This window comes from Petromyzon marinus, chromosome 21 (assembly GCF_048934315.1).
Source record: "Petromyzon marinus isolate PM22_M1 ecotype Great Lakes invasive population chromosome 21, UKy_Petmar_22M1.pri1.0, whole genome shotgun sequence".
Taxonomy (NCBI): Eukaryota; Metazoa; Chordata; class Hyperoartia; order Petromyzontiformes; family Petromyzontidae; genus Petromyzon; species Petromyzon marinus.
In genome coordinates this window covers 9,440,930-9,558,789 of record NC_133687.1, presented here as the reverse complement: position 1 = coordinate 9,558,789, position 117,860 = coordinate 9,440,930, and the positions used below count along the sequence as shown (strand labels likewise).

The 117,860-nt window shown below is 49.1% G+C and overlaps 3 protein-coding genes across 3 annotated transcripts; 2 read left to right on the top strand and 1 right to left on the bottom strand.

Moving 5' to 3' along the window:
• The first annotated feature begins 11,507 nt into the window (after positions 1 to 11,507).
• LOC116944418 (calcium-transporting ATPase type 2C member 1-like) lies at positions 11,508 to 85,329 on the top strand. The gene is made up of 27 exons (XM_032958008.2): positions 11,508 to 11,853; positions 34,656 to 34,784; positions 35,302 to 35,418; positions 39,232 to 39,321; positions 39,718 to 39,753; positions 41,809 to 41,870; positions 43,166 to 43,274; positions 48,447 to 48,623; positions 51,789 to 51,857; positions 53,650 to 53,725; positions 56,664 to 56,730; positions 60,362 to 60,486; positions 63,944 to 64,041; positions 65,902 to 65,997; positions 67,701 to 67,790; positions 70,869 to 70,973; positions 71,676 to 71,832; positions 72,363 to 72,533; positions 73,053 to 73,150; positions 74,384 to 74,434; positions 75,178 to 75,344; positions 75,819 to 75,887; positions 76,684 to 76,800; positions 77,909 to 78,056; positions 78,592 to 78,687; positions 80,216 to 80,357; positions 81,961 to 85,329. The coding sequence occupies exons 1-27, from the start codon at positions 11,752 to 11,754 to the stop codon at positions 82,206 to 82,208; spliced, it is 3,012 nt and encodes a 1,003-aa protein (XP_032813899.2). The 5' UTR covers positions 11,508 to 11,751; the 3' UTR covers positions 82,209 to 85,329.
• A 12,793-nt stretch (positions 85,330 to 98,122) lies between these two features.
• On the top strand, positions 98,123 to 102,820 carry LOC116944450 (trace amine-associated receptor 365-like). Its single transcript, XM_032958070.2, has one exon. It carries the CDS (start codon positions 98,514 to 98,516, stop codon positions 99,573 to 99,575), a length of 1,062 nt encoding a protein of 353 aa, XP_032813961.1. The 5' UTR covers positions 98,123 to 98,513; the 3' UTR covers positions 99,576 to 102,820.
• A 3,428-nt stretch (positions 102,821 to 106,248) lies between these two features.
• LOC116944320 (trace amine-associated receptor 365) lies at positions 106,249 to 107,633 on the bottom strand. The gene has a single exon (XM_032957883.2). The coding sequence runs from the start codon at positions 107,356 to 107,358 to the stop codon at positions 106,249 to 106,251; it is 1,110 nt and encodes a 369-aa protein (XP_032813774.2). The 5' UTR covers positions 107,359 to 107,633.
• Between the last annotated feature and the right edge of the window lie 10,227 nt (positions 107,634 to 117,860).

Below are 117,860 nucleotides of genomic sequence, written 5' to 3'. Positions count from 1 at the left end.
ATGTATTTATACGGCAAGGATAGGCACAGTGTAGATACAAAGAGGCAGAGTCAATCATTTTTTCTTAAGATGAGAGAAATTATGTACGGGGAGATGAACTTTTTGAGATAATTTAAATGCAAAATTCGCAATAACATCTTAAAATTGTGTTCTTTCCCTCCCCCCACCCCGCACAATCAAGCGGAGTGATAGCGGCCGTCAATGCAGGGACATGGGGCAGCAGCAGCACCGAGACTCTAGAGAGTTTATCACCGAAGACCGAACGACACAGACGTGCCCCAGGGCCCACAAGAAGATTCATCCGGCCCTGCCGAAGCCGCCTCCCCGGCTTCAGAAAATTCGAGACGCTTCAGACGGGTGTACAAAGGCCAACCGGGAGACGCCGAGCCGGGCACAGCTGAGACCCTTGGATCCGAATCCAGATTCCAAATACTCCCGAGCACGATTAAACCGTCCCCTATTCTCGAGTGCTGTGAAATTTGACCGGTCACCTGACATATGCCCACGGACCGGGATGTTACTTAAAAAAAAATGAAAAAAAACCCACAAGCCACCCGTCTACTTATCTGGCCAATCTCTTGAGACGCGTTTACAAATGACAATTTACGAAACTTGCCACAATAAGTGCAAAGGGCACGCTCGAGATTGGGGCGGGTGGCGCAGTTAAAAAATATCCGACCTCGACCCGAGTTCATCTCCTGGCAATGGTTGCCGAGTGACATCTCAGCGTCTCCTCGACCGACCGCCACCATCACCGACCCCGCAGCGACCAGCAAAAACGTCACTCGGTTGGGAATTGATGCGGTCTAGGCCCAGTCGGATCAATCAATCGATCGATAAATACAATCTAACCTTCTCATCGCCTCAACCGAGGTTTCTCCCATCCCCCTCCCCCACCCTCCCCTAGACGTCGCCAATTGTGCAGCGTTACATTTTGGGAAGTTTGTTTCATCTGGCAAATCCCAGCTCCCGAGAATTCAAACGTTCGGTTTGATCGGTTTGACCACCAGCCACGCGATGAACATTTCTCTCCGTGGCAGGGGGGGGGGGGGTGTGGGGGGCGTGTGGGAAAGCGTGCAGTGCCCATCGAGTGTGACTGAAGGGTTCGACCTCAGACGTAGTTCCGTCAAATCTCCTTCCTCGCGAACTCTGCGACGGTTCCGAATAAAGTCCCGAATGTAAGTATCCCGTTGCGTGTAACCCGGTTTACGTGTGACCGCACGCACGCACGCACGCCTGATCACATCCGGTGACTGCACACGTGCGCGCAGGGATACGCTGCGTGAGCAACAAAGAGGACCGCGGGAATATCCATTGTTGTACTGCACTTCTATGTGTCTTCCCCAAGACGTGCTGGCCAGCGCAGAAGAGTGGCCTCCCTCTAGCTCGGCAGTTTTTTTTTTAAAAACTTTTACTGTGGCCTTGCACTCCTCTGGTTCTCAGTCGTTAAACAAATGTACAATGTTAATAAATACATAGGGGGTGTGATGAAACAATGTAGTTGTACTCACGTGCACGTGTTTAATTTGCGCTTCGATTATTCACCTTCTAAAAACAAATCTGGCCGTGTCTCGCTGCCCTCCCCTCCCCCCGCACCCCCAGAAACGGCATCTCGCACCCCCAGGGTGTGGCGTGCAACCCAGGTTTAGAACCACTGATGTATTGTATAGCGTAGTGCATAGTATAGTGTATAGTAGTGTAGTGTATAGTGTACTTTATTGTATAGTGTAATGTATAGTGTCGTGTATAGTAGTGTAGTGTATAGTGTAGTTTATTGTATAGTGTAATGTATAGTGTCGTGTATAGTAGTGTAGTGTATAGTGCAGTGTATAATGTAGTTTATTGTATAGCATAGTGTATAGTAGTGTAGTGTATAGTGTAGTTTATTGTATAGCGTAGTGTATAGTGTCGTGTATAGTAGTGTAGTGTATAGTGTCGTGTGTAGTAGTGCAGTGTATAGTGTAGTTTATTGTATAGCGTAGTGTATCATAGTGTAGTGTATAGTAGTGTAGTGTATAGTGTAGTTTATTGTATAGCGTAGTGTATCATAGTGTAGTGTATAGTAGTGTAGTGTATAGTGTAGTGTATAGTAGTGTAGTGTATAGTGTAGTGTATAGTAGTGTAGTATATAGTGTAGTGTACAGTAGTGCAGTGTATAGTAGTGTAGTGTATAGTGTAGTGTATGGTAGTGTAGTGTATAGGGTAGTTTATTGTATAGCGTAGTGTATAGTGTAGTGTATAGTAGTGTAGTATATAGTAGTGTAGTGTATAGTAGTGTAGTGTATAGTAGTGTATAGTGTAGTGTATAGTAGTGTAGTGTATAGTGTAGTGCATAGTGTAGTGTATAGTGTAGTGTATAGTAGTGTAGTGTATAGTGTAGTGTATAGTGTATAGTGTAGTGTATAGTAGTGTAGTGTATAGTAGTGTAGTGTATAGTAGTGTAGTGTATAGTGTATAGTAGTGTAGTGTATAGTAGTGTAGTGTGTAGTAGTGTAGTGTATAGGGTAATGTATAGTAGTGTATAGTGTAGTGTATAGTAGTGTAGTGTATAGTGTAGTGTATATTGTAGTGTATAGTGTAGTGTATAGTAGTGTAGTGTATAGTGTAGTGTATAGTGTAGTGTATAGTGTAGTGTATAGTAGTATAGTGTATAGTATAGTGTATAGTGTAGTGTATAGTGTAGTGGTTCTTAACATTTACTGCAACTTTGCACCCTTTTGGTTCGCCGTCGTTAAAACAAAGTGTGTAATGTTAATAAATACATAGGGGTTTGTTGAAACAATGTAAGTTGTACTCAAGTGCCCGTGCTTACTTTGTGTTTTCGATGCGAGACATGGGCAAATCTGGCGATGTCTCGCACCCCCCAGAAAGGGCATCTCGCAAGCCCCAGGCGGTGCGTGCACCCCCAGGTTAAGAAGTGGAAGAAGAAAACCACGGCTCGGGTGTCGAGTGCACGCCCTTCCTCAGCAGTGGCGTGAGCGTACACTTGCAAAGGGCTGCGCCTTCAGCTTTTAACTGGGAAACGAGGGATGGGGGGGGGTAACCACGAGGGATGGGGGGGGGGGTAACCACGAGGGATGGGGGGGTGTAACCACGAGGGATGGGGGGGGGGTAATCACGTGGGATGGGGGGGGTAACCACGTGGGATGGGGGGGGGGTAACCATGAGGGATGGGGGGGGTAACCACGAGGGATGGGGGGGGGTAACCACGTGGGATGGGGGGGGGGGTGTAACCACGAGGGATGGGGGGGGGTAACCACGAGGGATGGGGGGGTGTAACCACGAGGGATGGGGGGGGTAATCACGTGGGATGGGGGGGGTAACCACGTGGGATGGGGGGGGGGGTAACCATGAGGGATGGGGGGGGGGTAACCACGAGGGATGGGGGGGTAACTACGTGGGATGGGGGGGGTAACCACGAGGGATGGGGGGGGTAACCACGAGGGATGGGGGGGGTAACTACGTGGGATGGGGGGGGTAACCACGAGGGATGGGGGGGGGTAACCACGTGTGATGGGGGGGTAACCACGTGGGATGGGGGTGTAACCACGAGGGATGGGGGGGTCTAATCACGAGGGATGGGGGGGGGTGTAACCACGCGGTGCCTTAGGCCGCCGTGCGGTTTGTACTTGCGCTCATTCTATTCGGTCCGTTCATTATGAGCACACCGCTGGCAACGACTTACCGGTTTACCCGACTTTCAGAACCGGCAAAAAAAGATTCTGAAAACGGTTCCCGGTTGCAAAGATTCAATTTGAACGTCCTCCCCCACCCCCTCCGTCCTTCACATGCTCCTCATCACAGAGGGCTTATGCCATTGTGCCCTCTGCTGGCCCGGAGAAGGAAGAGAAGCAGCAGCAGGAGGAGGAGGAGGTCTTCTCAAATGAACGAGTCTTCAATGATCCTGCAGAAAAGGATGCTCCTGGACCCAAAGCGTGACCAACGTACAAGTCATACCTGATGATGCAGGCAGTGAGGAGAAGGAACCTGCCTCTGCAGGATGGACAAACAACAGGGACATTTAAAGGTGTCTTGTTCGAAATTAATGGAAGGGACCCGAGGGGAAGAGCTAACAGAGAATGGCTTGACAGCTATACATCGCAAGCGATTTGGTGACCGGAGGACGTGGCCATTATTTGAGCATATTGGCACAAGGCAAAGAGAGGAAAGTGGCAACGAATGAGGGCGTGAGCAGAGTGTGGACACAGTCATTTCGTTTGTGAATGCTGAATTGTATTTGTTGTTAGCCTTGTGAAAATTTATTTTATTTTTCTTGAACTTTGTTTTTCCTTTTGAAAATATTTCCTCTGGTAGGGCTCACAGTGCCTGTAGCCCAGGGGGCCCACACAATCTTAATCCGGCTCTGAGTGGACACCTGCGGGCTATCTGAAATAATAATCATCGCTTGCCTGTTAGACATCTGGCAGGTCACCAGTTGAGTTCATTTATTAGGTATAGCCCTGTGAGCCATTCGGCTCTTGAATCGGGTGCAACCGTAACAAACAAAAACATGAACAAGAAAGCATCTTAAAGTGACTACGCATTGGTCCAAGCATGACGCATGTACAACAGAGAGGGTCCTTCGGCTATTAAACAATCTGGCATTGGTGCAAGCGAAGGCTGGCTGCCGATGAGGCACCGCATGGGTAAAACCGGTCCAGGGTTTTTGCTCGCGTCGAAGCCGATGCTGCTGAAATCGTTCACTCGCAGAAGGCCGTGCTCGGCTGATGGGGATGTGTACAAAAAAACATTTTTGCGCATTTTTTTTGCTTTTGTACGTGGGCAGACGGATATACGCGAAAGGAGGCGAATTGCCCGTGTGTCCACAGCACCGATAAGTCATCGCTTAACGCGTGGCGGTGTTCACAGGGATAACGCGTTTCCCCCTCTCATCTCACCACCCCCCCTCACTCCACTCACTCCACTCACCTCCACGCACTCTCCTGCCTCGCACAACGCGTGTCGCGCTCAACGAAAAAACAAATTTCCCCACAAGTAGCGTCACGGTAAAGTTTGGGCGAGATGCGATGTACGACTCAGGGCCAATAACCACCACTACACACATCACACGGTGCGATGGTGGGAACGAATGACTGAGGGTGACGCTGTCGCGTTACTGCTTCATTCCGCGTACCGTATCACTCCGCTCGAGAAAGTAGTCCGTCGTTGACCGCGTTATAACGGGGGGGGGGGGGGTGGCGTTGGGATGAGCGTCGTCACGTGTGTCGTGTGTTGAGAGTGACGATGACCGGCCCTCGCCACGGGAATGTGGAATTTCAGGCACTGGCTCAGGGGGGCACCGCCGTCGTCGATGAGGACGGGCGCCGCCCTCTGTGAACAGCGTGGCGACAGAAGCTTGTTGAGGTTCAACAAATAAGTTTAACACGTAGCGAGGCTTTCGCGACCAATACACATTCCATAATAGAGGGTTTTTATTTTTTTTGGTGGGGGGGGGGGTTAGATCGCGTAAATATATAAATGTTGTGTCGTTAAAACCCGCCACCACCCGACACAGCCAACTAGTAAGGGGTTGTCACGTAAACAGAACGTGGCCCAATTCGTCACTAGTACAGCATCACCGGTGTGTTGAAGAGCCAAGCCACAACATTAACAATCCGAGCACGACGTTTCGCCAGTGATTACAGTCATTAATTCAACACACAAGCGGCGTGCTGTACTGGTGACGAATTGGCCACGTTCTGTTTACGTGACAGCCCTTACTAGTTGACTGTGCCGGGACGGTGGCGGCTTTTAACGACACAACATTTATATATTTACACGATCTAACCTTAACAAACAAAAACTTCGTACAAAGAAGTCTGCAAATATTGCACCCGCTCACAGCGTGGGATTTACTGACGGAAACTTTAACGTTTTGTTAATGTGCGAAAGAAGTTGAACATACACGCGTGGGTGCCATGCACTTGAAAGTGTATTTACTTTGTCTAATCATTCTCTCCAAATAGCACACTCATTTGCAGGCCGGTGATCGGGATGGGAGGGGGTGGATTATAATGTACGGATCATTTAGAAACACGCATTAAGATTTTTGTTCGCTGCATTAAATTTCCACTTGATAAGCCAATTTTGTTGAGCAATCATTTGTGGCGAGGTCGCTTCTGAAAAATAAGTCAATACCCCAGAGGGCTTTACTTGGCAAGATTTTTTTTTAAAAGCTTAGTTTTATATTCTTAGCTCTTTCGGTAAAGTCACGTTGAAGGGAAACAATAAAATAATAAAAAATATATAACAATATTGTTATATATTTATATACATTTCATATATATATTTCATTATTTTATTGCTTCCCTTCAACGTGACTTTACCGAAAGAGCTAAGAATATGAATTACTGCAGTCACGAAAGCTTTAAATCAAAATTTAAGCTTAGTTTTGTTTGAATATTTTTTTTAAAAGGTGATTTGTTTACCTTTGCTATTCTTTGCTCTTCTATCGTGGTTTATTTTGTTTGTCTTTGTTGTTGGAACTTTCTGACTCGCCCGACTGGATATCTGTTTTAAAAAAAGAGCTTTATAGCTCATCCAATTCCTCCAGTACACAATAAATATTCTGATTCTGATTGCCGCGTGCAAATGTTTAGAGCCTCCCACGTCCATTCTTCGCATCTCCCGTCTCCGTAACTTTCTCGCCCGAGCTTCCACTAAGAACATCTCCACCACTGCGACTCCGTCCATCTCTCTCGTCGACGGCCTCCATCCCCACGCTTCTCACCCCAACGATCTCCAGATGCCACGGACAGACCCCCTCAGTTAACGCCGGCAAAGGAGAGCACGTCAGCTTCACCCAATCCCGGACATGTTTCAAGATCGCGCTGCCATTGCGATCCTCCACGGATTCGTTCCTGCATACCTCTCCCCTCTCATCTCACTCCACTCCACTCCACGCACTCTCCTACCTCTCATCTCTCATCTCACTCCACTCCTCTCTCTGCTCTTACCTCGCACCGCTCTACCGCGGCATTCCCTCTCCCACGATTCTCTCATAACCTCGCATCAATTCAAGCAACGCGTTACACACTCCTTGTTTCCTGTTTAAATACAACGATGTTTCATTCCACGTCCTCCCTCATGCATTGCATCATCCTCACGCTCTGGACCGGGGGGGGGGGGTAGAGGAAAGGATCTTCTTTGGGGCCGTCCATAAATGACGTCACGCACCTAGGGGGGGGGGGGTCAGACATTTGTGACGATGTGTGACGAGGGGGGGTTGAGAAATGTGACGTCACATCAAAATGCGCAACTTTAAATAAATATAGACAACACGTTCTACTTAATTAAATAGACTTTTTAAATAAATGTTTTCTCCTACAACATCAGAGTGCAGCGCCACATTAAATACGCACTACCATGACAATAGTTTGAAGCGATTGAAAGCATGTTTTATTTTCAAAATGGAAATATGATTTTGGAGGGCGGGGGGGGGGGGCAGAGCTTTGTGACGTCATATTTGAGGTGGGTCTGACTTTTCGTGACGCCGTGTGACGAGGGGGGGGGGGTCAAAAATCGTCCAAAATCGCGTGACGTCATTTATGGACGGGCCCTTTGGGGAGAGGAGAGGGGGGGGGGGGGATGGCTGGCCAGATCATTGCCGTTCTGGGCTTCGGGTATTTATGATTGTTACAACGTTTAACAATGACCCCCCCTCCCCCCCATCGTTCGTCTTCCTTGTCTCCGAGCTAAAAGCTCAGATGCTCCCAGCGCTGAAATTGGGCCTCATGAATTGAGGCCATCGAGCACAGTATGGGAGTGGGTCGGTGGGGGTGTTTGTGATTCCTCTTCGTGTCACTCATTATTATTATTAGCGGTATCCACGACGACGTCAACGTTGACGTTCCTTGTCGGTGAACGCTTGAGGATATTTGGGCACTTTTTGGGGGGGTGGGGGGGGGTCTGTGTAAACAAATAAAAACTCAGCAAACAATAGCAATGTAATCATCATCATAATCATCAGCAACAGCAGCAGCGTGAGCATCGTCAGAATGAGCAATGATAACGCCATCAACCACTGCATAAATTGTAACTGTTGGCTATATATTTCAGCAACTCCCTCCACAGCTTATTTATTTATATATACACATATGTAAATATAATTGTCATCATCGTCATCCTTGGCTGGAGGACAGCATCATTGTGACTCGGGCTGAACGATTTGGGGAAAATATATAATTGCGATTTTTTTAACATATATTTCAATTTGATTTGCGATAAAAATTTGTAAGTCAAGCTTCAGTTCAATGTTCGCTGTGTAGGAATAGGTTTTACCCTTTTAACTGGCACAAAAACTGACACCTTTATTCAAGGCATCATGTTTGCAATGACCACAACACAAGCAGTCAAAATGCAAACAAAAAAGACAACTCTGATAATAATATGCACTGTCCTTGAATTTGATTGGTCCACCCCCGAGACAGCTTTTCTTAGAGCCCAGTCTCCATTGGTGTTGGACCAGAAGACGCCAAAAGGCGTACAACTCAAAAACAGCGCACTATCAGAGTATTGAGGGCTCGGGGTGAGCATTTACATTATGATACCTCCTTTGCCAGAAACAAGATATAGGAATAGGTTTTACCCTTTTAACTGGCACAAAAACTGACACCTTTATTCAAGGCATCATGTTTGCAAACACCACAACACAAGCAGTCAGAATGCAAACAAAAAAGACAACTCTGATAATATGCACTGTCCTTGAATTTGATTGGTCCACACCCGAGACAGCTTTTCTTAGAGCCCAGTCTCCATTGGTGTTGGACCAGAAGACGCCAAAAGGCGTACAACTCAAAAACAGCGCACCATCAGAGTATTGAGGGCTCGGGGTGAGCATTTACATTATGAGACCTCCTTTGCCAGAAACAAGATATAGGAATAGGTTTTACCCTTTTAACTGGCACAAAAACTGACACCTTTATTCGCTGTGTAATAGATGTAAAACATGTGATGGAACATTACCACGTGATACCATCAAAATATGAACCGCTCCATATATTATAATGCAAGGATGAGAACTTAAAAGATATTAATTGTTTCCAACATGTATTTATGAAAATTTTTTATTGAAATAGAACAATAAAACACAGAACCATTCTTAAGTTAAATAAATAAAGGTATAATAATAATAATAAATAAAACAATACCAATAAGAAAGTAATAGGACTTTTCAAATCATTGTTTCAAATTTCGATTTGAAAGCGATTAATAGTTCAGCCCTAATTGTGACACGTTTTACTGTGCATCAGCTAAAGCAGCGCTTCTTAACCTTCAGTGTCCTTGCACCCATTTGATTCTCAGTCGTAAAATAAACTGTTGAACATTAATAAACACAGAGGTTTGATGAAACAAAGTACTGTAGTTGTGCTCACGTGCCCGGTTTTAATTTGCATTTCGATAATTTACCTTCTAAAAAATGCTGGCCATGAGAACCACTGGTGTATTGTATAGTGTAGTGTATAGTGTAGTGCATAGTAGTGTTGTGTATAGAAGTGTAGTGTATAGTGTAGTGTATAGTAGTGTAGTGTATAGTAGTGTAGTGTATAGTGTAGTGTATAGTGTAGTGTATAGAAGTGTAGTGTATAGTGCAGTGTATAGAAGTGTAGTGTATAGTGTAGTGTATAGTAGTGCAGTGTATAGAAGTGTAGTGTATAGTGTAGTGTATAGTAGTGTTGTGTATAGAAGTGTAGTGTATAGTGTAGTGTATAATAGTGTAGTGTATAGTAGTGTATAGTGTAGTGTATAGTGTAGTGTATAGAAGTGTAGTGTATAGTGCAGTGTATAGAAGTGTAGTGTATAGTGTAGTGTATAGTAGTGTTGTGTACAGTAGTGTATAGTGTAGTGTATAGTGTGGTGTATAGTGTAGTGCAGTGGTTCTTAACCTTTACTGCAGCCTTTAACCCCTTTGCTTCCCAATAATTAAAACATGTACAATGTTAATAAATACATGGGCTTGATGAAACAAAGTAGCTTACTTTGTGTTTTCGATGATTTACTTAAAAAAAAATCTGTCCATGTCTCGCACCCCCTCCCCCACCACCCCCCAGTAAGGACATCCCGCACCCCCAGGGGGTGCGTGCACCCCCAATGTAAGCATCACTGAGCTAGAGGAAGGGGGATATATTAAACAGAGAGCACGTCCATCGCGGAGATGGAGCGCGACGCGATCAGCTCCAGAGGAGCGATGGTGACATGATCAAGAATCCATCAGAATATTTACACCCGCAGGAGCCTCATGAGCCATGAGGCTCTTCCCCCCCCACACAGATGTCCAGTAATGTTCACAGATGTCCCCGTGACGGCGAGCGGGGAGGCCTTCATCCAGCATTGGGTAGGTCATGGCTGCTGCTGCTGGTGATGATGATGGTGGTATGCAGCACAGTGACTGCGCATTTGCAATGGAATGAACGATGCTAATGGTGGTGTCGGTGCGTGGGTGGCTTCGGTCAACACGCGCAAGGTGTGTGCTGAACGGTTTAATGCGGCGCTTTGAGTTGCGAGTGGGAGCGGTGGGGCAGCGGTTAGCGCGCTGCGCTACGAACCCGGCTGACCCCGAGTTCGATTTGCCGCTCCCTCCCGGAGGTCGACTCAGCCTCAAATGAGTACCTTGTGAAATGAGTAAAACATCGTCACTGGGGAGACAAAGGCGGCCGGGCGCGGTGCTGGCCACCCACCCCCTCGTGTGCCGTGCCAGGCCTTTATAGGTGCTGCTCGCTTACAGCACTTGCCCCGACAGTTTGTTAAGTCTATCCTGGGGACTTTTGTCTCGGTATAAAGTGTACGTTTTACGTGTGAGTGGGTGTGTTTAGGAATGCGTGCGTGAGTACGTGTGTGTGTGTGTGGTGTGACTGTGTAAACATCGCCACTAGGGAGACAAAGGCGGCCGGACAGCGGTGCTGGCCACCCACCCCCTCGTGTGCCGTGCCAGGCCTTCATAGGTGCTCGCTAACAGCACTTGCCCCTAAAGTCTGTTACAGGCTATACGGGGGATCTTTGTCTCTGTATCTTTGTGTGTACGTGTGGGGCAGTGGTTTGGATGGAACTCGGGAGAACCCCCAGTTCGAGTTGTGCTCACGGCCAATGTCAGTGACGATTATATGAACCGGTCCTGGGTCTCCTCTTAGGTCGACGCAGTGTGAAAGCACCAGCACTGGGCAGAGACAAAAGCTTGCCGGGCGAGGTGCGCGTAAAGCAACACTTGTCCCAACAGCCTCTTCGGCGTATACGGGGGGGGGGGGAGCTTTGTCTTTGTTATGCCGCACGTGGTCGGCTTAGCTCTGAACCGGTGTGTTCCGTGTGTGTGTGTGGGGCTTCCTCTCTGTGTGTGTGTGTCAGTGAGGGTGTGCGTGCGCGTGTTGCACTTTTGAGTGCAGCGAAGTGACGTGAGAACGTGAGCCCCCCCACTCTGGTCTCACCTCCACTCTCCACTCCTCCCCGCCCCCCGACACCTCCTCCCTCCCCCCCTCCTCCTCCTCGGACGTCTTTAATCTCCACCACCTCCCTCCACCCCCTCCACCACCGTAACTCTCCTCTCACCCACCCAATATCTGCTGCTTCTACACCGCCTCCTAACTCATTAACTTTCCACTCATCTTCCACTTCCTCCTTCTCCTACCCTCCTACTCCTTTACCTCTTGCACCTCCACCTCCTCCTTCTCCCTCTCCTCCTCAAACCTGCTCCATCAAATCCACCTCTCACCGCCACCCCTCCTCTCCCTGCTCACACGCTTCTCTCTCTCTCTGCCCAGCATGGCTCCTCTCGACAAGTTGCTGGCGACAGTCGCGAGACGCCTGGGTCACGTGTTGCCCGGAGCGAGGCGAGAATACACGCGCGTGGGCAGCGAAGACGCGGTGAGTGTGTCGTGTGTGTGTGTGTCTGTGTCTGTCTGTGTGTGTTTGTCTGTGTGTGTCTGTGTGTGTATCTGTCTGTGTGTGTGTGTCTGTGTGTTGTGGGGAGTGATAGTATAGCAGTTAGCGCGCTGCGCAATGAACCTGGCGACCCGGGTTCGATTCCCACTCACGGCCAACACCCAGTGACGATTATCTGAACCGGTCCTGGGCCTCCCCTATGTCGACTCAGCCTCAAATGAGTACCTGTTGCGGTGGATAAAAAAACATTGCCACTAGGGAGACAAAGGCGGTCGGGCGTGGTGCTGGCCACCCACCCCCTCGTGTACCGTTCCGGCCTTCATAGGTGCTCGATAACAGCACTTGCCCCTACAGTCTGTTAAGGCTATACGGGGGATCTTTATCTTTGTCTTTTGTGGCTTGTTATGTGTGTGTGGATTGTGTGTGTGGTTTGTGTGTATGTGTGTGTCTGTATGTCAGTGTGTGTGTGTGGCTTGTGTATGTGTGGTTTGTGTGTGTATGTTTGTGTGTGTGTCAGTGTGTGTCTGTGTGTGTGTGCCTGTCTGTGTGTGTGTGTCTGTGTGTCTGTGTGTGTGTCTGTGTGTGTGTCAGTGTGTGTGTGGCTTGTGTATGTGTGGCTTGTGTATGTGTGTGTGTGTCTGCGTGTGTGGCTTGTATGTGTGTATGTGTGTCTGTGTGTTTTGTTGTGTCTGTGTGTGTGTCTGTGTGTTTTGTTGTGTCTGTGTGTGTGTCTGTGTGTGTCTCTGTCCGCGTGTCGGTTAGCGCTGCGCTATGAAACCGGCGACCAAAGTTCGATTCACGCTCACGGCCACCAACATCAGTAACGATTATCTGAACCGGTCCTGGGTCTCCCCTAGGTCGACTCAGCCTCAAATTAGTACCTGGTGCGATGTGTAAACATCGCCACTGGGGAGACAAAGGCGGCCGGGCGTGGTCCTGGCCACCCACCCCCCTCGTGTACCGTTCCGACCTTCATAGGTGCTCCTCGCTAACAGCGCTTGCCCCACACAATCTGTTAAAGGTATCCGGATGATTTTTGTCTTTGTGTGTGTATGCCTACGATCCATCCCGAGTTTAACCAGGCCGGATCGTGCGTGGTAAACCTAAACCTTGAAAGATCTGGACACGGTCCCATCGGTGAGCTCCTCCGGCAGGCGAGGCTTGCATTTGGCTGGGTCGCGTAACCCGCGTGCCCAAGCCACCGCATACCCCAACGCAGCTTTTGTTCGACCGGTCAGAGGTGGGCTAAACGGACACGTCGCGGGCTAGGGAGGAGATGGAGCTGATGCGTTACAGGAGGAAGTGAAGCCGAGTGCACTTGCCGATGATTGATACCAGCGGTGTCAAGAGCCGGCCTCTGTAGAGGACGCTGCTGCTGCTGGGCAGTCCGGAGGCAGTCGCCCTCCAGCAACAACGGAGGGCGGAGGAGCGACGCTCACAACAACGAGTGGAGCGCCGGGCGATAACGACGCTCACACATAGACACACACACACTCACACGGAGGAGGAGGCGTGGAGCGTGTGTGTGTGTGTCTCTGTGTATATGTCTGCGTGTGTCTCTGAGTATATGTCTGTGTGTCTGAGCGGTCGTGCGCTATGAACCCGGCGACCCGAGTTCGATTCCCGTTAAGGCCGGAACAGCCCACCGAGTAAGCTGGATGGGCAATAACCGCTCCCGGCCGCCTTTGTATCCCAATCGCCGATGTTTACAAAACGCACCGAGTACTCATTTAGGGCCGAGTGGACATAGGAGAGGGCCCAGTGTCAGGTCAAATGCTCGTCGCCGATGTTGGTCGTGAGCCGGAATCGAACTCGTAGTCACCGGGTTCGTATCGCAGTGTGCTAACCACTGCGCCACCGCTCCCCACTCTGTACACTGACGCACAGGTAGCTTCCCACACCTGTGTGGACGGTGATTAATAAAGCAGCGCACGCACACACTGAGACAGATGCACTCTTAGAGAATGATAGATAACACAGTCACACGTAGACACACAGACTCACACACACACCATAGAGACACAGCGAGACACAACACCCACACACACACACTCAGATACACTCTTAGAGAATGATAGATAACACAGTCACACGTAGACACACAGACTCACACACACACCATAGAGACACACCGAGACACAATACACACACACACTCAGATACACTCATAGAGAATGATAGATAACACAGTCACACATAGACACAGACTCACACACACACCATAGAGACACACCGAGACACAATACACACACACACACACTCAGACAGATACACTCTTAGAGAATGATAGATAACACAGTCACACATAGACACAGACTCACACACACACCATAGAGACACAGCGAGACACAACACCCACACACACACACTGAGACAGATACACTCTTAGAGAATGATAGAAAACACAGTCACACGTAGACACACAGACATACTTACACACACCATAGAGACACAGCGAGACACAACACCCACACACACACACTCAGACAGATACACTCTTAGAGAATGATAGATAACACAGTCACACATAGACACAGACTCACACACACACCATAGAGACACAGCGAGACACAACACCCACACACACACACTGAGACAGATACACTCTTAGAGAATGATAGATAACACAGTCACACGTAGACACACAGACATACTTACACACACCATAGAGACACACCGAGACACAACACCCACACACACACTCAGACAGATACACTCTTAGAGAATGATAGATAACACAGTCACACATAGACACACAGACTCACACACTCACACACCATAGAGACACACCGAGACACAACACCCACACACACACTCAGATACACTCTTAGATAATAATAGATTACACAGTCACACATAGACACACAGACATACTCACACTCACACACCATAGAGACACATCGAGACACAACACCCACACACACACACTCAGACAGATACACTCTTAGATAATGATAGATAACACAGTCACACATAGACACATAGACACACAGACTCACACACACACCATAGAGACACACCGAAACACAACACCCACACACACACTCAGATACACTCTTAGATAATAATAGATTACACAGTCACACAGTCACATAGACACACAGACATGCTCACACACACCATAGAGACACACCGAAACACAACACCCACACACACACTCAGATACACTCTTAGATAATAATAGATTACACAGTCACACAGTCACATAGACACACAGACATGCTCACACACACCATAGAGACACACCGAGACACAACACCCACACACACACTCAGATACACTCTTAGAGAATGATATATAACACAGTCACACATAGACATAGACACACAGACTCACACACACCATAGAGACACACCGAGCCACAACACCCACACACACACTCAGACAGATACACTCTTAGAGAATGATAGATAACACAGTCACACATAGACATAGACACACAGACTCACACACACGCCATAGAGACACACCGAGACACAACACCCACACACACACACAGATACACTCTTAGAGAATGATAGATAACACAGTCACACATAGACACACAGACATACTCACACACACCATAGAGACTCAGCGAGACACAACACCCACACACACACACACACTCAGAGAGATACACTCTTAGAGAATGATAGATAACACAGTCACACATAGACACATAGACACACACACACCATAGAGACACACCGAGACACAACACCCACACACACACACAGATACACTCTTAGAGAATGATAGATAACACAGTCACACATAGACATAGACACACAGACATACTTACACACACCATAGACACACACCGAAACACAACACCCACACACACACTCAGACAGATACACTCTTAGAGAATGATAGATAACACAGTCACACATAGACATAGACACACAGACATACACTCACACACCATAGAGACACACCGAGACACAACACCCACACACACACACACTCAGACAGATACACTCTTAGAGAATGATAGATAACACAGTCACACATAGACATAGACACATAGACACACAGACTCACACACACACACCATAGAGACACACCGAGACACAACACCCACACACACACTCAGACACAACACGACACACACACTCAGACACAACAACAACCGCCATTCGCCACTAAGTGGCGGTGACATCACCACGACGCTTGTGCCAGGCCATGTGCACCTTGAGGCCACGTGAAGTGTCGAACGCCCGCTGGCAGGAGGTCACGGGGCAGACCCAGGTGCCACGGGTCGACTGACTGAGATGACTGGCTGATGCACCACCTGTGCCCCCTACTGTGCCAACCTGCTGTGCTTTAACCACCCGGCGCTCCGCTCGTTGTTCTTAGCGTCGCCCCTCCGCAATCCGTTGTTGTTGGAGGGCGACTGCCTCCAACTGCCCAGTAGCATCCTTCACGAGCCTCCTCCACAGAGGCCGATCTTGACACCGCTGGTACCAGTCATCAGCAAGTCCATTCAGCTCCACGTCCTCCTGTACCACATCACTCCATCTCTTCTCTAGCGCGTGCCATGCCCGTTTAGCCCCCTCGATCTGGTCAAACAAAAGCTGTATCGGCATGCGGTGGCTGGGCATGCGGGCTACATGACCCAGCCAACGCAGCCTTGCCTGCCGGAGGAGCTCACTGATGAGACCTTGCCCATATCTTTCAAGGATTTGTGAGCTCCTCACACAATCCAGCCAGGTTAAACCCAGGATAGATCGTAGGCAGGCCAGCCTAAATGTTTCTAACCGGCGAAGATGTTCCATTAAGGGGGTCCACGTTTCGCAAGCGTAGAGAAGGGAGGAAATGACCGTGGCCGAGAAGACCTGAAGCTTAGTGCGGAGCGACAGACCAGGTAGCTTCCACACAGCGTTACGCAACCGATGAAAAGATATTGCCGCTCGACTGATTCGGAGTGAGACCTCTGCTGTTAAACTGGAGCCGGTCATAAGCACACTGCCCAGGTATGGGAAACTCTCCACTCTCTCCACAACTGCCCCATCACCGATTGGGAGTTGTGGGGGTGGAGTGTCCGATGGTACAAAATACCCAGGCAGGTGCTTAGTATTGGTGGGGCTGATGGTAAGGCCCCATCTCTTAGTGGCACGCTCCAGTCTCAGCAGCAGCGTCTCCAACTCTTCCTCTGAATTAGCAGCTATTACAAAATCATCGGCATACATGACGTGGTTGAGCAATAGGGAGCCATCCCTTGACCGCACCCGGGCATCGATCAGCCTCCCATTATATCTGTACCAAATGGAGATTCCCCCGGTACAGCTATTGAAGGCTTCATGAACTACGTGGTCAAAATAGATGTTAAATAATATGGGAGCCAGAGGACATCCCTTTCGCACCCCAAGGTGTACAGGGAATGGCTCTGACTCCCGGCCACGTAGTTTTACCCGGGCCCGCTCACTATAATGAAGGTCCTTAATGATCGTGAGCAGGGGGTCAGGGACTCCAAAAGCACGAAGAACAACCCAGAGCCCAGGCCTACTGATGGTATCATAGGCCTTGACCAGGTCAATAAAGCAGAGATGTGGGTCTTGTTGGAATTCCCGACACCTCTGCTGTAGCAGACGGACAGAAAATATGGCATCTGTACAGGACCGCCCTTTCCTGAAACCGCATTGGGGCTCCGCAAGCCTCTCCTCAGCGTGCCTGGCAAAATGATGTTGAATAATCCTTGCCAGGACCTTTCCCGGCACACTGAGGAGTGAGATGCCCCTGTAGTTGTTACAGTTTGTGCGGTCCCCCTTCTTAAAGAGGGGGACCACCAGGGCATCCTTCCAATCCTGCGGAATCCGTCCAGTGGTCCAGACTGTTGTTATGATGTCATATAGGGCTGTCTGTGCACAAACGCCACCCTCCCTCAGCATTTCGCTTGGGAGATCAACTGACACAGCACCCACACACACACTCAAACACAACACCCACACACACACTCAGACACAACACCCACACACTCAGACACAACACCCACACACACACTCAGACACAACACCCACACACACAGACACAAAACCCACACACACTCAGACAGATACACTCTTAGAGAATGTTAGTGAGAGGTACACAGTTACGCACAGATAGACCTACGACAATGAGACACACAGACATACACACGTAAACACGCAGACACTTATTGAGAGAATGCTGAGCGAGACACACAGACACACGTAGGCACGTAGACACAGAGACACAGATTCCCCCGTATGGGCTTGGACAGACTTTTTGGGCAGAGCTTCTGAGTTGATTTTTGGGCAAGTGCTTCCGAGTTTATTTTGATTCCTTACACGGATGTCGTCTGCCTTTGTCCCGGAAATTTTTTATTTATTGTTTTGCAAAGGAAGATCCGTGGTGCCGTGCGTGTATCAGCAGCAGCAGCAGCAGCGCCAACAACAACAACAAAACAAAGACAACAAAAATCAATATCACGCAGAACGAGTGCAGAGAATATCGCAACAACTAACGAACGTAAATACGACAACATCAAAACAAACCCAGTGCCAATGTAATATCAGAGCAAGAAGTTAGGGATCGTCGAACAAAGACAAAGGCCCCACCCACCCTCGTGTCGCTACAACAGACTGTAGGGGCAAGTGCTGTTAGCGAGCAGCACCTATGAAGGCTGGCACCACGCCCGGCCGCCTTTGTATCCCCAATGGCGATTAAATTTACACGCAGCATCAGGTACTCATTTGAGGCTGAGTCTATCTGGGGTGGGGCCCAGGACCGGTATTGGATGTTGGTCGTGAGCGGGAATCGAACTCGGGGGTCGCCGGGTTCGTAGCGCAGTGCAGCTAAACCACTACACCACCGCTCCCCACCAGCAACCACAGAGGCACACTCAGAGAAAGAGAGGGACACGCAGTGGGGAGCCCATGCTGCTGACACACTTAGGCTCAGCCCAGCTCTGAACCTTTCTAAACAGTTTGCCTTTAGAGGCTTAACCCCCCTTTTCCTGATGATAAACTAACCCGATCGAAACGTCGTGGGTTTTTAGTTTTTATTATTATACACTTTATTTTATTATCATTATTTTCCTGATTGTATTTTTCGGTAAAGTCACGTATGTAGAAATACAATAAAATTATATTAAAACAAAAAACAATCACGACGTTTCGATCACAACGCAAGCGATCTTCATCAGGTGTCAAGAACAAATCACGGAGGTAAATACAACAAAAAGATGAAAGATGAGAGACGAGAATTCAACAAATATTTTTACCAATGAGTAATTTTATGCAGTCACGAAAGCTTTAATACTTTATTATTATTTTCCTATCTACGTGATTTTACCGAAAGAACCAAAGAATATGAATTCCTGCAGTCACGAAAGTCAAAATTCAAAACCAGTGTCAGCCAATTGGGTTATGGGCCCTCTGGAGCCAAAATTCAGAAACTACCATTGGGTGGGTGCTGGGTGCCCCGCCCCTCCACCCGTGCCCCCCCCACCCTACTTTCAATGTATAAACCCACGGGGAGATGGCAGAAGAGATAGAGAAAAGATACAGGTATGTAGCCAAGCAAAGAGAAGAGAGATACCGCTCAGAGACGTGGTAGGGAAGTGAGAGAAGACAGATGCAGGCAAGACAGATATTAGAGTGCGTCGATCACTCGTATGACAATGTGATAACTTAAAAAAACACATTTAATCGGATTTGTTTTTGTATTGTGTTTATTGCGACTCAACTCGAGCCCACTATACAACGCCGGTCACGGGGTGGGGGGGGGCGAGGGTGGGGGGGGAGGACAGAAACTCCACGTGCTAAATCCCGAGAGATCGGTGCACCGTTGGCTTAACGAAGGGGGGGGGGGTATTCGTGCTCCCTGCAATATTTATTACGATTCGAACTCGAGCTCTTATTTGGCTCACCCCTCAGGTTTTTTTTTAACTCTCTCCAGAATTTGGGGGTCCCCTTGCTCCTCAATCGTGCCCCGAGAGCACTCTTCCACTATCCCACCCTCCCACCATCCCACCCTTCCACTACTCCACCCTTCCTCTATCCCACCCTTCCACTATCTCCCCCTTCCACTACCCCACCCTTCCACTACTCCACCCTTCCTCTACCCCACCCTTCCTCTATCTCCCCCTCCCACTATCTCCCCCTTCCACTACCCCACCCTTCCACTACCCCACCCTCCCACTACCCCACCCTTCCACTACCCCACTCTTCCACTATCCCACCCTTCCACTATCCCACACTCCCACTACTCCACCCTCCCACTACTCCACCCTCCCACTACTCCACCCTCCCACTACTCCACCCTTCCTCTATCTCCCCCTCCCACTATCTCACCCTCCCACTACTCCACCCTCCCACTACTCCACCCTTCCTCTATCTCCCACTACCCCACCCTTCCACTTCCCCACCCTTCCACTACTCCACCCTTCCTCTATCTCCCCCTCCCACTATCTCACCCTCCCACTACTCCACCCTCCCACTGCCCCACCCTTCCTCTATCTCACCCTCCCACTACTCCACCCTCCCACTACTCCACCCTTCCTCTATCCCACCCTCCTACTACTCCACCCTCCCACTACTCCACCCTTCCTCTATCTCATCCTCCCACTACTCCACCCTCCCACTACTCCACCCTCCCACTACTCCACCCTCCCACTACTCCACCCTTCCTCTATCTCACCCTCCCACTACTCCACCCTCCCACTACCCCACCCTTCCTCTATCCCTCTCGCCCCTTGGGCGCGACGAGAGGACTCGCAGCATGCAGCAGAGGGATTTTCACTTAAAGCGGTCGTCCTGATGACGACCGCTTGTGTTGCGATCGAAACATCGTAGTTTTTTCTTATTTTCTTTGAACCTATCTACTTGAAACGACATATCTCGGACCGTGTTCGCGAGCACAAGTCAGATCTGAAACACGGCAGGACTAATACCTCCGCCGTGGCTGACCATTGCTACAACGCTTTGGGCTCTCGTGATATTGTTTTGTCCGAGACCAAGGTGCTCTGCAAACCTTCGGGCTACTATCAAAGTTTCGTTCATGAAGCCATCCAGATATATAAACACAGACATAACTTAAACCGCGAAGATGGATACAAATTGAGCAATCATTGGAAGGATGTTATTAACCAGGTAACAAAAAACCTTAACTGCTTTATAGTTTGCCTTCATATCCGCATCTCCAGTTACTTCAGCCTCCTACCCCCAGCCCCGGTCACTTCCCAGCCCCGGCATTTTTGTCGTCTTGCAGCTCCCCACTCTCCCTACCCCACACCCCCCTCTCTATCTCTCCTCCCTAGCTGCCCCCCCCCTCTTACCTATATAGCCTCTTGATACAAGCAGCCCTTTTGCCCACTTCAGCAATAGTTTCTTGCTGTGGTTGTCCCACCTGATGACGGACGCTTGTGTTGCGCGCCCGAAACGTCGTGATTTAATTTATTTTATACCTACGTGACTTTACCGAAAGAACCAAAGAGTATAGCAGAGGGATTGTAAATGCCGTGGCCTTGACTCTCCAACACACCGATGTTGCTGTACTCGTAACGAATTGGCCACGTTCTGTTTACGTGACCATTTATATATTTACGCGATCTAACCCCAAGCCTCCTCCTCCTCCCCCCTGTATTATGGATGATATTGGTCGCGAAAGGCTAAACAGAGAGGGGGGGAGTTGGTGTCGTTTTGCCGGCTCCTCCTCCTCCTCCATCGAAGGAGCGCTGCATCCTTACACGTGGGTTTATCATATGGTCCATCGTATGGGTTGGGTTGTATTGACCCCCTCCCCCTCGCCACGATTTAAAACCACGACCACTGCTGTATCTGCGACGTCACGCGCGAAGCTAATCTGAGCCCCACTTTGAGTTATGGGTCGTCTGTGTGTGCGTGGTCACGGGGCTTGCGGTTAGCGCTATGCTTGCGCTATGAACCCGGCGACCCGGGTTCGCATTCGCGCTCACGGCCAACACCACAGTGACGATTATCTGAACCGGTCCTGGGCCTCCCCTAGGTCGACTCAGCCTCAAATGAGTATCTGGTGCGGTGCGTAAACATTGCCACTGGCGAGACAAAGGCGGCCGGGCGTGGTGTTGGCCACCCACCCCCTCGTGTGCCGTGCCGGCTTTCATAGGTGCTCGCTAACAGCACTTGCCCCTACGGTCTGTTAAGGCTACACGGGGGATCTTTACCTTTGTCTTTACCTCCCTCCCACGACTCTAGCCTCCACCCCCGCCGCCGCGGCCGCCGCTTTTTCGACTTAAAACTAAATCCGTCCGTGCCCGAGCTGCCATGGGTCAGGTGGCAGGTGGCCCAGGACGGGAACGTGGCCTTGTTGGCTCGGTCACGACGTGGAGTCTGGAAAAACTGGAATATCCGGACGGTGTTGCGTTGCGGTGCGACTCTTGCTTCATCAAGCTCGCCGTGACGTGCGGTGGCTGGGTGGGTGTGGATGTGTGTGGGTGGGTGTGGATGTGTGTGGGTGGGTGTGGATGTGTGTGGGTGGGTGTGGATGTGTGTGGGTGGGTGTGGATGTGTGTGGGTGGGTGTGGATGTGTGTGTGTGGATGTGTGTGGGTGGGTGTGGATGTGTGTGGGTGGGTGTGGGTGGGTGTGGATGTGGGTGGATGTGGATGAAACCTAACACCACCCTCCTGTCCATACTCCGCCACCCGCCAGAAAAAAATGTTTCGTGATTTTTGCTGTTCGCTCTCTGCAAATGCCAAAGTCGGCTGTCGGCTTCTTGTTGCGATAACAACGATAATAACAATAATAACAACAATAATTAGCAGAATCTTTCTTTAGAGGGAGGAATCCGGTGAGCTATGAAGCCCTTTTTTTGTTACAGATGCGAAGTATGGGAGGGCCTGCAAGTTACAACGGCAAACGCGACACAGACAGAACACGATGTGTTTACATACAGCAGCGACCTGACAACGAGAGATTACAAAGCGCTCTGTACTTCTGCAAAAATGAACCATTTCCGGCGAGATCCAATATGCATGTAACAAAAGTGCATTTTAAGACAGCGACATTCGAGGGGGGGGGGGGACATATTACACCCAAGTCACATTGTCTCGTGGGGCGCCACGGTGGCTAGGAGATGTTAACTCCCTCGCCTGGTACACAGGAGGTCGTGGGTTAGATCCCGACCCTGATGCCTGCTGTATATTTGGAGTTTGCGTGTCTCTCTCATCATCCCCACGGTGGCAAGGAGATGTTAACTCCCTCGCCTGGTACACAGGAGGTTGTGGGTTCGATCCACGACCCTGACGCCTTCTGTATATTTGGAGTTTGCGTGTCTCTCTCATCATCCCCACGGTGGCAAGGAGATGTTAACTCCCTCGCGAGGTACACAGGAGGTTGTGGGTTCGATCCACGACCCTGACGCCTTCTGTATATTTGGAGTTTGCGTGTCTCTCTCATCATCCATCATCCCCACGGTGGCAAGGAGATGTTAACTCCCTCGCGAGGTACACAGGAGGTTGTGGGTTCGATCCACGACCCTGACGCCTTCTGTATATTTGGAGTTTGCGTGTCTCTCTCATCATCCCCACGGTGGCTAGGAGATGTTAACTCCCTCGCCTGGTACACAGGAGGTTGTGGGTTCGATCCACGACCCTGACGCCTTCTGTATATTTGGAGTTTGCGTGTCTCTCTCATCATCCATCATCCCCACGGTGGCAAGGAGATGTTAACTCCCTCGCGAGGTACACAGGAGGTTGTGGGTTCGATCCACGACCCTGACGCCTTCTGTATATTTGGAGTTTGCGTGTCTCTCTCATCATCCCCACGGTGGCTAGGAGATGTTAACTCCCTCGCCCGGTACACAGGAGGTTGTGGGTTCGATCCACGACCCTGACGCCTTCTGTATATTTGGAGTTTGCGTGTCTCTCTCATCATCCCCACGGTGGCAAGGAGATGTTAACTCCCTCGCGAGGTACACAGGAGGTTGTGGGTTCGATCCACGACCCTGACGCCTTCTGTATATTTGGAGTTTGCGTGTCTCTCTCATCATCCCCACGGTGGCAAGGAGATGTTAACTCCCTCGCGAGGTATACAGGAGGTTGTGGGTTGGATCCCCCACCCTCACGGCGCCTGCTGTATATTTGTAGTTTGCGTGTCTCTCTCATCATCATCACGGTGGCTCGGAGATGTTAACTACCTCGCTTGGTACACAGGAGGTCGTGGGTTAGATCCCGACCCTGATGCCTGCTGTATATTTGTAGTTTGCGTGTCTCTCTCATCATCATCACGGTGGCTAGGAGATGTTAACTCCCTCGCCTGGTACACAGGAGGTCGTGGGTTAGATCCCGACCCTGATGCCTGCTGTATATTTGGAGTTTGCGTGTCTCTCTCATCATCCCCACGGTGGCAAGGAGATGTTAACTCCCTCGCCTGGTACACAGGAGGTTGTGGGTTCGATCCACGACCCTGACGCCTTCTGTATATTTGGAGTTTGCGTGTCTCTCTCATCATCCCCACGGTGGCAAGGAGATGTTAACTCCCTCGCCTGGTACACAGGAGGTTGTGGGTTCGATCCCCCACCCTCACGGCGCCTGCTGTATATTTGTAGTTTGCGTGTCTCTCTCATCATCATCACGGTGGCTCGGAGATGTTAACTACCTCGCTTGGTACACAGGAGGTCGTGGGTTAGATCCCGACCCTGATGCCTGCTGTATATTTGGAGTTTGCGTGTCTCTCTCATCATCCCCACGGTGGCTAGGAGATGTTAACTCCCTCGCCTGGTACACAGGAGGTTGTGGGTTCGATCCCCCACCCTCACGGCGCCTGCTGTATATTTGTAGTTTGCGTGTCTCTCTCATCATCATCACGGTGGCTCGGAGATGTTAACTACCTCGCTTGGTACACAGGAGGTTGTGGGTTCGATCCACGACCCTGACGCCTTCTGTATATTTGGAGTTTGCGTGTCTCTCTCATCATCCCCACGGTGGCAAGGAGATGTTAACTCCCTCGCGAGGTATACAGGAGGTTGTGGGTTGGATCCCCCATTCTCACGGCGCCTGCTGTATATTTGTAGTTTGCGTGTCTCTCTCATCATCATCACGGTGGCTCGGAGATGTTAACTACCTCGCTTGGTACACAGGAGGTTGTGGGTTCGATCCCGACCCTGACGCCTGCTGTATATTTGGAGTTTGCGTGTCTCTCTCTCTCAGCATCATCACGGTGGCTATGAGATGTTAACTACCTCGCCAGGTATACAGGAGGGTGTGGGTTCGATCCCCGACCCTGACGCCTGCTGTATATTTGGAGTGTGCGTGTCTCTCTCTCTCATCATCATCACCACGGTGGCAAGGAGATGTTAACTACCTCGCTAGGTATACAGGAGGGTGTGGGTTCGATCCCCGACCCTCACGGCGCCTGCTGTATGTTTGGAGTCTGCGTGTCTCTCTCTCTCATCATCACCACGGTGGCAAGGAGATGTTAACTACCTCGCCAGGTATACAGGAGGTTGTGGGTTCGATCCCCGACCCTCACGGTGCCTGCTGTATATTTGTAGTTTGCGTGTCTCTCTCCCCGTGGTTGCATGGATTTTTCTTCGGGTCCTCCGCTTTTTTCTCCCTCCACGTTTAGAATCAACGCCACGCGTTTGGAGTGGCTGCTGTAAATGTCCACATGGATAAGCCACTTTCGTTGAGCTGTCATTTGCGATAGCCAGGTCGCTTCTGAAAATGAGCTACATAGCTCATTGGGGTCTTATCTGGTAAAAGTAAAAAAAAAGCAAAGCTAAAAGCAGTACTCCAAGACCAAAAGGAACAGCGGGTGAGATTCCAGCCGTCACTTAAAAGGCATCGACAGTGCACGAACCACGCACGTGGCCACGTTCCAAAGCTTTCTCAGGGGATGTGAACTTCGTGGCAGCAGGGCCCGGTCACTCCCGGGTTTACAGACGTTGTGGGTTGAATACGTTTGGGTCGCGCGCATTAACCGCACGTCTCAAGGGGTACGTAGTCATCGTCTACTTCACCAGGAGATGAAACACAAATCGTCAAGTGGCCCTGTCGTGGTCTAGATTCTAGAAGCTCCCTTTGGGCTCGGGAAACATTCGTCACGTTCCTCATCAGAATTGCACTTAACAAGTCCAGGCTCCGGCTCTCAAGATCCGCTCCATCTCTCCGGCCTCTATGTGCGATAAAGGAGGCCCATTGTCCGAAACGTCGCCTATTCTATATATTTTTTTAAAAAGCCCAAATCGTTATTGACGAATGCGTTAAGCGCCCTTTTTGGTGTCACGACCTATAGACCTACAATAAAACCTTCATCGCCGCACTGTAACCATTAACCCCGGGCTACACGCGAGGTTCTGGCCAACGTTGTATCCTCGACGCTTGCGAGAGCACGGCTTGTCTCTTCCTCGTTGTGCAATTCCCCAAAAGGCGGCGTTCGAAAGTGTTGCTTAACTTTTTAAATAAACCACAGGTGGGCCCGGCGGTTCGGATGTCAGAGGATGTCAGAGTGCTGAGCCGATACCCATAATAGAGTTTTTTTTTTAATATATGGGACCTTATTTGCCAATTTCCAAAAATAGGAACAAAAAAAAGACGTGCTCTGATAATATATGCATTGTCTTTGAAACTAAAAGGGCCACGTGTTAAGTTGTCTCTGGTCTGGACCAATCGGTTTAAAAGACAATTATCAGATAATGTTTTTTTGTTTGCATGCTCACCGCAAGTACTGTGTGTGTGTGGTTAACGCAGACTTGATTCCTTGCAAAATGTTTCAGTTTGGTGTTTTAACATCTTAGCACCTCTTGTTTTATTGCCAGAAAGGGTTAAAACGTTTCTTATAAATTAAGTTGTTCATGTTGTTGTATTTTGTTGTTGTTATTTGTGTACAGGTAATTAGGATCAGCCCATCGGTTTTGATGACTGGGCTCAGATCATCGACTCGCGAATATCGATTAACTCGGTTCAATGACAGGGCGGTTGATTAGCCCGGCATTTGAACCCAGGATGTCAGCACGCTGTGTCTCTGACGTCTGAGCCATCCGACCACCACCTATTTATTTGTTTTGCTCACAGACTTCACCAGCTTCTAAGACGGCACAGACGTCAGAGGTGCCGAGTCAGCGCCGCTGAGTCCCGAGGTGCCGAGTCCGATCGTCAGCCACCCCTGCGGCGATCAAACGGGGTTCTCAGGTCTACCTGCGTTGAACTTATTTGCGCACCGCACCGCGGCAAGTTGACTGCCCAAGCTCAAGCCGCGAATGGAATGACACCACGGACAGAGCCGCTCGATTGTCGAAGACAGTCTTGGAGATATTTTTGCCCGAATTTACAGCTGTGAGAATATTAAAAAAAAAAAAATCAGCGGCTTCACTGTCGCGTGACAAACATTCTCATAGCAGAGTGTATGGGAATGTGTGGTCTCCTAGCAGTCAATAAGATGGCGAGGCAACTTGAAGGATTTTTTTTTATATATATACACAGAAAAGTCCTTTTTAAAATCTTTCCAGCAGCCTCTCTCTGAAACACAAAGTCCATGGGCCCGGAGTATAAAATTGGTACCACCCAAGGTAGCAACTTTTAGTCGTACCAATGTATATCTGTCTAGATTTAAACACGGTCGCTGCATCACTCGCTTTTCCCGATGCGCCTTCTGCGGCCGCCGGGAGTTATGTACTTTTCAATCTAGATTTAAAATTGATTTCTTTCGAACTGCTTTTTGTATTTAGCTTGCTGTCCTTCCCCCGCACCTCCGATTAGCACGGTTGAATACGTACGGTGCGAAAGAAGCTCAACGTGCGTTCGAATAAGAGTTATTTTCATTTATTTTTAATTCAATGGTATTGGCCACTTACAGTCTTTGGAAGCCACTAAAGCTTATTCCACCTCGGGTGGTACGTAACGTTGCGAGGTATCTGGTGCGGACTCGTGGACTCACGCAGGCGAGCGCACCGGTCCAGGAGATTTTTTTTTTAGTGAGTCACCGTGGTCGCGACACGGACGGCCCGTTCTGGAATGACGATGTCGGTGGCGGCGGCGGCGGCGACAACGATGACGACGACAACAACAACGACGGCGACGATGACGATGACGACGACGATGACGACGATGACGACGACAACGACGACGACGACGATGACGACGACGACAACAACGACGGCGACGATGACGACGATGACGACGATGACGACGACGATGACGACGATGACGACGACAACGACGATGACGATGACGACAACTACGGCGACGACGACGATGACAACAACGACGATGACGACGACGATGACGACGATGATGATAACGACAACGACGGCGACGATGACGACGACGATGACGACGATGGCGACGATGACAATGACGATGACGACAACGACGGCGACGATGACGACGACGATGACGATGACGGCGACGACGACGATGATGACGACGATGACGACGACGGCGATGATGACGACGACGATGACGACGACGATGACGACGATGATAACAACGACGGCGACGCCGCGACGGCGCCGACGACGCTGACGATGACGACGATGATGACGACGACGACGACGGCACCGACGATGACGATGCGGCGCACTCTCACCTGTCGACTGAACTGACTTTGACGCGCGCGTGAGGCGACGTCTGTGGGCCTCCAAGACGTCATAAATGGTCCTCAGCTGAATACCAGCGAGTTCAGGGAACACCTGGGGGGGGGGAGAGGGGGGTTGCGGGTGGCCATAATTGCATCACCTTCAACAGCGCGCTGACATTTGCGAAGTAGCAGACATAGCACAAAGCACCCCCCCCCCCCAACCTCCAGCCCAAGGCTCGCGCGTCAGCGACGGAGACGCACGCACGGAAAGCGACGACTCAGCGAATGCAGAGTCAGGCGCCGCGGTGGCGAAATGTTAACAACCTCGCCTGGTATGCAGGAGGTCGTTGGTTTCGATCGTGATCCTGACGCCTGCTGCTTTATATTTGGAGTTTGCGTGTCTCTCTCTCATCATCATCATCACCACCACGGTGGCTAGGAGATGTTAACTACCTCGCCTGGTATGCAGGAGGTCGTGGGTTCGATCCCGACCATGACGCCTGCTGCTGTATATTTGGAGTTTGCGTGTCTCTCTCTCTCATCATCATCACGGTGGCTAGGAGATGTTAACTACCTCGCCTGGTATGCAGGGGGTCGTGGGTTCGATCCCGACCCTGACGCCTGCTGCTGTATATTTGGAGTTTGCGTGTCTCTCTCTCTCTCTCCCACCGTGGTCGCGTGGATTTTTCTCCGGGCCCTCCGGTTTCCCTCGACATTTAGAAATAACATCACGCGTTTAGAATATGTGGCTGCTTTAAATGTCCACGTGGATGAGCCCACTTTGTTGAACTGTCATTTGCGCTGGGCAGGACGCTTCTGAAAATGAGCCACATAGCTCATTTGGGCCTTACCTAATAACAAACAAAAAGTTGTTAGCAGTGCTCCAGGAGCAAAGGAACAGGGGTGAGTTTTGAGCCGTCACTTAAAGACATCGACAGGCGCGTGTCACGTGACTCGCGCTGATTTTTTTTTAATCCTCCGGGTCCACTCCGATGTTTCCCCTCACCCATTGAGAATCAACATCAGCGCGCGTTCAGATTACTTGGCTGGAGACAACCCCATGCCTGCGGCGGCGGGAGAGGAGCGTGGGTGGCGGTGGGGGTGTCAACCAGTGACGTGCGGTCAGGTCAATTGCTGGGAGGCATTTGCTAGTGCCAGAGCCAGATTCACACACTGAGGGGGGCGTGGCCTCGCCGAGGGGGCGTGGCCTCGCTGAGGGGGGGGGGGGGGCGTGTTAGACACGTCCACCTCAGTGAGGCAGATGTGATAGCTGCCTCCCCTGGTGCTTTTTCATTGCAGTTTCATGACGAGACCAGCGAGCCTAAATATCTTTATACACATACGTGAAATAAGTTACCTGGAGTATGGAAGGCGAAGACATGAAATGAAGGGGTCTACAAACATTACATTGGTGACATACTGAGATAGTAACAGGCACGCGCTTATTGCCCGCGCTCCATCCAGCTACTGAGGGGTTGCGCAATCAGAGGGGAGGCTGAGCTCGTCGCTGCCTCACCTCTCGTCTCTTTCTGTATTTGCAGCGGAGCTCCGCAAATTTGGCGATTCTGACGATAAAAATTATTGTAATCGTACAGAAATTACATTTATAACACAGATCAGTGGAAAAGTCTTAATATTTATTTGATTATTCTTTTTCTTTACATTTCGTAACAGCTATTTTCATTGGAGTATGGCAGGTGAGGCTCTGCCTCCCCTGACCGCACGTCCCTGGTGTAAACGCTGTTTCCCCTTTTTGCTTGAATGCTTTCCTCCCAGTACCGGATTAAACTCGTGCGGGGCCTGAGGCATATGTCATGAAGGGGTACCTAAATTTAAAAATAAACACGTAAATATTAAAACACAATTTTTTTTTACTTGCATAGTAAAGTAATTGTATTTTTTGCATGTGCTATACAGCCAGATAATGCGACAAATCGTTAACCCTAAACAAGCACACGGTCGTTCACAAAAGTTGAAGGCGGTATAGTACTATAGTAATAGAGCAAGAGCAGAATCACTGAACCGGAATTGATAGCTTGAAAGTATTTAGCGCGGGGCCTTTGAAAGTGCGGGGCCCGTAGCTACTACGGAGCTCCGCAAATTTGGCGATTTTGACGATAAAAATGATTGGAATCGTACAGAAATTACATTTATAACACAGATCAGTGGAAAAATCTTCATATTTATTTGATTATTCTTTTCCTTTACTTTTCGTAACAGCTATTTTCATTGGAGTGTTGTAGCTACACATACGTGACACATATGTAGTAGCTACATGTGTAGTAGCTACTACATATGTAGATACTACACATGTAGTAGCTACTACACGTGTAGTAGCTACTACACGTGTAGTTGTAGTAGCTACTACACGTGTAGTAGCTACTACATATGTAGTAGCTACTACACGTGTATCTACTACACAGATACATGTGTAGTAGCTACATGTGTAGTAGATACACGTGTAGTAGCTACACGTGTAGTAGCTACTACATATGTAGTAGCTACAACACGTGTAGTAGCTACTACACGTATAGTAGCTACATGTGTAGTATCTACATATGTAGCAGCTACTACACGTGTAGCAGCTACTACACGTGTAGCAGCTACTACACGTGTAGCAGCTACTACACGTGTAGCAGCTACTACACATGTAGCTGCTACACATGTAGCTACTACACGTGTAGCTACTTTTGCTACGAGGGTAATCCGTCAGTGCGTCCTCCTGGCCGCCGGGCTCGCGACGCAGCGCGTGCACTCCCCGGCCGCTCCGCTGCCGCTCCCCACACACCTGGCACGGTTCGCTCGCTCTACCCCACCCCACCCTCCTCGAAGCTTTACCAAAAAAGGAGAAATGCAAACTCGGCTGCATTTAAAGGCCACCAATGCAGTGTTTTTTTGTTGTTTTGTTGTATATAATCAAAGTCCAATTGACGCCAGGGGCGTGCGGCGTGCCGAGATGGTTGGGGAATGAGCGGATGGTGGCGATGTGATTGGCCGATGTGCTTATTTAATCGAGACAATTGTTTTTTTTGTTGTTTAACACGTAGGAGCCTTTCGCGACCAATATCATCCATAATAGAGGTTTTTTTGGGTTAGATCGCGTAAATATATAAATGTGTCGTTAAACCCGCCACCACCCGACACAGCCAAGCAGTAAGGGTTGGCACGTAAACAGAACGTGGCCAATTCGTCACCAGTACAGCACTAACCGGTGTGTTGGAGAGCCGTGCCACAACATTTACTCGTGACGAATTGGCCCCGTTCTGCTTACGTGACAACCCTTACTGCTTGGCTGTGTCGGGTGGTGGCGGGTTTAACGACACATTTATATATTTACGCGATCTAACCCAAAAAAACCCCTCTATTATAAAGGTCCCAGTGCAGGATTATCTTAGTAGCAAAATTAGCTACATGTGGAGTAGCTACAGAAGTATTAGCTACGGGCCCCGCACTTTCAAAGGCCCCACGCTTTAAAGCTATTAATTCCGGTTCAGTGATTTGCTCTATTACTATAGTACTAGACTGCCTTCAACTTTTATGAACGACTGCGTGTTTAATGTTAGCGATTTGTCGTATCATCTGGCTGTATAGCAAATGCAAGTTTAAAATTAGCGTTTTAATATTGCCGTGTTTTTATTTTATTTAGAGCCCCTTTATAGCATGTGCTACAGGCCCCGCACGAGCTTCATCCGGCACTGCTTACACCGCCTGCATCAACCCCGCGCTGACACGCAGAACGTGGCACCGCGACCCCCACCTTCGGCGTAGATGGGTGGATGGGCGAGGCCCGAATCTTGCATTGGTTGTGAAATGCGTGTTTGAGAACAAAGCCAACGATCCCCCGTGTAGCCTGTAACAGGCTGTTGGGGCAAGTGCTGTTAAGGAGCACCTATGAAGGCCGGCATGGCATACGACGGGGGTGGGTTGCCAGCACCACGCCCGGACGCCTTTGTCTCCCCAGTGGTGATGTTTACACACCGCACCAGGTACTCGTTTGAGGCCGAGTCGACCGAGGGGAGGCCCAGGAATGGTTAAAAAAATCGTCACAGGAGTTGGCCGTGAGCGGGGAATCGAACTCGGGTGGCCGGATTAGTAGCGCTGCGCGCTAACCGCAACGCTCCCCACCCTTACTCACCCAACCACCCACCCACCCAGCCACTCACTCACACATCCACCCACCCACCCACTCACCCACCCAACCACCCACCCAGCCACTCACTCACCCACCCAACCACCCACTCAACCACTCACTCACCCACCCACTCACCCACCCACCCACTCACTCACCCACCCACTACCGTCCCGGTGTGAGTGAATAATTTTTGCGAGGTTTCGTTGCAACTAGGAGGCAAGTAGGTTAATGGCGAAGCTGCGTGGAGCTTTGAGTGTTGTCTCTATCTCAGCACTTGCCCCGACAAGAGTTGAGGTAGAGACCTCTGGGTTCCCCGCCTTTTTTTAAACCACAATTACATAGGACTACTACTACAGTCCATAATCTGTCGTTAAACCCGCCACCACCCGACACAGCCAATTAGTAAGGTTTGTCACGTAAAAAAAGAAAGTGCCAATTCGTTACTAGTAGAGCACATCGGTGTGTTGGAGAGTAAACCCACCACAACATTTACAGTTTGGGTACCGCGCCGTTTCACCAATAATTACAACAGCAACCAGCATCATCAGGCGACAGCCAGAGTTGTGGAGAAATCCTCCTCCTGGTTCGGTCTTAAATAGACGGGGGGGGGGGGGGGGTAAATGCGATGTCGTCACTTGTGAGCCAATCAGGTGCGAAGGGCAGAGGGGCCTTCGCACCTGATTGGCTCACTGCTACTGCACGTGGCTTCTCGCTGGTTGTGCTGTGACAGCTCCTCCGGTGAGTTTGCAGTTTGTACCACGTGTTGTTTGGCACGATGCCCACCTCGAATTTAAATAATAAAAAATATTTTACTTTACCAGCTAAGGGCCCACTGGGCTCTCTCTTTGTCAGAAGCGATCTGCCCATCACAAATAATAATAGCAAAACGAAGCGGCTTATCATTATGCATAACTAATTTATTACAAGCCAAGTACTCTAAAAGCACGTTGACTCTACAATGTGGAGGGGAAAAATCGGAGGACCCGGAGAAAAATCCACGCGACCACGGGGAGAACACGCAAACTTCAAATATACAGCAGGCATCGTCAGGGTCGGGATCGAACCCATGGCTTCCTGCATACCAGACGAGGTAGTTAACATCTCGCCACCGTGAAAATGTCGGACGACGTGCCAAACAACGTGCCGTACGACCCAGTACTTAAGTAGGAACTGGTCAAATATCTCAGGGACGAGACCATGACCCAATTGGGAGCACTGAGACTCAGTAAAGACCCTCATGGGTAGATTTGAAAAGGTTAAAGTTATTCCCCCCGGTTTTACGCGATCCGTGTCGTCTGACGGAACTCTTTCGCAGAATCCACCCGGAATTCTCGGCGCTTCGTGCATTTTTTGGACGGCTCGCGGAAGCGGATATCGCAGAGCCACTTCTGAGATCCCTTCAAGTGACCTCTCGTCCAACGCACATTAAGGGGGCAGCACCCTTCCCGCTGGGCCCGCCACGGAGAGTGTTGCTCGTCGCACGGCAGCAGAGCTGGAATTTAGCCGTGGGGTTTTGTCTCGCTGATGACCGAGTGGCAGTCGAAAAGTTGTAACGCATCCCAAGCGGGGGACGCCCATCCGCGGAGATGAAGCGATGAAGCCGTGTGCTCGTGTGCTGGTTGGATTGTCGTTTCGTACGATCATCAGAAATCGCGAGCAGCTTGCGGAAGCCTTAATCCAGCAGTGGATTGATCATGATTTACTCGCCACCACCACCGCGATGATGATGTACGTGTACGTACGTTGAACTTCTTTCGCACCGTATGTCGCCAACCGTGCTAATCGGAGGTTGCGGGGGAAATGACGATGGTGGATAAACACGCGGCGTGAGCAGGGTTCTGAATGAGTCGCAGAGTGCACTCTGGACCGGTTTCGACTCTCCGCGCGTCATCAGTAGGGTTACAGCCCGGTGGGCAAACGCCGCCGGGATGAACCGCGTGCGGGAGCGTTGGGCGGTGGCGAGGGTCAGGCGAGTCGAACGAGTGGCGAGCGGTGAACGTCGCGCGCGTGACGACGTGCGGGTGAGGGTCCTCGGAGCGACGCGTCACCTCGTTCCTAGGGAGGGCTGCCCACCGGTCGTTCACGTTCTCGCCGCGTCTCTCCGCGTCTCTCTAATCCTCCCTCTGCGTCTCCGCCGATGCTGCGCTGCAGGTGGAGCTTGGGAACGTGAATCGCGACGAGGAGAAGGAGGAGGAGGAGAAAAAGAGGAAGCGCAAGGGCAGCCTCTCCACGCAGGAGGCCAGTGGGCTGGACGTGCCCGAGGTGACACGGGCGCTAAAGGTGAAGGACGCACTCACTCGACGCTGTTTCCCACGCACGCACCTGGGGCCAGGAGGGCGCGGGTGCATTTTTTTTGTCGCCGGTGTTTTTTGCCGAGCCGATTCGGAACCGAGCCGGAAGCGAGCCAGAACTGAGCCAGAGCCGAGCCGAAACCGGGCTGGAACCGAGCCGGCGATGTCGTCTGAATGTGGCTCGGGGCCAAGCAGGGCCCGGGGGCGGGACCAGTACGGAATGCGAAAACACTGCGTCCGTCCCGACATCACGTGTTGCAACGTGATGCCGTGGCGGGGGACGCGCTGGTGAGTCACCAGCGCGGCTCGGTTTTTGGGCGGTGGAAAAAGCAAACCGATGGCGCCTCCGCCTGTCGCACCTCCGATCTGCGCGGTTGGCTACGCACGACGCGCGAAGGAAGTTCAACATCCACGCATTACATACATGACGACGACGGACTGGGGAGGCACTTCGTCCGGCGGCGGGATGCAACACGGCCGACGAATGAATGCCTTGCGTGCCGCAGACGGACATCGACGCGGGTCTGGACGCCGGCGAGGTCCTGCTTCGACGGGAGGTGCACGGGGCCAACGAGTTCGAGCTGGGAGAGCATGAGCCCGTGTGGAAGAAGTACCTGTCCCAGGTGAGTCCTTCAAGGATAAAGGTCCCCCTCACCCACACTCCTCCTCCCCCCACCCACCCCCCCCCCCTCGTATAGCTAGGGGCAAGTGCTGTTAGCGGTTAGCAGCGCCTATGAAGGCCGGCACGGCACACGAGGGGGTGGGTGGCCAGCATCCAGGCCCGGCCGCCTTTGTCTCCCCCAGTGGCGATATTTTACACGTCACACGGGGTACTCATTTGAGGCTGAGTCGACCACCACCACCATCACCACTGACAACAACAACAACAACCGCCATTCGCCACTAAGCGGTGGTGACGTAACCACGGCGCCTGTGCCAGGCTATGTGCACGTTGAGGCCACGTGAACCATCGAACGCCCGCTGGCAAGACAGACCCAGCAGGTGCCATGGGTTGACTGAGTGAGGTGACTGGGCGATGCACCACCTGTGCCCTCTGCTGCGCCAACTTGCTGCATCTTAGCCGCCCGCCACTCCGCTCGTTGTTGTGAGCGTCGCTCCCCTTGCCCTCCGCTGTTGCTGGAGGGCGACTGCCTCCCAACTGCCCAAGTAACAGCGTTCTTCGCCACCAACAGCACCACTCACCACCACCAACAACTAAAACAACACTCCCAAAGCCACCAACGACAACAGTAACAACACCACCAATTTCACCACTACCACCACCACCGTCATCGACAACAAAATAACCCAACAACACTACCAGACACCAACAATGACATCGCCAGCGATAACAACACGACCAACAACATCACCACCACCAACATCACCACCAACATCACCACCACCAACAACATCACCACCAACATCACCACGAACAACATAACCACCACTAACATCACCACCAACAACATCACCACCACCAACATCGCCACCAACAACATCACCACCAAAAACATCACCACCACCACCAACATCGCCACCACCAAAATCACCACCAACATCACCACCACCACCAACAACATCACCACCAACATCGCCACCAACAACATCACCACAAACAACATCACCACCAACAACATCACCACCACCAACATCACCACGAACAACATAACCACCACTAACATCACCACCAACAACATCACCACCAACATCACCACCAACAACATCCCCACCACCACCAACATCACCACGAACAACATAACCACCAACAACATCACCACCACCAACATCACCACCAACATCACCACCACCAACAACATCACCACCAACATCACCACGAACAACATAACCACCACTAACATCACCACCACCAACATCGCCACCAACAACATCACCACCAAAAACATCACCACCACCACCAACATCGCCACCACCAAAATCACCACCAACATCACCACCACCACCAACAACATCACCACCAACATCGCCACCAACAACATCACCACAAACAACATCACCACCAACAACATCACCACCACCAACATCACCACGAACAACATAACCACCACTAACATCACCACCAACAACATCACCACCAACATCACCACCAACAACATCCCCACCAACATCACCACGAACAACATAACCACCAACAACATCACCACCAACAACATCACCACCACCACCAACAACATCACCACCACCACCAGCATCGCCACCACCACCAACAACATCAACAACAACAACAACCGCCATTCGCCACTAAGTGGCGGTGACGTCACCACGACGCTTGTGCCAGGCTATGTGCACCCTGAGGCCACGTGAAGTGTCGAACGCCCGCTGGCAGGAGGTCACGGGGCAGACCCAGGTGCCACGGGTCGACTGACTGAGATGACTGGCTGATGCACCACCTGTGCCCCCTACTGTGCCAACCTGCTGTGCTTTAGCCACCCGGCGCTCCGCTCGCTGTTGTGAGCGTCGCTCCTCCGCCCTCCGTTGTTGTTGGAGGGCGACTGCCTACAACTGCCCAGTAGCATCCTTCACGAGCCCCCTCCACAGAGGCCGATCTTGACACCGCTGGTACCAGCGGTGTCACTCCATCTCTTCTCTAGCCCGTGCCGCGCCCGCTTAGCCCCCTCAATCCGGCCAAACAAAAGCTGTTTCGGCATGCGGTGGCTGGGCATGCGGGCTACATGACCCAGCCATCGCAGCCTTGCCTGCCGGAGGAGCTCACCGATGGGACCCTGCCCAGATCTTTCAAGGATTTGTGAGCTCCTCACACAATCCAGTCTGGTTAAACCCAGGATGGATCGTAGGCAGGCCAGCCTAAATGTTTCTAACCGGCGAAGATGTTCCATTAGGGGGGTCCACGTTTCGCAAGCGTAGAGAAGGGAGGGAATGACCGTGGCCGAGAAGACCTGAAGCTTAGTGCGGAGCGACAGACCAGGTAGCTTCCACACAGCGTTACGCAACCGATGAAAAGATATTGCCGCTCGACTGATTCGGAGTGAGACCTCTGCTGTTAAACTGGAGCCAGTCATAAGCACACTGCCCAGGTATGGGAAACTCTCCACTCTCTCCACAACTGCCCCATCACCGATTGGGAGTTGTGGGGGTGGAGTGTCTGATGGTACAAAATACCCAGGCAGGTGCTTAGATTTGGTGGGGCTGATGGTAAGGCCCCACCTCTTAGTGGCACGCTCCAGTCTCAGCAGCAGCATCTCCAACTCCTCCTCTGACTGAGCAGCTATTACCAAATCATCAGCATACATAACGTGGTTGAGCAATAGGGAGCCATCCCTTGACCGCACCCGGGCATCGATTAGCCTCCCATTATATCTGTACCATATGGAGATTCCCCCGGTACAGCTATTGAAGGCTTCACGAACTACGTGGTCAAAATAGATGTTAAATAATGTGGGAGCCAGAGGACATCCCTGTCGCACCCCAAGGTGTACAGGGAATGGCTCTGACTCCCGGCCACGTAGTTTTACCCGGGCCCGCTCACCATCATGAAGGTCCTTAATGATCGTGAGCAGAGGGTCAGGTACTCCAAAAGCACGAAGAACGACCCAGAGCCCAGGCCTACTGATGGTATCATAGGCCTTGACCAGGTCAATAAAGCAGAGATGTAGGTCTTGTTGGAATTCCCTACACCTCTGCTGTAGCAGACGGACAGAAAATATGGCATCTGTGCAGGACCGCCCTTTCCTGAAACCGCATTGGGGCTCCGCAAGCCTCTCCTCAGCGTGCCTGGCAAGGCGATGCTGAATAATCCTTGCCAGGACCTTTCCCGGCACACTGAGGAGTGAGATGCCCCTGTAGTTGTTACAGTCTGTGCGGTCCCCCTTCTTAAAAAGGGGGACCACCAGGGCATCCTTCCAATCCTGCGGAACCCGTCCAGTGGTCCAGACTGTTGTTATGATGTCATATAGGGCAGTCTGTGCACAAACGCCACCCTCCCTCAGCATTTCGCTTGGGAGATCATCTCTGCCCGCTGCCTTTCCTGGTCTCAGACTCCGGATCGCCTTCAATATTTCCTCAGCAGATGGCACCTCAGCCAGCCACTCACAGGGGGTGACTTCATCCAATATTTGAGGCACCGCAGCCTCAGCAGGGTCATCCTCACTTTGTGCCACGATGTTTTCCTGGCTGAGGGATTTTCCCTCCCCCAACAACATCACCACCACCACCACCACCAACATCGCCACCAACAACATCACCACCAACAACATCACCACCAACAACATCACCACCACCACCACCAACAACACCACCACCATCACCAACATCACCACCACCAACAGCCCCCTCCAACAACCGCCGCCTACAGCGGTCACTGCCCGGGCTCGACTTGACCCTAAGCAGCTGTAAGGGCCGGGCTGTGAGGCTGAAGGTCACGGCCGTTCCAACGCTGACCCCTTGCCCTCCTGCAGTTCAAGAACCCCATGATCCTGCTGCTGCTGGCGTCCGCGGCCGTCAGCGTCATCACGAAGCAAGTGGATGACGCCATCAGCATCACCCTGGTGAGTCCACGGGTCTCTGTGCGAGTCCGTACATCTGTGTGAGTCCACGGGTCTCTGCGCGAGTCTGTACGGCACGGGTAACGCACCAGCGGTGATCAACCGCACCGCTGCTGGGCCCTTCCCTAGGTCAACGTCATCCTTGCACGAGCACGTGGCGCGCTGTGTAAATATCAAAACCCCGGGCAAGAACGGAGGTGCTGTTGGGTTACTGCTGACTGCCTCCGATTAGCACGGCTGGCTACGTACGGCGCAAAAGAAGTTCAAAGTACACACGACCAACGCTGGTCCGCCTTAATAGACGCTCGCTAAAAGCACTTTCTCTCTCTTTCCCACGGTCTTTGCGGCTACACAAAGGGTGTTTGTTGTTATCGGTGTGTGTGTGTGTGCGATTTGCAGGCCATTGTCATCGTGGTGACGGTGGCCTTTGTACAGGTGAGATTTTACACCCACACTTTGTACCCCAGCTCTGCACCGACTTGGGACGCACACACCCAGAGCAGCAACGCATTGCGTCGGGGAGACGTTTTTCGTACACTCCGAGGCTAAAACTCAAACTATTTATTTTGTACTATTTGGGTCTTTCGGTAAAGTCACGTAGATAGAAAAAAAAAGCACAACACAAGCAAATCGTCCTCAAGTGAAAAAATATATTTTCTTGCGTCAGTCCTGTTCGTCTGTATATTTTTTCACCTGAGGACGATTTGCTTGTGCTGCGATCGAAACGTGGTGATTTATTTTATTTTATTCTTTTCCTATCCACGTCACTTTACCGAAAGACCCAGAGAGTATGAATTCCCTGCAGTCACGAAAGCTTGAAGTCAAGATTTATTTATTTTGTATTTCCTTTTACCAGCTCAGGCCCCAAACTGAGCTACGTCAGCTCATTTTCAGAAGCGACCTGCCTTTCACAAACGACAACTCGACGAAAGTGGCTTAACATCATCGTGTGGACAATGTCGTTACGCCACTGGGTTAGAATGGAATGATGTGAATGGCAGGGGGGCGCGCTACAAGGGTTGGTTGAGGAACTTGGGGATCACAAAAGGGTAGGGGGAGGGACGGGAAGGAGTGGAGAGAGAGAGAGGCGATGGAGAAGAGGCGAGTCTTGAAGAGGAAAGCCCCCGAGTGAGGTTCGTGTACAAAGCGAAGTTTACTCAGTGCAAGCGCAATCCCTGGACCGGTTTCGACGCGCCGTGTCTCATCAGAAGAGCGGAAGTCAGGCTCGCCGGTGAACTGCTTGATGTGACCGCCAAGGAGACCGTCCCTTTACGATACGGCGAGGGGCGCGAGGGGGGGGGAGCCCAGTTGGGTTTGTGGGTTGCGTAAAGGAGCGCTTTAATTCGTGTACAGCGGAGAAGCGGACATTGCGGAGGTGACGCGCGGTCCGCTTCTCAATCGTTGCCCTCTTTTACTCCACACAGCGGCGCGAATGATTTTATTTTTTGAGCCGCCAGTAATGCGGCCAGTTACCACGGGGAGGATGTTCGCTGGCAGGGCGCTAACACAGTTCCGCGGACCGTCTGCTCCCCTATGATGAACACGGTTGGCTACGTGCGGTGCGAAGGAAGTTCGACACGCACACACATACATAGGTGTTCATCCGGAGATTGATTTGACTGGGGAGTGCGCCGTGGTTGGCAATGTTTCAAAATAGCAATCTTTATTTATCCTCGAAGGAATCCGCAGATGTCCAGTGGGGGCGCGGGGGGTCGGAGAGTTACAAACAACAAACAATAAAAAAACACGATACGTGTGCAAAGTAGAACAAACGTAAGCAAGTGACTCACAATAAATGAATAAAATGCATTATATATAAGTGCAATTTGAGACTGACATTTTGACATCTCGATTGAAAAACGAATTTCTTCAGAACTGCTGTTTGCGTGTTTAGTTTGTTGTCCTTCCCCCCGTACCTCCGATTTAGCACGGTTGGCTACGTACGGTGCGAGAGAAGTTGAACAACACACGCGCATGACGTATGTCGCGGTCTTTTAATCTAATCGACCCCGGAAATGAAGTAAGCGCGTCGAGACGCATGAAACACCGTCGCCCCCATTTGTGAGCACGACCCAAGTTAGCATCAAAGTCGCTTTCTTTAGCTACAACAGTTATAATAATAACAACAACAACGATAACAATGATCTGCGATCCATAGAGTCGCTCTTCTTCACGTCGGTGTGAGTCTCGTAGCGCTGTGCGCACGATGAACGACTTCCAAACCCAGCGCATTCGCAAGGGCACCCCCAGTGGCAGCTGTCCCTGTGCAGCAGCACAATGTTACTCGTGGCACTTTGCCTGCAAGTTAATCATTAGTCTTGCCAGCAGAAAGGCGGGGGAGGTGGGGTGGTTGTACATACGATGCTTAAGTACATAACTCCCTGCCGATGTTTCAACACTGAATGCAAACATTTACCTAATCTGCGGGGGCGATCTGCACGCGTTGTACGCAGCGTTGATCGAGGATTATTTTTTTGTTTGACCCGTCAGGAGTACCGCTCAGAAAAATCTCTAGAAGAACTCAACAAACTGGTTCCCCCGGAATGCAACTGGTGAGGAGTGGTTTGCGGGGTCGGGGGTGGGTGCTGGGGTTGGGCAAATTTCACATTACCAGTTTGTACTACACGCTGAAGCACTGCACGCGCACACACGCACAAACAACATCAACAACCGCCATTCGCCACTAAGTGGCGGCGACGTCACCACGACGCTTGTGCCAGGCTACGTGCACGTTGAGGCGACGTGCAGTGTGGAACGCCCGCTGGCAGGAGGTCAAGGGGCAATACCCAAGTGGTGCCACGGCTCGAATGACCGAGATGACGGGGCCGATGCACCGCCTGTGTCCCCTGCTGTGCCAACTCGCTGCGTTTGATCCGCCCAGCGCTCCGAGCGTCGCTCCTCTGCCCTCGGTTGTAGCCGGAGGGCGACTGCCTCCAACTGCTCAGCAGCAGCAGCGTCCTTCAAAAGCCTTCTCCACACGCACACATTCTCCACATGCACACATTCTCCACATGCACACGCGCGCAAGTGCACGCAGCCACACTTGGTCATAGCCAGGAATGGAATTTTACGTCTCCAGGTTCGCTGAACAGTGCCCAAACCACTGCGCCACCACTCACCACGCACGCGCGCGTGAACGTGCGTGAACGCACAAAGACAAAGATCCCCCGTGTAGCCGAAACAGACTGTTGGGGCAAGTTCTGTTAGCGAGCACCTATGAATGCCGTCAACGGCACACGAGGAGGTGGGTGGCCAGCACCACTCCCGGCCACCTTTGTCTTCCCAGTGGCAATGTTTACTACACACTACGCCGGGTACTCATTTGAGGCTGAGTCGACCTAGAGGAGGCCCGGGACCGGTTCAGATAATCGTCACTGGTGGTGGTTGTGAGCGGGAATTGAACTTGGGTCGCCGGGTTCGTAGTGCAGCGCGCTGACTACCGCTCCCCATGAATGCACGCAAACATGAACACATGAACACCTGAACATCTTAGACGGCACACAAAGACAATGATCCCCCTTATGTGTGTCTGCAAGTCTGTGTGTGTTTCTGAATGTCTATCTGTCTGTTTGCTTTCTGTGTCTGTGTGTGTGCCTGCATGTCTGTCTGTGTGTGTGTCCGCAAGTCTGTGTCTGTGTGTGTTTCTGCATGTCTATCTGTCTGTCTGCATGTCTGTGTTTCTGCACGTCTATCCGTGTGTGTGCGTCTGCATGTTTACATGTCCGTATGTCTGCATGTCTCTATGTGCGTATGCATGTCACTCCGTGTGTGTGTGTCCGCATGTCTATCCGTGTGTGAGCATGTCTAATCTGTCTGTCTGCGTGCCCTTGTGTGTCTGCGTTCCCAGTGTCCGAGGAGGAACAACGGAGCGTCTCCTGGCGAGGGAGCTCGTCCCGGGGGACCTTGTGTGCCTCGCGCTCGGAGACCGAGTGCCGGCCGACCTGAGACTCACCGAGGTGTCAGCGCGAGCTTACACACGACTGGACATTACTATTCACATCGTTGTTGTTGTTGTTGTGTGTGTATGTGAGCGAGTATGGGCTAAGCTCGTGGCGAGCGGTGGTGCAGCGGCTCGCGCGCTGCGCTACGAACCCGGCAGCCCGAGTTCGATTCCTGCTCACAGCCAACACCAATGACGATTGTCTGAACCGGACCTGGGCCTCCCCTAGGTCGACTCAGCCTCAAATGAGTACCTGGTACGGTGCGTACACACCGCCACTGGGGAGACAAAGTCGGCTGGGCGTGGTGTTGGCCACCCACCCCCTCGTGTACCGTGCCGGCCTTCATAGGAGCCCGTGGCGCAGGCATAAGCCTACCCACAGGCAGGATGATCACTACTAATGAAAGCCGGTTGGAAGTCAGGAGTGTGAAGCAGAGCCCACTGGGTCCCAAGGGCAAAGATAAGACTGGGTGCGTGGCACCGTGTACGGGGACATCAAAGACAGCCCAATTTGTCCGTGAAAGTGAGAGCTTCAAGCCCGCCAAAGAGGAGCTTGCGGCAGCGATTGACCTCTCTTGGGGTGAGGTTCAGCGTGTTGTCAGGGACAGGAAGAAGTGGAGGGAACCAGGGGCAGCCCAAGGCTTGCTGCCAGCAGCTGGCGCCCGAGGCAAACCATGCAACCGGTGGCCTCACCCCCAAACCTGAAGGGGCAGATCTAGGCTGAGGTTGTTTGGTAAACTGGGAAATATTATGCCACTATTTTATGTTGAATGTTTTTGCAAGTGGATTTTTTCTTAAACAGAGGCATGCTTATTTGGTTTGTCTCTCTGACCGTCTGTCCAATCAGTACATTCTCAGAAATGTTGAGAAACGATCATTCATATTGCCTTCGTTATTTTTTACTTCTATTTTTTTTCTCTCTCGAATTTGGCGCCCCCACTTAACTCGGCGCCCTAGGCGATCACCCTAGTTCACCCTGTATGGACGGCCGCCCCTGGAGGGATACTCATTGTGGCCTAATTCATCCTTTTCAGGGGTTTAAAAGGATTAATTAGGCCCCTGTAAAGGATTAATTAGGCCACAATGAGTATCCCTCCAGGGGCGGTCGTCCATATCGGGTGAACTAGGGTGGTCGCCTCGGGCACCGAGTAAATAATTTACGCGATCTCACCCAAAAAACCTCTATTATGAGCTTTATAGCTCTTTTTTCAGAAGCGGTCTGGTCACAAATGATAGCTCAACTAAGTGGCTTAAGGTCATCGTTGGGAAATGTATAGCAGCCAAATACTCTAAATGCATGACGTTGATTCTAAATGTGGAGGGGAAAACCGGAGGACCCGGAGAAAAATCCACGTGACCACGGGGAGAGAGAGAGAGACACGCAAACTCCAAATATACAGCAGGCGCCAGGTTTGGGATCAAACCCGCGACCTGTATACCAGGCGTGTTGCTCAGAAGGGGCTAAACGTCGGACGTCGTGCCGAACCGACGCGCGGTGCAACCCGAATACACCACATTGGCAGGGCAGGAGGAGGCGGTGTTGGCGATGTCTGTACGTGTGTGTGTACGTGGGTATATGTGTGTATGTTCGAACGCTCACTGCGGAGGAGAGGCTGCCACTCCTCTGTCGGGAGCTGGACCGGTGCCGCCTGGATCTCTGTGGTTATTCAGGAGGTCTGGTGGACCGGCTCTCGCTCCTGCCACCATGAGGGGTGGACAGTCCTCTACTCAGGGCAGAAGACTGCCAAACAACAGGGAGTGGCTCTTCTTCTGAACAAAAGAATGAAGGAGGCTTTGGAAGCGTGGCGGAGAGGTGTGGGAAGCTATAAGACCCAGGCTACTTTGGGCTCGCCTTCTCATCAACCAGAGGCGAGGAGCGGTGGTCGTGGTTACTTATGCCCCCACCGAAGATGAACATTCGTGGAGGGATGCAGGCAAGGCCGATAAGTCAGATGCCTTCTATGGCCTCCTGTCACAGGTGCTAGCTAAAGTGGCCCCTCGGGATAGAGTAATCTTGTTGGGTGACTTTAATGCCCGAGTTGGTCATGATGCTGGCACCTGGTCTGGAGTGATTGGAAGGCATGGGCCAGATCAGCTCAATAACAACGGCAGGAGGCTGCCAGATTTTCGTGCAGCCCATGGGCTTGTAATTACCAACACGCTGGTCCAGCATCGGCACATCCACACAACATCATGGATGCATGCCGGGTCCAAGCTAGAACATCTGCTGGACTACATAGTGACGGAACAGCGGATGCGGGCCCATGCCCTTGACACCAGGACCTACCGTGGAGCTGATCTGCCGACTGACCATCGACTTGTCATCTGTAAGATGTGCCTGCCATTCTTCCACTCTGGTGGTGGATGTACACCCAGGACCCGATTCAAACCAATAGTGGCATGGTCTCAAATAGTTAATGAAAGTTGCAAGCAAGAATGTAATCATCGCTTGTGACTGGGGTTGGCATTGTCCCCCACTCCTCCTGATGTCGAGGAGAAATGGGCAAGGTTTAGGACTGTGGCTCATGCAACTTCAATGGCTGCTTTGGGTACACGGGCCAGACCTCCCCAGAGACCCTGGCTGACAGAGGAGGTTTTTAGGCTGGCTGAGAAAAAGTGACAGGCCTACTCTCACCATCTACAGCATCTCACGTCAGAGAATGAGGAGGCTTACCTCAGCCTTCGCTCGGAGGTTTGGAGAGCCGTGAGGCGCTGCAAGGATGGGTGGTGGTCACGGGTTGCTGAAGAGATGGAGTCTGACACAAATCGCTCTTTAACTCCATAAAAACAGTAACATGCAGCGCCACACCTATTACCATCATTAGGGGAAAGAACGGTGATCCAATCTCTGACCCCCAGGAACAGGTTTGCAGATTTGCTGAGCATTTCTGTGAGGTCCTGGGGGAGGGGAAATCTCTCAGCCTGGAAAACATCATGGGACAAAGTCGGGATGATCCTGCTGAGGCTGCAGTGTCTCAAATATTGGAAGAAGAAGTCACCTCCTGTGAGTGGCTAGCTGACGTGCCATCTGCTAAGGAAGTACTGAAGGTGATCCGGAGTCTGAGACCAGGAAAGGCACCGGGCAGAGATGATCTCCAAAGCGACATGCTGAGGGAGGGTGGCGTTTGTGCACAGACTGCCCTACATGACATCATAACAACAGTCTGGACCACTGGACGGGTTCAGCAGTCCCCCTTCTTAAAGAGGGGGACCGCACAGAATGTAACAACTACAGGGGTATCTCACTCCTTAGTTTGCCGGGAAAGGACCTGGCAAGGATTATTCAACATTGCCTTGCCAGGCACGCAGAGAAGAGGCTTGCGGAGCCCCAATGCGGTTTCAGGAAAGGGCAGTCTTGCACAGATACCATATTTTATGTCCGTCTGCTACAGCAGAGATGTAGATTATTCCAACAAGACCTACATCTATGCTTTATTGACCTGGTCAAGGCCTATGATACCATCAGTAGGCCTGGGCTCTGGGTTGTTCTTCATGCTTTCGGAGTCCCTGACTCTCTTCTCACGATCATTAAGGACCTTCATGATGGTGAGCGGGTCCGGGTAAAACTACGTGGCCTGGAGTCAGAGCCATTCCCTGTTCACTTTGGGGTGCGACAGGGATGTCCTCTGGCTCCCACATGATTTAAGATCTATTTCAACCACATAGTTAGTGAAGCCTTCAATATCTGTACCAGAGAAATTTCCATCTGATCGATGGCTGGGTGCGGTCAAGGGATGACTCCCTATTGCTCAACCATGTTATGTATGCCGATGATCTGGTAATTGCTGCTCATTCAGAGGAGGAGTTGGAGGCACTGCTGCTAAACCTGGAGCTTGTCACTAAGAGGTGGGGCCTTACCATCAACCCCACAAAAACTAAGCATCTGCCTGGGTATTTTGTACCATCGGACACTCCACCCCCACAACTCCCAATTGGTGATGGGGCAGTTGTGGAGAAAGTGGAGTGTTTCCCATACCTGGGCAGTGTGCTCATGACCAGCTCCAGTTTGACAGCAGAAGTCTCACTCCGAATTAGTCGAGCAGCATTATCTTTTCATTGTTTGCGTAATGCTGTGTGGAAGCTACCTGGTCTGTCGCTCAACACGAAGCTTCAGGTCTTCTCGGCCACAGTCATTTCCTCCCTTCTCTATGGTTTCGAAACGTAGACCCCCCTAATGGAACATCTTCACCGGTTAGAAACATTTAGGCTGGCCTGCCTACGATCCATCCTGGGTTTAACCAGGCTGGATTGTATGAGGAGCTCACAATCCTTGAAAATCTGGACTAAGTCCCATTGGTGAGCTCCTCCGGCAGGCAAGGCTGCATTGGCTGGGTCATGTAGCCCGCATGCCCAGCCACCGCATGCTGAAACAGCTTTTGTTCGGCTGGATCGAGGGGGCTAAACGGGCATGGCACGGGCTAGAGAAGAGATGGAGTGATGTGGTACAGGAGGACGTGGAGCTGAGTGAACTTGCCAATGACTGGTACCAGCGATGTCAAGATCGGCCTCTGTGGAGGAGGCTCGTGAAGGACGCTACTGGACAGTTGGAGGCAGTCGCCTTCCAACAACAACGGAGGGCGGAGGAGCGACGCTCAACAACGAGCGGAGCGCTGGGTGGCTAAAGCACAGCATGTTGGCACAGTAGGGGCCACAGGTGGTGCATCAGCCAGTCATTTCAGTCATCTTAGTCAGTCGACCCGTGGCACCTGGGTCTGACCCGTGACCTCCTGCCAGCGGGTGTTCGACACTTCACGTGGCCTCAACGTGCACGTAGCCTGGCACAAGCGTCGTGGTGACATCACCGCCACTTAGTGGCGAATGGCGGTTGTTGTTGTTGTTATGTACATGTGTGTGTGTATGTGGGGGAGCAGTTGTACAGTGGTTAGCGTGCAGTGCTATGAATCTGGCGACCCGGGTTCAATTCCTACCCACGGCCACCAACACCGGTGATGATTATCTGAACCGATCCTTGCCTCCCCTAGATCGGCTCGGCCTCAAATGAGTACCTGGGTGCGGTGTGTAAAAACATCGCCACCTGGGAGATGAAGGCGGCTGGGCGGGCATGGTTGCTGGCCACCCACCCTACTCGTGTGCCACAGTGGCGGCCTTCATAGGCGGCGCTGCTACTCGCTACCAGCACTTGCCACAACGGTGTGTTAAGGCTACACGGTGGGCATCTTTGCGCCAGGCTGTGGAGCTCACGCTGGACGAGTCGAGCTTCACGGGCGAGACCCAGCCGAATGCCAAGACGGTGGACGCGGCTCACCCCGGCCTCGACGGCAGCTGCGGCGGAGGCGGTGGCAGCAACAGCAGCCCCGTCAACATCGTGTTCATGGGGACCCTGGTCCGAAGCGGTCGCGGCAAGGTGAGCGGTGGGGTTCGGGGTTTTTGCTCCGAGGAGCAGCGGCTTTAATGAGCGTGGGGGGCAGGCAGGGGGTGCCTTGTCCCCAATGGACGCCCCCCCCCTAGTGGCCAAAGCTGTGAGATGGGGGGGCCCCCTTGACAACCACCATCATGAAATGTGTGTTCCACATTGTGCAGGATCAAAAAACGTATTTAAAACGCGGTTTGAATACATTTTTTATGAAAGTACTTTCATTTTCGTTACCCTTTCTATTTTTATTCAATCAGAACGGGAACGTAATATTGCAAAAGAGGTAACTACTACGGAGCTGTAGTGGGCTGCATTTTGCGAAGACAGAGCACCACCTACAGCGTTAAATGTACAAGACCGTGAGCGTAATGACGATGTGATTAGAGCAAGAGGAGCCTGGGTACGACCATGCGAGACAAATCAAATATTGGGGACCCCACCTGACCGATTGCCACACCCTCTGAGCTGATAATTTCGTTACTACGTCACTGATAATGTAGTTTACTCCGCCACAGATAATGTAGTTTACTACACCACTGATAATGTAGTCACTACGCCACTGATAATGTAGTCAGTACACCACTGATAATGTAGTTTACTACGCCACTGATAATGTAGTTACTACACCACTATAATGTCGTTACTACGCCACTGATAATGTAGTCACTACGTCACTGATAATGTAGTTTACTACGCCACAGATAATGTAGTTACTACACCATTGATAATGTAGTCACTACGCCACTGATAATGTAGTTACCACGCCACTGATAATGTAATTACTACGCCACTGATAATGTAGTTACCACGCCACTGATAATGTAGTTACTACACCACTGATAATGTAGTTACTACGCCACTGATACTGTTGTTACTACACCACTGATAATGTAGTTACTACGTCACTGATAATGTAGTTACTACGCCACTGATAATGTAGTTACTACGCCACTGATAATGTAGTTTACTACACCACTGATAATGTAGTTACTACGCCACTGATAATGTAGTTACTACGCCACTGATAATGTAGTTACTACGCCACTGATAATGTAGTTACTACGCCAGTGATAATGTAGTTACTACGCCACTGATAATGTAGTTACTACGCCAATGATAATGTAGTTACTACACCACTGATAATGTAGTTACTACGCCACTGATAATGTAGTTACTACACCACTGATAATGTAGTTACTACGCCACTGATAATGTAGTTACTACACCACTGATAATGTAGTTACTACACCACTGATAATGTAGTTACTACACCACTGATAATGTAGTTACTACACGGCTGATAATGTGGTTACTACACCACTGATAATGTAGTTACTACACCACTGATAATGTAGTTACTACACCACTGATAGTGTAGTTACTACGCCACTGATAATGTAGTTACTACGCCACTGATAATGTAGTTACTACACCACTGATAATGTAGTTACTACGCCACTGATAATGTAGTTACTACACCGCTGATAATGTAGTTACTACGCCACTGATAATGTAGTTACTACGCCACTGATAATGTAGTTACTACACCACTGATAATGTGGTTACTACACCACTGATAATGTAGTTACTACACCACTGATAGTGTAGTTACTATGCCACTGAGAGTGTAGTTACTACACCACTGATAATGTAGTTACCACGCCACTGATAATGTAGTTACTACACCACAGATAATGTAGTCACTACGCCACTGATAATGTAGTTACTACACCACTGATAATGTTGTTACTACACCACTGATAATGTAGTTTACTATGCCACTGATAATGTAGTTTACTATGCCACATATAATGTCGTTACTGCACCACTGATAATGTAGTCACTACACCACTGATAATGTAGTTACTACACCACTGATAATGTGGTTACTACACCACTGATAATGTAGTTACTACACCACTGATAGTGTAGTTACTACGCCACTGAGAGTGTAGTTACTACACCACTGATAATGTAGTTACTACGCCACTGATAATGTAGTTACTACGCCACTGATAATGTAGTTACTACACCACTGATAATGTGGTTACTACACCACTGATAATGTAGTTACTACACCACTGATAGTGTAGTTACTACGCCACTGAGAGTGTAGTTACTACACCACTGATAATGTAGTTACCACGCCACTGATAATGTAGTTACTACACCACAGATAATGTAGTCACTACGCCACTGATAATGTAGTTACTACACCACTGACAATGTAGTTTACTATGCCACTGATAATGTAGTTTACTATGCCACATATAATGTCGTTACTACACCACTGATAATGTAGTCACTACACCACTGATAATGTAGTTACTATACCACTGATAATGTCGTTACTACGTCACTGATAATGTAGTTACTACGCCACTGATAATATAGTTACCACGCCACTGATAATGTAGTTACTAGACCATTGATAGTGTAGTTACTACACCACTGATAATGTAGTTACTACACCACTGATAATGTAGTCAGTACACCACTGATAATGTAGTTACTACACCACTGATAATGTAGTCACTACACCACTGATGATGTGGTCATTACACCACTGGTAATGTAGTTACTACAACACTGATAATGTAGTTACTACACCACTGATAATGTAGTCACTACGCCACTGATAATGTAGTTACTACACCACTGATAATGTAGTTGTTACGCCACTGATAATGTAGTTACTACACCACTGATAGTGTAGTTACAACACCGCTAATAATGTCGTTACTACACCACTGATAATGTCGTTACTACACCACTGATAATGTAGTTACTATGCCAATGATAATGTAGTTCATTACGTCACTGATAATGTAGTTTTCTACGCCAATTTTTCTCACGATTCTGGAACCGCGTCGTGAACTGCGCGTAATACATGTTCGCGACGATGATCGACGATTATGACGACGACCATAATCGCGACGAGTATTATGATGACAATAATGATGGTGACGAGGATAATGAGGGTGATGACGATGATGCTGTTGGCGATGAGGATGGCAGTTTAAACGACGATGACAAGGACGATAATTACGATCACGACAATGACGGAGGTAATGCAGGCCACGACGACGGTGGTGGTGATGGTGACGATGACGATGGTGAGGTCTCACGGCACTCTATTGTGACGTCATGGTGCAGGGTATCGTCGTCAACACCGGCGAGAACTCTCAGTTCGGCGAGGTGTTCCGCATGATGCAGAAGGAGGAGGTGAGAAAACGCTACCGCTGCTGCTGTAGTTGCCTCTATAGCTGCTGCTGCTGTAGCTGCTGTAGTTGCCTCTGTCGCTGCTACTGCTGTAGCTGCTGCTGTAGCTACTGCTGTTGCTGCTTCTGTAGCTGCTGCTTTAGCTCCTGTAGCTGCTGCTTTAGCTGCTGCTTTAGCTGCTGTAGCTGCTGCTTTATCTCCTGTAGCTGCTGCTGTGGCAGCTGCTGCCTCTGTAGCTGCTGCTGCTGTTGCTGCTCCTGTAGCTGCTGCTTTAGCTCCTGTAGCTGCTGCTTTAGCTGCTGCTTTAGCTGCTGTAGCTGCTGCTTTATCTCCTGTAGCTGCTGCTGTGGCAGCTGCTGCCTCTGTAGCTGCTGCTGTGGCAGCTGCTGCCTCTGTAGCTGCTGCTGTTGCTGCTCCTGTAGCTGCTGCTTTAGCTCCTGTAGCTGCTGCTTTAGCTCCTGTAGCTGCTGCTTTAGCTGCTGTAGCTGCTGCTTTAGCTGCTGCTGCCATAGCTGCCGCTGGCTATTCACTCGCTTGCCAGAGGTCGCGGATCCCAGGGTAGGGGTTGCGATTGGGGTGAACGCCTCCACCCACCTCCCTCCCTCCCATTCTCAAAGCGCAGTGAGATGACGGTGACCGCCAGTGACTGCAAGGACAAATCAAACCCCGTCGCCATGAGTGCATTGGGTTCCGCACTCAAGTTCGTGTCCATTCCAAATCGAACGATTCGTCTTTTGGGCAGCTTCGTCTCACGGTCGTCGAGCACTGCCATGGGACCAAGCCGGAAGGTTTTGCGCCAACAATTGCCCTGCAATTCTGCACATATTAAGATATTCCCCAACCAATTTGCGAGTGTTTGTGCGTGTGGGGGGCTGGGGAAGGGGGGTGGGAACCGGTAACCGGAGCACCCGAATTAAAACCCAACATGTGCGAGGGGGCAACGCTCTATCCCACACAGAAGGGGACACGCTGATATGAAAAATAAGAATAGGGTTTTTACCCTTTCTGGCAATAAAACAGGAGGTGTTAAGATGTTCAAACACCAAATAGAAACCTTTTGCAAGGAAGCAAGTACTGCATAAGCCACGCAAAGCACTTGTGGTGAACTTGAAAACAAACATGCTCTGATAAAATCTCAATTGTCTTTTTAAACTGAATGGCCTACACCAGAGACAGCCTTCCTGGCAAAAGGTATCTATTTGGTCAGTTTGAACATCTTAATGCATGATTTAAAGCTTTCGTGACTGCAGTAATTCATATTCTTAGCTCTTTCGGTAAAGTCACGTTGAAGGGAAACAATAAAATAATAACGTGACTTTACCGAAAGAGCTAAGAATATCTTAATGCCTGTCTTATTGCCAGATAGGGTAAGACCTATTCTTATTTTGCGTCCACTTTGCTGCACTACCTTCTGCTGAAAAGGCCCAGGGGGCATGGCACCATATTTGTATGAAATAACCAACCCTAGCCTCCACACTTCATGGATTAGAGTGCTGGATCAGGTTGACCGTCACGCAATGAACCCTCGGCTCGGGCGGAGAAGAAAGCGCTGCCCCTCTGTGGTGCCAGAGGCCACCGCTTGAGGGTACCCCCGGGAGGTAGTTCCACAATGTCCACTTTCCGTGGGCCGTCCTCTAAACGCGGGACATCGTTGCACTTGCCCGCGTGAGAGTTCTGCGTGGGCAATTCTTCTGGTGACGCGGCGCCGACAGCGCAATCGGGATTTTAGAAAAGTGAACAAAATCAAATGTTGCGTGCGAGAGATGGCTGACTCTGCACTTGTTGACATTTGCAGGCACCAAAGACTCCCCTGCAGAAAAACATGGATCACTTGAGCAAGCAGCTGTCGCTGTACTCCTTCGGGATCATCGGTGAGTCATCGATGGAATTGTATGCGAGGCAGTCAGCTTCATCGAAGACCCAGCACTCTTCTTTAACTCCAGTCACTTGCTCGCTCGCTCGCCGGCGGTCAGCCCCATCCCGATCACTCTTCTCTTGCTGCTACCATGGTGATACTCTGCACGTGAACTTCACTCGTCGATTCCTCTGCCCATGTTGGGGGACTCGGTATATATCAGGCTGACTGGTGTCATCCACCACACTGTGTTTAACCACCACCACCACACATTCTGGAAGAGATGATTCTGACTGGCTGGTGTGGAGCCTTCTGTCCTCTGGGTGAAGGTCCATGTATTGCTAGGGAGAGACCGTGTTCTGGAAGATGTTTCCGAAAATCCAGATTAAAACACACCGTCTGGAAGACACGCACACTCTGTATTGTAACATGCACAGCTGACTTTTGCTTTAAAATCCTTTAAAGTGCGTCTCATAATCTGGAGGACATGGCATCGATTCTGTATCTGTTTCTCAGTAGAATACTTTTCATTTATTCTGACCCTAGCCAGTCAATGGGGGGTGGGGGGGGGTAGCCAATGGTAGGTTCTTTGATAATCAATATCATTCTCTCTTCCATTGAAATCTACGCGTTATATTGTCATGCCATCGATGTCATCGCTATAAGAACCATCATCGTGACGCGTCCCACAGGTAACACGTTTTCCGCAGACGTTCACGGCTCGAATCCAGCGGCGAGATGTTAACTACCTCGCCTGGCATGCAGGAGGCCGTGGGTTCGATCCCGACCCTGACGTGTGCCGTATGTTTGGAGTCTCCATGCTCTCGCCGCGGTGACGTGGATTGTTCTCCGGGTCCCACCGCATTTAGAATCAACATCATGCGTTTAGAGCATTTTGCCTGCTATACATTTCCACGTGATACGCCACGTGGCTGATCTGTCATTTGTGGTCAGGTCGCTTCTGAAACAAAACAACTGTTATTTTTATGGTAATTACTGCCGTGTGCGTTGATAGTAAAACAACTTATACTCCACGCAGTCTGCTTCGCAGTGGACGTTAAAGGTCACGTAGCGTCATTTGCAAGAGCAGGCCATTGTGTGCCAGTGATCATGGTGCAAACCTGGCAAATTTGACAACAATAACCGCAAATTACTCGCTTGGAATCTGCACTGCAATAATCACCCCCCACCCCCTACTCACGACTGTGAGAACTGGGGGGGACCCTCCTGAAAACGAGTCGAGAGACTCAGCGAGGCTCTCCCTTGGGTTAACGGCCGTCATAATAAAAGGTGACAACAACCACTTGTTACCTTCGTGCTGTCAGCAAAACACTGTGCGTCCAGGTGGGACACACCGTTGGCTTGTCTGGGCCTTGGTGAAGAGTTGGTTTACACATTCTCCTGCGGAGGGAGCTGGTAGGAACGTCGGGTTGCTCGGTCAATGGGCAGGGTCAACGGCGGCACCACGTGGTGTATTCTGAAAATATGCCCGACTGTGAGGGCAGGCACAAGCCGGCGTGAGTAGGTGAAACGTTGAGTTTTATAAGGGCACCACGGGGTGACCAGCCCCTCCCCACCCTCCCCACCCAGCCCCTCCCCACCCTCCCCTCCCCACCCAGCCCCTCCCCTCTCCACCCAGCCCCACCCCTCCCATTTTTGGATGCACGACGGACGGATGGACACAATAATCCCTTGTGGGCTGGTGGTGTAACCAGGAGGTTCCTACCAGTAAAACCCACAGCTTCAGTTTTTCAATGTTATCCGAGTCGCTGGTAGACTGGAGTATGTGTAGCACGTGACTGCTAGCCATAGTCATACCCTAAGGTATACTGGATATGGTGTTCCGTGTGAGAGATATTATCCGTGTCACTGGTAGAATGGAGTATGTAGCACGTGACTTCTAACCATAGTCATATCTAAAGGTATACTGGATATGGTGTTCCGTGTGAGAGATATTATCCGTATCACTGGTATAATGGAGTATGTAGCACGTGACTGCTAGCCATAGTCATATCTGAAGGTATACTTGATATGGTGTTCCGTGTGAGAAATATTATCCGTGTCACTGGTAGAATGGAGTATGTAGCACGTGACTGCTAGCCATAGTCATATCTGCAGGTATGCTGGATGTGATTGTGCCATGTGAGAGATATGTTCCGGGTCACTGGTTGACTGGAGTATGTTTAACACGTAGGCTTTCGTGACCAATATTATTCATTATAAACGTTTTTGGGTTAGATCGTGCAAATGGAGGGCTTCACCATTCTGGCAAATTGCCCGATGATGCTGGATGTAATTACCAGCGAAACGTCGTATTCAAAAATTGTAAATGATGTTAAATCACTCTTCAACACCACCGGTGGGCTAAAGTAGTGAACTATTTGTCTTTTGTAAACGTGACACATTCTTTTTTACTGTTTGGCATTGTCGGGTGGTGGAGGGTTACGACACATTTATAAATAAAGCGATCTAACCCAAAAACGTTTATTATGAAGACTGGAGTATGTAGCACGTTATTGCTATGGGGAGGGTTTTCACCTATCTGTTAGAGCTTTTAACAGACAACGGGACAAGAAGTCGCAACTCATCGAGACGCTGACCTTCCTCAAAAGATGCCGCGATCACAAGCTTAAAGGTCGTGATCCAAGCGTGGCTTCTCCCACTCCAGCGCTGTCCTCCAGACAGTCTCGTCCCTTCACCTGATGAAGGCCGCTTGTGTTGTGGCCGAAACGTCGTCATTTTTTTGTTATTTTATTTTCACCTACGTGACTTTACCCAATAGAACCAAAGAGTATGGATCCTAGCAGTCACGAAAGCTTTAAATCTAGAATTGCTAGCCATAGTCGCATCGAAAGGTACACTGGACGTGATGTGGCGGGCGTGGAAATATTTGACCGATAAATCACGCTGTGTGTGTGCGCGCGTGTGCGTGTGTGTGTGATCGTGCTGCCCAGGGCTGATTGCACTGGCCGGTTGGCTCCAGGGGAAGTCTCTCCTCAATATGTTTACCATCGGTGTCAGGTGTGTATACACGTTATTGGGAAGCCACTGGAGCTATGCACTTTTAAAACTAGATTGAAAACTAATTTTTCTTTTTTTTTGGAATGGCTTTTGTTGTTTAGTTTGTTGGCCCTTCCCCTGCACCTCCGATTAGCGCGGTTGGCCACGTACGGTGCAATAGAAGTTCAACATACCTCCAAAAAAAGAGACTAAGATCCCCCGTATAGTCTTAACAGACTGTTTGGGGAAAGTGCTGTCAGCGAGCCCCTATGAAGGCCGGCATGGTACACGAGGGAGTGGGTGGCCAGCACCATGCCCGACTGCCTTTATCTCCCCAGTGGTAACGTTTACACACCGCAGCAGGTACTCATTTGAGGCTGAGTCGACCTAGAGGAGGCCCAGTACTGATTCAGGTTATTGTTACTGGCGGTGGCCGTGAGCGGGAATCGAACTCAGCTCGCCCTAATTTTTAGCGCAGCATGCTAACCACTACACTACCGCTCCCCACTAGCATAAGGATACATACACACGTACGTGGGTGCACACAAACTCATACATATACCTACTTGTTGTCCTGTACAGCACTTATTTCTAAATTTGTGGAGTGTTGAAAATGTCACGTGTACAGCGCTTTGTGATCTTTTCAATGAGAGGTGCTGTATAGACATAAATAATAATGATCATCTTCTTGGTTCTTTCGGTAAAGTCACGTAGAAGGGAAATAATAAAATAATAAAAATAAAACATAATGAAATAAAATTCTCACGACGTTTCGGCCACAACACGAGCAGCCGTCCTCAGGTGAAGAAACAGAGCTGTCGGAAAGACAGCGCTCCAATGAACACTGCTAAGCTTGGCAGCGTATTTTAAGCTGGGTGGGAGGAGCAGAGCGCCTAGACAAAGGAGTTTACATATCAACAGAATAATTTAGCATTGAAGTAGCTGTGTTAATGTGAGAGATTAGCAGGATGCTAATGTCAGAAATGAGCATGTAACTGGGAGATTAGCATGATGTTAATGTGAGGAATTAGCATGCAACTGGTCACGGAAGTAGCTATGTTAAAGTCAGAGTTTACATATCAACAGAGGCATTTAGTATATTGACGCTTTAAGAACTGCAACTACCCAACTATCATACAATAAAGCGATGTGAAAGAACTAAATATAAACTACATCAATATAATCGATGTACTCAATATATTCTCCAATAAGCTGAGCTACTAACAATAAGTCATTATTCATTATGCTTCTATGTCGCAAAAATTATTATAATATGCCTCCAACTAATCTTGTTTCTTACATCTCACGACTATACCCCGTATTATTAACTGCCATAGACAGACCCCAACATTGAATTATACACTGCGTTACTATACACTACCCTATACCTTAGATTATAATAATATTAGACTTGTAATATTACACTATGTATTATTTTACCAACCCTACTGTATACCACACTGCTGTATATTCACTATGCAATTACGATACTATGTATTACCAAATAAATTTTATTAAACATTACACTGAAAGGTACTAAGAGATTAGCAGGATGTTAAGGTGAGAAATGAGCATGTAACTGGGAGATTAGCATGATGTTAATGTGAGGAATTAGCATGTAACTGGTCACGGAAGTGGCTATGTTAAAGTCAGAGTTTACATATCAACAGAGGCATTTAATATATTAACGCTAAAGAACTGCAACTACCCAACTATCATACAATAAACCGATGTGAAATAACTAAATATAAACTACATCAATATAAGCAATGTGTGTTTGTATATGTGGATGGCCTCATGAACGAATCTCTCATGGTAGCCGGATGCATCTCCGACCAGGAACACATAGCCAGTGAACTCAAGCACGTACACCAAGCTCTCAAGGCTAATGGTTACTCCGACTACACAATCCGCAAAGCCATCACTCCAACCATGAAGAAGGATCCTCTTGAGGAGCCATTCAAAACCATCACTTTACCCTACATTGCGGGGGTCACAAAAAAGTTCTCCAAAATCCTGAATAAATACAAGATCCAGGTCCGATTGAACACATTACATAAACTCCATGATCTGGTTCTGTCTGTAAAAGATGTGATTCCAGACATACAGTACCCTGGTGTCTACAAACTAAGTTGCCTCTGTGGTAGCAGTTACATTGGAGAAACCAAACGACATGTCTCGGACCGCATCCGTGAACATAAAACAGACCTGAAACACGGTAGGACCAACACCTCGGCCATGGCAGATCACTGTTATAATTCAGTGGGTTCACATGACATTGACTTCTCCAAGACGGAGGTTCTCTGCAAGCCATCCGGCTACCATGAGAGATTCGTTCATGAGGCCATCCACATATACAAACACAGAGACAATTTCAACCGATAAGATGGATTCTGGCTCAGTAATCATTGGAAGGACGTGATAAACCATTTCGGTTCTTGATTGATTGTATTTTACGGTGACTTTCAGACCGCAGTCCATTCGCTGGCATTGCCTCATAGTACCTTTCACACAACGGTCAATGGTATGGTTTATAGCATGTTGTATAATAACAAATAGTATAACAGTGTAAAGTTTAATATAATTTATATCGTAATTGTATAGTGAATATACAGCAGTGTGGTATACAGTAGGGTTGGTAGAATAACACATAGTGTAATATTACAAGTCTAATATTATTATAGTCTAAAGTATAGGGTAGTGTATAGTAACGCATTGTATAATTCAATGTTGGGTGCTGCCTATGGCAGTTTATAATACGGGGTATAGTCGTGAGATGTAAGAAACAAGATTAGTTGGAGGCATATTATAATAATTCTTGCGACATAGAAGTGTAATGTATAATGACTTATTGTTCGTAGCTCAGCTTATTGGAGAGTATATTGAGTATATTGATGTAGTTTATATTTTAATTTTGTATCGGTTCACTATATGGTAGTCATTATATAGTGTAGTGTATACTCAGTTACCTGCTAATCTCTCGCATTAACATAGCTACTTCAATGCTAAATTATTCTGTTGATATGTAAACTCCTTTGTCAAGGCGCTCTGCTCCTCCCACCCAGCTTAAAATACGCTGCCAAGTTTAGCGGTGTTCATTGGAGCGCTGTCTTTCCGACAGTTCTGTTTCTTCACCTGAGGACGGCTGCTTGTGTTGTGGCCGAAACGTCGTGAGAATTTTATTTTATTAGCTTTGATATTTATTATTTTATTATTTCCCTTCTACGTGACTTTACCGAAAGAACCAAGAAGATGAATCCCTGCAGTCACGAAAGCTTTAAATCGAAAATAATGATCATTATTACTGACTACTTGTCTCTCTGACCAGCGTATCTGTCTCACTGATCCCTGACACATCTGTCTCCATGTCCCCTGTATCTCCCTGACTCCTGACGCCCCACGTATGCCTGACCCTGACCTCCATGTCTCTATGCCCCTGTGACCTCCTGACCTCTGGGTGTTCCTGACCCCTGACCCCTGCGTCCTCCTGACCCCTGACCCCAGTGTCCTCCTGACCCCTGTGTCTCCCTGACCTGTGACCCCTAGCCTGGCGGTGGCAGCCACCCCTGGGTCCTCCTGACCCCTGCGTCCTCCTGACCCCTGACCCCAGTGTCCTCCTGACCCCTGTGTCTCCCTGACCTGTGACCCATAGCCTGGCGGTGGCAGCCATCCCGGAGGGGCTACCCATCGTGGTGACGGTGACGCTGGCGCTGGGCGTGATGAGAATGGCCGCCAAGAACGCGGTGGTGAGGAGACTGCCCACGGTGGAGACACTTGGTGAGGTCGCCCGCTCATCAGAGACTCACCCGCTCAGAGACTCACCCGCTCAGATACTCACCCCCTCAGAGACTCACCCCCTCAGAGACTCACTCACTCAGAGACTCACCCGCTCATCAGAGACTCACCCGCTCAGACTCACCCGCTCAGAGACTCACCCGCTCAGAGACTCACCCGATCAGAGACTCACCCTCTCAGAGACTCACCCTCTCAGAGACTCACCCGCTCAGACTCACCCGCTCAGACTCACCCGCTCAGAGACTCACCCTTTCAGAGACTCACCCGCTCAGAGACTCACCCGCTCAGAGACTCACCCCCTCAGAGACTCACCCCCTCAGAGACTCACCCACTCAGAGACTCACCCGCTCAGACTCACCTGCTCAGAGACTCACCCGCTCAGAGACTCACCCTCTCAGAGACTCACCCACTCAGAGACTCACCCACTCAGAGACTCACCCACTCAGAGACTCACCCTCTCAGAGACTCACCCACTCAGAGACTCACCCGCTCAGACTCACCTGCTCAGAGACTCACCCGCTCAGAGACTAACCCTCTCAGAGACTCACCCACTCAGAGACTCACCCACTCAGAGACTCACCTGCTCAGAGGCTCACGCGCTCAGAGACTCACCCGCTCAGAGACTCACCCACTCATCAGACACTCACCCTCTCAGAGACTCACCCGCTCAGAGACTCACCAGCTCAGAGACTCACCCGCTCAGAGACTTACCCGCTCAGAGACTCACCCGCTCAGACACTCACCCACTCAGACACTCACCCACTCAGAGACTCACCCGCTCAGAGACTCACCCGCTCAGAGACTCACCCGCTCAGAGACTCACCCGCTCAGACACTCACCCTCTCAGAGACTCACCCGCTCAGAGACTCACCCGCTCAGATACTCACCCCCTCAGAGACTCACCCCCTCAGAGACTCACTCACTCAGAGACTCACCCGCTCATCAGAGACTCACCCGCTCAGACTCACCCGCTCAGAGACTCACCCGCTCAGAGACTCACCCGATCAGAGACTCACCCTCTCAGAGACTCACCCTCTCAGAGACTCACCCGCTCAGACTCACCCGCTCAGACTCACCCGCTCAGAGACTCACCCTTTCAGAGACTCACCCGCTCAGAGACTCACCCGCTCAGAGACTCACCCCCTCAGAGACTCACCCCCTCAGAGACTCACCCACTCAGAGACTCACCCGCTCAGACTCACCTGCTCAGAGACTCACCCACTCAGAGACTCACCCTCTCAGAGACTCACCCACTCAGAGACTCACCCACTCAGAGACTCACCCACTCAGAGACTCACCCTCTCAGAGACTCACCCACTCAGAGACTCACCCGCTCAGACTCACCTGCTCAGAGACTCACCCGCTCAGAGACTAACCCTCTCAGAGACTCACCCACTCAGAGACTCACCCACTCAGAGACTCACCTGCTCAGAGGCTCACGCGCTCAGAGACTCACCCGCTCAGAGACTCACCCACTCATCAGACACTCACCCTCTCAGAGACTCACCCGCTCAGAGACTCACCAGCTCAGAGACTCACCCGCTCAGAGACTTACCCGCTCAGAGACTCACCCGCTCAGACACTCACCCACTCAGACACTCACCCACTCAGAGACTCACCCGCTCAGAGACTCACCCGCTCAGAGACTCACCCGCTCAGAGACTCACCAGCTCAGACACTCACCCACTCATCAGACACTCACCCTCTCAGAGACTCACCTGCTCAGAGACTCACCAGCTCAGAGACTCACCCGCTCAGAGACTTACCCGCTCAGAGACTCACCCGCTCAGACACTCACCCTCTCAGAGATTCACCCGCTCAGAGACTCACCCACTCAGAGACTCACCCTCTCAGAGACTCACCCGCTCAGAGACTCACCCGCTCAGAGACTCACCCACTCATCAGACACTCACCCTCTCAGAGACTCACCCGCTCAGAGACTCACCCACTCAGAGACTCACCCACTCATCAGACACTCACCCTCTCAGAGACTCACCCGCTCAGAGACTTACCCGCTCAGAGACTCACCCGCTCAGACACTCACCCTCTCAGAGACTCACCCGCTCAGAGACTCACCCGCTCAGAGACTCACCCTCTCAGAGACTCACCCGCTCAGAGACTCACCCGCTCAGAGTCTCACCCACTCATCAGACACTCACCCTCTCAGAGACTCACCCGCTCAGAGGCTCACCCGCTCAGAGAATCACCCACTCATCAGACACTCACCCTCTCCGAGACTCACCTGCTCAGAGACTCACCCGCTCAGAGACTCACCCGCTCAGACACTCACCCACTCATCAGACACTCACCCTCTCAGAGACTCACCCACTCAGAGACTCACCCGCTCAGAGACTCACCAGCTCAGACACTCACCCACTCATCAGACACTCACCCTCTCAGAGACTCACCCTCTCAGAGACTCACCCTCTCAGAGACTCACCCTCTCAGAGACTCACCTGCTCAGAGACTCACCCACTCATCAGACACTCACCCTCTCAGAGACTCACCTGCTCAGAGACTCACCCTCTCAGACACTCACCCTCTCAGAGACTCACCCTCTCAGAGACTCACCCTCTCAGAGACTCACCCGCTCAGAGACTCACCCACTCATCAGACACTCACCCTCTCAGAGACTCACCCGCTCAGAGACTCACCAGCTCAGACACTCACCCGCTCAGAGACTCACCCGCTCAGACACTCACCCTCTCAGAGACTCACCCACTCATCTGACACTCACCCGCTCAGAGACTCACCCACTCAGACACTCACCTGCTCAGAGACTCACCCACTCATCAGACACTCACCAACGCAGACACCCTCTCAGAGACTCACCAGCTCAGAGACTCACCCTCTCAGAGACTCACCCACTCATCAGACACTCACCCGCTCAGAGACTCACCCACTCAGACACTCACCCGCTCAGAGACTCACCCACTCATCAGACACTCACCAACGCAGACACTCACCCTCTCAGAGACTCACCAGCTCAGAGACTCACCCTCTCAGAGACTCACCCACTCATCAGACACTCACCCGCTCAGAGACTCACCCACTCAGACACTCACCCGCTCAGAGACTCACCCACTCATCAGACACTCACCAACGCAGACACTCACCCTCTCAGACACTCACCCGCTCAGAGACTCACCCACTCAGACACTCACCCGCTCAGAGACTCACCCACTCATCAGACACTCACCAACGCAGACACTCACCCTCTCAGACACTCACCCTCTCAGACACTCACCCTCTCAGACACTCACCCTCTCAGACACTCACCCTCTCAGAGACTCACCCACTCATCAGACACTCATCACCAACGCAGAAGACATTCGCCCCGCTCGTCGGAGGCTCGCCCACCCCGACGGCAGCGGCTTGTCGTGGCGCCGACGCCCGAGCCGGCGGCCGACTGATTGCCCTTTGCCCTTTCACCTCTCAGGTTGCTGTGACGTCATCTGCTCCGACAAAACGGGAACACTCACATCAAACGAGATGACCGTCACCCGAGTGTTCACGTCAGAGGGGCTGCTGGCTGAGGTATCCGCGTCATCGCCGTTATCGTAGTCATCATCGGCACCATCATCATCACCATCATCAGCACCATCACTGCTGTCAAGCTTATGGCCACTGTCATCATCGTCGTTGTTTGTCGTAGCATTATCGTCGTCGTCGTCATCGTCATCGTCGTCATCATCTTTATCATCAGCATTAGAAGCAGCAGCAGCGGCGTCAGCGCCACTATCATTAGCACCACCATTATATTCATCATCATCATCTTTATCATCGGCACTAGAAGCAGCGGCAGCAGCAGCATCAGCACCACTATCATCATCATCATCACCATTATATTTATCATCATCTTTATCATCGGCATTAGAACCAGGAGAATCATCAGCGCCAACTATCATCATCAGCACCACTGAGATCACCATCGTGGCGGTTATCATCACGAGAGCTGCCTCCACTCGAGGCCCTTCCGGCAGCAGTGGCGTGAGCCGGCAATAGCAGGGGCTGCGCCTTTGCCTCCACCAAGTTGCCCGCGTGCCCGACTCCGCGGCGGCACGCACAGCCGCTCGAGTTCGCCTCTGGGCCAATCAACTCGGCCGGCAGTCACAAGCCGGGTCCCGCCTCCAGTTTGTCCACGCCCCCCGCGGGGGAGCACCCTGGCGTGGCCGGATGACGCTCTCTCGCCGGGCTGCTGCTGCTGGGAGCTGCTGAGAGCTGCTGCTGCTGAGAGCTGCTGAGAGCTGCTGCTGAGAGCTGCTGCTGCTGAGAGCTGCTGCTGAGAGCTGCTGCTGCTGAGAGCTGCTGCTGCTGAGAGCTGCTGCTGCTGAGAGCTGCTGCTGAGAGCTGCTGCTGCTGGGAGCTGCTGCTGAGAGCTGCTGCTGCTGCTGAGAGCTGCTGCTGCTGAGAGCTGCTGCTCAGAGCTGTTGCTACTGAGAGCTGCTGCTGCTGCTGAGAGCTGCTGCTGCTGCTGAGAGCTGCTGCTCAGAGCTGTTGCTGAGAGCTGTTGCTGCTGAGAGCTGCTGCTGCTGCTGAGAGCTGCTGCTCAGAGCTGTTGCTGAGAGCTGTTGCTGCTGAGAGCTGCTGAGAGCTGCTGAGAGCTGCTGCTGAGAGCTGCTGAGAGCTGCTGCTGCTGCTGAGAGCTGCTGAGAGCTGCTGCTGAGAGCTGCTGCTGCTGCCGAGAGCTCAAATGAGCACCTGGTGCGGTGCGTAAAAGCATCACCACTGGGGAGACAAAGGCGGCCGGGCGTGGTGCTGGCCACCCACCCCTTCGTGTGCCGTTCTGGCCTTCATAGGTGCTCGCTCACAGCACTTGCCCCAACAGTCCGTTGAAGGCTGTCCGGGGGGATCTTTGGGGCCGTCCATAAATGACGTCACGCACCTTGGGGGGGGGGGGTCAGACATTTATGACGATGTGTGACGAGGGGGGGGGGGGTTGAGAAATGTGACGTCACATCAAAATGAGCAACTTTTAATAAATATAGACAACACGTTCTACTTAATTAAATATACTTTTTTAAATAAATGTTATCGCCTACAACATCGGAGTGCAGCGCCACATTAAATACGCACTACAATGACAATAGTTTAAAGCGATTTGAAGCATGTTTATTTTTTTTGGGGGGGGGGGAGGGCAGAGGGGGGGTCTGACTTTTTGTGACGCCGTGAGACGATGGGGGGGGGGGGAGGGGGGGTCAAAAAATCGTCCAAAATCGCGTGACGTCATTTATGGACGGCCCCTTTGTCTTGAGTGTGGGTCACGTGTGAGTGCGTGCTGCGTGTGCTGAGCGCGGGCGCCGCGTTGGCATTAGCAGGTGCTCGCTCGCAGCACTTGCCCCAAGAGTCCGTTGAAGGCTACCCGGGGCATCTTTGTCCTTGTGCCTGTCGACGCAGGTGAGCGGCGTGGGCTACTTCACCCAGGGGGAGGTGACGATCGACGGACAGGCGCAGAGCGCGTCGTCAAACGCGACGCTGACTAAGCTGTGCGAGGTTTGTGTTTCAGGATGAGAAAAAAAAAACCCTTCCCACGAACACCCACCCCCACCTCTCTCTCTCTCTCTCGCGTGCGCTCCTTCTACCGCAAGCACCGGTGCGTGAAGGTCACGTCGCAGTCGAATGTCAAGGCCGTACGGATTGCAGCGGCACCACCAGGGTGTTGCGTGGCGCGGATGGTCTGGGCTTCACCACGGTCGCGACATCGGCGAACCTTTGATTTTACCGTTGGTGGAACGACGTTGGACGCCGCGCATCTCCCGCGCTGCCGTCCGGGCACGGTTCAGTGCGGTCCACAGCCTTCCGACGTCCGGATACTCGCCCCGATAATAATAATAAGAATGTGTTTGACGTTTCGACAAATACATTTTTTTATTGATCGAGCCATCGACTCCTCGACTCACGAACGAGTTAGGGTTCCAGAGGTCTGTTTCGGTAGTCGAATTTTTCGTAAGTCCAACCCTTTGCAGTAAAACTTCGCCACCGGGGAGACGAAGGTGGTCGGACGTGGCACTGCCCACGCACCCCCCCCCCCCCATCTCCCCCGCAAACTCGCGTGCCACCGTGCCGGCCGTCGTAGGCACTGGCCACGTCGTCCTGTGAAGGCCACACATTGGGGTGGGGTGGGGGGCGGCGGCGGGGTGGTGGTGGTGGTGGATGATCTCTGCGGAGAGTTGGGCTCCAGGCCAACGGGCTCCAGGCCAGGCGTTGTCACCGAGACCGGCGGAGCGAGAGGGGCCCGCCTCGCAAGTTTGATCGCCTCGCTGCTTTTGCCCGCCGGGTGATGAGTGGCGACGCAGTGCCCAGGCACGCCGAGTCGAGGACGCGGCGTCCCCTCCCGCTCGCTGCCACTCCAAGTGCCGCCAGCGAGTTCCACGTCCCAGCGTTGGCAGGGACCATCCTGGCCAATTAGTCTCGTGACTTAGTAAATGTGTGCGTGCGTGCGTACGTGCGTTGAGCTTCGTTCGCTCCGTACGTGGCCAACCGTGCTTATCGGAGGGCATTAGAGTGTTTATTATGAGACAAAAATAGCGACACGCTGGCCAACACCCCCCACCCACCCACCCACCCCCGCGTGTGCCGTGCCAGCCTGAATAGGTGCACGCGAACAGGACTTGTCCCAGCAGGCTATGTGTGGGATCTTTGTGTTGTAGAGGGAGATTACAGGGGGAGAGGTGGGAGAGTGCGTGGAGGGGAGTGGAGGGAGGTGAGAGGGGAGGGGTAGGAGAGTGTGTGGAGGGGAGTGGAGTGAGATGAGAGGTAGGGGTAGGAGAGTGCGTGGAGGGGAGTGGAGTGAGATGAGAGGGGAGAGGTAGGAGAGTGCGTGGAGGGGAGTGGAGTGAGATGAGAGGTAGGAGAGAGCATGGAGGGGAGTGGAGTGAGATGAGAGGGGAGAGGTAGGAGAGTGCGTGGAGGGGAGTGAGATGAGAGGTAGGAGAGAGCATGGAGGGGAGTGGAGTGAGATGAGAGGGGAGAGTTCGTCAGGCACGAATCCATGGAGGATCTTCGGGTTGGCGAGTGCCATATTGAATTTGGTTCAGGATTGCACTGAAACAGACGCGTATTCGTATGTAACTGTGCGTGTGTGCACGTTTGTGTGCGTATGTGCGTCTGTGTGCGTGCATCTGTGTGCGTGCGTCTGTGGGCGTGCGTCTGTGTGTGTGTGCTTCTGTGTGTGCGTGCGTCTGCGTGCGGCACAGGTGGCGTGCGTGTGCAACGACGCAGTCTTGAGAGACGGGGTGCTCCTGGGCGCGCCCACGGAAGGGGCGTTACTGAACCTGGCAGCCAAGGTCAGGGATGGCTTCTGAAACCGGCGGCGGCGGTGGCGGCGGTGGTGGCGGTGTTTTTTTTTCTCTCCGTCGTTTTCTCCCCCTCAACTTTTTTTTTCTCATCTACACTATACTATATACTATTATACACTATACTATATGCTACACTACACTATACACTACACGACTATACACTACACTATACACTATACTATATGCTACACTACTATACACTACACGACTATACACTACACTATACACTACACTATACTATATACTACACTACTATACACTACACGACTATACACTACACTATACACTACACTACTATATGCTACACTACTATACACTACACGACTATACACTACACTATACACTACACTATACTATACACTACACTACTATATGCTACACTACTATACACTACACGACTATACACTACACTATACACTACACTATACTATATACTACACTACTATACACTACACGACTATACACTACACTATTCACTACTATATGCTACATTACTATACACTACACGACTATACACTACACTATACTATATACTACACTACACGACTATACACTACACTATATACTACACTACTATAGACTATACTATACACTACACTACTATATGCTACACTACTATACACTACACGACTATACACTACACTACTATATACTACACTACTATACACTACACTATACACTACACTATACACTACACTACTATATGCTACACTACTATACACTACACGACTATACACTACACTATACACTACACTATTATATACTACACTACTATACACTACACTATACACTACACTACTATATGCTACACTACTATACACTACACGACTATACACTACACTATACACTACACTATACTATACACTACACTACTATATACTACACTACTATACACTACACTATACACTACACTACTATATGCTACACTACTATACACTACACTGTACACGACTATACGCTAAACTAAACACTACACCAAGGCCGTAATCATAATATATATATTGGGGGGGCAACCCCCCCCAATATTCAAATATGCTCAAAATGTCCCCCCCAATATATTGCTATAAAAAAATAATTGCTTTGCTATCTAAATAAAATCAACAATTTGCTTAACCTTGGCCACAATTTCTGGACTTGTCTTCATGTAAATTAATGCATAGATTTCTGTTTACGGTATATGATTGTGGTTATGGTTGTACTTTATTAATCCCTAATCTTTGCCATTACATACAATGAAGCAAGAAATGGTAAAAAAGTTAAAACAGAGCAATGTAATACAATATACACTATTAGACATTATTGTGAAAAATATATAAAAAGTCCATCCCATGTGTTAGTGAATTTTTTGTTATATTTTAGGCAGGAAATGAGCTTTGAAATGTAGATGTTTTCTGGTTTGGGACCCCCAGACACCCTGGAAGATTTAGTCCCCCCCAATGTTGTTGACTCCATGGCTACGGCCTTGCACTACACTATATATTACACTATACACTACGATACAGAGGGGTTGAACTGTATATGTGGAGTTTGCGTGTCTCTCTCTCCCCATGGTCGCGTGGTTTTTCTCTGGGTCCTTCAGTTCTTCCCTCCACATGTAGAATCAACACCGTGCGTTTGTCGAGTGTTTGGATGCTGTACATTTCCACACGATGTATGGTCAGCCACTTCGTTGAGCTCTCGTTTGTGATGGCCAGGTGGCTTCTGAAACAGAGCTATGCAGCTCAGTGGGCCCTTAAATGGTAAAATAAAAAAAACAATTGCTGAGTTTAGTTTATAGATGATGTCACGTGACACTCTACTCCACACGCATTAGGGGGCAGCCCTTCCTCAGCTGCCTCGCCATCGAGAGTTAATGTCGTTCACGTGATGGTGAAAGCTATATCTTTTTTAAATTATCATCAAGAGCAAATTTTTGTTGCCAAATTAACTAAATTAATGCATGTATTTGTGTGTGTGTGAAATGTAGCTGAGATAATCAACTCACCATACTTGAGAATGCAATTATCCCCCCCCCCCCTGTCCACCATTTAATGGCAAACTAATTATTTTACTGTAGATCCGGTAGTGAGTCACAATGCCGCACAGGGACATCTGCCACTGGATGTCCCCTAGGCTAGACCACACAGCAGCGATCATCGCCCCCTGCTGGCAAGAGTAACGCCCGCTCAGAGACCCGGTTCCGAGTCACCTTGTGCCGCGCGGCGACAGCTGCCACCGGGGGTGCCCTTGCGAATGCGCTGGGTTTGGGATGCAGAGTCGCTCATCGCGCTTAAAGCTCTCCGAGACGCGGCGGCATGAAGGAGGGCGACTCCATGGACCGCTAATAATTATTATAACTATTAATCGGAGTTTAAAGATTTATTGAGACTGGAGGAATCCGATGAGCTATAAAGTTCGTTTTTTACAGATGTCCAGTCAGGGGCACGGGGTCAGAACGTTACACAAATAAACAATACAAAAACACGAAAGGAGCGCAAAGTATAGGAAAGGTAAACAAATCACTTAAAAAAATACAAATAAAACTAAACTATTTTTTTTATGTTACCAGGTAAAGCCCACTGAGCCTCTGGCCACAATCCACACCTCCGATTAGCACGGTTGGCTACGTACGGTGCGAGAGAAGTTCAACACAACATGCGTGCAAATGACAGCGCATCGAAGCGGCCTATCACGTGGAAATTCATCGCGTCAAAATAATCAAAAACAATCTAAATGCATGTATACTCTTTGGTTCTATTCGGTAAAAATGACAAAAATCACGACGTTTCGGCCATGATTTTTGTTATTTAATTTTTTACCTACGTGACTTTACCGAATAGAACCAAAGAGTATGGATCCTTGCAGGCACGAAAGCTTCAAATCTAGAATTAAATGCATGTAACCTAGGTCGCGCTCTTACCAAAAGAGGGGGGGGGTGGGCGGGGGGAATGGTGGGCGGGGGGGATCAACGACGAAGTTTCACGCATCGCGACGGTTTTATATAATTACCGGGGGGCAATTATAGAACCAAACGACCGCTCTGACCGATACCCCGTGACGGTCCCCCTTGCGTCTGTTCCCCCGCAGCTCGGCGTCGGCGGCGTGAGGGATGAACACGAGCGCATCGAGGAGGTCCCGTTCAGCTCCGAGCGCGGCTGGATGGCCGTGCGCTGCATGTCCACCACACAGAGGGTGAGGCGATGTGACGACATCGTCTTCGTCGTCTTCGTCATCGTCGTTGTCCTTATTGTCGTCATCATCGTCATCTGCATCCTCGTAGTCGTTATCGTCGTTATCGTCGTCCTCATTGTCGTCATTGTCGTCATCGTCAACATCGTCGTCATCGTCGTCATCGTCGTAATTGTCGTCATCGTCATCATCGTCGGCCGCATCCTCATTGTCATCGTCGTCATCGCCATCGTACGCATCGTCATCACCATCGTACTCATCGTCATCATCATCATCATCATCCGTCATCATCTGTCACAATCAATCTACTGCTGGACAAAGGCCCTAACTCGAAACGTCGCCATATCTCATCACGATCCCGCGATGCAATAATCCACACGGCACCTGCACATTGCACTGATTTTGTCGCTTTGTGTCCCTGGTGGAAGTACTCGAGGAGACGTTTCCCTCCTTTGGCTGCCACTCTGTTTTCATCCTTGACCATCAGCCACCACCTCCACTTTTGTTAATCAAACGGGATACACTGGGGCACCTGTCGCTGAACTAACCCGCTGTTCGGACGACGTGCTGTGAGTGACATTGCAAGCTGTGAACGGGCTACATTGCCCCTTCGTGGAAATACCGTGGTTGTTGTTGTTGTTGTTGCTGTTGTTGTCGAGAGCACGGACATACCGGGGCACGCGGCGCTCTCTCGGTGTGGTGCAGGCTCCACGTGGAGCGTTCTTCGTGAAGGGAGCGTGCGAGCGCGTGCTGGAGCAGTGCCGCTCCTACAGCAGCCACGGGCTCGCGGTGGCACTCACACCGCAGGTGTGCGACAGCTTCCACCGCCAGAGGATGGCCCTTGGCAGCCAGGGCCTCCGAGGTGACGGCGGCACGCACACGCACGGGCACACACGCGCACGCACGCACACGCACGCACACGCACGCGTACGAACGTGCACACTCGCGCACACGGGCACGCACGCACGGGCACACACAAGCACACGCACGCGTACGAACATGCGCAATCGCACACACACGCAAGCACACGCGAGCGCATGCACACGCACGTACACACACGTATACATGCATGTACACACACACGGGCACGCACGCACGTGCACACACACACACACGCGTACACACGCATATGCACCCGGGTTCGAATCCCGCTCACGGTCAACACCAATGACGATTATCTGAACCGGGCCTGTGCATCCCCTAGGTCGACTCGACCTCAAATAAGCAGCTGGTGCGATGTGTTAAACATCGCCACTGGGGAGACAAAGGTGGCCGGGCGTGGCACTGGCCACCCACCCCCTCGTGCGCCATACAGGCCTTCATAGGCGCTACTTGCTAGCAGCATCAACAGTCTGTTGAGGCTACACGGGGGACCTTTGTCTTTGTGCACAGTGCTGGCACTCGCGAGTGGGCAGGAGCTGGGCCGCCTCACCTTCCTGGGCCTCGTCGGGATGATGGACCCCCCGCGGCCCACGGTGCCCGACGCCGTCGCCACCCTCCAGCGCTCCGGGGTGACCGTCGTCATGGTTACCGGCGACGCCATGGAAACCGCTGTTGCCATCGGTAAACACGGGTTGGACGTGAACGCATCGGCCCTGTAACGGGGATCGCGATAGCGCTCGCAAAGTTCATTAAACGTGAACCAAACTTGAGTGTGAAGTTCTGTTTGCTATTCGGGACCAGCCCCGTATAAAATCGGCCAAATTGATCAAAGTGGCTGCCCAGAACTTGGGGGGGGGGGGGGGGGAGGAAAATAAACCAAGCAAAAAGGCCTCGCCTCGGTGTCAAGGAAGGCCCTGCCGTGATCCCAGCCCCGTGGGACATACTGCCCCATGCGTGCCTGGGTATGAGCGCGACTCTTATCGTCATTACCACCATGAACTACTTCCGACAACTATGACGGGGGAGCATTCGACCTCCGGGGAAGCGTCACCGAAGCCGCGCGTGAGCGCGATTTTTGCACTGCCCTATATTCGGCTCCGCCTGAACGATCCCCCCTGTTTTTTTTTTGGGGGCGGGCGCTCGCGACGGCAACCGCGCGCTAACCACCGGTCCCCACCTGGTGTGCCCGCGCGCTCGAAGGGAGGTCGATGGGCTTGTACGGCGAGGGCAATCGCAAGATGTCCGGCGAAGACATCGACAACATGGAGCTCCCGGAACTGGCGGCTGCCGTCGAGAAGGTGGGTCGCGCCCTCCTGGCACCGTCGCTCTCTCGCGCGCTCGGGGACACGCGGTCGGCTCGCTCGATCGACGGCCCGAAGGGGGGGGGGGGGGCGTGGGGGGGGGGCGGTGGGGGGGCTGAAGCTTACGCCGATTAACGATTGGGATAGAGTCGAGCGGCTGCACCCGGGGGGTATAAGGGTGACGCCGGGAAGCCTCGTTTTTAAATAATTCTCATTTATAACGCGCATTCTATCCCACGATCTCAATGCAGAATGCACGGAATGCAGGAAACAAAAACGGAACCGGGGGGTCAACCGACCAAACTAAAGAGGGAAGGACACTTTTAAGAGATGGGTTTTCAAAGCGGATTTGAATATATCTACCGACTCCCATTGCCTGATGTCAAGTGGCAAGGCGTTCCATAGCTTGGGTGTCACACGAACAAGAGCCCGATCGCCAAGAGAGCGCAACCCAGACCTGGGAGTATTGGGCAGTTGGAGATCAGAAGATCTTATGGACCTCGATGGAACAAGCGAAGGAGCAATGTGGGAGTCGTGAACCGGGTTGACATTCGTGGAGGATCATCGGTACAACGCTGCCCAGGTGCCAGGGTCTCCGTGTTCGCACGATGGGTTTGCGTTCACGGTGCTGATCGTTACGATTAGTTTTATTCTCATGCAGGCAGCGAATTAAGTTGCACAAGCACTATGAACGATTGGATGCAAATCTAAACTATGAAACTCAAAATGTTTTTTTTGCTTTATCCGGTGAGGTCAACTGAGCTACACAGCTATTTTTTTTTCAGAAGCGACCTGGCCACAAATGATAGCTCAACGAAGTGACTTATCTTGCGGACATTTGTTGCAGTCAAATACTCTGAACGCGCGATGTCGATTCCTAATACGGAAGGGAAAAACCGTAGGACCCAGGAGAAAAATCCACGCGACCACGGGGAGAGAGGCACGCACACTCCAAATATACAGGCATCATCAGGGTTGGGGTCGACCCCATGACCTCTTGCATACTAGGCGAGGGAGTTAACATCTCACCACCGCGGCGCCCCTCACCTTGCTTAAATAGGGGTGGTGAACTATGACCTCAACTTGAAACGTCCCAAGGAGGTTGTCGGTCCAGAACTTTCTTGTATTTGAAATAGCCCCTTACACGAATGGCAGAGATTCTGAGTTCTGCTGGGAACCCGTGAGTTCACTGAAGCCACGACTCAGAATCTAACTCTTTTTCGCTCGCAGGTCACGATCTTCTACCGCACGAGCCCTCGTCACAAGCTCAAGATCGTTAAGGCGAGTTGAGTGTGCTCCATAATGCCCATGGCATTATGGATTTTTTTCTTTCTTTTTCTTTCAAACCAAGTAAAGTCCGTCCACTGAGTCGTGAGTTCTTTGTCAGAGGCGACCTGGCCACACGTGATTGGTCATCGACGTGGCTTATATCATTGTTGTCATCAACAACAAAAACAACAACATCAACAACAACCGCCTTTCGCCACTAAGTGGCGGTGACGTCACCACGACGCTTGTGCCAGGCCACGTGCGAGGCCACCACCGCCCGGCTATGTGCACATACAGGTCTGGGTTACAGCAGGTGCATTATGCCAGAGTCATCTCAGTCAGCCAACCCATGGCACCTGGGTCTGTCCCGTGAACCTCCTCTCAGCGAGCTCTTCGACACATTACGTGGCCCAAGAGTGCACCTGGCCTGATACAGGCGCCATGGTGACGTCACCTGTCACTTAGTGGCAAACAGTGGATACTGTCAGTTTAACACGTAGGATACTGTATTGGCATTGGTGCGCACACGTGACACACAGGAGCGGCAGCGTGGCGGCACGCCGCGCCGCGCTACGAACCCGGCGAACCCCGGGGTTGGATTCCCGCTCACGGCCGCAAAAACACCGGCGGTGACGATTATATCTGAACCGGTCCTGGGGCCTCCCTCCCCTAGGCGCTGCTTGCTGGCGGCACTCGCCCCCGCAGTCCGTTAACGGCCATGCGGTGGCGGGGTGGTGGATCTCGGCGTTCCGTAGGCATTCCAGCTGAGGGGCGCCGTGGTGGGCATGACGGGCGACGGCGTGAACGACGCGGTGGCGCTGCGCGCGGCCGAGATCGGCGTCGCCATGGGCCTCTCGGGCACCGACGTGTGCAAGGAGGCGGCCGACATGATCCTCCTGGACGACGACTTCAGCACTATCCTGTGAGACACAGCCCCCCCCCCCCGCTCCCCCCGCTCCCCCCGCCCACCAACCCCTACCACCCCCACCACCACCAACCACATCGTTATAGCGAGCAAACGCGCCCCGCACCCCCCACTCCTACCCCCGCTGTCATCGCCATAATACATCGATCACCATAATCACCGCTCACAAGCAGCGATCTCCATCGCCGCCATGATCACTCACCGCTCGCAAACAACGATCGTCTTCTGGAAGAGATGAGTCTGACCAGTGGGTGGTGGTGTCTTTTGTCCTCTGGGTGGAGGCCATGCATTGCTGCGGAGACACCGTCTTCTGAAAGAGATGAATCTGAACAAACTGGATTCAAAACACTCCTTCGAGAAGACACGGCACCTTCACAACTTTTGAAATCCACGGAGTGTGTCGTGGTCTGGAGAATACGGTTAAAAATTTATCGCGATTTATGTAACAAACCTCGTTTTTGTCTTCCCCAGGTCCGCGATTGAGGAAGGCAAGGGAATTTTTCACAACATCCGCAACTTTGTAAAGTTTCAGCTCAGCACGTGAGTATCAGCGGAAATTCCATTTTACTATGGTGGGGACCAGTTTATCTACAGGACGGCCACTGATTGACTCATTGATTCATTGATGTAGTGACGGATTTATTGAATGACTGAATGAATTATTTGATGGCTGATTGACACGGTAATTAATTGACTTAATTACTCTATCGGCTGCCCACCTAACTCACATACTGACCAATAATTATTGATAACATCAATGACCCATTGACGACCTGACTGAGAAATAGATTCAAAGAATGACACATTACATTCAAAGATGAAGGAACTCACTGATTGCTGATTCAATGAATACCAACACCAACACCCGCCATTCGCCACTAAGTGACGGTGACGTCACCACGGCGCCTGTGCCAGGCGAGGTGCACTTTGAGGCCACGTGAAGTGTCGAAGGCTTGCTGGCAGGAGGTCACGGGACACTCCAGGTGCCATGGCTTGGCTGAATGAGATGACTGGCAGATGCACCAGCTGTACCCCTTCCTGTGCCAACTTTCAATTAAACGAATAACCCGTTATACTCACCCACTCATTATTTCAACGATCCATTGCCTCACCCAACCACCAATTGATTATTGATGATTATCCAATCACTCGCCAACTAGTCGTTGATTAATTGAGCGACCCACTGACTCACGTGCCCTCTGATTATTGCTTAGTTGAATGACCAGTTGACTCGCTTACTCCCTCACCCCCACTGATTAATTACGGACTAAGTGAATGACCTCGATGAACAACTCACAGACTCACTCTTCTCCCTCCGTCACCGTCTCGCTGGCAGGAGCATGGCTGCCCTGAGTCTGATCGCCATCACGACGCTGCTTGACTACCCCAACCCACTCAACGCCATGCAGATCCTGTGGATCAACATCATCATGGACGGACCCCCCGCTCAGAGGTACGGATTCTGGGCCCCCATCTCCTTAGGGGTAGAGTAGGAGAGGTGGGGAGTCGTGGCAGATGGCCAGAGGCATGGGGCCATTGCGGTATGGGTGGTTTTTCCACTGACTATTTGCTGAGCTTAGCCAGAACCAAGCCAGGTTGCGTATGTATGTTGTTGAACTTCTTTCACACCGTACGTAGTCAACCGTGCTAATCGGAGGTGCTGGGGAAGGACAACAAACTAAACACAAAAAAGCAGTTTTAAAGAAATTAGTTTTAAATCTAGGCTTGAAAGTGCATAGCTCCAGTGGCTTCCTACGATGTCCAAATCTGGCTCGGGGCCCAGCAGGGCCGGGCGGGGGGGGGGGATAATGACCCGTTGACTTGCGTACGACATTAGCGGCACGGCTTCTGCAGTGGAAAAACAGCCGGGAGGGAGCCTGTTGAGCCGAGCCGGGCCCGCTGTTGTGCAATAGAAAATATGTAAAAGTGCACCTTGTGTATGTGTGCGTGTGTGCGTGTATGCGTGTGTGCGTATGTGTGTGGGGAGCGATAGTGTAGCGGTTAGCGCGCTACGCTATAAACCCGGCAAACCTGAGTTCGATTCCCGCTCACGGCCAACACCAGTGACGATTATTTGTACCGGTCCTGGGCCTCCCCTAGGTCGCCTCAAATGAGTACCGTGTGCAGTGTGTAAAAATCGTCACTTTAGGGACAAAGGCGGTCGGGCTTGGTGCTGGCCATCCACCCCCTTCATAGCTGCTCGCTAACAGCACTTGCGCCAACAGTCTCTTCAGACTATTCGAGGGATCTTTGTCTTCGTGTGCAGTTATGCGCGTGCCGTACTCTGCTACGGACCCGGCGACTCGAGTTCGATTCCTGCTCATGACCTATAACGGTGGTTGATATATATATATGAGCCGGTCCTGGGGCCTCCCCTAGATCGACTCAGCCTCAAACAAGTACCTGGTGCGACGTGTTAACAAAGGCGGCCGGGGACAGTGCTGGTAACACCGTCCCCCATGTGTGCTCTCATAGGCGCTGCTACTCGCTAACAGCACTTGCCCCGACAGTGTGTTAAGGCTATACGGTGGGATGGGGATCTTTGTCTCTGTGCGCCACAGTCTGGGCGTGGAGCCCGTGTGTGCCGACGTGGTGCGGCTGCCCCCGCGACGCCGAGGGGAGCGCATCATCACGCTCAGCCTCCTCTTCCGCACGCTCATGTCGGCCGCCATCATCACCAGCGGGACCCTCTACGTCTTTTGGAAGGAGGTCAGCTGACGTGCGTGCACGTGCGTGTGTGGGGAGCGGACAGTCATCTCAATCAGTCAACCAATGGCACCTGGGTTCTGTCCTGTTGACCTCCTGCCAGCGGGCGCCGTGGTGACATCACAGTCACTTAGTGGTAAATGGCGGCTGTTGTTGTTGTCGTTGGAGCGGTAGTCCAGCGGTTAGCGTGCTGCACTACGAACCTGGCGACCCGAGTTCGATTCCCGCTCACGGCCACCAACACCAGTGACGATTTGCGGAACCGGTCCTGGGCCTCCCCTGGGTCAATTCAGCCTCAAATGAATACCTGTTGCATGCTATGTGTAAACATCGCCACCGGGGAGACAAAGGCAGCCGGGCGTGGTGTTGGCCACCCACCGCCTCATGTGCCGTACCAGCCTCACACAGGTGCTCCCTAACAGCACTTACCCCAAAAGTCTGCAAAGGCTATACGGGGACATCTCTCTCTTTGTTATATTTACAGCTGCCATTCTCACACCACTGCTCTGTCTCTCTCTCTCTCGACCACCCCGCACAGATGCAAGATGGTCACGTGACGTCCCGCGACACCACCATGACCTTCACGTGCTTCGTGTTTTTCGACATGTTCAACGCTCTGGGCTCCCGGTCGCAGGCGAGTTTCTCCCCCCCCCCCCCCCAACCCCTCCGCCCACCCTGGCACCGCCGGACGCTCGGTGAAACTTTGACGGCAACCTTTTCCCGGGCAACTGCCACCGGCGACGGAATTCTATCGTGGTCGGCTACGGCGAAGGGGTCGGCAAGCTGCGGCTCCAGACCCGCTTCGTCCACGTTATTTACGAGGGACCTCCGTCTCCTTTGCACCACGGTGCATTGCGGTACCTTGAAATGTAAAGTTTTTGTTTTTGTTCACCAAATTCGGAGAAGCAAAAATTGGTTCTTCTTATTAAAGCTTTCGTGACTGGCAGGGATTAATATTCTTGGTTCTTTCGGTAAAGTCACGTAGAAAGGGAAATAATACAATAATACAAATATAAAACAATAAAATTCTCACGACGTTTCGATTGCAACACAAGCAATCATCGTCAGGTGTGAAAACCACAGCAAGAAATGTTTTTTTAAAAAGTGGCGGTTATTTTTGTTGCCGACCCCAGAGCTACGGCAACTTGGTAGGGCAGTGGCATAGATCAGGAATGGCTGAGGATGACCCACCACTTCATACGGCCACCAATTCATTTGGTGCGACCGGCTGCCCCCGTGAGGCCTACTGCTTGAACACAAATGGCCTGCAAAACCCCGTCTGTGACTTCAAGCACTAATCTCCGATTAGCAAGGTTGGCTACGTACGGTGCGAAAGAAGTTCAACATACATACGTACGTACTAATCGAAGGAAGTCCCAGCACTGGTTCAGATTATAATCATCACCGATGTTACTAGGGTCGCCAAGTTCGTAGGCCCAGTGCATTAACCACTATGGCACCGGTGCCCTCAACATGTACAAAGACAAAGATCCCCCGTATAGCCTTAATAGACTGTTGAGGCAAGTGCTGTTAGCGAGCACCTATGAAGGCCAGAACGGTACACGAGCGGGTGGGTGGCCAGCACCACGCCCGACTTCCTTTGTCTCCCTCGTGGCGATGTTTACACACCGCACCAGGTACTAGGGGAGTCGACCTAGGGGATGGCCCAGGATGAGTTCATATAATCGTCACTGGTGTTGGCCGTGAGCGGGTATCGAACTCGGGTCGCTGGGTTCGTAGCGCAGCACACTAACCACTACACGGCCGCTCCCCACACACACAAAAAGCAAAGACAAAGATCCCCCATATAGCCTTAACAGACTCTAGGGGCAATTGCTGTTAGCGAGCACCTATGAAGGCCGGAACGGTACACGAGGGGGTGGGTGGCCAGCACCACGCCCAACCGCCTTTGTCTTCCCAGTGTCGATATTTACACATTGCACCAGGTACTCATTTGAGGCTGAGTCGACCTAGGGGAGGCCTAGGACCGGTTCAAATATTCATCACCGGTGTTGGCCGTGAGCGGGAATCGAACCCGGGTCGCCGGGTTCATAGCGTAGCGCACTAACCGCTACACTGCCGCTGTCCACACACGCACACACACGCGTACTCTCCACGCCCACGAACACGCGTGCGTGTGCTCGTGCGCTTGACTCCCGCAGACCAAGACGGTGTTCGAGATCGGGTTTCTGACCAACAAATTCTTCCTGGTGTCGGTGCTCGGCTCGCTGCTGGGACAGCTGGCTGTCATCTACCTCCTGCCCCTGCAGAAAATCTTCCAGACCACGTACCTGTCGCCCCTCGGTGAGTCCCACGCCCATCCACTTCCCGTGGATCTTCTTATCTTTTCATCTTAAATGAATTTATTACAGCATCGACTTAACCACGATGCTTTGCAAGAAATTGACAGTGGTGCACGTGAATGTAGTGGTGGAGATGAGGCGAATGAAATAGATGAGAGGAAGGAATGGGGGCAAATCTGTGATGCCTGAATTTGGTGGAAGCGAAATTGATGTCGGTAAATGGTGATGAATGGATTGAATGAACGGGGAATGAGTGATAGCCGTATAATGAGATTATGAAGAGGGAAAACTAGCGGCGGCGGTTAAGGGATCATCGGGTGAGCTTGGGAAAATTAAACGAGTTTTTAGTGCGGAGCGGAAACTAGTGAGCGAAGGTGACCGCTCAATGTGGAGGGGGAGGTTTGTTGCAGTGAAGGGGGGCAAGAAGGGAAAAAGAGCGACAGATCGAACTCACGATCCGGGTGGCTCAGGGGTCAGAGATGTCACCGATTAGGTGCTGCTTCAAATGTGTCGCGGTGGCGACATGTCAACGCTGTGGGGGAGCACAGGCGGCGCATCTCGCATCATCTAACCAGAGGAATGTGGAATTCCCACCACCGGCTCTGGGACTGTGAACCGGAGATGCGCACCGCCTCCTCAGTGCTAATTGAGCGCCACGGTGGTGAGATGTTAGCTACCTCGCCTGACATAGAAGAGGTCGTGGGTTCCATTCAGACCCTGACACCTGCTGCATATTTGGATCTTACGGTAAAGTCACGTAAATTTTGATTTAAAGCTTTCGTGACTGCAGGGATTCATATTGTTTCATATTTATATTATTTTATTGTTTCCCTTCTACGTGACTTTACCGAAAGAACCAAGAATATGAAGTCACGTAGTTAGAAATAAAATAAAATAAATCACGACGTTTCGATCGCAACACAAGCGGTCGTCGTCAGGCAAAGGAGTCCTGCAGTCACGAAAGCTTAAAATAAAGATTGCATATTTGGAGTTTACGTGTCTCTCTTTCTCTCCGTGGTCGTGTAGATTTTTTATCCGGGTGCTCCGTTTTTCCCCTCCACATTTAGAATCAATGTCACGCGTTCAGAGTATTTGGTTGCCAAACAATTCCACGCGACGATGAGCCACTTGGTTGAGCTATCATCTGTGGCCAGAATCGCTTCTGAAAAAGAGCTACATAGCTCAGTAAACATTTAAAAAAATAGTTTACATGAATCGTTTGTTCAATAACATACTTTTGGAAAGGGATATTATTAATGCAAATCACTCCCCCCAACCACCCCTCCCTCCACCCCTACCCCTCCCCCCACCCCACACACACAAAAAAACTGTGATATTTTTTTATTGATTTGAAGCTTTCGTGACTGCAGGAATCCATACTCTTTGGTTCTTTCGGTAAAGTCACGTAGTTAGAAAATAAATCACGACGTTTCGGGTGCAACTCAAGCGTCCATCATCAGGTGGGAAAGCATGGACTGCTGAAAGAACCAAAGAGTATGATTTTTTTTATCGATTGACATTCATCATTTGTGTGTGTCCCCCCCCCTCCCTCGCCCCACGTGACCCCAAATATTTTCTCCCCGCAAAAAAAAAATCATCCACAGACCTCCTGTTCCTCGTGGGAATCTGCTCGTCGGTGTGGATCGCCAACGAACTGGAGAAGAAGCTGGAGTGCTTCGTCAGGGCTCGCTGGTGCGGCAAACGAAAGGGGGCGGCCAGCGGTGTCAAGGACGATGTCGATGACTCTGCTGCTGTCGCTGCCGCCGAGGCCGGTGCTGCCGCCGATGCCAGAGGGAGCTCGAACGCGGCGGGGAGCAAAGTGCACATCGCCGTTCCCATACTGTCGGCTTGAGCCGGGCTCTGCTCAGTGTGGGGTTCTCAGGAATTTGCGTGCGACGGGAAGGCCGTGCCGCCGTGACCGTCGCACGTGCCCGTCTCTTCCTTCCTCCTGCCGCATCCTGCAGATGTCGCGCAGGTGACGTCAGACCTTCAAGGACCTTACGGTCTTGTCGCTGCCGTTTATCTGGCTCTCGGTCTTTTTTCAACGGTTTTACTGAAATCTTGTAATCAAAATTTCGTCCACTTCCCGTTGTCCAATCAATTCCAAAAATTTGCACACGTACTCAGATCCGGTGACAATGCATGCCTGCATCAATTAATTCACTACTTTAAAGCAATTTACATTTTATATATATTTGTGCAGGTGAAAAACGCCGCGGTCCCTAAACTCTGGAATTGCCTCGCCCAAGAAGCAGGCGCTACCACGTGTCTCAGGCGCGCCTTACTTGAATTTATTACAGAATTAATTAATTAAAGTAAGCATTGGTGTTGGAGCAGGCGCCGCATCATTGACGTACTTCTCGACCGTGAGTTAAACGAAGTTGTTCATGAAACCGTTATTTTAAAAAAAAAACCTTTTTTTAAGGAGCTTATTAATTGTTCAAAAGTCATAGTCCTCCAAGGATCGCACTTAAAGACTCATCGTCATATCTTCACCACCACCCCCCTCCCCCCATCTGGCTTGAGGTCTTCCCATTGTTACACGGTCGACATGTCCTTGAGGGACCTCTAAGTCTACCCCTTGATCGCCAGCCACTGAGCGCCGCTCCACTGCCGGTCTTGTTTACCTGTCCTCCTCATCCCCCCCCCACACTACCCCTCCCTTTCCTCCACACCCCGCACACGGGCCGACGTTGGCCTGTGCCGTGGATGCGTCGCCGGGACCCGTCACGTTTCCGTGCCGAGCAAAGCGGAGATTTCGGAAGCTGTGATGGCGCCGTGATCCATTGAGTAATTCGGATTCCATCGTGGGAGCTGAACTCGCAACACCTCGCCACAGCACCTCCGTTGCTTTCCCCCCTCCGCTTTTCCCAACCATCGATGCTCTCTCGAGGTGTATTCCCGTCACACCCCGAGCGACTTGTCCAAACTACCGCTGTTTCTGTCCATCTCTTGTGCTGAGCCGTCCAGACTTTTCGCCAGTCTCCCCTAGGGCGCTTTCGTCGGTTAATCTTGCTCTACAGGTGATGTCCAAGAGTCTTATTCGAGGTAGCAGCATCCTCCTTAAAAGGGGAGTCTTGAGACTCGGTGAGGAATTTCCTGGGTAAATAAAAGGGGACATCGGTTGGATGGCAGTCGCACTTCAGACCTTTTTCTGGTCCATGGGAGACCTAGAGTCCTAGACGAATAGAAGAAGCCTACAGGTGCATTGTCATAATCGTCATCGGCCATGGTCCATCCACTGCTGTGGGGTGGAGGATTCCCCAAGCCGTCGTCATTTCTCACAGCGGTCTCGCGAATCGGCAATCCACATCGTTACCTACTATTGCTGCCACTCCATCGTTGGTCTTGACCACTGGCCCGCCGTACCTTCAGGCGTCGGGTCCTGCCCAAGTCCACTCACTCACTCTCTCCGTGTTTGTTTACAGTTGATGTGGTGTCCTCCCAACTTGTGCGTTCTTCAAGACACACGTTGTTCTTCCCGTCTCTCGCTGTAATTCCCAGCATGCACTTCTCAACGCATCTCTGTGCACTTTTCAGATTTTGTTCCGGTTATTTTTGTTGTCGGGCATGCAAAGGAAGAAAAAAACATGAATGTGGGAGGAAAAATATATAAAAATGATAAAATCTACAAATATTTAATATATTAACTTGATTACAAAATAAAGGTTTATTATTTAAAAGCAGTGGCTCAGGAGTGTGATCCAGTGCTTTATTGGCAAGAGTTGGTCGATCACCTAGGGCTTTGTGAAGCTACCGATCCCATTGGGGCTGGGATTTGGCCAGGAGGTGGCTGTAAGGTCGTTGGGTTTGTGAACCATTTCGTGCGTATCTCGGCATGTTATTCCCTCATAAGGTCGGTGGGTTTGTGAACCATTTCGTGCGTATCTCGGCATGTTATTCCGTCATAAGGTCGGTGGGTTTGTGAACCATTTCGTGCGGATCTCGGCATGTTATTCCCTCATAAGATCGGTGGGTTTGTGAACCAATTCGTGCGTATCTCGGCATGTTATTCCGTCATAAGGTCGGTGGGTTTGTGAACCAATTCGTGCGTATCTCGGCATGTTAATCCGTCATAAGGTCGGTGGGTTTGTGAACCAATTCGTGCGAATCTCGGCATGTTATTCCGTCATAAGGTCGGTGGGTTTGTGAACCAATTCCTGCCTATCTCGCCATGTTATTCCGTCATAAGGTCGGTGGGTTTGTGAACCAATTCGTGCGTATCTCGGCATGTTATTCCATCATAAGGTTGGTGGGTATTCTCCGGGTTCTTCTCTTTTCCTCCCACACGATGCTAAACGCTCCTTAAAGCGGAATTGGCCAAACATCCCAATGTAGCAGGACTCTCCTGAAAAAGAGCCTTGTGATTCAGTGAGGCTTTTCTATGGTAAGTAAATGGCCTGTATTATTTAATGAGCACAAAAGTGTAATTTCTGAAAGTAAAGATGAAAAAAATTGAATAGTTCTTCAGACAAAGTAGGTTGATTAAAATGTTTTTTTTTAGATTATAGTTCATTGGCCAACTACTGCTGGATTAAAGCCTCCCCATCCTGTCAGTCATGGTGGTTGTTTGCCCATACTTCACCACGCTGGTCAGCGTGGGATGGCGAAGGTGGTAGTGGCTCAGGACCCGTTCAGATTTGACGTGGTACTGAAATTAGTCGTGGCCAGGAATCGAACTCAGGGTTCTTAGCACAGTGCACTAACTACTGCACTACCACCAGTCAAAGTGGCAAAAAATGGTTGAATGTTTACATTTGTACAGCTTAAGTTAAGCAACGAAAACATTTTTGGACCAACATTTGCCGTGGGCTTTTTGGAAGACATTTTTTTTAATCGCTGTTCAATGAATGGAATGTGTGACTTTAAATAAAAAAACTCTGGGAATGAAGGGACAGATATTTTGCTATGTTAAACCGTGCCAATGTTTACATGCTCGCATAAAAAAATAAAGGTGTCAAAGTCTTAACCCATTCACCGTCTCAGCAGTGTACTTATGCTTAATTTTGACACTTATTTAACTTGTTCTGTTGTCTATTTATATTCTTTCAAATATTTGACGAGTATGGATTCCTGCAGTTACGAAAGCTTCAAATCAAGATTAAAATTAAAATATGTAAGAATTTGGTACAAAATTAGTTTAACAATGCACACACTTTTATTTGCACTCAAAAGTAGAAAAACACTATTTTGACCCCAGAATTAATAAAATTTGATGTGCATCCAGCAGTGAATTGAGCATGGCTGATGATGATGATGGCTTCATGGGGAGGCCTTCATCCAGCAGTGAACTGCCCATGGCTGATGATGATGGCTTCATGGGGAGGCCTTCATCCAGCAGTGAATTGAGCATGGCTGATGATGATGGCTTCATGGGGAGGCCCTTCATCCAGCAGTGAATTGAGCATGGCTGATGATGATGGCTTCATGGGAAGGCCCTTCATCCAGCAGTGAATTGAGCATGGCTGATGATGATGGCTTCATGGGGAGGCCCTTCATCCAGCAGTGGATTGAGCATGGCTGATGATGATGATGATAGCTTCATGGGGAGGCCTTCGACCAGCAGTGAATTGAGCATGGCTGATTATGATGGCTTCATGGGGAGGCCCTTCATCCAGCAGTGAATTGAGCATGGCTGATGATGATGGCTTCATGGGGAGGCCTTCATCCAGCAGTGGATTGAGCATGGCTGATGATGATGGCTTCATGGGGAGGCCTTCATCCAGCAGTGAATTGAGCATGGCTGATGATGATGGCTTCATGGGGAGGCCCTTCATCCAGCAGTGAATTGAGCATGGCTGATGATGATGGCTTCATGGGGAGGCCCTTCATCCAGCAGTGAATTGAGCATGGCTGCTGATGATGATGGCTTCATGGGGAGGATTAAGGATCCTGTTTACATTTTTGGTAAATTTCCTACGGACAAGATTCGGAAGATACATTCCCACTAAGTGGTAATTATTGTATGAATTCGTTTTTATTGTTAAAGCTGAATTGTTATTAAATCGGGTTCGTTGGTTTTGGTTAACATTTAACGTTATGATGATGATATTGCTGTTGCTGATTGCGCTGCTGACGATAATAAAAAAAAATATGTTTGCTGCTGATGATGATTATATTATTGCTGTTGATGATGATTACGAATTTAATTATTAAGATAATTGAACTAACGATGCCGCTGATGAAGGCGACTCTAAAAGCATTTCACGCTCGCCTCAAAGTTTATAATCATCACGAGTGGAAAAAAAAAATTAAGCCGCTGTGTATTTTAACAAATTCACAGCAAAGCCACCTGAGGGCATTATGTGTGAGTTTAGCACCTCTAATTGACACGGCCAACAGAGACTTCCAATCCGTTAGCCCGAGGGGCAATATTGGGAATTTGCTTGCGAGTATAAACATCGTTCGAGACGAAGCCGTTGCCTCAGAGTAATAATCTTCTTTATCAGATGAGATGCACCGAAGTTTCGTTGAACTCTGAGGTAAAACAAAAAAAAGCAACAACAACAAAAACTCCCGCCAAAATTATAAGCCGTTGGATAATTTCCGGTGAGTGACCAAATATGTTTCGTATTTGTATTTAATTTGATATATTTATAAAAAAACATATTTAACATGTGTCAATGATAGTTGTACAGTTCTCTGACGTGTTCACGGATTGTGCCGCGTGTTTCGTTGAGGCTGTCCAAAACCGAATGGAGTTCCTGCAGGAGTGGAGCGAAACGTCGGACAACGTGCAGATCAACCGCGCGGTTTACGTAACAGCACAACCTAGGCCCCGTAGAGTTCACGCTACATCGCTCTCGCTCCACTGCTAGATGAAGTCAACCTCGTCCGCCGTCGTGTGCGAGAGGGGTTTATTTAAACTGTAGCCATACTTCACCACTGCTGGTCAACTCTCCTCGCCTCTGAATAATAATAATAATAATCATCATCATCATCGTCGTCTCTCTCTCTCTCTGAGAGGGTATGCAACCTCCTGGTATTACAGTTCATACATTTGTATGGTTATTATTGTTATTGTAATATGACGATATATTTGGTTTTCGTTGCTAAAACCGCAGGTGTTAAACCCAACAGGTTTCAGAGAATGTGCTGCTCGCTAACGCATTGCGTAGGTTATGATTCTTAAATAGTTAACCGCGCACATTGGAGCTTGAAATAGGGTAAACGATGTACGAGTGAAATGCATTCATTTTTATCACATTTGTTTTGTTGTGTTTGTTATTACGTTCGCTGAGGACCCCGGCCCAAAGTAACGAGCGGCCAGTAACAAGCGGCACTCTTGAACGTCTCCCCTGTGAACTGAGCGAGGTTATCGACGATCGGAGCTGAGGGTAATGGACGAGGCGATTGGGATGGGGATTCCACAGTGGAGGCGAACATGCAGAAATAGCGTGGTGGTGAGTGGGTGGGTGGGTGAGTTGGTGGGTGGGTGAGTGAGTGAGTGGGTGAGTTGGTGGGTGGGTGGGTGAGTGAGTGGGTGAGTTGGTGGGTGAGTGGGTGGGTGAGTGAGTTGGTGGGTGAGTGGGTGAGTGAGTGAGTGAGTTGGTGGGTGGGTGGGTGAGTGAGTGAGTGGGTGAGTGGTTGAGTGAGTGGGTGAGTTGGTGGGTGAGTGGGTGGGTGAGTGGGTGGGTGGGTGAGTTGGTGGGTGAGTTGGTGGGTGAGTGAGTGGGTGGGTGGGTGGGTGAGTGAGTGGGTGAGTTGGTGGGTGAGTGGGTGGGTGAGTGATTTGGTGGGTGGGTGGGTGAGTGAGTGGGTGGGTGGGTGGGTGAGTGAGTGAGTGGGTGGGTGAGTGGGTGAGTGAGTGAGTTGGTGGGTGGGTGAGTGAGTGGGTGGGTGGGTGAGTTGTTGGGTGGGTGAGTTGGTGGGTGAGTGAGTGGGTGGGTGGGTGGGTGAGTGAGTGGGTGAGTTGGTGGGTGAGTGGTTGGGTGAGTGAGTTGGTGGGTGGGTGGGTGAGTGGGTGGGTGGGTGAGTGGGTGAGTGGGTGAGTGGGTGAGTTGGTGGGTGGGTGAGTTGGTGGGTGAGTGAGTGGGTGGGTGGGTGGGTGAGTGAGTGGGTGAGTTGGTGGGTGAGTGGGTGGGTGAGTGAGTTGGTGGGTGGGTGGGTGAGTGAGTGAGTGGGTGGGTGAGTGGAGTGAGTAAGTGGAGTGGGTGGGTGAGCGAGTGAGTGAGTGGGTGGGTGGGTGAGTGAGTGAGTGGGTGAGTGAGTGAGTGAGTGGGTGAGTGAGTGAGTGGGTGAGTGAGTGGGTGAGTGAGTGAGTGGGTGAGTGAGTGAGTGGGTGAGTGAGTGAGTGTGAGAGTGGTTGGTGAGTGTGTGTGGTTGGTGGTGGTTGTGGCGAACAACAGGTAGCGCGCTGCACTACGAACCCGGCGACCCCCCCAAGTTCAATTCCTCGCTCATGGCCAACACCAGAAAAACAGTCTGACACGGCGACAGTGAGAAAGACACAGAGATAAAGAGGAAGACGGAGTGAGACACTCATGAAGGTACACACAGAGACAGACAGAGTCACAGCAAGAGAGATAGAGATCGACGGACACGGTGACATGGAGAGAGAGACACGCGCAGAGTCAAGGAAGCTGTCACAGAGACAGAAAAACGAGAAATACGGAGTGCGAGAGACGCATTGTCAGAGAGAGAATCAGACGTAAATACAACAAAAATAATACTAGGGCATGGAGAGGTATCCAGAGAATGAAACAGATCCACAGAGAGATAGAGAGACGCACAGGGAATGTCTTACTTATTATTGTGGTGAGACATATATGTTTATTTATGTGTATATTACATTGTGTATTATTTAATTGCACTTCGGAGTAGATTCCATCACGTGACAGTATGTACGAGCCTCTAACTTGGTCGACTGGAAAAACTCGTACCATCACCATAATCGTCGTCATCATAACCAGCCATGGTCTGTCGACTGCTGGCTGAAGGTTTCCCCAAGCCGTAGCCATCCTTCACGATCCCGTGACGCCAACAATCCGTCTGGCTTCAGCGCACGGGGTCATCCCATCGCCCCATCTCCGCGGGGAATGTCCACTCGGACGCGTTCGCTCCTTTGGCTGCCACTCCAACATTAGCCTCGACCCGAGCCATCACCAACCTTCTCTGGCGATGTGGTCTGCACAATCTCGCGGATTTTTTTTTTTACTTACAGGCAATAAGTCACCATTGGAACCTCCTTTGCCAGTAGCAAAATATGATTTTAAAAAATGTTTTACCCTTTTATCTGGCAACAAAACTGACACCTTTTTTTGTTGTTGCCAGATAAAAGAGTAAAAAACCAATTCTCATATTTTGCTACTGGGAAAGGAGGTTCCAATGGTGTAAATGCTGAACCCCGAGCTTACATACTCTGATGGTGCAGTGTCTTTGAGTTGTACGCCTCTTGGCGTTATCTGGTCCAACACCAACGTGAGACTAGGCTCTAAGGAAAGCTGTCTCGGATGTGGACCAATCAATTTCAAGGGACAGTGCCAATACATTATCAGAGTTATGTTTTTTGTTTGCATTCCAACCGCAGGTATTGTGGTCAATGCAAACATGACTCCTCGTAAAAAAAAAAGGTGTTGGACCAGATGACGCCAAGAGGCGCACAACTCAAAGACACTGCACCATCAGAGTATGAGAGCTTGGGCTAAGCATTTACACCATTGGAACTTCCTTTGCCAGTAGCAAAGTATAATTGTTTTTTTACCCTTTTATCTGGCAGCAAAAAAAGGTGTCAGTTTTGTTGCCAGATTAAAGGGTACAAAAACAATGATCATATTAGGCAATACGCCTTCAATGTGCGTGTTTACTCCGGTCTGTGGAGTAAACGCGCACGTTGTTTAAATAGGCTGAATGTCACGACGTTTCGGCCGCGCACACAAGCGTCCATGCGCTTTTCCACCTCATGACGGACGCTTAGTGTTGCGCCCGAAACGTCGTGATTTATTTTATTTTCTACCTACGTGACTTTACCGAAAGAACCAAAGAGTGTGGATTCCTGCAGTCACGAAAGCTTCAAATCAAAACTAGGCTGGAATGTCTCTTATTAAGACAGCCGCTGCTGCATCGGAAGCCGTCTCACATTGACACGCTCATCTCTAGTCTCGAGCAACACAATGGCTTCTTCAGCACCGTAACCGAGGGGTTACATTAACAGATTGAGATGCTAATCTCTAGCAACACAATGGCCGAGGTACAGTGAGGGAAAAAAGTATTTGATCCCCTGCTGATTTTGTACGTTTGCCCACTGACAAAGAAATGATCAGTCTATAATTTTAACGGTAGGTTTATTTGAACAGTGAGAGACAGAATAACAACAACAAAAATCCAGAAAAACGCATGTCAAAAATTTTATAAATTGATTTGCATTTTCATGAGGGAAATAAGTATTTGACCCCTCTGCAAAACATGACTTAGTACTTGGTGGCCAAAACCTTGTTGGCAATCACAGAGGTTAGACGTTTCTTGTAGTTGGCCACCAGGTTTGCACACATCTCAGGAGGGATTTTGCCCCACTCCTCTTTGCAGATCTTCTCCCAAGTCATTAAGGCTTCGAGGCTGACGTTTGACAACTCGAACCTTCAGCTCCCTCCACAGATTTTCTATGGGATTAAGGTCTGGAGACTGGCTAGGCCACTCCAGGACCTTAATGTGCTTCTTCTTGAGCCACTCCTTTGTTGCCTTGGCCGTGTATTTTGGGTCATTGTCATGCTGGAATACGCATCCACGACCCATTTTCAATGTCCTGGCTGAGGGAAGGAGGTTCTCACCCAAGATTTGACGGTACATAGCCCAGTCCATCGTCTCTTTGATGCGGTGAAGATATCCTGTCCCCTTAGCAGAAAAAACACCCCCAAAGCATAATGTTTCAACCTCCATGTTTGACGGTGGGGATGGTGTTCTTGGGGTCATAGGCAGCATTCATCCTCCTCCAAACACGGAGAGTTGAGTTGATTCCAAAGAGCTCCATTTTGGTCTCATCTGACCACAACACTTTCACCCAGTTGTCTTCTGAATAATTTAGATGTTCATTGGCAAACTTAAGACGGGCATGTATATGTGCTTTCTTGAGCAGGGGGACCTTGCGGGCGCTGCAGGATTTCAGTCCTTCACGGCGTAGGGTTACCAATTGTTTTCTTGGTGACTATGGTCCCAGCTGCCTTGAGATCATTGACAAGATCCTCCCGTGTAGTTCTGGGCTGATTCCTCACTCATTAAAATGCAAATCAATTTATAACATTTTGGCATGCGTTTTTCTGGATGTTTTGTTGTTATTCTGTCTCTCACTGTTCAAATAAACCTACCATTAAAATTATAGACTGATCATTTCTTTGTCAGTGGGCAAACGTACAAACTCAGCAGGCGATAAAATACTTTTTTCCCTCACTGTATACCTAGCTCTGCGATCTTACATTTACTTGCAAATTCCATCTCTAGCCCAGCCCACTTACCCTTGGGTGGTACCCATCTCAAAGCTATAGAACCTTTGGCTGCAGTAGCTCTCTCGCTATATTTCTTCCTGCCTCAGCAAGTCCGCCTGTTGTATTTGTTTCACCTGAAGACGATTATTTTGTTGTGTTGCGATCGAAACGTCGTGATTTTTATTATTATTTTATTATATTTATGTTTTATCTACGTGACTTTACCGAAAGACCCATATTATGATTTTATTTGCACATTAGCACAACGGCCAACGTGTGACTGTTTCTTGTTCAATGTCTATCTGTAGGCGAGTTTTTGTTAGAAACAAAATTATAGGCTTTTACCCTTTACATCAATGACAATATTAATGCAGGAAGTGTTAAGATGTTCAAACACCAAATGGACACCTATTACAAGGCGTCGGATCTGCATTAACCACACATCATACCTGTGGTTAAACATGCAAAACAAACATGTTTTTATTTATTTAAATAAATAAATAACAATCTACGCGTTTTGATTTAAAGCTTTCGTGACTGCAGGGATTAATATTCTTGGTTCTTTCGGTAAAGTCACGTAGAAAGGAAACAATAAAATAATAAAAATATAAACAATAAAATTCTCACGATGTTTCGACTGCAACACAAGCAATCATCATCAGGTGTGAAAACCACAGCAATACTTTTTTTTTCAAATTTTCTTGCTGTGGTTTTCACACCTGATGATGATTGCTTGTGTTGCAGTCGAAACGTCGTGAGAATTTTATTGTTTTATATTTTGATTATTTTGTTGTTTCCCTTCTACTTGACTTTACCGAAAGAACCAAGAATAATCTACACATTGTCCTGAGAACTGGATATACATTCTTTGGTAATTTGTGCCTGTGATCATTCTGTACATTAATCTGCCAGAGCGCATTTACACTGCAAAGGCATGCATTGGTTAACTTTGATGTCACGTTAGTTTATGCTCTAAATATAGTCTTGTCTTTTTTGTCTCATTACAATTCGCCTCATTGCATGATTGTGTTTTGTTAGTCACTGTGCTATTGCCATGTCGGTGACCCAGACCACTCTCGCAAATGAGACTTCACTGTCAACTCGGGTGACGGATCCTCACGTTACAGTCTTCAACAAAACACTAATACGGATGATACTCTTTGGTTCTTTAGGTAAAGTCACGTAGGTTAAAAAAATAAAAATAAAATAAAAATAATAAAATCACGACGTTTCGGAAGCAACACAAGCTTCTTCTTGGGTTTTTCGGTAAAGTCACGTAGAATGGAAACAAAGTAATAAAAATAAAATATAATAAAATAAAATTCTCACGACGTTTCGGCCACAACACAAGTAGCCTTCTTCAGGTGAAGGAACAGAACTGTCGGGGACAGAACTGAAGAAGGCTACTTGTGTTGTGGCCGAAACGTCGTGAGAATTTTATTTTATTTTATAATGTTTTATTTTTATTACTTTGTTTCCATTCTACGTGGCTTTACCGAAAGAACCAAGAAGATGAATCCCTGCAGTCACGAAAGCTTTAAATCGAAATTCAACACAAGCTTCTTTCATCAGGCGGGACAACCACAGCAAAAACTACAAAAAAATATTTTTGCTGTGGTTGTTGATTATTTTAATTTTATTTTTTTACTTATAATTTTTTTTTACCTACGTGACTTTACCCAAAAAACCAAAGAGTATGGATCATTGCAGTCACGAAAACTTCAAATCTAGAATTAATACGGATGATAATTTTCAGACCATTTGCTAATCCACTGCTGGATGAAGGCCTGCCCCCACGCCGTGCGGGTCTTGCGGGGTTGTTTGGCCAAATGCTTCACCACGCTGGTCACGGCAGGTTAGTGAAGGAGGCGGTGGACCGCTTCAGATATCACTCCGTCACTGATGGTAGCCGTGGCCCGGAATCAAACTCAGGTCTGGCATCGAAACCGTTGATCGGAGCCCACATCCCTTCACCTGCTTGCACTGACCAGCGTGGTGAAGTATGGTCAAACAACACCCATGACCGACAGGGTTCCTGGATACATTAACCCAGCAGTAGATTGGCACAGGGGCTGGATGTCGATAGTTATTAGTAGCATTATTACGTAATAATATTATGTAGTAATAATAATTATTATGATTTGAAGCTTTCGTGACTGCAGGCATCCATAGTCTTTGGTTCTTTCGGTAAAGTCACGTAGGTAGACAATTAATTTATCACGACGTTCTTCCTACGTCAACAGTTCTCCTGCTGTATTTGTTTCACCTGATGACGGTCGCTTGTGTTGCGATCGAAACGTCACGTGATCTATTAATTTTCTATCTACGTGACTTTACCGAAAGAATAAAAGAGTAATAATTGTAATTAATTGTTAATTATAATTAGTATTATTTATAACGATAATTATTATGATTAATTATTAATTAGAATTATAATTATTATTTATAAAAATTATTTATAGAAATTATTATTTATTTAAATAATTATTATTTATAATAATTATTATTTATAATAATTATTTATAATAACGTTGTTAAACATGTGCACCTTCAACTGCTGTGATATGTGTTTGCATGTTCTGACAATCTGTGTTTCATTGTATTGTGCTCTCTACAATAATAATTATTAGTATGTAATAATAATTACGTACTAATTATTATTTATAATAATTATTATTTATTATTTCTAATAATTATTATTTATAATAATTATTAGTACGTAATTATTATTACATACTAATAATTATTATTGTAGAGAGCACAATACAATGAAACACAGATTGTCAGAACATGCAAACACATATCACAGCAGTTGAAGGTGCACATGTTTAACAACGTTACGGGAAACGAACACTCACAGCCCTTTTGTCAGTCCACTGCTGGATGATGGGTATCCCCACACCCCGCTGGTCGTGGGGGTTATTTGACCAGGGCTAGGAACCTAACGCATGTCAGGGGTTCATGGCGAAGTGCGCGAATCCACTGCGGCATCACTCCTCCTCCACCACCACCACTATCCCTCTCCCTGCGTTAGTTCTGAAATGCACTGAACTGCTGTCACTTGCTCGAGACGTCACCCCAAGGGTTTATCCGCCTGCGGGAAAACGGTCTATTCGCATGATATGTTTTAATATTGCCGAATCCATGGAGAGCCGAGTGTAAATTAACACCTCTTGGGTACCCGTTCCACCGAGGAATTAAATGTAATTGACGCGCCGATTGATAGGGAGCAGTGCCGGATTATCCTAGTAGCAAAAGTAGCTACTACACATGTAGTATATATGTAGTAGCTACTATATATGTAGCTACTACACATTACACATATAGTAGCTACTACATATGTAGTAGCTACTATATGTGTAGTTGCTGGATAATGGGATATGGTTCTTGCATATATAATTAATGTACGGCATTGTGGGATGCTATTCGGATGAATTACCGCTGTATTAAATTCAACTATTATTATGTTGTATGGTTTAGAGAGTTGGACTTGAATGAAGAAATCGTGAACAATGATTTCGGTCTTAGAGTGCAGCGGGGTCATTATGAGAACGTGAGAATTGTTAGAAACCAGAGAGAGCCCGTTTAGTTTAACACGTGGTTGGCTTTCGCGACGAATATCATCCATAATGGAGGCGTTTGGATTAACTCGCTTAAGTATAAATGCGCCGTTAAAACCGCCACCACCCGACACGGCCAATTAGTAAGGTTTGTCACGTAAACAAAACGTGCCAATTCGTTCAGCACACCGCTGCGTGTCGGAGAGGAAGCCCATTCAGTCCACGCAGCTTATTTGGTTGTCAGTGGCAGATCGTTTCTAGTGTCTTAGGGTCCGTCCATAAATGACGTCACGCACCTAGGGGGAGCAGACATTTGTGACGATGTGTGACGCGGGGGGGGGGGGGAGAGAAACGTAACGTCACATCAAAATGCGCAACTTTAAATAAATATAGACAACACGTTCTACTTAAATTTTGATTTAAAGCTTTCGTGACTGCAGGGATTCATTTTCTTGGTCCTTTCGGTAAAGTCACGTAGAAGGGACACAATAAAATAATAAAAATATAAAACTTTGCTTACTGTGGTTTTCACACCTGATGATGATTGCTTGTGTTGCAGTCGAAACGTCGTGAGAATTTAATTGTTTTATATTTTTATTATTTTATTGTTTCCCTTCTACGTGACTTTACCGAAAGAACCAAGAATACGTTCTACTTAATTAAATATACTTTTTTAATTAAATGTTTTCTCCTACAACACCAGAGTGCAGCGCCACATTAAATACGCACTACAATGACAATAGTTTAAGGCGATTTGAAGCATGTTTCATTTTTTTTTGGGGGGGGGGGCAGGGCTTTGTGACGTCATATTTGAGGGGGGTCTGACTTTTTGTGACGCCGTGTGACAGAGACACAAATAGAGAGGCTCACAACATAGACACACAGAGACGTCGGCTTGTGTGTCTGTCTGTGTGTCTCCGTGTCTGTGTTTTTGTCTCTCTCTCAAATTTAGTTCTACCCGATGACGACTGCTTGTGTTGCAATCGAAACGTCGTATTCTATTCATTAATGTATTTTATTTTCTACGCGACCTCACCGAAAGAACCAAAGAGTAATTCCTGCAGTCACGAAAGCTTCCAATCAAGTTTGTTATCATAGCATGTTTGCTTTTTTAACCACAAGCATGTGCGGTTAATGCAGCCTTGGAACTTTGTAATAGGCGCCCATGTCCTGTGTGGACATCTTAACACCACCTGTATTTATTTCAGACAGCATAAACCATGTTTCTCATTCACTATCTTGATACTGGCGAATGGGTCCCATAGCTAGAATTGCGCAATGCTTTTTTTGTGTGTGTGTGTGCAGTATCGTAGCAATGAAAGACATTGGCACTTTATTTCAAATAAGGCTTTATTGAGATGTACATTGCACCTTCTTGCAAAGGGAACACGGTTCGTAGCATAGGCGCAAGCGGCTGTAGATACGCCAACCAGCTACAGCTCTGGCTGCGTCGGCATTTTAAAAGCAAAACGTGGCGTGAAGGAGAAAATGTGGAATCTCGGTTGACATTTGGAAGGTTGTCTCACGCGGCTACGAGACGACCTCAAATAAAACCACGCGCGATGATTTTGTTCCCAATGGAAACGATGAACTTTGTTTTTTTTGCGCGCGCGCTTCTAAAGGGCAAATCCCGCGTGGAGGTTATGGTTATACATTTTGCCAGTTTTGTAGAGGAGACTTCATAGGGGAAATCCGTTCTACCGCATTTCTGAAAACGTAAACGTTTATAATCGTTAACCCGCCCATGCGCAGTGCACGTCTGTGTGTGTGTGTGTGACGATTATCACAACACCAGTGACGATGATCTGAATCGGTCCGGGGCCTCCCCTAGGTCGGCTCAGCCTCAAATGAGTAGCTGGTGTGGTTTGTAGTAAACATCGCCACTAAAGATACAAAGGCGGTCGGGCGTGGTGTTGGCCACCCACCATCTCGTGTGCCGTGCCGGCCTTCATAGGTGCTCGCGAACAGCACTTGCCCTAGAAGTTTGTTAAAGGCTATATGGAGGATCTTTATATTTTAAACTATGTGTTTGTGTGGGGAGCGGTAGTGTAGCGGTTAGCGCACTGCGCTACGAACCGAGTTCGAGTCCCTCTCACGGCCAGAGATTTCCATTCAACTTTAGGCACCTTAATTCTGAAAACATCTCATCCCAACAATACTTGTGGTTCTCGAGCTCCAAGCAGAATTATCTCCAAACATCTTTCAACACACCAGTAACCATTGACTCATGATGGTGCAAACAACCATGAATTAATATAAACTGATAGTGCCTTATGCTCTGGATGATACGACGCTACGGAAAGTATGACGCACCTCCCCCCCCACCATGACCTTGTTGCCAGTGCCAATATGGTGACACAATTGCTGGTCGCACACGTATGCACTCGCACGGATATCACATTAGGGGCCGTCCATAAATGACGTCACGCATCTTGGGGGGGGGGTCAGACATTTGTGACGATGTGTGACGAGGGGGGGGGGGGGTTGAGAAATGTGACGTCACATCAAAATGCGCAACTTTAAATAAATATAGAAACAACACGTTCTACTTAATTAAATATACTTTTTAATAAATGTTTTCTCCTACAACATCAGAGTGCAGCGCCACATTAAATACGCACTACAATGACAATAGTTTAAAGCGATTTGAAGCATGTTTTATTTTTGGGGGGGGTGGGCAGAGCTTTTTGACGTCATATTTGAGGGGGGGGGTCTGACTTTTTGTGACGCCGTGTGACAAGGGGGGTGGGTCCAAAATCGCGTGACGTCATTTATGGACGGCCCCTTATAAGACGGTGTAATAATGCTGATGGCGCATACGGCGTGGAAAACGATGTTGCTTTCAAAATGTCATCAACCTCGGACGTGCGTTCCTCCGCTCTCCAGGTCAGCCGCTCTCCAGGCCATCTCGAAGGACAACGCAAAAAGGCGACGCGCGTTTAAGCGAGGAGGCTAAGGAAGATGCTCCGGTGTTGTTGAACAGCTCGCTCATACTCGTGGGGCGACCGGCGCAAGCATCGCTCAACGCGCCATGCGAGTCGTGGCACACGACAGCAGCGTGGGCGTTTCAATTGAATTTCCGCGCCGATTAAATACTTCTCAATAAATCAATTTTTTTTGTTTAAAAAAAAGCACCCCCGTCCGCTCTTAATAACCCTCGTGGCGAACTTTCACCGTGACATGTACAACAACACCAGCAATCCCTGCGCGGCGCTCTATCACGGATACAACTGCACGGGTCCCAGCCTACCGCCGACGAATCTCTGCGCCGTGGTGGTCCTGCTGTCCTCGTTCATCGCGGCCACGGTGCTGGGCAACCTTCTCATCATCTGCTCCATCGCATTCTTCAAGCAGCTGCAGACCTTCCCGACGACGCTCGCGCTGTCCCTGGCGCTCTCCGACTTTCTCGTGGGTCTGGTCATCATGCCGTTCGCCGTCATGAAGACCGCCTACCGCTGCTGGTTCTGCGCCAGCGCCTTCTGCAACGCGCACCACTTCCTCGACTACATGTTCACCAACTCGTCCATCTTCCACATCACCTGCATCGCCTTCGAGCGCTACGTCGCCATCAGCGACCCCCTGCGCTACCGCGCCAGGGTCACCAGGAAGACGATGGCGGCGATGCTGCTGCTGTGTTGGCTCGGATCGGCGCTCTTCTCGTCGCCCAGCCTCGTGAGCTTGATGAGCAAGTCCGCGTCCGGGGGGCTCATCCAACGGGTCCGCTGCCCCAACGACTGCGTGTTCTCCGTCTACATCGGCATCCAGGCGGTGATCGGCATCTCGCCTTATTTCATTTCCCTCGTCGTCATCGTCCTGGTGTACGGCAGGATCTACTCCATCGCCAGGAGGCAGGCGCAGAAGATCAACTCGGAGGGGTCGAGACGCAGGGGGCAGGATGCGGCGGCGGCGTCGGCGGCGTGCACCGACGCCCTGCATAAGTGGAAGGCCATGAGGAGGGAGCACAACGCCACCAAGACGTTGGGAGTCATCATCTTTTTCTTCCTGCTGTCCTGGCTGCCCTACAACGTGACGGTCATCGTCTTCGAGTTTGTTGCTTACGCCTCGGACGTGTACCAGGTCACGCTGTGGATCGGCTACATCAGCTCGGCGTTCAACCCCATCCTCTACGCGTGCTTCAACCGTCCCTTCAGAACCGCCTTCCACAGAATATTGCGCCTGAAAGTCTTCACGTTGGCCGACCGGGATTTCGCATTTTCCACCGCTCAGGATGGAGGACACTGAGTAGTGTCCACAATCGAGATGTGTCGGGTTTGCTCGCGTAAATATAAACGCGTCGTGAAACCCGCCACCACCCGACGAAGCCAATTAGCAAGGTTTGTCGCAGAAAGACAAAACGCGCCAATTCGTTAGTAGCACAGCGACACCGGTGTGTTGGAAGAGTAAACCCACGTTTACATTTCGAGTACGACGTTTCGGCAGTAATTATAACTAGCATCATCGGGTGGTGGCGGGTTTAACGACGCATTTATATTTACGCGATCTTAACCAAAAAGCCTACGTGTTAATCACTGAATACTGTAAGGGAAGAAACACAATACGTGTAATTAATGTTTATTTTTAACCAGCCCGCAGCTTTGAGACGTACACACATATATTTATTGAATGCAGAGGTATACAGTATAAACATTATTGGAAATACTGAACGATTGTATAGGGCAAGTGTTGGTATAATAATTTAAGTAATAATGCCACTTTTACGCAAGGAAAGCCCTCAGTCAGTCTCAAGACGAGAGGGTTGCTACCTGTCCTGGTTTTCCCAGGATCGTCCTTATGATGAGGAGGCAGCAGTAGCTGTTGGTTCTCCTGGGAAATCTGCAAGTCTTCCAGGGGCATTACAAGGCCACGTTTTTTCTGTCATTTGCGTGACAATAATCATCATAACAATGTACCACCAATATTCTTAGCTCTTTCGGTAAAGTCACGTTGAAGGGAAATAAAAATGTACCACCCGTGACAATACATTTTTGCAGTAGTTCGCTCCGGGGCGATGCGACATATTCTTCTTGCTATAATATGTCGCGGCTGTTTTTCTTTGTACCTCGGAGGTGGCAACTCTACTCAAGGCTCTCTTTCAGGAGGTTCTTGCCACGGGATGTTTGGCCAGTATCGAGTGTGTTGGCAACCCAGATGCTGCCCTGCCATCTACCGACAGTAATAAAGTACTCGAACGCAGCAAAGTAGAATTTAGAAAATGGACGCTTCAAATTAAAATATTAATAACCTAAATAATGAATGTAATGCAATCAATCATCTGTTTATTTAAGGAGTTGTGTTTGCATTTTGTGTCACATATTTGAGATTATTTACCCTGTGCAATCGCTGTAAATTTTCACTAGAGATTATGTGAATCACTTCTGCGTGTTTATTCATCCACTGAGATTCACTGTTGCAATAAACACCTGCAGAATTGCCAGTTTGACCTGCGTATGACCCATCTTGGGCCGAACCAAGCTGGATTGCGAAGCTCATAGATCAGTTGGCAGATATAGACACAGTCCCATCGGTGGGCTCCTCTGACAGGTGAGTCTGCGTTGGCTGGATCCCGTAGCCCACATGTCCAGCCACCGCATGCCCAAGCAGCTTCTGTTTGACCGGATGGAGGGGGCTAAACGGGCAAAGGATCGGGCTGAAGAGGGAAATGGGCTGATGTGGTACAGGTGAACTTGGACCTGAGTGGACTTGTCAGCGACTGGTACCAGAGGTATCAAGATCGACCTCTGTGGAGGCGGGTCGTTAAGGACGCTGCTACTACTGGGCAGATCGAGGCAGTCGCCCTCCAGCAACAACGGAGGGAGGAAGAGTGACGCTCACAACAACGAGTGGTGCGCGGGGCGAATAAAACACAGCAAGGTGGCAGAGTGAGCGACACAATTGGTGAACCTGTAATGTCAATTAACCCACAACACCTGGGGTTATAACTGTATGTGTGGCCTCTAACTGAACAACTAGATACCAATGCATCTTCGTCTCAAAGACGATGTATTCTCCGGATTATAAGACGCACCCCTAACGATTCCTTTAATATTCAGGGAAAAAGAGTGCATCCTACGCTGCTGAGAATACGGTACACATACTGAGCTCATGGGCTGTCAATCACAGCGGTGTACAATCGGGACGCCTGCTACAGGGAATTAAAATATTTTATTGCAAGAATGTTCACAACTCTTTTGACAAAGCATATATCATTTAAAGCCGTTTGGTATTGTAATATGATTGATTCATATAAGCATCTTTTTTTGTAAATATTACACATTATGTACAGCAGATAACGCATGCAACTCTGAGCTCCACAGGCAATTCGGTGCAATTCACGGTGGTAATTCGATTCAAGATGTGATTCTTTTAAAACATTGTGGTGATTGATAATTGTTTTTTTACCCTTTTATCTGGCAACAAAACTGACACCTTTTTTTACAAGGAGTCATGTTTACATTGACCACAATACCTGCGGTCGGAACGCAGGGTAAAAAACCAATTATCATATTTTGTTACTGGCAAATGAGGTTTCCAACGGTGTAAATTGTGGTGATTGTAGCGGCCACTAGTGGCTGCAAGGATCAATACAACTTGCCGTATCATCTACGACAGATACAAAAAAAACATCGGTCCTCATACAAGTGCGATTCAACGCAAGCTTGAGGATTCTGTGGTTCATCGACGCATCCATGCAATGGGATCATCATCAGCCACTGTTGGATGAGGGCCTCCCCAATACTGACATCGCCACATCGAATCGTATCCAGCGCATGAACTGGTTTGCACGATGTTAATGATCCACACAAATATTGACATTTGATGGTAAATCAATAGAGGCGCACCAATGGAATTGATTCATTGATTGATATCGATCCTTAAACTCATTATACACGATTTCCTCCCATGTGCAGTCAAACTCCGATAGCTGGCCCACACATCCCAATGCAAGATCCTCTTGGCAAAGTACTCTTACGACTCAGGCTTTCCTGCCTCAATAAAGGGCATTGCATTGTTATTTTTTTTATTACGAAGTAATTCCCACGACATTACCGTACGCTTGGGAAGTGGAGTGCCCCGTGTGTTTTGCAATCAGTTGCTTACGCCATGGCTCGCGACAGAGCGTTCGATAGAGGGAGCTCTAGACATGTTATTTGGCCTACTCTTCCACCCAGGCCAGCCAGTACGGCGTCTTGGAAGAGGTGGCATTACCCGCTTCGGGGCCGTCCATAAATGACGTCACTCGATTTTGGACGATTTTTGACCCCCCCCCCCTCGTCACAAAAAGTCAGACCCCCATCAAATATGACGTCACAAAGCTCTGCCCCCCCCAAACCATATTTCCATTTTGAAAATAAAACATGCTTCAAATCGCTTTAAACTATTGTCATTGTAGTGCGCGTTTAATGTGGAGCTGCACTCTGATGTTGTAGGAGAAAAAACATTACAAAGTCTATTTAATTAAGTAGAACGTGTTGTCTATATTTATTTAAAGTTGCGCATTTTCACGTGACGTCACATTTCTCAAACCCCCCCCCCCCCTCGTCACACATCGTCACAAATATCTGACCCCCCTCCCACCCCTAGGTGCGTGACGTCATTTATGGACGGCCCCTTACACACTTTATCCCACAACACACGCGACCCGCCGCTATCGACTGAGCTGTGGTGCATCATTTGATTTAAAGCTTTCGTGACTGCAGGGATTCATATTATTGGTTCTTTCGGTAAAGTCACCACGTAGAAGGGAAACAATACAATAACGGTTTTCACACCTGATGATGATTGCTTGTGTTGCAGTCGAAACGTCGTGAGAATTTTATTGTTTCATATTTTTATTATTTTATTGTTTCCCTTCTACGTGACTTTACCGAAAGAACCAACAATACGCGTTGCATCCGTTTGATATCCGAGCAAGGAACTGTTTGATTGTCCGTAGCAGTGCCAGCAAGCGGTTCTGAGACGTTCCCACGGCTTGACCTGTGCACGTTTGTGTGCGAGGCAAGGTCTCCCATATTCTGTTTCAATTTGCGCCCAGAAATTCAACAAACTGAGGATGATGATGATGCAGGATACGTGCACGTTGAAAGATCTAAAAATGCAAGTCCATTTAGTGACTTATTCATGTTCAATATTGACCTGAAGCTTTCGCGACTGCAGGAATCCATACTCTTTGGTTCTTTCGGTAAAGTCACGTAGGTAGAAAAAATAATAGATTACGACGTTTCGATCGCAACACAAGCAATCGTCATCAGGTGAGACAAACCCAGCAAGAAAACTGCCCATATTCATTGGATTTAGTGACTTGTTTCGCTTTCCTATACCTTGCACTCCGCTTGGTTTTTGTGTGTTGTTGTTGTTTTTGTTGTTGTAGCTCACTGATCCGCCCCTGCTGGACGTCTGTGAAAAAGAGCTTCATAGCTCATCGGCATTATCCAGTCTAAAGAGAGATTTCTGATTGGCGCGGCTGGATGGGAAGAGGGCGAGGAGGGATCCAAGAAACTTTCTTCAATGTTTCAATTGCTGTGCCGGGAAATATAACTAACTGGACAGGCGACCTGTGGATTGCAAGTGCAGTGTGTTAACCATCACACACCACGGTAGCATCCTCTTGACTCAAGGGCAATGGTTCTCAACTTGTAAACTAAACTATTAACTTAAAAATTTTATGTATTTTACCAGCTAAGGCCCACTGAGCTGTATAGATCTTTTTTCAGAAGCGACCTGGCCACAAACGATCGCTCAACGAAGTGGCTTCATCACTTGGAAACTTATAGCAGCCAAATACGATAAATGCGTGATCTTGATCCTCAATGTGGTGGAGAAACCGGAGGACCCGGAGAAAAATCCACGCGACCACGGAGAGAGAGAGAGAGATGCAAACTCCAAATATACAGCAGCAGGCGCTGGGGTTCGGGATCGAACCCACGGACCTCCTGTACACCAAGCGAGGTTGTTAACATCTCCTAGTCACCGTGCGTAGTTGTGGTCCATGGACCGCTGCCAGTCTCCACCGTGGTGAACCTAAATGTGTCGAGGGTTGACAGTCGTCGGAGGGTTCAGCAAAGGCTGGGAACCTTTGGGTGTTCTGCAAAGGCTGTAAGAGGGCAGTGCGGAGACAGAACAAGGGTGATATTATATTCTTAGCTCTTTCGGTAAAGTCACGTTGAAGGGAAACAATAAAATAATAAAATATATAAAACAATAAAAATTCTCACGACGTTTCGACCATAACACAAACGGTCGTCATCAGGTGTGTCGGTTTGCATTAATTTATTTGTAAACGGTGTATTTATTTATTTATTTAAAAAACGTCAGCGCAGCGATTTGGCAGTTTATTTAGAAGGACTAGTCCATCTATGTTCTGAAAAGAGGAGGGGGGAGACGAAAAATTAATGTATGCTGTCTGAAAGCCACTGTACGCGTGGACAATCAATTAAGACCTGAAATGGTTTATCAATCATTGGAAAGATTTGATCATTGGAAAGATTTGATAAACCATTTCAGGTCTTAATTGATTGTTCACGCTTACAGTGGCTTTCAGACAGCATACATTAATTTTTCGTCTCCCCCCTCCTCTTTTCAGAACATAGATGGACTAGTCCTTCTAAATAAACTGCCAAATCGCTGCGCACGGCGCTGACGTTTTTAAATAAATAAATACACCGTTTAAAAATAAATAAATTAATGCGACCGTTTGTGTTATGGTCGAAACGTCGTGAGAATTTTTATTGTTTTATATATTTTATTATTTTATTGTTTCTCTTCAACGTGACTTTACCAAAAGAGCTAAGAATATGAATTACTGCAGTCACGAAAGCTTTAAATCAAAATTTAAGGGTGATATTCTTTGGCTCTTTCGGTAAACTCACGTAGATAGAAAAGAATGAAATTTAAATAAATTAATAAAATTTAATTAAATTTATTAGGCGAAAGATGACGCCTACTGACGACCGCTTGTGTTGCGATGGAAACGTCGTGAGTTTTTGTTAATGTATTTTTATTTAATTATTTTCTATCTACGTGAGTTTACCGGAAGAGCCAAAGAATATGAACTCCTGCGGTCAGGAAAGTTTTAAGCCAAAATAGAACAAGGTGCGAGTTGAAAACAGCACGCGGACAAGCAAACAGCTCGGCCTCGTGCTAGGCCTCGGCAAGGTAAGGTAAAAGGTCAAAAGCAAGGAGCCTACCTTTACCCTACCTTTTACCCTTACCACAATACAATCACTCTACCATTACCTTTTACCCTTTAGCAAGGTAAGGTAAAAAGCAACGAGCCTACCTCTACCCTCCCTTTGACCCTTACCCCATACAAATTACCCGATTACAGGGTAATTACTGGGGTACTGCTACACATGAAAAAGGTTTATAAAAGGTAAATGCTAGGTAGAGCGCTTTATTCGGATAGAATACTCTCGATGATTCCAATTTTAAATGGAGGCCACGGACTGCGCCACGGAGCTTTTAGCGAGCGGTGAACACGGTGTTTACCGGGTTAATTCTTCTTCCGCGCTACTTTTACCTTTACCTCACCCCTTGGAATGGTTGACACCTTCACCTTTACGCTTTTACCCGGTAAAAAAGGGGTAAATTACCTCACCTTGCCGAGGCCTACCTCGTGCATCGCGCAAATGGCAACACCCCCCTCCCCCCCTCCCCCCCATCAGCAACAGTTCATGAAGAAATCGCGCCGCGGTCCTCTTTCTGTCTCTTGGGGTTTCCCGCCGAATTAAAATCACAAAAGACGCGAGCGAACGAGTCCGATCGCCTGACGTGCAGCAAGCGAGCGAGGGCAGAGGGACAACTTCCGTCGTCGTCGTTTGTTGTTGTTCCCCAAATTTATCGTGTGACAACAAAGAATTACGGGGGGTGGGGGGTGGAGGGGTGGTGGGGGGTTGTGGGGGGGGGGGGGAAACGGCCGTCAGCGTTCCGAGCCGTCGTAGTTGAAGAGGTCAGCTGTGCGGAAGCCCGGCGCGAACACCCTGCAGGCCACCGTGGCCCTGAACGCGTTGCGGAAGGAGCGGTTGAGGGCGACGACGAGCACCGGGTTGAGCGTCGAGTTGACGTACGTGAGCCAGTTGGAGATGTCGGCCGCGGCGCGTCTCGTCGCGTCGTCCAGCAGCGAGTCGCTGGCCGAGAGGACGAAGTAAGGCACCCAGCAGAGGACGAAGACGCCCGCGATGACGCCCAGCGTCTTGGTGGCGTTGTGCTCCCGCCTCATCGCCGCCTTCCACCGCCCGCCGTCGCCGTCGTCGGCCGCCCCGTCGGCTGGGCCCAGCCGCCTGAGGCCCGCGGTGGCGGCGTCGATCTTGCGCGCCTGGGCCCTCGCGAGCCGGTAGATCTTGGCGTAGGTGAGCGACATGAGGAGCATCGGCGCCGCGTAGGCGCACAGCATGTTGGCCAGACCGAAGGTCGCGTTCACCGACACGGGGCAAACTTCCCGGCAGCCCGGGAACGCGCCGGGGCCGTCGGGCACGCCGACGCTGTACCAGCCGCTCATGATGGGCCACGAGTAGACGGGCACGCTGAGCCAGCAGCAGAGCAGGAGGAGGGCCACGGCGCGCCGCGTGACCCGCTGTGGGTAGCGCAGCGGGTCGGCCACCGCCACGTATCGGTCGTACGAGATGCAGCAGAGGTGGACGACGGACGAGGTGGTGAGGGAGAAGTCCAGCCACGTGTGCACCCTGCAGAAGACGCCGCCGCCGTAGGGCCAGCAGCGGTCGACGCTGCGCATGGTGCTGTAGGGCATGATGAGGAGGCCCACGAGGAAGTCGGCGAGGGCCAGCGACAGGGCGAGCGCGTTGGTGCGGGTCTGCAGGTGCCTGAAGTAGGCGATGAACGCCATGACCATGAGGTTTCCCGCGATGGTGCACGCGATGAGCGTGGTCATGACGGAGAGGGCCACCAGGCGCTCGGACGGCGACATTGAGGTGGCGGCGGCGGTGGCGGCGGTGGCGGTGGCCGAGCGGTTGTCATCTGTCGTTTGGTTGCGAGGAGGAAGGAGAGTTGGAACGTCCGGCGGTGGTGACATTGGGAGTGGTCTTGATGGGGGCGGTGGAGGGGGGGCTGCGGTTGCCACCTTTCGAGGTACAAAATAACGGGAGAAATGGGAGAGGAGGGAGGATACGCGTCTCGACAATGCTGTACTGGAAGAGCAGGTGGCAACTGCATGACCACTGTTACGTGCAAATGCGTTCCCTTAAAGCGGTGTACGTATTGATTTGAAGCTTTCGTGACTGCAGGAATTCACACTCCTTGGTTCTTTCGGCAAAGTCACGTAGGTAGACAAACAACACAGCAGGCGGACTGCTGAGGCAGGAGGAAATGTAGCGAGAGAGCCACCTCAAACCAGAGGCCACACACGCCTGTGGTGGGCACAACCCAAGGGCAGGTGGGTGGGGTTAGGGATGGAATTTGCAAGTAAATGCAAGATCGCAGAGCTAGCAAATTTTCCAATCAAGATTGAACCGCCTCTACGGGGAGGATTTCCACACAACTCAGACATAACTTTAACCGAGAAGATGGATGCAAAATGTAGCAATCTTTGGAAGGACGTTGATCAACCAGGTAAAGTGTTAACTGTTGTGTTGGCCGACTCTCTGAGTTGCATTACATTTCTAAGTTTGCTAAGTTTGATATATTTTTTTCTTTAATTTCCCTATCACCTTGTTCCCTCTGTAAATTTCACTCCCACCCTCTCGCCCGTTGCGGCGGCCCCTCCCCTCCGTCCCCCCCCCACCCCCCCCCCCCCCTCGGATTGGCCGAGGTGTGCGAGCTCTGCGATCCTGCATTCACTTGCAAATTCCATCCCTAGCCCCGCCCACTTGCCCTTGGGTTGCACCCACCACAGGCGCGTGTGGCCTCTGGTTTGAGGTGGCTCTCTCGCTACATTTCCTCCTGCCTCAGCAGTCCGCCTGCTGTGTTGTTTCACCTGTCGAAGACGATGGCTTGTGTTGCTATCGAGACGTCGTGATTTATTAGTTATTTTTCTATCTGCGTGACTTTACCCAAAGAACCAAAGAGAGTATGGTGTACGTATTGTTACGCAACAACGGGGTGACTTACAGCTGTCCTGTGACAGCAGCAGCTACCTCGACAAGAGGACGACATTGGGAAACCCAGAGCAGGAGGCAACCAAACTCTGGGAAGACGAATTTATTTGATTGTGACTTTTTTTTGGAAAGGAAATACCTAAGACGTGGCCCAATTCGTGGAGCCGACACTCGAGCTGATAAGGAGCGCAAGCCAAATATTAACTCTATGGAAATTGATCACTGTCTGATGCCAGAGCTGTGTTCCACTAGGTCAACTTAGCCTAAAATAAGTAATATTTTTTTAAAAAGTAAAAACACGCTTTAATGAAGTGTAATGTCCTAGCAATGGAAGAACTCCACGACTCCAGGAAGTGGCCCCGAAGCTTGCCACAACGTAAGGGGACCGTGGTGAATTACAGCCAACGTGAGTTTACCGTGGACAATTAACATATATTTTAATGATAGAATATAGTATTGTCATTAATATGACACAAGTATACCAAGTTAGCAGTCGATACCACATTGGGAAGTGGGTTAAAATTGAGTGAGAAGATTTGAGGATACAACAACAACAGACAGAGTGAGTGAGTTAATGAAAAGCGTGTAATAAAAAAATAGAACTCGATACACTGACGGGGTCAACTTTAGCATTTTGTGAAAACGGCCTTGGCTATAAAAAGGACATTGCGTCCGGGGCCTTAATAGGTGTTCGCCAACAGCACTTGCCTCGCTGCAACAGTCAAAGGAGGCCAAATTGTGATCTTTGCCCGTGTTTGAAAATTGGCACCATGCGAATCTGGACTGGATATTCTTAAGGTTTGCTGGTCCTAAAATGAGTAAGCAGGTGCTACTAATCTTTGTCTAACAGCACCTGCCCCACCAGGCTATACTGCTTGTTGAAGGATATTTGTATATTGTGTCCGTCTGTGTAAAAATCTTACAAACTAAATGCTACTTGTCGATGTGTGATGGGTTTTGAGTATGATATTAATTATTTTACCTGAAACAGAAAAAAAACATTTTCAATGGTCATTAATGAATTAAGCATTTTCACGTAGAGCAAACAGCACGCGTTATATGACATTGATAAAAAAAGTACATTTAAAAAATGACGTTAAAGTGACGTAAATATTTTCTATTTTTCCATTTTATTATCGCTGCACTTGATTCAAATTGGAATGTCATTTGATTTTTGAAAGGTAAATTTCAGTTGATTTTGTTGCACCAGCTGAGAATTCAAGAGACCAGTATTGACCCGTTGCAAGAGTGACGTGAATCATCAGTACATTTTGGAAAATAAAAACCAAACACAGAAACGAAAAAAATACAACGAATTAATACTCTTTGTTTTTTTTCGGTGAAGGCAGGTAGGTAAAATAAAATAAAACAACTAAATTAAATCACGACGTTTCGGAGGCAACACAAGCTTCCGTCTTCAGGTGGAAGTCACAGCAAAAAAGCTGTATCAAGCTTAGCTTTCAAGCTTAGATACAGCTTTTTTGCTGTGACTGTTCCACCTGAAGACGGAAGCTTGTGTTGCCTCCGAAACGTCGTGATTTAATTTAGTTTTCATTTATTTTATTTTACTTACGTGACTTTACCGAAAAAAAATCAAAGAGTATGAATCCTTGCAGTCACGAAAGCTTCAAATCTAGAAATACAACGAAATCAGAGCAGAATAACCGCATTACGGGAAAAGTCAGAATGACAGCCCAAAACATACATATCAATAATAAATAAAAAAAATCACCATAACATAAGTGGCTATTATTATTATCGTGTTATTATTTCAGTGCTACAGTATTAAATTTTGATTTAAAGCTTTCGTGACTGCAGTGATTCATATTCTTGGTTCTTTCGGTAAAGTCACGTTGAAGGGAAACAATAAAATAATAAAATATATAAATATTGTGCTATTTAAAATAATAAAATAAATACGAATATTTCGTTCTTTTATTGTTTCCCTTCAACGTGACTTTACCGAAAGAACCAATAATACTACAGTATTGTTAAGAATAACAGCAATGTCCTTTAATTAAAAATGCCACACTCCCCATCTCATTCGTGCACGCAATCTGATCTCGTCAGTGGTGTCATCAGCTGGAGCGAAAAATGGCTGCCGTCACGCGGCCCACCGTGTTAAGTGAGAAATCACGACGAATGCCATCGAATCCGCGACCGAACGTCGATCATCGATCTCCCGGTCTCCAGAGCAACAGCACAAGTGTTCGTAAACCGTCGGGCAGACATGTTCGCTCCTTTGTTATGCCATTCCATCACCAGTCTCGTCCAGTGGACAGCATGCCTTCTCTATGTACGTTTAAGCACGTTGAACGTCTTTCGCAAGCCGTGTTCTGCTTAAGATCACTCGCTTTAATGAACAGTCGATACGAACTTCTGTCGCACCGTACGTAGCCAAACATGCTAATCGGAGGTGCGGGGGGATGGACAAAACACTGAACACAAAAATCAGTTCTAAAAAAAATTGTTTTCAGTCTACATTTAAAAGTGCGTAGCTCCAGTGGCTTCCTAATATCCGGAGAAAGAGGATTCCAGACGAACGCGACGGAAGGGGATCTGAAAGCGCGCGATGCGGTGACCGTCTTTGCTCAATGGCCAGCCAAAAAAAAACCAAACCGCTGCTGCGAGGCTGACCGGAATTTGCGTGATTGTTTATGCTCCTTAACGAGACCAGCGAGGAATTGTGGTTCCTTTGTGTGGTAAGCACTTTGTGTGGAATAAGTGCGACCTCATACGATATGACGGCTGACGTGCATTTGCTGTATGATCCATGTGTTCTTCCTCAAACTAATACAATAATACACAGTAACTCCACTCCGCGAAGCCATTACTACATATACTGTAAACAAACATGCAATGGTCAATTAACCCACGTCTCATTATTTAGTTAAACATTTGGCAAAATGCGTGGGTATTGAATGAAAAGGCGGTTATGCTTGTTAAAGCCTTTTCTACATGCATGGGTTTTTCAGGTCTTACCTCGATAACGCCTTCAGATGTGTTTCGGGGTCTGGGTGGGAGTGTTTTATGTTTCCACTTCAAGTGACCGTCTTAGAACTCACAGCACAGTTTGTGCTTTGCTTTATATATTAGGTGTGTGGTGTGTGTGTGTATGTTTGTGTGTACACCTAACATCAAGGGGGCATATAATACCACCCTCCTCCAAACCTGTACCTTCCCTCATTTACAATATTTTGGGGGTGGAACATATAATTATATTTTGTCACCCTGGAAACAAATTGCCCCTCAAGAATAAGGCTCTTTATTTTTAAATGTTAAACTATTCCAATATTAGCCAGCAATCATTCGTAGCAACACACAGTTCCATAGCCACAAAATACTGAATAATATACACGTAAACTTTATTGCAGCTTATAGTACACGCAAAATAATATGTGTGGACATTTTCCCATTATAGTTGAAAACTAATATAGTTAGTTGGTGGATATGTTAATACGTATGAGATTATTGTACTCCCTTGCGTGTGGTAAGGTTATTCCCCGTAGGGCAGCGAAAATGGTAATGTTCACACCTGGCCCGCCACGTGTTAATGATGAAGGGAAATGGGGAGTTAAACGTGTTAAACAGTGTGTATTTATAACAAATGCCAATTTATCAACAAATGGCATCAAGCCATATTATAATTCAAAGTACAATTTAAAACTGACAAAGCGTAGGATTACGTCGGATTAAATTAATGTCATGCTAACATCCAGAATTATATCCGGTTTGGATGTTAGCATGAGATTAAGATTGAATTTAAGCACAAACTATACCTTTAAAATGTGTTCAAAAGTATTGCAATACAGTATGCTGCTGACTTTACTGCCATAATAATAAACAAATTACTTTGTGTTGACCTTTGAGGAAAAACACTCGCTGTACAACAACCTTTAAATGTTTCTGAACATACATATGCTTTTGGTCCTGTAAAATATGTATTCAATTTAATTTGAACGATGAAAATGGAAATAAGGATGGTGTACCCTGTAGGAACAAAAAAAAATCGAAAATCGTGGTTAGAAAATGTAATTTTTCATGTTTTTAATTAGACATTCAAACAATATTAGCTTCAGATGTATTTTTAACGGTATTTTTGCATTGCAAAAACCTTTTATGCTTGAAACCACAGTTCCTGAGGTACATCAGTTCTCTTGTTAGCAGAAAGATGCCACCCTAGAGAATACCATCTCCGTAAGGAATTACTTTTATCACACACAAACGAGTGTGTTTGAGGAGGCACATGGGAATATACTAAATTAATTGCAGCATATTTCTAGTCAGTAGAGGTTAACACTTGTTCATATGGTATTCGAAACTCTAAATATATCAATGGAATTACTGAAAATTAGGCAGTTAGCTGGCAGATTCTTCGTGATCCTGGTCAACATTTCAGAAGACAACATGAAAGCGTTCCATAAGTAGAGATTTTAAAAGTAAACTTAATCGCAATTATGTTGTAAAGTTACATTCACACTTAAACTTTGGTGATTGTAATAGTCAGTTTAAATTAGGGCAAAGATGGCAGAATGGAGATGCCAATAGACAAAAATAGGTGGTTCCAAACACTTTGTGGCAGCTACATTAATTGTTTTTGATCCCAGATTGTGTGCAAAAATCTAGGAGCCATTAATAGAGAATTATGCGCACGTCACAGATTTTTAGGATTGTTTATGGCCTTCTTTCATATGGCTGACGTCGCAAATTTTTAGGATTGTTTATGGCCTTCTTTCATATGGCTGATGCAGATGCAGAACAACGACTAGAATTTCGCATTTACAATGAGGGAAAAAAGTATTTGATCCCCTGCTGATTTTGTACGTTTGCTCACTGGCAAAGAAATGATCAGTCTATCATTTTAATGGTAGGTTTATTTGAACAGTGAGAGACAGAATAACAACAACAACAAAATCCAGAAAAACGCATGTCAAAATTTTTATAAATGGATTGGCATTTTAATGAGGGAAATAAGTATTTTACCCCTCTGCAAAACATGACTTAGTACTTGGTGGCAAAACCCTTGTTGGCAATCACAGAGGTCAGACGTTTCTTGTAGTTGGCCACCAGGTTTGCACACATCTCAGGAGGGAGTTTATCCCACTCCTCTTTGCAGATCTTCTCCCAGTCATTAAGGTTTCGAGGCTGACGTTTGGCAACTCGAACCTTCAGCTCCCTCCACAGATTTTCTATGGGATTAAGGTCTGGAGACTGGCTAGGCCACTCCAGGACCTTCTTCTTGAGCCACTCCTTTGTTGCCTTGGCCGTGTGTTTTGGGTCCTTGTCATGCTGGAATACCCATCCACGACCCATTTTCAATGCCCTGGCTGAGGGAAGGAGGCTCTCACCCAAGATTTGACGGTACATGGCCCTGTCCATCATCCCTTTGATGCGGTGAAGTTGTCCTGTCCCCTTAGCAGAAAAACACCCCCAAAGCATAATGTTTCCACCTCCATGTTTGACGGGGATGGCGTTCTTGGGGTCATAGGCAGCATTCCTCCTCCTCCTCCATAAACGGCGAGTTGAGTTGATGCCAAAGAGCTCCATTTTGGTCTCATCTGACCACAACACTTTCACCCAGTTGTCCTCTGAATCATTCAGATGTTCATTGGCAAACTTCAGACGGGCATGTATATGTGCTTTCTTGAGCAGAGGGACCTTGCGGGCGCTGCAGGATTTCAGTCCTTCACGGCGTAGTGTGTTACCAATTGTTTTCTTGGTGACTATGGTCCCAGCTGCCTTGAGATCATTGACAAGATCTTTCCGTGTAGTTCTGGGCTGATTCCTCACCGTGCTCATGATCATTGCAACTCCACGAGGTGAGATCTTGCATGGAGCCCCAGGCCGAGGGAGATTGACAGTTCTTTTGTGTTTCTTCCATTTGCGAATAATTGCCCCAACTGTTGTCACCTTCTCACCAAGCTGCTTGGCAATGGTCTTGTAGTCCATTCCAGCCTTGTGTAGGTCTACAATCTTGTCCCTGACATCCTTGGAGAGCTCTTTGGTCTTGGCCATTGTGGAGAGTTTGGAATCTGATTGATTGCTTCTGTGGACAGGTGCCTTTTATACAGGTAACAAGCTGAGATTAGGAGCACTCTCTTTAAGAGTGTGCTCCTAATCTCAGCTTGTTACCTGTATAAAAGACACCTGGGAGCCAGAAATCTTTCTAATTGAGAGGGGGTCAAATACTTATTTCCCTCATTAAAATGCAAATCAATTTATAACATTTTTGACATGCGTTTTTCTGGATTTTGTTGTTGTTATTCTGTCTCTCACTGTTCAAATAAACCTACCATTAAAATTATAGACTGAGCATTTCTTTGTCACTGGGCAAACGTACAAAATCAGCAGGGGATCAAATACTTGTTTTCCCTCACCGTAGGTGGTCAAGTCAGATAACCGTGCCAGGAGCAGTGGAGTGTATCGCTGTGATGTCTCCTTTATATTTGTGGATCGGGCATTGCATCGTGATATCTTGTACGGTCTGTTTTCGATGGTGACAGTCGCACACTGGACGTATATTTAGTTGTTTATTTATGTATTTATTTATTTTCCATCTATGAGACCTTTTTTTGCCATTATCAAAATTATGAAAAATAAGAATAGGTTTGACCCTTTCCGGCATAACAGATGTGAAGATGCCATTCAATATATTATCAGAGCATGTTTGTTTGCATGTTTTTCCAAAAGTACTTGTGGTGAATGCGGACTTGGTGCCTTGAAAAAGGTATATATTTGGTGTATTGATACCTTAACACCGTACTCTTTGGTTCTATTGGGTAAAGGCACGTAGGTGAAAATAAAATAACAATTTGATTTTTTGTTATTTTATTTTCACCTACGTGACTTTACCCAATAGAACCAAAGAGTATGGATCCTAGCAGTCACGAAAGCTTTACATCTAGAACCTTAACACCGTTTTTATTGCCATAAAGGCTCAAACCTATTCTGATGTTTCATCATTTAAATTTTCCATTTGTGTATCAGGTATCCGCATCTGCCATGGTTTGTACAGTGGATGCGATTTAGGGTGGACCATGAGCTTCGTGGAAGATCAATCCCAGGGATCTTCTTCACTTCGAGGTGACTGGTGTGCCGAGGTTTGCGTGGCTCCCTCTCCGTGGTCGAAATGATTTTTTTCTCCAAGTCATCCGGGTTTTCCCTCCACATTTAGAATCAACATGCTGTGAGATTACAGTCTTTAAATTATTTCGCTGCTATAAATGTCCACATAAGCCACTTCGTTGAGCTATCATTTGTGGCCAGGTCGCTTCTGAAAAATAAGTTAATACCTCAATGGGCTTTACCTGGTAAGATAAAAAAGAAAGAAAGTTGTATTTATAGATTTTCAAATGATTTGTTGACCTTTACTTTGCACTCTTGTGTTTCTGTATTGTTTCTTGTTGTTGGAACGTTCTGACCCTTTTAGACATCTGTGATAAAGAGCTTCATAGTTCATAATATTCCTCCAGTACTGGGACTCCTCTACTTACGAACAAGTTAGGTTCCAAAGGTCTGTTCGTTAGTCGATTTGTTCGTAAGTCCAACTTTACTTCTGTCAATTCCAAATACGTTGTATGGCATGTACACTAAACACAGGGAATGGATTTAAAAGTTGTATAATGTGCAGATATATATTCCACTGGTTCTTCACGTTCTGCAGATGTAATTGCCACTGGTTCTTCGCGTCCTACAGATATAGATGCCACTGGTTCTTCATGTTCTGCAGATATAGATGCCACTGGTTCTTCACGTTATGCCACTGGTTCTTCACGTTCTGCAGATGTAGATGCCACTGGTTCTTCACGTTCTGCAGATGTAGATGCCATTGGTTCTTCATGTTCTGTAGGTGTAGATGCGACTGGTTCTTCACGTTCTGCAGATGTAGATGCCACCGGTTCTTCATGTTCTGCAGATGTAGATGCCACTGGTTATTCATGTTCTGCAGATGTAGATGCCACTGGTTCTTCACGTTCTGCAGATGTAGATGCCACTGGTTCTTCACGTTCTGCAGATATAGATGCCACTGGTTCTTCACGTTCTGCAGATGTAGATGCCACTGGTTCTTCACGTTCTGCAGATGTAGATGTCACTGGTTCTTCACGTTCTGCAGATGTAGATGCCACTGGTTCTTCAAGTTCTACAGATATAGATGCCACTGGTTCTTCACGTTCTGCAGATGTAATTGCCACTGGTTCTTCGCGTCCTACAGATATAGATGCCACTGGTTTTTTCGGTAAAGTCACGTTGAAGAGAAACAACAAAATAACAAAATATATATAAAACAATAAAAAATTCTCACGACGTTTCGACCATAACTCAAACGGTCATCATCAGGTGTGTCGGTTTGCATAAATTTATTTTGAAAACGGCATATTTATTTATTTATATATATATATAAAAAAGTTTGCGTCACGCGCAGCGATTGGCAGTTTGCCCAGGACTAGTCCATCTATTTTTTGAAAAGAGGAGGGGGGAGACGAAATTTGTTTTTATGTATGCTGTCTGAAAGCCACTGTAAGCGTGAACAATCAATCAAGAACTTAAATGATTTATCAAATCTTTCCAATGATTGCTAAGATAGAATCCATCTTCTCGGTTGAAATTGTCTCTGTGCTTGTATATGTGGATAGCCTCATGAACGAATCTCTCATGGAAGCCAGATGGCTTACAAAGAACCTCCGTCTTGGAAAAGTCAATGGCATGTGAGCCTACTGAATTAGAACAATGATCTGCTACGGCCGAGGTGTTGGTCCTACCGTGTTTAAGGTCTGCTTTATGTTCACGAATGCGGTCCGAGATATGGCGTTTGGTTTCTCCAATGTAACTACTTCCACAGAGGCAACTTAGTTTGTAGACACCAGGGTATTGTATGTCCGGAATCACATCTTTTACAGACGGAACCAGATCACGGATTTTATGTAATGTGTTGAAACGGACCTGGATCTTGTGTTTATTCAAGATTTTGGAGATCTTTTTTGTGATCCCAGCAATGTAGGGTAAAGTGATGGTTTTGAAAGGCTCCTCAAGAGGGTTCTTCTTCATGGTTTGAGTGATAGCTTTGCGGATTGTATAGTCGGAGTAACCATTAGCCCTAAGAGCTTGGTGTACGTGCTTGAGTTCACTGCTTATGTGTTCCTGGTCGGATATGCATTGGGCTCTATGATACAGAGTCTTGATGAGAGAATTCTTCTGTGATGGATGGTGGTGGGAATCCGGTTTCAGATAAGCATCCGTATGGGTAGCTTTCCTGTAGACAGAGTGGCTCATTGAACCATCAGGTCTCTTTTTAATTAGGACATCCAAAAAAGGTATCTTGCCATCTATTTCGACTTCCATGGTAAATCTGATGGCTGGGTGTATGGAATTGATGTGGTCGAAGAATTGGTCTAGAGCAGGCCGGCCATGTGGCCAGATGACAAAAGTGTCATCCACGTACCTCTTCCATAAGGTTGGGCGCAGAGTGGCAGTCTGGATGGCG

Bases quoted from the DNA above. Each gene is read 5' to 3' on its own strand.
- LOC116944450 (XM_032958070.2), top strand. From the start codon at position 98,514: ATGTACAACAACACCAGCAATCCCTGCGCGGCGCTCTATCACGGATAC.
- LOC116944418 (XM_032958008.2), top strand. From the start codon at position 11,752: ATGGCTCCTCTCGACAAGTTGCTGGCGACAGTCGCGAGACGCCTGGGT. The intron at 51,858-53,649 runs GTGAGAAAACGC...TGACATTTGCAG, and splicing joins GCATGATGCAGAAGGAGGAG to GCACCAAAGACTCCCCTGCA. The intron at 75,888-76,683 runs GTGAGTATCAGC...TCTCGCTGGCAG, and splicing joins GTAAAGTTTCAGCTCAGCAC to GAGCATGGCTGCCCTGAGTC.
- LOC116944320 (XM_032957883.2), bottom strand. From the start codon at position 107,358: ATGTCACCACCGCCGGACGTTCCAACTCTCCTTCCTCCTCGCAACCAA.